This window comes from Grampus griseus (genome assembly GCF_964374135.1).
Source record: "Grampus griseus genome assembly, chromosome: 1".
Lineage (NCBI taxonomy): Eukaryota > Metazoa > Chordata > Mammalia > Artiodactyla > Delphinidae > Grampus > Grampus griseus.
Window position 1 is genome coordinate 99,454,724 of NC_139017.1, and position 144,179 is coordinate 99,598,902.

Sequence of the window (144,179 nt, forward strand, 5' to 3'; positions counted from 1 at the left end):
TATTTTGTATATCCAGAACCTAGCAGAGTACCTAGCACATGTTTGGCACTCAATCAATGTTGAGTGAATAAATTAACAAAATATGCAACCCATTACAGGAAAAGGAGTTTCACATATCACATATGCCTGGAAAAGCGGCTGGCGTATAGTAAGCACTCAATAAAAATTTCTTGAATGAATGAATGAACAAGTAAATGAATGAATCATTTTATACTTTGTCAGTGAGCTGGAGATCTGGTCACAGTTTTCCAAGTAATCCTTCTCCATATATTATTTTTTGTAATGTAACGATGCCCATTATGCCACTGTCAAATTCTGACACCGATTGGATATGGCCTTGCTGGCTAATTGTTTCATTACGGATAGCTCCTTGGGGACTTCCTTCTTAGTGTCAGCCTTCTCAGATATACTCCTAAGAACTCAAAACTAAAAACTGCTTTGTTTTTCCACTCAACTGCTGAACAACAAATAAACCAAGCCATGGAAAATTCTACTAACCCAGGGAGAAAACATAAACATAAATTTTATTCCTACTATGTTTAGATCTCTGAGATTTACATAAAAATTCAGGGTTAACCTTGTGAGTATACAGAATAGACACTTTCTAGAGGTGAGATGAACTGTCAAATATTTCCTACTACTGGCACACTAGAATGCTGAGATTTCTATTACAAAATGATAACCTTTGGCTTCTCAATCTTCAAGAGAATCCTTTTAAAATTCAGATAGTCCTAGGTAGAAGCAGTGTTGGTATCTAGCCTATATGCACAGTCAATAAGGCCAGGGTGACTGTTTATGGCTGGCAACAATTTTCATGATTCAGTGCTAGTCTATTACCAAATGTTAAATGTATAGCCTAGGACTGAAGCCCAGAAGGAACCTCAGCCTGAGCCTCTTTCCTAGATTTAGGAATGGAAGCACTTTATAAATCATCCAGTACCCCCTACATTACATTTAAGAGATTTATTTTTTCATGCATATATTTATACATTCATTCATTCAACCAACATTTGCTGAAGGCCTACTCTGTGCCAAGCACTCCTCTAGGAACTCAGGACATAGGAATGAACAAAACAGACAAAAACCCAAGCCTTCATATGGCTTACAATATACTAGGGAGAGACAGATGGTCAACAATATGTAAGTAAAATTTATTTTTTACTTGGCTGCTTGGGTTAGTCCAATGATGATTATTGTTATGAATAAAGATAAAACAGGGAAGAGAGACAGAACATACCAGGCAGTAAGTCGAGGTGGCTTCAATTTTAAATTCAATTATCAGGGAAGTCCTCACTGAGAAGGTGGCATTTGAGAGAAGACTTGAAAGAGGGGAAGGAGCAAACAATGCAAATATCTGAGCAAGAAGGCTATTGTAGGCAGAGGGAAAAGCTAATCCAAAAATCGTGAGGGAGGAATTTGTATGATTTGCTAAAAGAAAAACAAAAAGACGAGAGTATGCAGGGGACAAAGGGAAGACAAGTAGAAGATGAGGTTCAGAGGATGAGTGAGGGGCCTGATCATCAAAGATCCTTTGTAAATATTTTAGACTTAGGTTTTTGCTCTGAGTGAGGTGGGGAGCAATTGGAGGGTTTTGAGCAGAAGAACCGCATGCTCCAACTTTCATTCTTAAAGGATCATGCTATGATGAGACAGAAGTGGGGCAAGGATAGAAGCAGATAAATCAGGTGGGAGGTTATTCCTTTGATCAAGGTGCGAGATGACAGTGGTGTGAAGGATGGCAGTGGCAATAGATGGTGAGAAGTGGGCAGATTCTGACAGTAGAGCCAATGAGATTTGCTAACAGATTAATGGAGAAGAATAAGAGAAGGAAAAGGACAAGAATAACTCTGAGGGGTTTTGGCCTGAGCAACTAGAAGGATGGTGTTTTCATCAACTGAAATGAAAAGACAGGAAACTAAAAGCTTGGGGGAGTTGGGGGAGTTTTAATAATCAGAAGCTTAGTTTGGGGCATATTACGTGTAAAGTATAACTTAGACATCCAAAGAGATGTATGATGGAGGAAATGGACACACAGAGAAGTTGTGAATTATATCATGTCATCCAATCACAAAGGCACCATCAGAGCGGGAACAAGATAGCACCTGGGTGAGAAGAAAAGGAGATCCCTAAAAGGTAAAGCAAGACAGAGACAAAGATAGGTTCAGCCCTCCTCACTGTTTGGCCAGGAAGTGGGCAGCCAAGCCAGATAAAAGCTCATCAACTAGAAGAGGAACTGGAAAATCTTATCCAATTGCTAGTTTCTGATGTTCATTTTTCCATTAATTTCTTAATTGTATCTACTAAATTTGTTTTAGCATTAAGCATCCCTTAAAGGGTGTGTAATGAGAATGTAAAGAGAGAATGGGTGTGGGCTAAAATGGCAGAAATCTATTTGAGCTGCTCTACCCACATGGGCTGCAGACACTCCCTGGAGACCAAATACCAGAGCAACTTAGAGCTCCTAGTGACAGGTCCCAGAGTTTAGATTGGGAACAAAACCTGTCCAAGAATTGCAAAGCAGCTGGGATTGGATGAGTGCTTGGCAGAGGGAGTGGGAAGAATTTGACCACTTGGGTTCCTTGTTCAAGGACTACCTGGGAAAGGGGAAGGCTCCAGACTGCTCATGCAATCACAATATTCTTTGGCAGAGACTCAAAAGAGTGCCCAATTCACAGCCTTCTCCAAAGCTGCAAACCTTCAGGAGGTTACTTGGTCCAGCTCTGGCTAGAGCAAGCCTTATAGAACAACTATAAACTGGGGCATAGTTAATCAGATTTTCCAAAACAACATGGCAGAAGGAAGAGAGGGTGAACCATTATTGCTTGGCGTGACAGAGACTTCCAGGTATCCAACCTCTGTACAGCCTCCATGTCCACATAGCCAACTGGGCACTGGGGGTCTAAAATCGATGCTGACCCCAAATTATTTCAACTTTCCAAGGCTTCATCCCATTAAAATCCATCTATCATAAATCTGCTTATCTTGAGTACTTTTCAAATACAGAGTATCCAGTTCATACTAAGCACCAGCCACTTACCATGAAGAGGTAACAGGGATCTGGACCAGATATGATGGCCTTCATGGTTCAACAAAAAGAATTCACCAGTAGGATCTGAGAGGTAGTACCTGCAAGAAAAACACAAACCAAAATCAAGCTGTGCCAGTTAGTTACCTATCGTTTCTCAGTGCCAAATAACCCATCCATACTCTGCTTCTTTGCACTCTATTTTCAATATTCTCTTGCCAGGTGGACGCTTGTTTAGTTTCTGTCAGTGAAAGAGACTGGTATGAAACTGAAAGACAGGAGAAGGGAAGAACAAACTCTCTTTCTGTTTATGGTTCCTATAAGTTTTCCTCCAGCAGCATAAAACAGCCAATATACCAACAATGCCACACCCCCTCAAAGTCACAACCACCAGCTGGCTGTGCCCCTTCAGTGACGGAGTACCAGAGACACCACACACTGCTCAGAGAGCACCAGCCTCATTGCATTTCTCCCTCAGGAAGCTGAACAGTAGCCAAGTGGTAGCCTCCTTAGAGATCCACACAACAGCCACAGGATATCCATCACTCAGCGTCAGTGAGCTGGCCACACAGACCAGTACCCTTTTGTTCCTTCAGCCCCAAGAGTAGCAGCAGCTTTCTACAGTACTAATATTGGACTTACCATGGTATTCTCTTTCTGTTCTTTCAGTCTTCTAATGCCAGTGTAGGATGGTTTTAAAATATGTCACAGATTCTTCAACATTGTTCTCTCCAAAAGGTGGACCCTAATTCATCTCCCCTTGATTGTGGGCTGGACTTAGTGACTTGCTTCAGATGAATAGAATATGACAGATGATGGTGTGTGGCTAGGTCATGAAAGGTATCATGGCCTCCTCCTGCTCTCTCTCTCTCTTAGATCACTCTCTCTGAGGGAAGCCAACTGCTATGTCATGAGGACCCTCAAGCAGCCTTGTGGGGAGGTCCATGTGATGAGGAACTGAGGCCTTTTGCCAACTGCCAGTGAGAAGTTGAGGCCTCCTGCAAATAGTTATGAAAGTAAGCCATCTTGGAAGCAGATCCTCCACCCCCAGCCGAGCCTTCAGATAACTAACATCCCACCTGAAAGTTTGACTAAAACCTCACGAGAGACCCTAAGCTGCTCCTGGAAACCTGAAGCTCAGAAACTGTGTGAAATAATAAATGCTCATTGCTTCAAGCCATTGAATTTTGAGGTAACTGGTTATGCCACAACAGGTGATACACCAAGTAACCAATTCCTTATATTAAAGCCCTCCTTTTGAAATATCTACCATGGTTTATTTCTGGACCTTGATTGATAGAGTACTTGGTAACATAAGTGGACTCCAGAAACTGACCCTCAAAGATAGAATTCTGTAATTGAGTTACTTGCCTCTTTAACTTTGAACACAGTGATAATCTGCTTGTCAATGGCAAATGGGAGATTGGTAATCTGTATCAGGCAATAGTATCAAGAAGACAAATTATTACCTGTGGCTGTTTAGGATGAATTTTCTACTGAAGGCAAGGCTTTGAGTGACAAAATTGCTCAGGAACTTGACAGTTACAGTAATAATTGTAACTTTAAGAGCTAGGAATGAGCTTTCTCTGACATCAAGTCATAGAGGACCAGATATTGTCTTTGGTGGCCATAAAAGAACCTCATTTCTTGGAGTCATAAGGCAGATATAACTAATCAAAATATAACTTCATGAGTTACAGAATTACAATGTAAGATGAATTTAGAGACAAAGTTTTTATGTGAAAGTTTAGGAATTCCTTGTAAGGAATGGATGCCTGACATTTGGAAGGAAGACATTTTGTTCAACTTAGACAGGTTAAGTATTTTTAATCTAATATCCCCGAGCGTCTCTTGCCAGCAGAAGCCATTTCTCACATTTTGAGGAGGGTAGTTTTATCAAACTTGAAGACTCCATGATAACCTCCTCTATGGCTGAAGCCTTCAAAAAGGATATCTGTTCTCCTCATCACCTCTCACTGCCTCAAGACTAGAGTCAGCTCTCACACAGTCACAGAGTCTTCTCCAGGAAGGTAAGTGCCAAGTCTTATTTGGGAGAAGAGAGTTCATATTCCAAATGAAGAGCAAGATTTTGCAAATACACATTGGTAGAAACTTGGAGAATCAATAGGGGAGTAGATTCTAAGGTTATTAACCCATGACGATGAAATATAATGTTGGATCAAATCAAATATATTATGATGGTTTAACTTAACAGAGAATTAAGTAAATGTGAGAGGTTCCAACAGTTTGCTTGAATGATTACTGAAATAGGAACTCCAAGATGACCTAATTCAATCAGGATGAGATGCCAGAACCTATTTGGTGTAAAATAGAAGAAAGGACTGAAAGCCCTAGAAAGATAGGAACACTGGAGTGAACGGAATACCCACAATACTATGCTCATTGAGAGAGTCCAGAGAATACTCCCTTCACTAAAGCACTGAGAAAGGCACTAATAAGGGGCCATCATCCTCCTGGAAGAGCTCTGAGTGGCTGTCTTTTGCACGCTAGGGATGACAGTGAGAAATGCCACCACTGAAAAGGGCTTCCTGATTTTAAAGTAAATAGTGGAATCCTGGAACATTAGGAGCCAAGCAGTATCACTTAACCACTAAAGATAAGGTAAGCATAATTACCATAAAAAGCAATCCTGTCTGACCTGAAGGTATCTTCAGTAGTGGCTAATTGATCACAGTGTTTCAATAAAACAAATAGGCAGCCCACTAAATAATTATATATGTAATATAATTATAATCAGAAAAATTCTAGGTCAACTGAGCAGGAATCTGACCTGGATCACCACAATGATGAAGTACATCTTCTCACCCAGTGCAAGTTCATAGGCTCAGAGTTCTTGGACCCTTTGCAGAAGGTTCACTCAACACTGCCATAACTATATTCCAGAATATTCTTCTAAGCCTTTCACAAGGATCCTCATATACGGTGATCACACTCTGGGAAAAGAAAAGCATTCAGGCCTATCTCGAGGTTACTAGTTTCTAGCTCTGTTGATGCTAACCCATAAGGCCACTGTGGCCCCCTAGTCAATGTGCGGATTATGGAGGTGAACTGATAAAACTGAAGTTTTGGACCTCCAATTACATCCCCACATCCTGGCTACATAATTGGAAAAGTCATTCTTGTGAGTCAAACTCACAAAATCGCCATATGAGCTCTCTCACCTGCAAAGGTAGAGCTATTATGGTATACTGGTGAGGTAGCAGCATCTGAAACTTCCTCTGCCAACAGAGTAGTAAGCCGCAACTAATCCCTGATGGAATTACAGAGATCATTGCTTTCATCACAAATTTGAAAGGTGAAAAGATAATTATTCCTATAACATTCCAATGTGATTCTCTCTTTTTAGCCTATATAGAAGGCAGATGGATCATGGGTTATTGTAAAGTTATTGATGATTGTAATTTCAGCAGCTACTCCTCATGTAGTATCTTTAAAGGGGCAAATCAGTACAACCTCTGTATCCTGGTATATAGCTATTAACCCAGCAAATGTTTTTTTATCTATACCAAATTGCAAGTCCCACCACAATCAATTTGTTCTCACCTACCAGGGACAGCAGTGTACCTTCACCTTCTTGCTTCAACCGTTCCATTGTCTGACATAACCTAGCACACAGAGAACTTGATCACCCTGACATTTCACAGAATATCAATTCACAGAACTACATTGATGGTATCAAGTTTATTGGGCATTATGAACAGGAACTGGCAGAAGATTTAAATGCCTTAGCAACATGTATTCCAGAAAGTGGGAAATAAGCCCCACAAATTTTCAGGGACCTGCAACTTCAATGAGTCTTTTAGATATCCAGTCTGCCTGTTGATACCATTGACCAAGCCAATCCATAAAGCAGAAGGTCTGAAATAGAAGATCCCGAGTGATTTCAACTATTCAAGGCTTCATCCCATTAAAATCCATATATCACAAATCTGCATATCTTGGGTACCCTCTATATACAGTAAACAGTTCCTTCCAAGTATCAAACATTTGCTGAGATACGGTAGCTCAAGAACCTTGACTGAGCATGATTTGACCTCATGTTGCAATTTATGGGATTAAGGAGGGTGATTTGGATGGTAGGTTGAGGGGCAGGGCTTTTCACCATCCATGGGAGTCAACAGTACAGTGAGGTCCTGCTACAACCACTATTTCCTCCCACTCTCTCACTACAGATTAATCCCCACACTCTCTCCTCCTGAACCTGGACTCAGTCTCAGAATCCTTCCAAACGCAGTGTACCAAATAACCTCCACCAATCCACTGTGAGAAATAAAACTATCTCTCAAAATAGAGTGAATCCAGGTATAAGGCCATTGGATGAAAATCACAAAAACTGACTGAGAGGAAGAGGGAGCAAAGTGAAGGGTGAGAAGTGAAAACTCAATATATCTGAACAAAAAAGAGAAGATCCACAGTATCTAGAGTTATCAGGAAGAGAACTATCACAGATACCTATTAGGTCTGACAGTGAATGCAAAACGTTCCTTCCAAAGAAAGTTTATTTGCTTAACGCTACACTACCTCTGGGATAGAAGAACCATGTTCTGAAGTTACATGGGAGCTATGCTTCAGTCTGCCCACTGCTGCAGGTGCAAAGTGGCTGTCTACAAGCATCCACTCCAAGACAGAGTACAGCCAGGGGTGCACAGGCATCTAAGGACAAACACTGGAAATCTCTCTACTATTCTGCAAAATTTGAGAATAGTATTAATATCTACCACTTCACAGAGGCATAGTAAGTTTCTTTATTAAGAAATCAGCTTGCAAGCAAGTTAAGCAAGACCCTGAGAGCAAAGTAATGAATAAATGGAACAGTATTATTAGGACAGATTATTAGACTCTTTTGTTAAAGATCCCTGGAATTGAGAAAGTTGTAGTCCACAAGTGTTTTTGCTCATCATATCCCCAAAAGGAGCCAGCAGCAAACATTTTACATTAGAGAATCTCAATAAATGTCTGTTGAATTAAATTGGAGTTGGCAAAATATCAATTCTAAAATTTTATTTTTTCTGTTTTGCTTTTTAAATTTGTAGATATTTCAATTAATTTAAACAAGACATTACAGCTTTTCATTTCCCAAAATCCTTTCTTCAATCAAAGCCATGGAATAGACTGATTAGTTCCATTCTAATTCATGTCAGAAACAACACTTCTTTTAGAAGTGAAAACTAAGTAAGCAACACCAAATGATGATAAGGATGTAAAGCAATGGGAACTCTCATACATTAGATGGTGGAAATATAAAATGATACAATAACTTTGGAAGAAAGTTTGATGGTTTCCTAGAAAACTAAACATTTTCTTATCATATGGTCCAGCAATCACCTTTCTTGGTATTTACCCAAAGGAACTGAAAATTTATGTTCACACAAAAACCTACACAGGGATGTTTATAGCAACTTTGTACATAACTGACAAAACTTGGAAGCAACCAAAACGTCCTTCAGGAAGTGAATGGATAAATAAACTGTGGTACATCCAAATAATGCAATAGTATTCAGCTTTAAAAAGAAATGAGCTATCAAGCCATGAAAAGCCATGAAGGAAACTTAAGTGCATGTTACTAAGTGAAAGAAGTCAATCTGAAAAGGCTACATGCTATATGATTCCAACTATATGACATTGTGGAAAAGGCAAAACTATGGAGACAATTTTAAAAGCCAGTGTTTGCAGAGGGTAGGGGAAGGGATGAATAAATGGAGTACAGAGGAATTTTAGGGCAGTGAAAATATTCTTATGATATTGTAATGATGGATATATGTCATTACACATATGTCCATACTCATAGAATGTACACCAAGAGTGAATATGGAATTTGAGTAATTATGATGCGTATATATGGAATTTGAGTAATTATGGTGTGTCAATGTACGTTCTTTCTTGGTAAAAAAAAAAAATGTACGTTCTGGTCAGTGATGTTGATAATAGAGGAAGATATGCATGTCTGGAGATAGAGGGTATGTGGGAAATCTCCCTACCTCGCTCTCGATTTTGTTGTAAACCTAAAACTGCTCCCTCCAAAATAAAGTCTTTAAAAATAAATATAGAAAAAGTAAATAAGCACTGTCCTGAGTTAATACAGCTTTAATTGTTTTCATTTGGGCTAGGTCTGGAACCCCTAAGGAATGGTAGGCAAACATTACATTAGACTACATATATTACTACATTCATATAGGCAGAGAAAGATCAATGGATTCATTGACTCAATCACTCCATCCCAGTCACACTGGCATCCTTCTGTTCCTTCATACACCAAACACGTTCCTACCTAAGATTTTTACACTTACTGTTTCCTCAGACTCGAACATTCTTTCCCCAGGTAACCACATGACTTGCTCTCTTATTCCTTTAAATCTTTAAATCGCTTTCTCATTGAAGGTCTCCCTGGTCATCCTATCTAAAAGTTCAACCACCTTTCTTGCTTTATTTGTTTTGCCTCAGTACATGTTGCTATCTCACATATCACGTGCATTGCCTTTTTATTCCATTGCATATCTGCTGGACCATCAACTGCATGAGGAACAGAATATTTTTTTCATTACTATATCTTCAGCCTTTAGAGTGGTGTCTGGCACATAACAGATCAATAAATATCTGTTCAATGAATAAATGGACGTGCAGACATGTTAAAAAAAAAATGACATGAAGAGTGGCAGGGAGAAGTGGTATATAGCCTTCAAATCTTCTCTTTTTTCCTAAACCCAGCTAACTGTGTACCTGAGTGAAATACACTCTACTTTATAATTTTATTCCCAAAATACCAAGCTGTATTGGGAAAAGACAGATAACACTGATAAATTATGAATGCCCTAGGAAATTTCAAAAATTCTATTCCCTGAATTGTTCATAATACATTATACTTTGACATTTATAAAAATGAAAAACAAATAGAAATTAAGCTCATCTTTAAAATATGAATCTTATAAATGTTATTGGATTATATTTATATCACACATTTCAAAAGTTCATATAATATTTACCTTTAAAATCCATTACTACTTCACAATTTAGAAGTTTTGTATCAATAGATATTTATTTTTAATAGTCATTAATATTTCTGCAACCAATACATTTGCTAATACAATCATACTCTTTTTAGTCTTTGCCTGCGCTATAAAAAAATTTTAATACCCAATTTTTAACCTTTTTTCAAGGGCTACTTTCTGAAAGTAGGCTACATACTCCAGGAAATGGAAACAAGCTGTTGGGAGGGTAGGATTAGAGAAGCTGGAGGATATTTAAACAATTTAAATGATCAAAATATATGATTCCAGGAAACATAGCTGCTGAACCAAAAGTTTTACCTGCAAGCCCACTGGCTACATGCCTATTAAGAGGCCCTTATGGACAAAGGTCCTGAGAAGAGATTGAGATCAAATTGCTGCAAAGAAGTCCACTTATGTGCCCCAGTTGGAGTGGATTCTTGGAAAAGAAGACGGCGAAAGGACTATTTTAAGATTTCAGACCTAGGGTTTGAGGAGAGAATGGGGAGGGGGACACAGAAAGCAGTAACTGAAAGGAACATACCCCAAGCAAACCAAAGTACAAACATTCTCTCCTGATGATGTGTGGATTACAGTCATGAATGAAATCTCCACTTTAGCCGTTTTCAAGGATACATTAAATCAACTTCTGTGGCTCATGATAAAGCACAGATAATTCAGATCAAGTTAAAAGAAGCCTATACTCATTGTTTGCTAATTACTCCACACTGAAGCAAATAAAATAATATTCTTTCCCTTTCAACCCACATAGTTCTTCATTGTTTTAAAACAGATCATAGAATCTATATCAAAACAGAAGATATGGCAAATGTCTTATATAAAATTTTGAGGACCTAATACTTACATTTTAACTAAACTGCTGAGTTCCTTTTCTCCTTCAGATTTGAAGTTCTTGCTTTACATATGGCTACTTAGCACATAATATATTCTATTTATTAAATTGTTCTTGTCTGTCAACCCCACAAAAAACATAGGCTCAAAAAGGTCAGGGATGGAAGGGCAAAATGGGTGAAGAAGATCAAAATGTACAAATTTCCAGCTATAAAATAAATAAGTCATGGGGATGTAATGTACAGTATGATGACTATAGTCACTAATAGTGTATTGCATATTTGAAAGTCGCTAAGAGAGTAGATTTTAACAGTACTCATCACAAAAAAGAAAAGAAAAAAGGTTTTTGAATTTTATTTTATTTATACAGCAGGTTCTTATTAGTTATCAATTTTATACATATTAGTGTATATATGTCAATCCCAATCTCTCAATTCATCCCACCACTATCAACACCACCCCCCGCCGCTTCCCCCCCTTGGTGGCTGTACATTTGTTCTCTACATCTGTGTTTCTGCCTTGCAAACTGGTTCATCTGTACCATTGATTCCACATATATGCATTATTATAAGATGTTTTTTCTCTTTCTGACTTACTTTACTCTGTATGACAATCTCCAGGTCCATCCACATCTCAACAAATGACCCAATTTGGTTCCTTTTTATGGCTGAGGAATATTCCATTGTATACATGTACCACATCTTCTTTATCCATTTGTCTGCCGATGGGCATTTAGGTTGCTTCCATGGCTATTGTAAATAGTGTTGCAATGAACACTATGGTGCATGTGTCTTTTCAAACTATGGTTTTCTCAGAGTATATGCCCAGTAGTGGGATTGCTGGGTCATATGGTAGTTCTATTTTTAGTTTTTTAAGGAACCTCCATACTGTTCTCCATAGTGGCTATATCAATTTACATTCCCACCAACAGTGCAAGAGGGTTCCCTTTTCTCCTCACCCTCTCCAGCATTTGTTGTTTGTAGATTTTCTGATGATGCCCATTCTAACCGGTGTAAGGTGATACCTCATTGTAGTTTTGATTTGCACTTCTCTAATAATTAGTATGTTGAGCAGCTTTTCATGTGCCTCTTAGCCATCTATATGTCTTCTTTAGAGAAACGTCTATTTAGGTCTTCTTCTTCTCCCATTTGTTTATTTTTGTTTTTATTTCCATTACTCTAGGAGGTGGGTCAAAAAAGATCTTGCTGTGGTTTATATCAAAGAGTTTTCTTCCTATGTTTTCCTCTAAGAGTTTTATAGTGTCTGGCCTTACATTTAGGTCTTTAATCCATTTTGAGTATATTTTTGTGTATGGTGTTAGGGGGTGTTGTAATTTCATTCTTTACATATAGCTGTCCAGTTTTCCCAGCACCACTTATTGAAGAAACTGTCTTTTCTCCATTGTATATCCTTGCCTCCTTTGTCAAAGATTAGTTGACCATAGTTGCGTGGGTTTATCTCTGGGCTTTCTATCCTGTTCCATTGATCTATATTTCTGTTTTTGTGCCAGAACCATATTGTCTTGATTACTGTAGTAATCAGGGAGTCTGATTGCTCCAGCTCTGTTTTTTTGCCTCAAGACTGCTTTGGCTACTCAGGGTCTTTTGTGTCTCCCTACAAATTTTAAGACTTTTTGTTCTAGTTCTGTAAAAAATGCCATTGGTAATATGATAGGAATTGCATTAAATCTGTAGATTGCTTTGTAGATTGTCATTTTCACAATATTGATTCTTCCAATCCAAGAATATGGTATATCTCTCCATCTGTTTCTGTCATCTTTGATTTCTTTCATCAGTGTCTTATAGTCTTCTGCATACAGGACTTTTGTCTCCTTAGGTAGGTTTATTCCTAGGTATTTTATTCTTTCTGTTGCAATGGTGAATGGGATTGTTTCCTTCATTTCTCTTTCTGATCATTCATTGTTAGTGTATAGGAATGCAAGAGATTACTGTGCATTAATTTTGTATCCTGCAGCTTTACCAGATTCATTGATTAGCTCTAGTAGTTTTCTGGTGGCATCTTTAGGATACTCTATGTACAGTAACATGTCATCTGCAAACAGTGACAGTTTTACTTCTTCTTTTACAATTTGGATTCCTTTTATTTCTTTTTCTTCTCTGATTACCGTGGCTAGGACTTCCAAAACTATGTTGAATAATAGTGGCAAGAGTGGACATCCTTGTCTTGTTCCCGATCTTAGAGGAAATGCTTTCAGTTTTTCACCATTGAGAATGATGATGACTGTGGCTTTGTCATATATGGCCTTTATTATGTTGAGGTAGGTTCCCTCTATGCCCACTTTCTGGAGAGTTTTTATCATAAATGGGTGTTGAATTTTGTCAAAAGCTTTTTCTGCATGTATTGAGATGATCATATGGTTTTCATTCTTCAATTTGTTAATATGGTGTTATCACATTGATTGATTTGCATATATTGAAGAATCCTTGCATTCCTGGCATAAATCCCACTTAATCATGGTATATGATCCTTTTAATGTGTTGTTGGATTCTGTTTGTTAGTATTTTGTTGAGGATTTTTGTATCTATATTCATCAGTGATACTGGTCTGTAATTTTCTTTGTTTGAAGTATCCTTGTCTGGTTTTGGTATCAGAGTGATGGTGGCCTCGTAGAATGAGTTTGGGAGTGTTCTTTCCTCTGCAATTTTTTGGAAGAGTTTGAGAAGGATGGCTGTTAGCTCTTCTCTAAATGTTTTATAGAATTCACCTGTGAAGCCATCTGGTCCTGGACTTTTGTTTGTTGGAAGATTTTTCATCACGGTTTCAATTTCATTCCTTTGATTCATCTGTTCATATTTTCTATTTCTTCCTGGTTCAGTCTTGGAAGGTTATACCTTTCTAAGAATGTGTCCATTTCTTCCATGTTGTCCATTGTATTGGCATAAAGTTGCTTGTAGTAGTCTCTTATGATGCCTTGTATTTCTGTGGTGTCCGTTGGAACTTCTTTTTCATTCTTAATTTTCTTGATTTGAATCCTCTCCTTCTTTATTTTGATGAATCTGGCAAAAGGTTTATCAATTATGTTTACCTTCTCAAAGAACCAGCTTTTAGTTTTATTGATCTTTGCTATTGTTTTCTTTGTTTCTATTTCACTTATTTCTGCTCTGATCTTTATGAGTTCTTTCCTTTTACTAACTTTGGGTTTTGTTTGTTCTTTCTCTCACTCCTTTAGGTGTAAGGTTAGATTGTTTATTTGAGATATTTCTTGTTTCTTGAAGTAGGATTGTATTGCTATAAACTTCCTTCTTAGAGTTGTTTTTGCTGCCTCCCATAGGTTTTGGATCATCGTGTTTTCATTGTCATTTGTCTCTAGGTATTTTTTGATTTCCTCTTTGATTTCTTCAATGATCTCTAGGTTATTTAGTAATGTATTATTTGGCCCCCATGTGTTTGTGTTTTTTACGTTCTTTTCCCCTGTAACTTATTTCTAATCTCATAACGTTGTGGTCGGAAAAGATGCTTGATATGATTTCAGTTTTCTTAAATTTACTGAGGCTTGATTTGTGACACAAGATGTAATCTCTCCTGGAGAATGTTCCATGTGCACTTGAGAAAAAAGTGTAACCTGATGTTTTTGGATGGAATGTCCTATAAATATCAATTAAATCTATCTGGTCTATTGTGTCATTTAAAGCTTCTGTTTCCTTATTTATTTTCATTTTGGATGATTTGTCCATTGGTGTAAGCGAGGTGTTAAAGTCTCCCACTATTATTGTGTTACTGTCGAGTTCCTCTTTTATAGCTGTTAGCAGTTGCCTTATGTATTGAGGTGCTCCTATGTTGGGTGCATATATATTTATAATTGTTATATCTTCTTCTTGGATTGATCCATTGATCATTATGTAGTGTTCTTCCTTGTCTCTTGTAACATTCTTTATTTTAAAGCCTATTTTATCTGATATGAATATTGCTACTCCAGCTTTCTTTTGATTCTATTTGCATGGAATAACTTTTTCCGTCCCTTCATTTTCAGTCTGTGTATGTCCCTAGTTCTGAAGTGGGTCTCTTGTAGACAGCATATATATGGGTCTTGTTTTTGTATCCATTCAGTGAGCCTGTGTCTTTTGGTTGGAGCATTTAATCCATTCACATTTAAGGTAATTATCGATATGTATGTTCCTATTACCATTTTCTTAATTGTTTTGGGTTTGTTTTTTGCAGGTCCTTTTCTTCTCTTGTGTTTCCCACTTAGAGAAGTTCCTTTAGCATTTGTTGTAGAGCTGGTTTGGTGGTGCTGAATTCGCTTAGCTCTTGCTTGTCTGTAAAGCTATTGATTTCTCCAATGAATATGAATGAAATCCTTGCCAGGTAGAGTAATTTTGGTTGTAGGTTCTTCCCTTTCATCACTTTAAATATATTGTGCCACTTGATTCTGGCTTGTAGAGTTTCTGCTGAGAAATCATCTGTTAACTTTAAGGGAGCTCCCTTGTATGCTATTTGTCGTTTTTCCCTTTTTGCTTTTAATAATTTTTCTTTGTCTTTAATTGTCAATTTTATTACTATGTGTCTTGGCATGTTTCTTCTTGGGTTTATCCTGCCTGGGACTCTCTGCACTTCCTGGACTTGGGTGGCTATTTCCTTTCCCATGTTAGGGAAGTTTTCGACTATAATCTCTTCAAATATTTTCTCAAGTCCTTTCTCTCTCTCTTCTCTTTCTGGGACCCCTATAATGCGAACGTTGGTGCATCTAATGTTGTCGCAGAGGTTTCTTAGGCTGTCTTCTTTCTTTCATTCTTTTCTCTTTATTCTGTTCCATGGCAGTGAGTTCCACCATTCTGTCTTCCAGGTCACTTACCTGTTCTTCTGCCTCAATTATTCTGCTATTGATTCCTCTAGTGTATTTTTTATTTCATTTATTGTATTTTTCATCTCTGTTTGTTTGTTCTTTAATTCTTCTAGGTCTTTGTTAAACATTTATTGCATCTTCTCAATCTTTGCCTCCATCCTTTTTCCAAGGTCCTGGACCATCTTCCCTCTCATTATTCTGAATTCTTTTTCTGGAAGGTTGCCTATCTCCACTTCATTTAGTTGTTTTTCTGGGGTTTTATCTTATTCCTTCATCTGGTACATAGTCCTCTGCCTTTTCATTTTGTCTATCTTTCTGTGAATGTGGTTTTCGTTCCACAGGCTGCAGGATTGTAGTTCTTCTTGTTTCTGCCGTCTGCCCTCTGGTGGATGATGCTATCTAAGAGCCTTGTGCAAGTTTCCTGATGGGAGGGACTGGTGGTGGGTAGAGCTGGGTGTCGCTCTGGTGGGCAGAGATCAGTAAAACTTTAATCCACTTGTCTGTTGATGCGTGGGGCTAAGTTCCCTCCCTACTGGTTGTTTGGCCTGAGGCGACCCAGCACTGGAGGCTACAGGCTCTTTGATGAGGCTAAGGGGGGACTCCAGGAGGGCTGATGCCAAGGAGTACGTCCCAGAACTTCTGCTGCCAGTGTCCTTGTCCCTGTGGTGAGCCACAGCCACCCCCTGCCTCTGCAGAAGACCCTCCAATGCCAGTAGGTAGGTATGGTTCAGTTTCCTATGGGGTCACTGCTCCCTCCCCTTGGGTCCTGATGTGCACACTACTTTGTGTGTGCCCTCAACGAGTTGAGTCTCAGTTCCCCCCAGTCCTGTTGAAGTCCTGCAATCAAATCCCACTAGCCTTCAAAGTCTGATATCTGGGAATTCCTCCTCCCGTTGCCTCACCCCCAGGTTGGAAAGCTTGACGTGGGGCTCAGAACCTCCATTCCAGTGGGTGGACTTCTGTGGTATAATTGTTCTCCAGTTCGTGAGTCACCCACCCAGCAGTTATGGGATTTGATTTTATTGTGATTTCACCCCTCCTACCATCTCATTGTGGCTTCTCCTTTGCCTTTGGATGTGGGGAATCCTTTTTGGTGAGTTCCAGTGTCTTCCTGTAGATGATTGTTCAGAGTTAGTTGTGATTCCAGTGCTCTTGCAAGAGGGAGTGAGCTGAAAAAATTTTTGTAACTGTGCATGGTGACAATTGATTTATTGTGGTGATCATTTTGTAATGTATACAAATGTCAAATATTATTTTGTACCCTTGAAACTAGTATAATGTTATATGGCAATTATACCTCAATTAAAAAAGTAAAATATTTTAAAGGTCAGAGATTTTGGGGTTTTTTGTTTGTTTGTTTGTTTGTTTTTTGCGGTATGCGGGTCTCTCACTGTTGTGGCCTCTTCCGTTGCAGAGCACAGGCTCCAGACGTGCAGGCTCCGGATGCACAGGCTCAGCGGCCATGGCTCACGGGCCCAGCTGCTCCGCAGCATGTGGGATCTTCCCGGACCGGGGCACAAACCCGCGTGCCCTGCATCGGCAGGCAGACTCTCAACCACTGCTCCACCAGGGAAGCCCAAGTTTTTTGTTCTTATTGTTATTTTATTCACTTATGTATCCTCAGCATCTATAGCAGTGCCTGGCACATGGAAGGCACTCAAAAAATATTCATGGAATGAATAAATAAATAACTGATGCTATTAAAGTAGCCACCTACATGTGTAGATACACCTAGAAAGACAATTCCATTATCTTTATATATCTACATAAAACCAAGCATTATAATATTTTTCTTAAATGCCTAATTTAGACTCTTCTGAGCTTATAGAAAAAAGGATCCTAGGTTTGAGGAGCTTATAAGTCTGTTAGGGAGAAAACACTCTACCATGAAATAATTAGAAAATAAAGAAATATAAAACAAACCATGAAACAGTTACTTAGACCATCTACACAAATTTCACAGTAAGAACAATGGCAAAGTGATCTTTACAGAAATCTTCAAGGTGAAGATGATTTGAATCAGGCCCTAAAGAACAAGTATAATCTTAGGATGGAGGAAGAAAAGCAAAGGGCATATGCAAGTTTCAAAATCATGACTCATGGTAAGATACGATAAAAATATAAGCTTGAAGGCATCCAAGGATTCACACTAGAGAAATTAAGGGACACCAAATTATGACACATTCTGACTGTCAGGTTGAGAATTCATGAATTCACTGTTTCATCAGAAAATATTTATGTAGTGTTTACCACGTGGTAGGAGCTATTCCAGGTTCTGGGGATCATAATGTGAACAAAATAAAGTCCCTGCCCTCATGAAACTTACATTCTGGTGGGACAGATAAGAAACAAGCGAACAAATAAGACCATTTGGAGAATTACAAGTGTTTTGAGAGACATAAATCATGTCAACCCTGGGAAAATTTAATATTGAACAAGGTGGTCAAAGAAGGCCATTTGAGTTGAGTCCTTCATGAGCATGGGAAAGGAACAATTAATAGACAAAAGATTTCAATTAATTCCTGCATATGACTATATAAAGAGTATGGAGATGTGATCACTGAGAAAAAGGGGCCAAGAAAGGCACATCACAGAATGTGCACAGAGGAGGTTACAGGTGGACAAAGGGCTGCCCTGCCCTGAAGTGGTCTAGAGAGGCCTAACACACAGACCTGAAGAAGGTCAAGTATAAAACATGGATAAAAACCATAGGGATTAACTGAAATATGGGAGGCAGTATAATCAATTCTAACAACCCCAGATAAAAATAATGGATAAAAATTTTCTAAACTTGTTTAAAACCATAAATCCACAGATCCAAGAAGCTCAACAAAAGCAGTGCAGAAGAAACATGAAGAAAACCACACAAGGACACATCATAATCAAGTTGCTGAAAATTAGTATTAAAGGTAAAGTCATAAGAGCAGCCAGAAGAAAAAAGATACATCTTGTAAAATGAAGGAAACATAACAATAACAGTTCACTTCTCACCAGGAATTTTGCAAGCTAAAAGATAGTGGAAAGTTCTTTCATGGTACTAAAAAGAGAAAAAACAAACAAACAAACAAACAAAACCAAAAACCTGTCAACCTAAATTCTTTACTCAGTCAATTATCTTGCAAAAATAATGGCAAAATAAATACTTTTTCAGACAAATGTGAGCAAAAAAATTTAACATCTTAGATGAAACGTGTAAAAGGCCCAAAGTTTCCCCAAGAAAATGTAGATTATCTGAATAGCCTTATATGCATTTTAAAGTGTTATACTTAAAACCCTTCCCACAAAGACATATCAGGGCCTGGATGTCTTCCCTGGTGAACTCTACCAATTATTTGTGGAAGAAATAATCAGTCTCCACAAACTCTTCTAGAAAAATAGAAAATACTACTACCCAATTCATTTTATGATAAAGCCAGTATTACCCCAATACCAAAACCAGAAAAACACATTTTAAGAAGACTGCAGAACAATATATCTCATGTACATAGATACAAAAATCCTAAACATAATTTTAACAAATTAAATTTAGCAATATATGAAAAGATAATACACCATAACCAAGAGGGTTTCATTCCAAGAATGCAAGATTGTTTTAACGTTCGAAAATTCAGTTAAAGTAATTTACTATATTAACCAACCAAAAAAGAATAACAATATAACCATCTCAGTAAATGCAACAAAAGCATTTGACAAAATCCTACACACATTTATGATAAAGATTCTCAGCATTCTACAAAGAGAAGGGAACTCCTGCCCTCCTGCATCTATTAAAAAAAAAACAAAAAAACATACAGGTAGCATTATGCTTAATGGTGAAAGACTAAATTACTTCCCCCTCATAATCAGGAACAAGAGAGGTACGTCCATTCTCAAGAATTATAGTCTTATAAGTATTATTATACTTATATTGTACTCAAGGCTCTAGATACTAGTGTATTAAAGCAAGAAAAAGTGAGAAAATTTTGAAAAAAAAAAAAACTGTAATTTTACACAAATGACATGATAATCCCCGTAGAAAGTCCTAAGGAAATAGAATGAAAGGGGTGAATTTAGTAAGTTCTCAGGGTATAAAATTAATATACAATTAATTGCATTTATATATTCTAGCATAAAATAATTAGAAATTTAAATTTTAAGAAACACTGTCATTTACAGTAGCTTTAAAAATATGATGTATTTAGGGATACATTAAAAATACATATAAGAGATGTTCACTGAAAACTATAAAACTTTGCTGAGATAAATTAAAATAACTTAAATTAATAGAGTGATACCATATTAATGGATCAGAAAACTCAATATCATTAAGATGTCAATTCTCCCCAAATTGATCTATAGATTCAAAACAATATCAATCAAAATTTCAGTTGGCTTTCTGTGGAAATTGACAAGCTTTTTCTAAAACTTAGGTGGAAAATCCAAGGACCTAGAACTGCCAAACCAATTTTGAAAAGAAGAACAAAGTTGCAGGAATCACACTACCTGACTTCAACATTTAATTTAAAACTACAATAATCAAAACAGGATACTAGTGGTAGAGACAGACATACAGATTGAAGAAACCAAATAGAGTGCCCAGAAATAGACCTACACATATATGGTCAACTGATTTCTGAGAAAGGTGATAAAGTAACTCAATGCGGAAAGGACTGTCTTCTTAACAAATTATCTGCTAAAACAATTAGGTATCTATTTGCAAGAAAAATAAATAAATAAACCCTGAAGTATACTTCACATCATATAAGAAAAATTTAACTAGAAATGGGTCATAGACCTTAGTATAAAAATTAAAACTATAAAATTTCTAAATGACAAACTTAAAAAAATTTTATAACCATGAGTTAGGGGAAACAATTCTTACAAAGGACCAAAAAAGCATGCACCATAAGAAAGAATTGATATATGGGACTTCATCAAAATGAAAAATATTTGGCCTTCAAAAGGCACTGTCAAGAAAGTAAAAAGTCAAGTCATGCAGTAGGAGAAAATATTTGTAAAACGTATATCTGATAAAGATCTTTTAACCAGAATATGTAAAGAACTCTTAAACTCAATAACAAAAAGAGACACAATCTCACTTAAAAAAAAAAAAAAAAGAGTGAAAGATTTGAAAGGACATTTCCACAAAGGAGACACTGAATGGCAAATAAGCACATAAAAAAATATTCAATATAATTAGGCACCAGGAAAATGTAATGTAAAATAATAATGAGTAACAATACACATCCATTAAATGTGACAGTATCAAATGTTGGCAAGAGTAAGGATCCTCTGGAATTTTCATATATTGATGGTGAAAATGTAAAGTGTTATTACAATTTTTATTTTTAAAAAGTAGTTTGGCAATTTCTTATAAAGTTAAACACTTATCCAAATTTTCAGAAATTATTACTCCTAGGTATTTACCCCCCAAAACTGAAAACATATGTTCACACAAAGACCCAAATGTGAATGTTGTTAACGGCTTTATTTATAAGAGCTCAAAACTGGAAACAACCCTAATGTCTATCACCTGATGAATGGAGAAACAAATTTTGGTGCATCCATTCAAGTAATACTGCTCTTCGATGAATAACCAAAAAAACTAATGATATTTGCAATAAAATTGATGCATCGCAAAAGAATTGGGGGTGGCCAAAAAGTTCATTCGGGTATTTTTGTAACATGAAAAACCCAAACGAATTTTCTGGCCAACCCAATACTATGCTAAGTGTAATAAGCCAGGCACAGAAGACTATGTACTATATTGTTCCACTTATATGAAATTCTAGAAAAAACAAAACTATCATGACAAAAATTTGAACAGTGATTGCATGGGTGGATGGGGGAGGACTGACTATGAAGAGGAACAAGGGAGCTTTTGGAAGGATGGAAATGTGACCAATAGTGTGACTGTAGTGATGTTTACACAACTATATACATTTGTCAAACATATTGTACACTTGTAATTGGTGAATTTTATCTTATGGAGATTATACCTCAAAAAACACAAAAAATATAATTTGTATATCTTCTGTACAACACTATGGACCCCTTAATTACCAGGACTATGAATCACTAACGCCTGTCACAGTCCCCAAAACATAATAGAAATTTAATAAATGAGGAAATAAGTGAATGAAAACATGAGCAATTGGTACAGAACTCAATATCCTATTTTAAAAAAAAAACATAGGGCTTCCCTGGTGGCGCAGTGGTTGAAAGTCTGCCTGCCAATGCAGGGGACGCGGGTTCATGCCCCCGTCTGGAAAGATCCCACATGCCGCGGAGCGGCTGGGCCCGTGAGCCATGGCCGCTGAGCCTGCGCGTCCGGAGCCTGTGCTCCGCAACGGGAGAAGCCACAACAGTGAGAGGCCCGCGTACCGCAAAAAAAAAACAAAAACATAAAGGAATGCTTTACAGACCTTCTGTTTGCCTTAAATCCTAAAAATACTTCTGTACTAGAGTTATTGAGATTCTTGAAAGACATTTGGGACTTCTTAGTACCAGTCTTGTTTTCCTGTCTTTAGAAGACATTGTGTTCCCTGGTAGCAGGCTTCTTTCTTAGCTTTGGCTTCTGTCCAGTAAAAATTCCTAGCAAGGTTTTACACACCTAGAGTATACTGATATCTTTATTATTGCTCTAAACTCCTAAAATTTTATTTATTGGTCAGTTTTCAAATGACACTCTCCAAGAACTTGTTTCATTGTGTTTCTTTGGCAACTTTAGATAGTTGTTTGGATGACCCAGAATAAAGTTTGATCCCAAGGTGAATCACTTCATATATAATTCAATCTTTAATAATCACAAATAGAGCCCTTTAGTTATTTTCTCCTCAAAAAACTAATTTTACTTGTCAACAAAGTCTGGGTCAGCAACATAGATTGAAAATGCAGACTTGACTTTGTTTTTTATTTCAAAAAAAAAGAAAACTTGTAAGGCTTATTTCTTCACCAGAACAATATATATATTGTCAAATATAAATCAGAGTTCCAAATGAGCAGCTTCCTTCAATCTACTACACTCCACATTCAGAGAGTGAGACCCATCACATGAGGCACTGGGGTTCACCCAGCCATTTACACCACAGCAATTATTAATGAAGAACTAAGCTGCTAGTAGAAGAACAAGCATTAGCAGTCATCATATCTACATCCATGCTTACTGTCTCCCCACAGGCTGTGGCTGAGTACGATCCATCTCAAAACTGTGGGGAAATAAGGCTGTGATTCCTCGGGTTACCCCTTGGTGGATGAATCATCATGCTGAAGTGTCAGTTAAATGATAAGTTATACTGACAGAAATATTTGGGATTAGAAAAGTGCTCTTTTATTTAAAAGAGTAGAAAGTCTGACACAGATGTAGAAGGCCCACTCTGGTATAAACTCTTACAATAGCTGTCACAAACAATGCTTTGTGGACCCCCAGAGACTTAGAATGTTCTACCAAATGCCTGAGATCTTGGATTTACACTGGAAAACATGCATACAGATACAGTGCAGTATGATACACTCAGATGTAAATATTAGGAGGTAGTGATACTGGCTCAGCAAAAACATATATATAATAGAATGGTTATGAATGACAGAAGATAAAGAGAAGGAAATCTCCCAGAATATTAAGCAAAAAGACAAAGTGGAAAAATATGACACAAAATAAGTCAAGAAATATGGACAAGCCTAGAAAATCCAAGAACTATTTAAAAGCAGTTACAAAAAGAGAAAACCAAAGCAATAAATAAATACGGAGGAGAAAGGTATTGAAATAAGATTAGACAATTTCCCTGAGCCTAAGCGCGTACGCGCTCACACACACACACACACACACAAGTTTTCATACAGAAAAAGCCATCTGAGTGCCAGGCACAAAGAGTAAAGATGCACACTTAGAAATACTCTGATAAAGTTTCAGAACTTCAAACACAAAGAGAAAATCTAAAACTTGTGAATTTGGGAGGGGGGCAGGTTTCTTTACATACAAACTCTGAATGCTTTAAAAGAATGTCACAATTCCTTTGAGATTCCTAGGGAAAATTATTTTGAACCTATATTTCTATAACCAGTTAATTATCAATCAACTGTAAGGATAAAATCAAGACATTTTATGACATGCAAAAAATTAAAAAGCTTGCCTCCCACAGATACTCTTTAAAAAAAAATTACTTGCATATGTATTTCTGTAAAAATATGCCACGATGAAAGCATATGTCTCTTCTGTCAATAACCAAAAAAAAAAGGAGAACAGTTAGGAACTCAGAAAAGGAAACAAAATGCTTTATCAAAAAGTCATTCAAGTAAGAATAAAATTATAATGTAGCATGATTTCGAGTTATTGCCTAAGTCTAAGAAAAGAGATGCCACTTTTCCCTGATATTTGGAACATTTGCCATTAAATGTCACATGTTTAATGACATACGATTACATTTTTCTCTTTTAGAGTAAAATCAAACTACTTAGCTCTTCAGTGAATACCATGTATCTAATAATAAAATTGTGAATACTGTTTGAGGGTAATTATCTTCTCAAATCGACTTATATACAGCACATAGAAAAATTAATTATAGTTATAGGCCAGAAGGTAAATGTTTTAAAATCTTAATAGTATACAAGTAATACAGAAGTCCAGAGATCAGAATTGTGAAACAGAGTCAGCTGGGGCCTGGCAGTGACATTTATTTAATTAAGCTCCACCCTCCCTGGCAATGAATAAGGACAGTCTAGAGTAGATCCAAGACACCAGGGAGCCCTATCAATGGGCATTTGAACATATAACAATGTCGTTACCGAATAATTTACTACACCTGTAATGCTCCCATCCACTCCCAAGACCTTTCACGACCTCACTCCCTTTTCCTTTTTCTCATAGTCTCTAGTAAACAGTAGCAAATAATTTGTGATTCCTAGATTTCATGGCAGTCTCCCATTATACAACCAAGTCCATATTTAGCTTCCATAACGATGCATCTCAAATATATTATGAGCCTCATTTTCTCACAAAATGAAAGTACACTCGACTCTAACGAACAAGATTGCTTTTTAAGTTCATTTGTACATTAGTTATTGTGACTCTAGAGTTTGTAACAGATAAACCTTGTAATCTTGTGGGCCTAACACATAGATTTATTTTTTGTCCAGCAGGGAGTGACAGCATAGACAGTTCGGCTTCGTTCAGGGACCTAAACTAACAGAGGCTCTGCTGTATTCAATACATGACTTTCAGACAGCTTTAGGTGTAGACACCCAGCCAGCAGATAGTATTAGAGAGAGAATAAAGGGTTGTATGGCCATTTCATGGGACAGAATTAAAAAGTGGGATTCATCACTTCTGTCTACATTCCATTGGCCAGGACATAGTCATATGTCCACACCTGCTTGCAAGGGATTCTGGAAAATACGATCTAGCTAATTGTCAAGGAGGGTGGGGGATGCTAGTCTGGTAAACAACTAGCCAGTCTGCCACAATTAGAGTGCTATTTAAAGTTTTAAGGACAAAAATCTGAAATGCTTGCAGTGTGGTTAACCATTGGCTCAGCCCTGTCTCTTCGTTTAGTTCGCAAGTAGCTCTAGAACAGGAAACACAGATTAAACATCTTTGCTTTCTTAGCACCTTCACTTGCACAAGAGGTGCTTGAGAAAATCTTGAAGGAATTAATTTACTTAATTATGTTCTAGTAGCAAAGGCAAATTAATGCAGAGTGAAAAATAACCTCCTTCCTCAATGAAAAGATCAGGCCAAGTATTTGTGAACCGATTATATTTTTATTAAAATAACTACAATACAATGAGCCAATAATTGGTTATTCCAAAAATAGCTGAGTTCATGAATTTTAATATTTGTTTTATTACTGAATGTAAAAGCAATGGTAAAGACTGAATGCAAAATATAAGCATTCGCTCATTTTTCTTAAGAGAACAAAAACATGCAGGAAATGTTTAATGATACAATGAATTGGTAATTTCCTAATTTGCTACAAAAGAAGAAGCATTTATCAGGTGATGTTTACACGCGTATGCTGCAACAAACCATTAAAGTAATTGACCCAAATCCCATAAATCAACCAAATAAACCCTCAACTATAGCAACTATAGCAATAAGGGTACGTCAATCTCTAATTCACAGAGTTCAGTGAATGAATGAAAGAGGGACAGTAACTGATAGAGGTCAAACTTCAAATATAGGGATAAGAAATTCTGTAAAACAAGGGGCATAGTTCGTGACTCAGCAAACAAATGGGGATTGGAGTAGAACTGGAGAGAGAGATGCAAAAGAAATCCCAAAAGACATTCATCATTTTCTGCAGTTTAATTATGAGCCATTATCATATCTGTTAAAAATAACCAAAGAAGAGCATGAGAAAAAGTTTATGTGAAGAAGTATGTGGGTACAAAAAATTATGTTTGATAGACCCGGAAAACAAATACCCTTTATCCAACTGAGATTATTTAAACATGAATATCATGAAACAGATATCAATAGTATGGGTCAAGGAGTGGGCTGTTTAAAACTGAGATTGTGGGGCTTCCCTGGTGGCGCAGTGGTTGAGAGTCTGCCTGCTGATGCGGAGGACACGGGTTCGTGCCCCGGTCCGAGAAGATCCCACATGCCGCGGAGCGGCTGGGCCCGTGAGCCATGGCCGCTGAGCCTGCACGTCCGGAGCCTGTGCGTCCGGAGCCTGTGCTTCGCAACGGGAGAGGCCACAACAGTGAGAGGCCCGCATATCGCAAAAACAAACAAACAAACAAAAAAAAAAACAACTGAGATTGTGGAACTTTGCTATCAGAGTAGATCTTAAGTGTTCTCACCACACACACACATACACACACACACACGCACACAGACACACAAGATGGATGTATTAACTTGCTTGTAGCAATCTTTTCACAATGTATACTTATATCAAAACATCACGGTACGATTTAAATACATACAACTTCTATTTGTCAACTGTACCTCAGAAAAGCTGGGGGGAAATCTGTAGTGGCAGAGGGTCACAGTTACTTGTAAAGATAAGGTCTAGGATGTGATCACTGAGTGAGTGGCTGAGAGGACAGTTAGGACCGGCTAATGGTGGGGGGGGTGGGTGGGGAGAACAGACCAGGAACTAAGAGGCCAGTTGACTGAAGGCTTACATATGCAAATAAACCATTTGCCAAGAAGGATGACTGGAGTGGTGCTGAGAGACTGACAGGGAGTCAGGAGCTAAAACTTGCAAAACACAGGGACCCAGAGCTCAGCAGATAACCACAACATGGGGAGGCAGGGTGTGGGTAGCAGAATGCAATGACATGAGATGCAAAGCTTGGTTTTCTTTTTATGGAGGGGTCAGAATGGTTTGTAAACATCAATGAAAATACAAGGAGGTAGGAAAGGTGTGTGAGAGAAATAGACACCAAATAATACAGCTGCAAGTGAAGCAGTCTCTTCAGGGAAAAGCCAGGAAAATACAGCAGACTTCGCTAATGATGGTCTATTGTGTTTCCTCCACGTGAAGAGCTTTCCATGCGTTGGCCCAATGCCTTCACTAAATGGTGCCTCATGATGCTTTCCTTGACTGAGCAGTGCATTCAAAAGTGCTAAAAGACAGAAAAACCAGTTTGAGGCTCCTGTTCTCATGTGCTTCATACTCTGAGGAAGAGAAGCCATAGAAAATTTGAAGCCTGAACATCCAGCCTTGTAAGCCAAGAGAAAGACCACTGCACCTCAGAGGCCAATTGTAACACACCACTTCTTCTTCTTTTTTTTTTTTTTTTTTTTTTTTTTTTTTTTTGCGGTATGCGGGCCTCTCACTGTTGTGGCCTCTCCCGTTGCAGAGCACAGGCTCTGGATGCGCAGGCTCAGCGGCCATGGCTCACGGGCCCAGCCGCTCCGCGGCATGTGGGATCTTCCCAGACCGGGGCACGAACCTATGTCCCCTGCATCGGCAGGCGGACTCTCAACCACTGCGCCACCAGGGAAGCCCCAACACACCACTTTTTAATTTCATTTGCTTTTGTTTTATATTTGGGAAGTGCTTAGCTTGTTAAAATGGAAGTTTGGGGTTCCAGTAGTGCTTAGGCCATCCAGTAATGAAAGCTGAATAGATCAGCACACTGGCTGTACTGCTAGGCCAAGGGTTTAAATCTTAAGGCAGATTTCATTAGGATTCCAGAATGACACTCACATTCTTACACTTGAAATGTGCTATAGTTTGAATGGTTATAAAGGAAACCTCACTGGATTTGTGGATATGAAAGGGGACAGGGAGAAAATTCCTCAATCCATTATTTTCTTTTACCCCAGAAACCCTATGAAACAATTTGTTATCATTTTTAGTACTTTATACCTATACATAACAAATGTGGTTTATAAGAACATTTTTAGAAAATTATCCTCAAGAGAAATTCAGGCATACCTTGGGGTATGGGGTCTTTGATAAACGGAGACCCATGTACATTTATTTAGAATTAATACTTTCAGGCTTTATGGCCACATCCAAGAGTTAGAATTGCATTTTGAATTTTAACCCAGTATAAATACACATTAACAAAGGCATATACTACACACATGAAATAAACTTTTCATGAAAAAATATTTGTTCTTGAACATCAAATGCACTCTCATGTTTCTATTCTATTTCCTATGTTAAATGCTGATCATGACTTAAACTAATTTTATGACCTACTAATTGATCACAAATGACAGTTTGAAAAACACTGATTTTTGAGTGGCAAAATAGGTATTGTTTTATTCTTTTTTTTCCTATCAAAGGTAGAATGTTTATTTCTTTGGTCTCTGAAATAGAACAAATACCACTATCTTTAAAAAAATCAAACACCAATAACCAGCATAAGAAGAAAATTGTACAATAATCATAACAGCTGACATTTAATGAATTCTGGGCATAGAGCGAAATTCTTTGCATTCATTATCTTTTTAAATCATCACAGCAACCCTGTGAGGTAGCTACTTTTTCCAAGGTATAATCTCTGTTTTACAAATGATGGAATTGAGGGTTTTAACTCTACAATACACTATATTGCCCACACTGTCCTGTTTTTCTCATCACAATTCACTGGCTACTAATAGACACAAGAAGGAACAAGACACGACAGGATATTTCTATTCACACTATGGTTATCCTCCCACATGAAGCACAATTAAAAGGCTACACAATATATATCACTTTTCCCATGTCCATTATCTTTAAAACTCAACTTCTTAAGGTTGTACAGCTTGAACTTCAGAAAACTCACAAACAGCTTTCAGGATTCTGATGCTTTTCTCTGTTTCTATTTTCTATTCTCTGGTATCAGATGGCTTCCATCTCCTCAAAACGCTGCTGTTAGTTATCTAATTTAACATTGTTAGTGGCAGCCAGAGAAACTCTGAGATACAGCCATTTCATCAATTATCTCCAGCTGGAAGGATTTAGTGCTTTTTAAATAGGGCCACAATATCAAGTTCATCTACACTATTAGTGAGGTCTTTATCACTGCCAAGTTCAGAAAGTGCTAAAGCACTTTCAATGATTTTTGCCTTTGTATTTTGGGTGCAGTTCATTTTCTTGCCTTTTCAGAGCTTGGGTTTCATCTCCAAGAGAACCGCCATTCAAAATCAAGCCAAGGCAGAACTGTGGAATGAATATAGCTTAGGTCAAGCAAAGAGTTAACCAGCATTTACTGATTCCTCCTATGCTCAAAGCTCTGTACTAGAATCTATACAAACCTTCAAATGGAATAGATGCCTTACATGATCATTAGTGCTGTCCATCAAAGACTTCCACTCTTTGCAAGTGTACAATAACGTTGCATTTCTCCACCCCTTAGAATCAGGTGTGGTAAAATGACTTGCTTCACAGATGAGCAGTGTCACTTCCAGGTAAAGTTTTAAGAGCCGGTGTGTAAATTTTCTGTGATCTCTTTCCCTCTGCTATGCTGATCAGCAACAATCCAAATAGTAGATGCTTTATCAGCTTGGGTCCCAAGTTAAAACAAAGTTGAAAAAAGTCCAAAATGACCCACAATAGATATATGGAATGAATGATTTTTTTTAAAGAAGTCTTTTGCTTTAAGCCACTGAGTTTTGGGAATTGCATCTTGACTTACACAGCTTTCTCTGACCCTTGGCAAACTTAAAATCACTGAGGAGATTTTAAAACACCTTTAAAAACACACCAAGAGGAAGCAGTTCAAGATGAAGGCATAGGAAGATCCTAAGCTCACCTCCTCCCCCAGTTACACGGTAGCTACAACTACATATAGAACAATTCTCTCTGAAAAGGACCTGAAGACCAGCAAAACAGCTCTTCCTCAACAAATGACAAAGAAAAAAAAGCCACGTCGAGATGGGTGGGAGGAACAGAGACGTGGTCTTGTCAGGACCCTCACCCCCACTGTTGTGACTCACAAGCAAGAGGGACATCACAAACACAGAGCTCCTCCCTGAGGATCAAGGGGTCTGAGTGCCACATCAGGCCCTTGGGATCTGCACCAGAAAGACAAGCTCCCAAAACATTTGACTTTGAAAACCAGTGGAGCTTACATCCAGGAGAACCAAAGGGCTATAGGAAACTGAGACTCTACTCTCAAAGGGCTCCTGCACATACTCATTTGCTCTGAGTCCCAGCATAGAAGCAGCAGTTTGAAAAGAGCCTGGGCCATTTGTGAAGGAGATTAATCTTAGGGCATATACCAGAGGGGCAGAGGCCTGTTGGAATGCTCTCTAGGGATGGAGGCGCTGGTGAGCACCATTTTCTTTTCTTCTTCTTCTGCTTTCCTAGCCTAGAGTTTGTATGCACCATTTTTGGCACTCCCTATCTGCCTCACTGAAGCCACTTGCCCCACCCTGGCATTCTCCTGAAGCCCCTAACCGAGCAGGCCGGCTCCACGTGGCACTCATTCACAGTGACCGTCGGCCTGGCATTCATCCACCATGGCTCCTATGTCACTGGTCGCAGTGGGAGGGCTCACCTTGACATAGCTCTTATCCACCCCACAGTTCCTGCCTTGCCAGGCCCAGAGGGTGCGCTCACTCCACACACAACACCTGGCACTGGTGGCCAGGGGGGCTTATATTTCTGGGCCCCATAGTACTTAAACAATCAAAGATACAGTTCTTGGCAGGCTATCATCTCCAGGGTACTGCACAGACAGCAGACTGAAACACCCTCTCCCAATGACCACTCCTTCACGACTGGGATAGAAAGTTATTTTGCCTAATACAAAGAAGCAAACACAGAGAGTCAAGCAAAATGAGGAAACAGAGAAATATGTTCCAAATGAAAGGACAAAATAAGACCCCAGGAAGAAAAACCTTAATGAAACAGAGATAAGTAATTTACCTGATAAAGAGTTAAAAGTAATGGTCATAAAGATGCTCACCAACCTTGGGAAAAGAATAGGTGAACACAGAGAGAACTTCAACAAAGGGAAGTACCAAACAGAAGTCACAAAAGTGAAGAATACAGTAACTGAATTGAAAAATATACTAGAGGGGTTCAATAGCAGACTAGATGAAGCATAAGAATCAGTGACCTGGAAGCCAGGGCAGTGGAACTCACATAGACACAGCAACAAAAAGAAAAAACAAGTTAAAAAATAGCTTAAGGAATGTATGGAAAAACATCAAGTGTAATGTATTTGCATTAAAAGGGTTCCCAGAAGGAGAAGAGAGAGTGAAAAGGACAGAAAACTTATTTGAAGAAATAATGGCTGAAAACTTCCCTAACCTGAATTCAGGAGGCACAGAGAGTTCCAAATAAGATGAACCCAAAGAGATCCACACCAAGATACATTACAGTCAAAGTGTTAAGAGTTAAAGGAAATGAGAGAATCTTAAAAGCAGCAAGAGAAAAACAACTTGTTACATATAAGGAAACCCCCATAAGACCATCCACAGATTTTTTTTCAGCAGAAACTTTGCAGGCCACAAAGGAGTAGCATGATATATTCAAAGTGCCAAAAAGCAAAAAACTTCCAACCAAGAATACTTTACCTGGCAAAGCTCTCATTCAGAATTGAAGGAGAGATAAAGAGTTTTTGAGACAAGCAAAAATTAAGGAACTTCACCACCACTAAACTGGACTTGCAGGAAATGTTGAAGGGATTTCTCTAAGCTTGAAAAGGGGCACTAATTAGTAACAAGAAAACAAAAGAAAGGAAAAATCTCACTGGTAAAGGTAAATATATAGTAAAGGTAGCAGACTAATCAATCATAAAGCTAATATGAAGGTTAAAAGATAAAAGTAGTAAAAACAACTAAAACTACAACAATTAGTAAAGGGATACACCAAATACGAAGACACAAAATGTGATGTCAAAGATAAACAATGTGGGAAGGGGGAGTAATAATGTGGATTTTTAGAATGTGTTCAAACTTAACTTGCTATCAACTTATAATAGACTGGTATATACATAGACTGATATATGTGAGCCTCATGGTAACCACAAAGCAAAAACCCATAGTATCAAAAGAAACACAAAAAATAACTAGAATAGAATCTAAACATAACACTAAAGAAAGTCATCAAACCACACAGGGAGAGAGCAACAAAAGAAGAAAGGAACACAGAGTAACAACAAAATAGCCAGAAAACAATTAGCAAAATGACAGTAAGTACATACCTATCTATAATTACTTTAAATGTAAATGGACTAAATTCTCCAATCAAAAAACTTAGTTGCTGAATGGATTAAAAAAAAATAAGACTTATTTATTTGCTGCCTACAAGAGACCCACCTCAGATCTAAAGACATACACAGACTAAAAGTGAAGGAATGGAAGAAGATGTTTTATGTAAATGGAAACCAAAAGAAAGTTGGAGTAGTATCAGATAAAATAAACCTTAAAACAAAGACTATAATAAATGACATAGATCAGCATTACATGATGAAGGGGTCAATTTAACGAGGAGCTATAACATTTGTAAATATGCATGTACCCAACATAGGAGCACCTAAATATATAAAGCAAATATTAACAGACCTAAAGGGGAAATAAACAGGAATGAGATAATAATAGGGGACTTTAACACCCCACTTACATCAATGGACAGATCATCCAGAAAGAAAATCAAAAAGGAAAAACATCTGCCTTAAATAATACATTAGATCGGATACACTTAATAGATATATACAAAACATTCCATCCAAATGCAGCAGAATACACTACAAAAGCAGTTATAAGAGGGAAGTTCATAGCAATACAGGCCTACTTCAAGAAACAAGAATGCAATGAAGAGTAGCACCCACTCGCTGCAACTAGAGAAAGCCTAAGCACAGCAATGAAGACCCATCACAACCAAAAATAAATAAATAAAATTTTAATAATAATCAATGGTGAAAAGCTGAAAGCTTTTCCTCTAAGATCAGAAAAAAAGACAAACAATGCCCACTTTCACTACTTTTATTCAGCACAGTACTGGGGTTCCTAGCCACAGCAACAAGGCAAGAAAAAGAAATAAAAGGCATTCAAATCAGAAAGGGAGAAGTAAAACTGTCACTGTTTGCAGATGACATGATACTATTTATAGAAAGCCCTAAAGTTTCCACCAACAAAAATCTTAGAACTAAAAACTACATTCAGTAAAGCTCTGTGATGCAAAATCAACATATAAAAAATCTTTGATGTTTCTACACACTAATAAGGAACTATCAGAAAACAGATATTAAGAAAACAATCCCAGTTACAATGCATCAAAAAGAACAAAATACCTAGGAATAAATTTAACCAAGAAGGTGAAAGAACTGTACACTGAAAACTATAAGACATTGATGAAAGAAACTGAAGAAGACACAAATAAATGGAAAGATTTTCCATGCTCATAGATTGGAAGAATTAACATTGTTAAAATGTTCATACTACACAAAGCAATCTACAGATTCAATGAAATTCCTATCAAAATTCCAATAGCACATTTCACAGAACTAGAACAAATAATTTAAAAATTTGTATGGAACCACAAAAGACCCTGAATAGCCAAAGCAATCTTGAGAAAGAGGAGCAAAGCTGGAGGTGTCACATTTACTGATTTCAAACTATACTACAAAACTATAGTACTCAAAACAGTATGGTATTAGTATAAAAAGAGACATACAGATTAATGGAATAGAATAGAGAGCCCAGCTATAAACTCACACATATATGGACATGTAATTTATGACAAATGTACCAAGAACAAACACTGGAGAAAGGCCTCTCTAATAAATGTTCTTGGGAAAACTGGACAGCTGTATGCAAAAGAATGAAACTAGAACACTATCTTACACCATAATTAACTGGAAATGTATTGAAGACTTAAATATAAAATCTGAAACCATAAAATTCCTAGACGAAAACATAGATAGTAACCTTTTTACACTGGTCTCAGTGATTTTTTTCCAATCTGGCTCCAAAGGTAAGGGAAACAAAAGCAAAAATAAACAAATGGGACTATACTAAACTTAAAAGCTTCTGCACAGTGAAGAATACCATCAACAAAACAAAAGGAAATCTACTGAATGGGATAAGATATTTGCAAATCATATATATGATAAGGGGTTAATATCCAAAATATATAAAAAACCTACACAATTTAACAACAACAAAAATAGGCAGATGATCTGAATAGACATTTTTCCAAAGAAGACATACAAATAGCCAACAGACACATGAAAAAATCACTAATTATCAAGGAAATGCAAATCAAAATCACAGTGAGATATCACCTCATACCTGTTTGAATCGTTATTATCAAAAAAACAAGAAAATATAAGTGTTAAGGAGGATGTGGATAAAAGGGAACCTTCATACACTGTTGGTAAGAATGTAAATTGGTGCAGCCACTATGGAAAACAGTATAGAGAGTCCTCAAAAAATTAAGAATAAAGCTGTCATTGATCTAGCTATTCCACTTCTGGGTATTTATGCCAAGAAAATGAAAACACTAATTTGAAAACACACATGCATACTTATGTTTATTGCAGCATTGTTTATAACAGCCCAAATACAGAAACAACCTAAGTTGTCCATCAACTGATGAATGGATAAAGACGACCTGAGATATATATGGAAATGGAATACTATGCAGCCATAAAAAATAAACAAATCTTGCCATTTGCAACAACATGAATGGATCTTGAGGGTATTATGCTGAGTGAAATAAGTCAGAAAAATAAAGAAACACTGCTTTCTTCACTTATTTGTGGTATCTAAAATACAAACAAACAAACAAAACAAACTCATAATTACAGAGAACAGTCTGGTGATAATTAGAGGAGAAGGGGGTTAGGGAGACGGCAAATGGATGAGAGGGATCAACTGTATGGTGATGGATGGTAGCTAGACTCATGGCGGTGATCCCTTTGTAGTACATACAAATATTGATTTATAATGTAGAATACCTGAAATTTATATAATGTTATATACCAATCTTACCTCATTTTTTTAAAAAAGAACCAAAAAAAGTAAATTACTAAGTATAAATGGAAAATCTTAACTTTGTAAACAGAAGACAAAAGAGCAAGGAAATCACTAAATAAATGCATAACCATAATAGTCAGAGGTCAAATACTGGCAGGAATTTCAACTTGGGCTGTGCAGGAGGCATGGGGAATGGGAGAGGTGGGTAAAATGACGTGTGTAAAGGTGTAGGAGAGAAAATGAACAAGTCACATGAGCAATGCACGTTTGATTTGTTGTTGGAGTAAAGAACTAAGAACTGAGATGCTCAAGGGGGTAAGAAAAGACAATTGGAAGGGACCTATGAAGACCAGACAAAGGAATGTAGGCATTGATATTAATTCACTAGTTCTTCACTCATTCATTCACATGTTCAGTAAATATTTTAAGCTAGGTACCCTACTAGTCAAAGATAAATAAGTTATGACCACTTGGAAACCAAACATAAATGAGTTATGATCACTAATCTTAGATCTCATTGTTTTTTAGTGTTCACATAAACACCCCAATACATTATAGTTTTTAACAGATGTTTATGCTACCAGAAATGCAAAGCCAGGAAGGAGTTAATCTGCATGTAGAGAAGAGTATAAATGAGGAGAGGATGAAGGGATCTGGCAAGACTTTAAAACATGACTTCTGATCAGATTCTTTAAGGATTTTCTTTTTTTAACCACACAGGCAAAGGAAGGAAAGACATTTCAGTCAAGGAGAAGAATATTGATTCACTATACATTGGTTCAGCATCTGCTTTGTGTAGGCATTTTCGTAAAGTACTCTGTGTTTGTCTCACTACAAGCCTAATAAGTGAATATTTATCAAGTATGTGCCAGCTACCCAGCACTATGCTAGACTTGGATTATACAATAGACAAGATATCCCCCCTTACCTCACTTTATAGCTGGGGAAACATGAGAGGCTTAATTAAACAAGTAATTACAGTCAAATACGATCAGTGTTCTAATAAGGGAAAGCGGGCTGTTATGTCAGAACATAGAGAAGACACCTAATATAACCAAGGGATGAGAAGGAATCCTGCCCAGAGGAAGTTACATTTAGTTGAGATCTAAAAGCTAAATAAGAGTTAGCCAAGTGAAGAGGAAAGGGAGGATGATTCCAGGGAGAAGGTCTAACATGTACAAAGACTTGGAAGTAAGAGAGTATATGATGTTAAAGAAAAGGGAAGAAGTTCAGTATGGCTAAAGCATGGAAGGGAGAAGGCCAGAAGGAAAGTAGAGGAACATGCAGCTGGGGAAAAGGCAGTAGCCAATTTCAGTTTAGTTTTTATCCTAAAATCTGTGGAGAGCCTTTGAAATGCTTTTAAAAGGAGGGCCTGATAAACTGTGCATTCTAGAAGATAGATCATGTGACAAACAGAAGGATGGAAAAGAAGCAGGCTCCGAGACAGGGAGATTAGGTCAGAAACTCTTATAGGAATCCAGGAGACAGACAATGGTAGTTTACTAGGTTCATAACAGTAGAGATAGAAAGTCTTGGGCATATATAAGAAACATCTGGTTTGGGGCTGTGTATGAAGAAAGAAGAGTTGAGGATTACTGTGAGGTTTTTGGTTTCCAGTTCCAGCAAATGGACAAATAGCAGTGCCCTTCTGTGACAGAGGGGACACAGGCTTTGCAAAATCATTGTGAATTAAAAAGAATCACATAGGTAGGGGACCAGACTCACTTAGCATAGTAAGAAATGGAGCTTTACCTGGAGCTCTGATATTTGGTTTAACTTGAGACTGCACAGGCCTTTCAATGTCAATGAGAAAGCAGCAGATTGAAAGTCAGAATCTGCCAGATTCTGAGCAGGGCTTGAAATGATATAACCCTGGAGACAGTGTGAATGGAGGATTGAAAGAGAAAATGGTCAGAGATGAAGTAGGAGATTCTTCAATTGCACAGGTAAGCAATAATAAGGTCATAAACTAAGCCTGCCATGGTGGGAATCCAGAGGAAGGAACAAAGAGATTTAGAGGAAAGAATTAATAGATTTTGATGGTAATTACATATGAGGGGGTAAGGGAAAGAGAGGTGCTGAAGACCAACAGATATTCTCGTTTGGGAGACTATAGGAGTAACAATTATATTGATGGAGGCCTCAGTGCTCTTTGAGAAGGGGAGGAGTTCTAGAGAAAAAAATAACAGCTTGGGTTAGGACATGTTAAGTCTGACATACCCATGGGACACAGAAAGCACTCAATAATATTTTTGTAATCATAAGATATGTCCGGAGTTTAAGAGGGAGGTGGAGAATGGGAGACATGGTCCTGAGAGTCATCAGCATCTATTTCAGCCAAGGGAATGGATGGTAATTGACCAGGGAAGTCATATCTAGGTTGTTGTGGGTGGAGGTAGATGATTGAAATGGCAGCCACTCTAGCCTCTAAAGCTGGAGACCCACTGAAAGACAAAAAGATTTCATGACACTTGACATGTGTCTATGTGTTAGAAGAACTGAAAACTGACAAGCTGGTGAAAGGGAGACCAATTCGAAAACTCTAAGAGCAGACCAGCCCCAATATATGGTCAATTTCAACTCCATCATGAATAACACTTAATGAGGACATAAATGATGATAGGTCTTTGACCATGATGAATAATAAATATGTCAATTTTTGGTTTCTTTCTTCACACAATAATTTTTCACATAAGTTGGACTGTTGTTTTTTGTTTTTAATTTTTATTTATTTTTGTCTGTGTTGGGTCTTCGTTTCTGTGCGAGGGCTTTCTCTAGTTGCGGCAAGCGGGGGCCACTCTTCATTGCGGTGCATGGGCCTCTCACTGTCGTGGCCTCTCTTGTTTCAGAGCACAGGCTCCAGACACACAGGCTCAGTAGTTGTGGCTCACGGGGCTAGTTGCTCTGCAGCATGTGGAATCTTCCCAGACCAGGGCTCGAACCCGTGTCCCCTGCATTGGCAGGCAGACTCTCAACCACTGCACCACCAGGGAAGCCCCTGGACTGTTTTTTATTGAATAAAAAATACTAGATAAAAAGTGACTGTTCAGTCACTAGTAGAGTCAAGAATAACAGTAACTATTATTAGTTGGGCAAATGGGCCAGAAAGAATAGAAAAAGAACTTATAGTAAATTTGGCTGTTTGACTACTCAACTGAGAACCTGTCATAGGTCATCAATTTAAGGGCGCCTGCAGCAGTGTTCAGCTCCAAACAAGGTCAGTAAAAAATGGCAAGTGCACAAGCAAAGAGGCTTCACCTATTCATGCATAATACTCATTCCATAGCTATTTGGAGACTCTTGGGACAGCTCTGGTGTTTTAGTTTATAAGTCCTGGCTAGCATGTGTATGACATGATGACATGTCAGTGCATATGAAATGTCACTGTAAAACACTAGTTTTGAATTTAAACAGGCATCTCATTAAAATGAAAAATATACTGTAAACTTTCTAAAGAACATAAGCCTCTGTCTGATTTCTCATATCTTAGGAAAAGCCATAAACAGAAAGATATTTGTCTATATCCATGGCCAGGTATCCAACTAAGTACTGTATATTGGAGTGAGTCATTTCCCTGTAAGCAATGATTTTAAATATACTGTAATTACCATACTGCCCACGTCACAAGGAAAAAAAGAAACATCTGAGTAACATTACTGTACCTTACAAGCTGTCAAACATTCATCAATAATTTCATCGCACACTGGTAATGACCATTCAGCACTTTTACTATTACAGACCTGCCAGCTTGATCTGAACAGAAGAGAAAACATAGTAAGCTTAAGTGTTGGGTTCATAACTAGCTTTATCCCTACAATCCAGGCAAAACCCAGAAGTCTATATTTTAATTGGGTTGTTAATGTATTTGAAAACAATATTTCTAATGAGATTATTTTTTCCAAACTCAGAAATAATGAGAGGGAAAAAAAGTTATATTTCAAAATATATTACTACTTAGTATTGGGGGGTTAGAAAACAATTACCTATTTAGTGTAAGTCAACTTAACATTCTCCTAAAATTAAGATTTTCTTCAGTGAAAAAGTACTTGGAGGAAGTGGCAGAAGGAGCTGGATTAACAAGCTAGAATAGAATAAACGGTTATTTTAATTTGTTAGGGCTGCCATAACAAAATGCCACAAACAAGGGGTTTAAATGACAGAAATTTATTGTCTCATGGTTAATGGAGGCTAATAACCCAAAATCAAGGCGCCAGCAGGGTTGGTTCCTTCTGAGGCCTATAAGGGAAGCATCTGCTCCAGGCACCTCTCCTTGGTTTGTAGATGCATCTCTCCCTATGTTTCTTCACATCATCTTCCCTCTATGAATGTATCTGTGTCCAAATTTCCTCTTTTTATAAAGACACCAGTCATACTGAATTAAGGCCCACGCTAATGACTCATGTTAACTTGATTACCTCTATAAAGACCTATCTCAAAAAGAGGTCATATATTAAGGTACTGGAGGTCAGGACTCCAACATTTTTTGGGGGGGAGAAACAATGCAATCCATAACAATGGTTAAATAACACTTTTTAGGAGAGTAAATGAATGGCTTTAAGTCCATCCATTTACCTGTTACTTGCTGTCAACTATCCCCAGGTAATAAGATAAAACAGAGACAAATTAGAGATACATTACCAGAGAGCTCAGTTGCTGAGAGAAGCAGATTGGTATGCCAGTCCAGTTCCTTCTGTACAAAAATATTAACAGGCAATTTTTTGTAGACCCACCCCATTACTGCCTCAGTAAATCTGACTAGGAAAAATATCATCTACATGCTTAGCCATCCTATATCACTTATGACCATTACAATCACCAAATTTTTAAGTTCTAGTAATATGGAACCATTGAATTCTACATTTAAATTTCTCTATCAGTGACATTCTTAGGCACTCTAAGAAAGTACCACCTCTAGAAAAATATCTTCCTCTCTAAAGCTGAACAACAGAATGATATTCCAATGAATCAAATTAAGATGAATTTGGCTTTGCAACTGAGAAATTCTAAAGAGACTTAGACTCTTTCACCCACTGACCTAGGCTCACAAAGAGGTTTATTCTGAGGAAAGGCAATAACCTTACTACAATGTTGCCATCACAGAGGCCTGATTGCTATTTCCTGCTCCACTGAATCTTCCTGACAAACACAGAAAATGAACTCTCTTCCAAAGAAATAACTCAATATATGTAAAAAGATGTCCATTTGAGAATTATTTCTAGTAGCAGAACTTTAAAGGCAACTCAATATCAATCAGCAGCTCAATATCGGTCATTATTACATTATATTTACTCTGTGAAGGATTACTCAATTATCAAAAGTAGTAAACATAAAGATTATATAGTAGTCTGACCACGTGATACTACAGTGAAACACACAGGTGGCAGCTCCATTCATGCCCACAGAGTTTTCAATCAACTTTTGAGTGTCCTGAAGGAAACAACCAGGGATCACCAGATGACAGATAATTTTCTAACGTAAAATGCATAGCTCACAAAGAGAGGGAGAAAAAACTTCTTGGAGGAAAGAGACTCTGGAAGAAGAAAACTTCAAATAAAAGCTATCATTTATATCCTTAGTGAGATATGGAAAGATAATAGCAACCACAAAATAAGAATAAATATTACTGTAAAAAATTTAAAGGAAAAAATGCATTTGAAGATCTTGAAATTAAATTTTAAGGTCAAAGAAACAACAAACTCAATAGAATAGTTGGAAAAATAAGAAAATCTCCAAAAAGTAAAGCAAAAAGACAGAGGTGGGGAAAAAAGGAGAAAACATTAAGAAAGTTAGAGGATAGTTCAGGAGGTCCAACATCAGATAATAAGAGTTCCAGATAGAGATGACACAGAAAATGAGGAAGAAATATTATTTAAAAAAATCAGAAAAATATCCCGGATTTGAAGGGTAGGAGTTTCACAAATTGAAAGAGTTTGTCCAATACCCACCACAATAAAAGAAAATGCATTTACAGTACAACAGATTATTATGAAATTTTGGAACACTACAGACAAAAAGAAAGACCTAAAAGTTCCAGAGAGGAAAAAAAATCAAGTTACGTGCAAAATATTAGGAATCAGAATGGCATTAAATTTTTCAAAAACAACAGAAGCTGAAATATAATGGAGCAATAACTTCAAATTTCAGAAGATGACTTCCAACTTAGAATTCTATATCTAGCTAAAATAGCCATAAATATGGGGGTCAACTCTAAAGATCTTTTCAGGCATGAAAGATATCTCTGATTTGGGTTCCCTCAGAAACAATCCCTGAGATGAGGGTTTTGGTGCAAACAGTTTATTTGCAGGTGATCCCAGGGAGCACTAGCAGGGGAATGGAGAATTCAGACAAGGAAGAGAGGGGAGCAAGAAAAGCATATTTTATTGAATAGATCCCCTCTATGAACGACTGGGACTCAATCCTCCTGAGAAACAGCAGGAGACAGGTAGAACATGCATCTTAACCATCCTTGCCAAGGGGTGAAAAAGCTGATCCATCATTGCCCGAGAGCCTCTCCTGTGTATGAACAAAGAGAAACCCTTTGATGGAGAGCCAGAAGTGCTTGTAGTCATATCCAGCAACAGATACGGAATTTTGAATATCAAAACAATCCTGAGAGGGCACCAACAATATCCGCTAAAGGTTGCAAAACACTTACTATCTCATGAAGTTATAGAAGGAGGTGCTTTTGTCAAAATGATGGAGTACACCAGAAAAGGGAAAGGCATTGCATGCAGCAAACAGAAGATGCCACTCTGGAGAAAGGTGAAGGGTTCCGCTTGGGATGATGGTAAATGAAGACCAAGATGAGAACTAGACAGCAACCAGCTGAGAGTTGAGGAGATCAGCGAACTCCAGGACAGATGTCCCCAAGGACATGAAATTGATATAATATCTGATGTGTTTCATCAGAGGAGATTAAGAAAATTTAGGGAAACATTAAAGGTAAATAAGGGATAAGTACATAGAAAACTAAGAAAACAAAATAGCAAGATAATTATTAACCTAAATGAAAAGCAAAAAGTCATGCAACAAAAAAATAATTATAGCATATTACATGAATGAGGTACTGTTCTACATTTTTTTCTCTCGACAACTTATCATATCTGTATTGACCACATTTTGTACAGCCATATATCCTTCATAAGAATACATTATAATTCATGTAACACACCCTAATGATTGTTATTTCAGTTATCTCTGTTTTCTCTATTACAAATAATGCTGGAATGAACATCTTTGAACTTTTCTATAGGATAATTGAAATTTTCTGTATGATATATTACTAAGATGAAATTTTTGGGTCAAACGGTATACACATTTAAAGTTTTGATGGTGTTTTTTGCCAAATGCGTCTCCAAAAATTTCTTTTCAATTTATACTTCCACCAACAGTGCACAGTCCTTTTTTCCATATCTTCTCTTACAGTAGATATTATCAATCTTTTTGTGTTTTTTTCCTTTTTGACAATTAAAATTAAAAGAATAAGAGAGGGGAATTTGTTTTTTTTTTCTTAATTTTACCCATGTATTATTTTAATTTTGTTTCAATGCACTATTTTTAAATTAACACAAATATGCTAACACAATTGATTCATTTAATTGAATCTTCAGACTATACAGGCAAATTTTTCAAAATAGTGTTCTAAAGACAGGAGTTGTCCTTAATGCTGAATTATTTTACTCTGTAAAAATTCACAGTCTATTCTGTCATCTATAAGACAGCTGCCAAATAACCAATATAGTTATCAAGAGATTATCTTTGATATTTTAAAGGATCCATATATCTTACACTGTTCATTAATCTCTAAGTACCCAATGTTGTAAGTCCCAGATCCTTCAACCAAGAAGGGTGTGGATGTAAGGAAAAGAGAAAGATATAATTCACTTTTCTCAAATGAAATATAGGACTATTAATGAAAATTAGTGACAGTAAATGGGGAACCATATTAAATTGTGTAGATTGATGATCATTCCTTAATCTGTTCAGCCTCTTAGTTCTGTACTAAAGATTCTGTCATCCACAGGTGCAGACCCAGCTTATGGCATAGGATTTTATACACTGTCTCCTAAATTTCTAAGAGTCGCCACTCAACTTTCTCTGGTATTAAAAAGCTGTATAATTAAAACAGGTAGTTATTTGTTTGAATTGGGCATTTTTCTGAAAGGATGTGAAGCTAATTATTTTGTCCTAGGTATACAAAGATGGATCTAGTGTTTTATCACTTTCACAAAACCATGGACCATCCTCCACCAAAAAAACCAAAAAACTTAACAGAGTAACTTAATAGCAGAATGTCATTAAACTTTAGTCTTTTTAAATAACTATTGGCTATCAAACTAAGTAATTTAAGCAAAACTAAGTCACATGTATTTGGCCATTTTTTTTCCAAATTAACTATTTCAAATTTTAAAATCTCAAAACTCCTAACAGAGACTCTGAATTCATGAGCATTCCAATTGTGACTTTAGAATAGTTGTGGTTCTAATCACTGTTTTGAAATGTGTTCTGCTGATAACCTCTTCAACAAGATTCAAAATATAATCTGGCACTGTTTGCATTTGGTATATGTAGGGAATAAAGGAGCAGAGCAACTTCTCTGCCCATGCAGTAAACCTTGCATCACTTCATTATTAAAGGGATGCTGTTGAATAAAAATGCATGGACACAGAAGACAGAAGCATGGGACGAATATAAACTGGAAACCTGGATACTGCAAAGAATCAGAAAGCACATGAGGGCCGGGAAGTGCTTTCCCATTCTTAATGGCCAGACCTGTATCGGAATATTCATTCCATCCTGGACTCCACAGGAACATAGAGATGTTGGAGAAAGCTGGGAGATGAGCCCTCACAATGATTAAGGGGTTGGACTAAGAAAGAAATGAACAGATTGCTAAACTTGGAAAAGGTGGGAGCTCTATTTAAAAATGGCTTCCATGTAATGGGACCAATTAATAGACAAAAATAGAAACTCGGCTGCTTTTCATTCCCACTGTGAGCAGAATAAGAGAAAACAGGTGGAACTAAAAATGAGGGTTGAGGCTGCCAACTGTTTAGCAAGTCAGGAGCAGCAGTGTGTATAGCAACCAGTTATGATATTTCATTCCACACAATCTGTAAAGTAGGGCAATGGTGGAGGTAAATGTGTCATCACCACCAGAAGCTAAAACAGTGAGCGTTTGGAAGGAGGGAGGAAATATTCCTAAAGTCACCAAGCCTAAATCCCCATTCCAGACCATCACAATAACTTAGGTGGCAATCCTAATGGATAAATTAAAATAGGCCTGGGGCTAAGCTGCCTGGGTTTGGCTTTTCCATACTAGCTTTGTGTCCTTAGACAAGGTGCTTTATCTGTCCTTCCATTTCCTCATCTGTAAAAAGGGGGAATTCATCGTGTTTACCTTATGGAATTGTTGAGAAGATTGACGGGTTTAATGGTGGGTTTGGGGAGAGGAGGATACTCTTTATTTGTTACTATTACTAATCCTCAATCAGAAGGCATGCAAGTTGGAGGAGTATATTTTGGGTGAGGATTAATTGATTTAGCTTCACATTCTAATATTCATAACTCTCTCTTCACCAGCATTGGCAGGAAGTATGCTAATTGTAGATATTTATTTTGCTGATGATGACTCTGAGGCAGACACCATGAGACTCTCAGGTATGAATCGTGCAAAATACATTCACATATATCGAATACTTACAATTTAGTTGTCTAATTCTTTATGACTGGTGACCTACGTTTATTTGATACAATAATTCTTTCTTTATAAGATATTATATTAACTAGGACATTAATTTCTAGTCATAATATGTAATAAAGATCACTTAATACATAATATATATCACTTAATCAAAGGCTGACTACAGACCCAGAGTAGTTAGGCCTGGCCCTCGGCCAACTACCCTGTATATTCCCCTTTGCTGCTTTGTGACTGATGCCAAAGCAGTTTCTTCATTCAGTAGAGAAAATGCCTACCCACAATTTTGACCAGGTTGCCTAATGCAAAAATCGGTTAAGGAAAACAACACCCAATATAAAAGGGCTTTATTGATTTGGGGAAACTAACTCTTTTGATGTATTTATTAAAAAGCTATGGATAGGCATGGCTTAGGGAAAAGAAAAAGAAAAACCCTCCAGCAATTTTGTGTCACACCTCTAAAAGACCGTAATCTAATGAAAATGGTAGGACTGTGTTGGGTAATTAAAACTACTTTAAGACTCTTGATATTTAGGTCATTAAGAACAGAAAAATAATGTAAACTACATTCCTTTTGTCTGTCAGTTTGCTGTGTGATTTTGTCAATTGTTCAATCCAGATTTAAGGTAAATAAATCCTATTCTATTGCACACCTACTCTGCACACAGAAATGGCGTATTCGTACCTTTATGGTAATGATTTAAAAACTGTTCTGCTCATATGCACAAACACACAAACACCTCTCTATGCGATTTTCCTTCTCACAATTATATGAAAAAATAAGTTTAAGAAAAGTGTCTTATGATTAGGCAAAAATGTTACATAATTTGAAGTAATTTCAGTAGACTGAAGATCTGAATGAGAGCTAATGAATCCAGCATCTTTATTTTTAAGCAAAAACAGTCATTGGCTTCTGTTAGTTGACCAAAGTGGTGGAGATAAGCCATACCAGTAAGGGATAACCCCACCTTGATGAAGAGAACTGAGTTCTTAGGTATCTGAGCCCAGATCTGTCCCTGAATACCACACAGCAATAGAGAAATCTGGGTGGTGCTCTATCTATTTACACACCTAAAGTACATAACTCTGAAGATGAGCATTTTAAATATATTTATAGAGATGAACATAACTTTCAATAATACTTTCACCCAGCTCTCTCAGTCCAGTGAGACTGAGATTTATTTCTACGTTTAGAAATACTCCTTCAGAGAGTTTAACATATACTTTTCTATAATGTAGTAAATGATACCGTGAATCAGGCCAAGAGACAAAAGTTGATGAAAAATATTTTCAACACATATGACGGACCAAAGATTAGTATACTTGATATACTCAGAGCTTCTATACATATGATAAGTAACATAATAAAAAAATTAGCAAATGATGTAAAGTGATATTTAATGTAAGAATAAACATGTATAACCAATAATAAAGTCATGAAAAGATACTCAATCTCACTAGCTGTCACGGAAATGCAAACTGAAACAATGAGATGCCATTTTTCAAACATCAGACCAATCAAAAAAAATCGTGTTTTAATAACCAGTGCAGGTGACAATACAGAAAACCTAACACTCTCAAGAATCGCTGATGAGACCAACTATGATCAATTATAACATACTTTTTGGAAAGTACTCCAGCAATATTTACTGAAAATTTTAAAATACAAATCTGCAGCCCAGCAAAGCACTCTGGGAAATCTGTGCTTGGAGTGGGTATTTGTCATCTCAACTTCCTGGTATTCATTCCCTTTTGTCAATAACTTCACCCCAATTATCCTGTGGATAACCACACTTTCTTCATTTTCAATCCATGTTTTTTGGTAAGGCTAGTAGCCTCACACTCAGGTCCAGAGGGGAGCATGTGGCCTATGCTTGGCCATAGAGTGCTGGCTCCTGACCACAGTGACTGGTTCAGGGATGAGCCACCAGGCCAATGAAAGCCCTACCATGGATTTCTAATAAAACTACTGGGGGGAAAAAAAACTCTCTTAGCACCGTTGAATGAGATTTAAGACTGCAACTGATGACAGCTATTTTGTCAGTAAAAGAAGAAAGACTGCCTGAGAAGTAAGCTTACAGAAAAGAAAGCTGAAACAAGAACCAGTGGGAGACAGAATCCTGAAGACACCATTTCAGTCCCTGGATCAAATAGCACCTGAAGCCCATAGTCATCTGGACTTTTCAACTACCTAAGCCTCTTGAGCTGAATTGATATTGAGCATCCTTTCTATGGAATATTATGCAACTTTTAAAAAACAAGGCAATAGAGCTACACATATTAAAAAGAGTTGGCAAATGTTTTCTTTATAGAGCTAGATAGTAAATATTTTTGGGTCTGCTGACAAAAGGGGTCTGTCACAACTACTTAGCTCTGCCTTTGGAGTGCAAGATAATCACAGACAACGCACTTAGCATGGCCCAATTTGGCCTGTGAACCATAGCTTGCCTACCCTTAGCCTAGGAGAATGTCCATGATAAATCACTACAAGAAAAATGATGTCATTTTAATCAAAGAATTTATTTAAAGAACAACCTGCATATAAGTATATATTAAAAGTACGGTGAAAACAATGGAATAATATATACCAATCTGTTATCTCTGATTACCTCAGGTGGGGTAGGAGGGGGTTTCAGAGGAGGATTTGAGCGAGATTTAAATTTGAATCCTTTTCTTTCTACATCTCTATAGTATTTGACTTGTTAAAATGAGAATACATTACTTTTTTAATTTAAAAACATCTAATGACATCAAAGAAGAAGGAAGTTATCAAACAGCTTTAAAGAAATGTAGTCCCTAAATATTAACAATCAATTTAGCATCATAATTAGGCTAGAATTAGGGAAACTCCTGAATATCCAACCTGCCAGCACCTTTTAGCACAGGGCAACCAGCCTCAGTTTAACAGACCCATTTTATAGATAAGGCCTGAAGAGGTAGGGTGCCTTGCTGAAGTCACAGAGCTAATTAGCGGCAGAGCCTCATCTAGAAATGAAGCCTTCCAACTACCAGCGGATTCTTCTTTCTTCACATATTACAGGTCCATAGATGCTGTTACCCTTTCTCATCTGACGTTAATGCATAGAAAATAGATGCCTCTCTTAATATAACATGAATATGTTTACAGCATCCAGCTCCAAGCAGCTCTGCCTTCAAATATTTCTGCACCACAGTCAGGATTTCTCTTCTGTAAATTGTTAGCACTATTTTTAGGAGCCCTTTTCTCTGGCAGATCCAGGCGCTCTCGCATTTGAGCCTGTCATCTCTTCAGTGTGTATTTAGTAGTTTCAGCGCTCTGCTCACTGTTTGCATATCATGACACCCGGGCAGAGTTCAGCAATACAGAACGTCTTATCCATTTCCTCTTAATCCATTTTAAATTCATCCTGAACCCATCAGAGCAGGAGATGGAATGAGAGTTTTATAATTACCTTTTGCAAACAGAACATTAAATTATTATACAGTGGAATCCTCTAGTTTCTTGGACATAAGATGGCCTTCTCTTGCTAGTGAATGAATGTGCCTATCTCTATAAGTACACATATGTACTTTAGAAATCAACCCTGTTAGCTTGAAGTTATTGATCAATTTTGGTAGATTACTGCAATAGATTCTTAAAGTGCTTTAAGATTAAGAGATGTGCTTGGCTTTCTTCTGTCATGTATCTCAAAGGAAAACCATGAGACGAGACACACAATGAAAAACAGCAGGTAATACCATATGAGACTCCTTATTAAAAACATAAAGTGCCTTTCACTCCTGCTTTTATTAAGTCTACTTTTCAAGCTAAATGGGGGTTAGGTGAGGCGATTATAATACAAGTCACATCTAACTATTTCATTATCCATGTCCTACAGCAAGATAGCCCCCTGAATACCTTTGAAAGCTCCAGAGTGATGGCAGCAGGTTGAATATAATGAACAATGTTACAAATGCGGACATGAGAAGGCAGGACTGGTGGGGATGGAATCTCCTATAAATTGCGAGGCTGTAATTACTGAACACTGGCTAGGTCTCAGGTGACTCTGAACACTGGAAACCATCTTTAGCGGATTATATTTTTCTCAGCTAGTTAAAATGAAGCTAGTCAGAAGGACTGAAATTTATAAGGCATAATAGTGTATGTCTTACCAAGCAAAGGTATGGTCGGCTTTTATCACTCTAATTTTTGTCTAGTTTCTAAGACCATTCCACTGGGCATCGTGCACCTGAATTAAAATTGGATTGAAAAATATTTTTATATTCTTCTATCCTAGGGTTAAATTGCTATAAGTTTTATTTTCAAAGAAGTGAGTAGTCTAATTTTTGGTGGAGGGGACGCCAGCTTTATGAGTCAGCACTTTTTCTAAATATCTTATTTGAAAAGATCACTAAATTAAAGATGGAAGGAAGGGAAATGCATGAAGAGAGAGGCAAGGAATGAGTGGGAAAGGGGGAAAAGTATAAATGATAGTTACGATGAAACGTGATGGAAACCGGCATAATCAGATCCATTTCCTTGATTCACCTTATCCATTTAACCCAAAACAACAAGAAAAATGAACGCTGCTGACAAGGCCCACTTTAATCTATTTTGATCCCTGGTCCAAATTTTAGAAGGCAGGGGAGTTAGTACAGATTTATTAACGAGCTTGAATTAACTCTGTTAGCTGGCCTCATGCATGGATAAACCAGAATCCAGGTGAGCATAAACCTGTTTTCTTGCCCTGGATCTTACCTGGATAAAATTCAATTCATTTCAATTCAGAGAACACAGCTCAGGCAAGACCACACCCAGTAGGACAAACGCAGGCCTGCTGTAAATCACAAAACAGCCTCTACCCTTATCGCCCATCCTTTGGTAATATGGGAATCTGGTTAAAGAGAACACCATAGCATGGACAGCAATGTCACAAAAAGCACAACCTAAGGAGGACGTGTGGAAGAGGGTGCTGTTACCAGGGAGTTAGTCCCAGGCCACCAATCCCTCACTGGTCCCTGTGAGCAGCATGGAAAGGCAAATCACCATTTCCATTCATTGCCTTTGCTTTGGCATCCCCTGATGTTGCCACCTCAATTTCTCCTCCCACCTTCTGTTCCCTCAGTTACTGCCCCTGGCCCAGAGCCTGAGGTCCCAGGCATGGGCCCAGCTGACCACAGCCCAGTGGTGCATCCCCACTTCTGTTAGCTGCTAAGGTGACAGTGCCCAGCCACACACTGACACAAAGAAGCAGTAGGCAAGTGAGCATAGGTGTGTCAGCTGGTAGGGGTTCTCCCTCACGTGGTCTTACAAATGGCGTCAGTGTCCAGATGACTTCAGCCCACCCCAGAGGTGCTCTGTGCCAGTCCCCACACAGGCCTATGCCTTCCTGCATCTCTACCGGTGGGGGTAGGTTCTCTGGCTGAGGAGCAAACTTAGTCTGGGCTCAGAGCAGGCCATGAGGTTCAGCAGTGACCCTCAAGATGGGGGGTAGGAGTCAGAGGATAACCACATCAGTTTCCTCAGCCCTCAGAGCTCTAAAGGATGCTCCGCAGTCTCTCATGGGGTCCCCAGTGGGGGCCCACAGCAATGCCATTCTCAGCCTTCCTGTCTTGCCTCATAATGTCCTAGGATCACTTCCTAAATAAACTACTTAACTTGAACCACCCTCTCCAGGTCTGCTTTACATGGAACACCATCGAAGAGCCTTGGCACTGCAGCTACATCCCACCCAAACTAGAGCTGCTCCTGACTCCAAAGACCCATCTCTGATCTCCCAAGGAAGCAAAAGATGCCCTTTGTTAATGAAATGGCTACTTCTACCAGGACAAAGCCAATTGTTCCACCAGACGGGATACAGGGGAAACTGCAGCGAGCTGGGGTAGAGTAGGCTCCTCCAAAGTATCCTCTTAAGAGAGTGGTGCCTTTGGGCCCTTGCTCTAGTGCTGGCATTTCACCCCTGAGTGATGTAATCCAAAATTCACTGCACTCAGAGGGGAACAACAGATGCTGTTGAGTGACTTACAGTGTGCTGCCCTAGATTTCACTGCATTGTGAAATTTGGAAAAAGATTCGCTTTAAGCCTGAATATAAGATATGAATAATGTAACTGCACTTTACCACAATTCTGTTACTGTACCACCGTAACAATCAGAAAAATAGAACCCAGTGCACCTTGCCCAGTGGCCTCCAGCAATCCAGTTTCCCATTCAGGTCCTTGTTTCTTTATTAGTAAAGTCCAAATGTAATGTTTTGCAGAATAAACATGCTATATGTGCTGAATTGAATAGATGGCCATGGGTCTTTCTCTGACTATGGTATGTGGTGAAATGGTCTATGGTGATAGACTCTGGTGGGATGTTTCTGGATCCTGTCCATGAGGCTGAACCACTGGCTAGAAGTTCTGCCTGCAAGAAACATAAGAGTCCAAGGGGATGTGTGACAGGAGCAGAAGCACTGGGGTGAGCAACCACAGGTTATGAGATGTACAACTGGGTTAGAGGAGTCAGTTCAGGAACTAGACCCAGGCCAGTTCAAAGACCCTCTCCCCTTGGGATCTGAGCAGGCTTAAGGGAGGGCTGCACTACCTGTTCATCAGGGTAAGAGGGGAGGGGCCCTCTTCCCAGCTTCATCTTCTCTGTTTCAGTAAGAAGAAAGATCCCCCTGCCCACTGCCGTATCACAAACCCCCGATGGAATGAAGGATCAAACACTGGATTAAGGAATTACCAGAACCACTACCATTCTGAGGCTGCCATTACTGAGGATCCCTGCAAATCTGGGAAGTGGGCCAGTTTCATCCTCAGCTTCCTCAACTACTCTTCTTTAAGGCCCCCTCCTCAAGCCTTGGCATACTCAGTGCCCCTCTACCTCATCCCTATCCCCAAGCTCCTGGATCAGGATCATAGAATTTCAGAGTTACTCACTGAGCAGCTACTAAGCTCTGTGTCAGTAAAAATACACAGTCCCTGACTTCATAGAAATTCTGTCTACTGGAGAGGACAACATTAATCAAAGGCTCACACTAATAAATGCTACATGGCACGCATGGAAGAGGTTGTGAAGAGTCTGCTGTCATAAGAAGTACAATGAGGAAACTGCTTAACAGAAAAGTCAGAGAGAACTGAGCAGGCGATGGCTGAACTGAATTCTCAAAGAAAGTTAGGTGCTAAGAAGTGAAGGAGGACTTCCCTGGTGGCACAGTGGTTAAGAATGGGCCTGCCAGTGCAGGGGACACGGGTTTGAGCCCTGGTCCAGGAAGATCCCATATGCCTCGGAGCAATTAAACCTGCATGCCACAACTACTGAAGCCCGTGCGCCTAGAGCCCGTGCTCCAGAACAAGAGAAGCCACAGCAATGAGAAGGCCGCACACCACAGTGAAGAGTAGCCCCCGCTCGCCGCAACTAGAGAAAGCCCACACGCAGTAACGAAGACCCAATGCAGCCAAACAATAACTAAATAAATGAATAAAAATTAAAAAAAAAAAGAAGTTAAGGGCTAGGAGCAGGATGTGGCATGGGGATGAAGAAGAGCATTCCAGGCAGAAGTAACTACATGTGCAAAGATCCTGTGGCTAAAGCGGTGGGAAGTCACTGAAGTGTTAAGAAGTGGCCAGAGGAGAGAGTTGGGTGGAGAAAGAACCTACTCAGATTTGTGTTAATAAGACTACATTGGTTGATGTATGAAAAATGCCTGGAAAGAGCAAGATGGGATGCAGACAAAGCAATGGGCAGGCTACTGAAGTGGCCTGGAAGAGGGGTTAGTGGCATGATGTAGGGGAGTGGCAATGGGGTTAGAGCCAAAAAAACATTTTTGAGATAAGTTAAGGAGGTAAATAATTGGGACTTGGTGATGGATCAGAAATGAGGACTGAAAAAGAGGCAGTAGAAAGGGTTCAGGCTTGCATAACTGGGTGGATGGTGGGGCCACTCACTGAAACAGAGAACCAGAGAAGATCAAGTTTGAAGGGGAAATTCATGAGTTTGATGAGGATATGATGAGTCTGAGGTGCCTTCCGGACATCTAAGTAGAGACGACAACTTGACAGTGAACTAATGAATCTGTGAATCACCTACTACAAGTCTTCTGAATGTAAGAGTCTCTTCTACCACACTCCCTGTGGATGATTGCCTAACCTCATCTTGTACATTCATTCCCATAAGGCATCTCAGTCCAGGGCTAGATAGTTCTTACAGAAGGAGAGCATTTTTTATGCTACTTCCAAATCTACAAATCCCACTCTTGCCCTGATTCCACCCTTCTCAGACACCCAAAGTGAAAACAGCCTAGCTTCTCTTCCATAGGATATGTAAAGGTGGTTAGCATGGATCTCCTCCCCTAGGCAAAGTCTTACAGCCTGTAGATGTTCTCTGTTCTTTCATGTTTACCCTGCTCCATAATTTCTGACCCTCCACCATCTTAGTTGCTATTCTCTGACTGGATTCCATTTGGTTGACCTGTTTCATAAATGTTCTGTCCCTTCCCCCCCCCCCGACTTTGCTCCCCAGCAAGTCTGTCCCCTTAAGGCTCTGTTCTTGACAGTCATGATTTCAGCACAAGTCTAAGAGGGCAAAACTATACACAAAGGTCGAATGTTACCTTTTTTTCCAGATGAATCACAAATATCTACAAAGAATTTGTTATAATCATCTGTAAGGAATCCTAGGGACATGATCCCCTAAGTTTTCCAAACAGCCATTAGAATGTACCTGCTCAGCTGAGTCTCTTGAATTAGAGGTTCTAGTTCTTTGAGGAGCCTTGAACTCCTTTGAGAATCCGATGAAACCTGTGCACCCACCCACAAAACGCATGTATTCACATCCATAAAGAGTTCCACATGAGATGCCGAGGTCAGTGTTCTTCTGAAGTCTGTCTCTGGAACCAGGCTTAGAGTCCCATATTCCCATTTAAATTCCTCCTACAGCATCCTCTCCCCCAACCCACTAGCATATTTACTCCATTTCTCTCAAGCTAAGGGTCCAGGCACAAAACTAAATCCATGACTATCATACAACTGGAACTCGGAGAGACAATTTCATTAGCTCTAAGAAAAGATTCTGCCTTGCTGAGCACCGTGTCACTGAAGCCCAAATCTTCTTCATGGAAAATACTAAGCAAAATCAGCTTTTTGTTTCTCACCATGCAACAAGAACCCACATATCTAAAGTATCTTGCTACATTAAGTGACCTTCCCACAGCACCTTCAAAGTGTTTGAATTTCCTTGAGAACTTTTCAAAGTTCTAGTTGGAGTAGAGGAGGTTTTAATTACTGAGAATTGGGTAAACATGCCTTCAGAAAAAGCTGTCTCTCTGGATAGAATCATTCAACTGGAATGCTTATTAAGACTGTGGCTACAGCTCCATTTCTTTTACAGCATGAAAAAAACAGCTGATTTCAATCTCCAGTGCCTCGATCAGATAGTCAAATAAGTTAAGTGACAAAGGAGGTTGAAAACATCTTACAACTCTGTGAAGCATGTGTGCTAAGCATGATTACATAATGTTTTAGCAACCTACATTCACGGTTGCTTATTCACTCAGGCTGGAGGAGATTGAGAAGCTATGATTAGGGGTAACGCCTTGTCTTTTTTGTTGTTGGTTTTTACAAAACATTGTACAAGCACATGTGTATGTGCATGCTCTTTTTTTTAACATTTATTGAAGGTCTACTGTGGGCAATGTGAGGTACTCAAAGATGAATTAGATGTCATTAATGATAATCTTTTATATTCTGGTTGGGGAGATAAGACTCAAATGCAGTACAATTGTTTCAAATCAAATGCTATAGGTATTCAGAAAAGGAGAAGAGTTCTTTCACAGGAGATTTACCTTGTTTGAAAATTAGATATTCTTGGGACTTCCCTGGTGGTCCAGTGGTAAAGAATCCGCCTTCCAATGCAGGGGACGCTGGTTCAATCCCTTGTCAGGGAACTAAGATCCCACCAAGCCGCGGGGCAACTAAGCCCGGGCGCCACAACTACTGAGTTCCCATGCCTCAGTGAGTAGAGCCCCCATGCCACAAACTACAGAGCCCATACTCCCTGGAGCCTGCGCGCCACAACTAGAGAGAGAAAAAACCCTCATGCCACAACTAGAGAGAAGCCCCCATGCCACAACGAAGAAAATAAAGAAAGAAAAAAGAAATTTAGATATTCTTTCATCTGTGATTAGCAAATGAATTGCCCCCAATTCTTCTTTTTTTAATCAATCAAAAGCCTTGGGAGGGAGGGGAGGAGGAACAAAACGAAAAATTTAGTAAAATACCATCTGTATGTCCTAATGAAGTCGATACCCCTCAGCTAAATAAATAAACCAAACGGTGAAAATAAGCAGCATCTACACATTTAGCATTCACCTACAGGCATGAGCTGAAATTACACGGGAACTAAAATCTAGCACTGCTCATGTTAATAGAGGGCACAGCTTTTGCCAAATTCATTCCTAACGATATTTCACTGAAAATAACAAAATTGCAGCAAAACCCCACACTAACAGGCCCCGCAATAAAGATACAATGTAATTGACTCCTTCCCTCCACCCAACCCTGTTCGCAGATCTGGTCGCCTACAGTTCTTCTATGAGGAGGGAAGGAATGGAGTGGAATGAGAAGGGGAACGTGGTTTCCTGGAAGTAGCAGGCAGCCTCTTCCTGGGAGGTAGGGAGGAGGAGAGTGGTTCCCTGGATCCCCAGGGTTCTCCTGGCTCAGTCTCCCCAGATGAGGCCAATGAAATGGGCACAAATTAACCAGGGGATTTCCTGGAATTGCTGCTGCTGTCAGAGAACTCATAGCCTTTCATAGAATGCTGGATCACTGCCCAGTGATACAGCTTAAGTCAGAGAGGACGACCATCACTAGGTGGCATCACGCTGCAAGGGGGATGCAGACAGATTTGGATCCCTCAGCTAAATCCCACAAACTCTGTGGCAGCTAGCTGAACAAGCTCTCCACCCTCGCTTTATTAAGCTCATGATATCTTGAACCTTCACTCTATAGAACTGAATATTTTGGACCCCACTTATCAGGTTTGGGCAGGGTTTTACTTGGTGCAATATCTTCTAGGTCATCGTTTTTATCCAAAAACAAATTTATGAAAAGGTCAGCTATAGCTTGTAGGAATGATGAACAACTCAAACAGAAACTGAAATCTGCAATATTTTATGAAGGAGATTTGGAGGCAAGAAACAATATTGAATGAGAAGTGTACAAATATGAAAGTTTCATTTTATTCAGGTTTTTAAACCATATCTAGGCACTTCAAAAGTCTGCCATTATAAGCTCTAAAACATTCAAAAGCAACCATTATCTAAAAACACAGCTTAAGAAAAGAAAACATTAGTGGGAGGGAGGGAGACGCAAGAGGGAAGAGATATGGGAACATATGTATATGTATGACTGATTCACTTTGTTATAAAGCAGAAACTAACACACCATTGTAAAGAAATTATACCCCAATAAAGATGTTAAAAAGAAAAGAAAAGAAAAATTAAAATTATGGGGCAAATTTTAATTCTATAAAACCAAGATCCCAGATATCCTAAAGAGATTGTGCCCAGGGGATACACACACACACACACACACACACACAGACACACAGACACACACACACACACACACACACACACACACACACACACACACACACACACACACACACACACACACACACACACACACACACACCCTCAAGCCAGATTTCATGTGATCATGAAGTGTAGTTTCCTAATCTTTGAAATTTCAAGGTGTGTATTTTACCTTAGTGGTAGAACTAGTTAATTCAATAACTATTTAGGTAGCACCAACCAAACCATTTAAACATTGTAACCAGAAATTTTTATATAAAGATTTTAAAAATTGAATGAAAACAAAAGATCATCACCCATGTCAATCCTACTTTGCCTACTGACTGCACTGCAGTTTATCTACAGATTTGCTTCTCCTTCTCACCCCTGTTCCCCCAACACACACAACAGCAATGCAGCTTAGTGCTATAGGCAAAGCAACAAAGTAACAGCCCAGAGCAGGTAGGAAATGTGATTAGAGTTATTTATAAAGTATTACCCCGGCTTATCTTTTAAGAAACCTCTTTTCATAGAGCACAGACTTGTGGTTGCCAAGGAGGAAGGAGGGAGGGAGAAGAGGGATGGACTGTGAGTTTGGGATTAGTAGATGCAAACTATTATATGTAGAATGGATAAACAACAAGGTCCTACTGTATAGCATGGGGAACTATATTCAATATCCTATGATAAGCCATGATGGAAAAGAATATGAAAAAGAATATATATATATATATAACTGAATCACTTTGCTGTATGGCAGAAATTAACACAACATTGGAAATCAACTATACTTCAATTAAAAAAAACCTCTTCTGTTATCAAACAATGAGGCATCAGAGGTATAAAGAAGGGTTCTGCTAGCGTACCATGAAGGATTCTGTTAATGTACTGATGAGAACTTTGACATAGCTAACGAAGACTTCAACATTTGAAGGAATAGAAACATTTCTTATTAGTGCTTAAGATGAGCATTTCTGGTGACTGAAAAACTTGAACCTCCTCACTAGCTTCCGTGGCTCTTGTGACTACATCACTCAGTCAAGAGCACTGCAAGAACTATGTGGCCACCCTTTTTGCACCATCTGGTACACTGCAGTTCTGAGAAAGGGGAGTTAATTGGCTATATCTGAGCAGTCACAAGATTTATAGGTTTGATTATCCAAAAGAGACGCTTTTACCCTGATATATATGGCGTTTTCATTGTGGTATTAATAATAATAAAAGCATGCCAAATGAATGAAAAAGCATCATTATAAAAGAGATTTGTTTGTGCAGTGAAACCGTATGGGTGGCTCGTGGTTCCCACAATGAAGATGTAACTATTTTCATATACAAGTTATTAGCTCAAGTTGTTCTTTATTATACAATAACTCTACTCCTATAGCAACAGAGTCGCAGAAGAAAAATAATTATGCCTGGGTGTGACGTGCCAGATGTTTTTAAAGTAGAGGTGGCAGTTTAATTCTAAGCCAGTTTAAATGGTTAGATAAAAGCAGTCCCAGAAAAAAAAAAAAATTTCTTCTAGACCAGCACTATCTAAAAGGAATATATGCAAGCACATATCTAATTTTAAATTTTCTGGTAGCCACATTTTTCAAAAGTAAAAAGAAACAAGGGAGCTTGATTTTAATAGTATGTCTTAACCCAATGTATCTAAAATACTGTTTCAATGCGAAATTAGTATAAGAATTTATTAATGAAATATTTTACATTCTTTTTTTCCTATTAAGTTTTCTAAATCTGATGTGTATTTTATACTTACAGCACATCTCAGTTCAGACTAGCTGAATTTCAAGTGCTCCATAGCCACATAGAGCTAGTCGCTACCATAATGAACAGCACAGTTCTAGACTTTTCCCTTACTTACATTTAGAACTATAGTTAATCCCTTCCATGCATTTTATAAAAATATTCAGAGAAGATGACTCTGGCAAGGCTCTCCACAATTCGTTAATCACTCAGAAATATCTGCACGTGTCCTCTTCACAGCGGGCAGCTGAGTACTTTCATTCAATCAAGACGATCACAGTTCTAAGTTCAACCCAGAAAACATATTTTAAAAAAACTTTAAAAATCCTGGAGTCCAGTAACTATGCCTTGGTTACTTTGTCTATCTATAGGAAGGAGGAAAACCCAGAGATCAGAGGAGGCAAAGCTCTACGTGGCGTGTTCCACATCCTTACCTAGCTGTGGGAGGGAGAAGCATGTTGCATGCAGTTGTAGTGAAAATTAAAAGGAATAATGTGTGAAACGCATCAGGTCCCTCAAATGTTGGCCTAGTCGGGAATTACCAAAGGAAGAGAAGGCTCTGTCCCTGCCCTCAAGCTCTAGATGTAACTGGATCCAGGGTGATAGGACAGAAACCATGACACTGGAAGAACCCAAACAGAGCCCAAGGAAGCGGAAGGCTGGGTTAAGCCACAGAATGTGTCTAGGTGTGGATACATGTGGTGTTGTCTGCCACTAACGCCTAACTCCTAATCTGCCCATGGAACACTTACTTGTGGATGAAATTAAGTGGGTTTTTGTTCATGTGTTTGTTTTCAAGTAAGCATCAGCCTTGATGCTTTTATGATGCCATAAAAGAGCAACTTGCAGCCTGAGATGGAAAGGAGAAGAGGCCTGGAAGAGGAAGAATTGTCCCACTTTTTTTTGACTAGGAGATGGTACTAAGTTCACCAAATGTGTGGGTGTGTTTTTTCTTTGTGCTTTACCTGAAAGTCATCTCTTACTCCCTGTCTACTACCTGTTGCCAGCATACAGAACTCAGGCCTGGGGAAATGGCCCAGCTTTGCATGCCCTGAAGACCTCTCTGCTGGTGAGGCAATGCAGAATAAAGGGAATTCATAAATTCTGCATGTTTGCCAAATGTGAATGGTGCTAATTCAGCTGAGTTAATAATAAAAGGCTATGAGAGAGATGAGTCAGATAGGGTTGGAAAGAAGAATTGGGATAAGGCTCATGCCCTGTTCTGTCATAACGGTATTTCTCCCAGCTACCTGTGCTCTGGAGTTAGCTCACAACCAAGACCTTTTATGCTCTCCCCATGAGACAGAGCTCATGGAAGAAATAATTCAACCAATTCCAACTAGAAACACAGCAAGTGGGGTGCTATCAGTGTCTTCGTCAGTTCAGACTGCTATAACAAAAGTATCATAGACTGGGTGGCTCAAAGAACAGACATTTATTTCTCACTGTCTGGAAGCAAGAAATCCTAGATCAAGTCACCAGTAGATTCAGTGTCTGGTGAGAGCCTGCTTCTTCATTGCAGCCAACTTCTCACTGTGTCCTCATGGCAGAAAGAGGGCTAGAAAGTTCTCTTGGTTCTCTTTTATAAGGGCACTAATCCCATTTATGGCGACTCCACCCATGACCTAATTACCTCCCAAAGGCTCCATCTCCTAAAACCATCACATTGGGGGTTTGGATTTCAACATATGAATTTTGGGAGGACACAAGCGTTCAGTCCGTAATAATCAGTAATCCCCAAGGATATAAGCTCCCTGAAGACAAAGCTTTTGTTTGTCTTGATAACCAGTGCCTAGGCTTAAAAGACACTTTAAAGGTGCTTAATAGTAAGTGCTTAAATATTAACTGAATAAAGGAAGAAAGGGAGACCAACAACTGTGGGTTTGGAGTATCAAGGCTGGCTAACATTTTAATGTCCCCAGAGGCAAGACAAAGGACCAATCAAAACCTACCAAGGCCAAAGCCAAGGCCAAGCATGAGAGCAGATGGGAGAGAGGTCCATGTAGGCACTACAGAAAGAAATGCAGACTAGAAGAAATTTGGGAGCTATCATTCCCAGCTTTTAAATACAAGTAAATTCATCTCATTTGTGGATCAATTTTTTTCCACTTTTCCTCTATTGATTTATCACTTTTGTTAAGAATCTACCCTGAACTCTAATCACTTTACTTTCAGAAGGCTAATCTTAAATTCAGCCCAGAGGTCATTTTTAGTTACTCTTAATCATACTATCTTCCAACAAGCTAAATAAGTTCTCTCCATCTTTGATGTTTATGGTGTTCAAATATTTGTAGACCATTATGACATCTCCCACTAGTTGCTGCTGAGTGAGGCTTTAAGGATTAGAAACATTTAGATCCTTTAAACCCAGAAAGTGCCTCAAATCAATGCTCCCATTACTCTAACCATTTCTGACGCTCTTCTTGAGAGTGTCTTCAGGGTCACTGTACATCTCTACACCACTAAGTCTGCAGCTCAATTTGATGTTCCAAAGTCATATAATGACATATTTTTCTTGGATCATCTGCATCAAAATACCCCAAGAGTAATTATTTAAAATCAGATTCTTCGATCACACAACCAAACCTAATGAATCAGAATTTCTGGGAGGTGGGTCCAGAAATTCAAAATGTTAACAAGACACAGATTTTTTTGGACACACTGAACCTTGAGAGTCATCTACAAAAAGTCATTACTGAGAAATTCTTAACATAAAATATGAATACCTTTCCTATATAGGTGCCTAGTATTTGTGACCATCCCACAAGTTAAGGCAATAGGGAGAAAGCAGAAAGGATCTCAGACATTCAAGACAGGAGACAAGCAGCTTTGGCTATATTACTTGTAGTATTTTTCTCCATTACATTACAACTTTCAGCTACTCTTTTGTTTATTTCAAGTTTGTGGAATTGGATTAATCATATTTGGGCTTTTTATGACATACTTTCATCATTGGTTCCTGTGGCTCTTATTTATTTGTTTGTTTGCTTGCTTGCTTATTTAAAATATCATGAACACCAGTGATCCCACAGCCTAACATAGAAATTAGAACATTTACAATAACTTGCATCCTCCTGTGTGATCTTTTATCTCTTGTCTCTCTGTCCCAGTTTTCCTTACTATATAGTCTACAAGTGCAAATTCAGGGGCTGGCAGGGTTTATGCTGGGATATTTTATAAGGTTCTTCCTTCCTACTGAAAAAACTTTTTTGAAAAAAAAAAGAAGCACATAAATTATTCAATTTGGATAGAACACATAGGCTTTAAAGGGAGAGGAAGCCTGAAAAATAGTCTAAAGTCAGATTACCAAGAACTTATGCTATACTAATGAATTTGGACTGTCATTTTAATAGTGTGAAGTCACTGTGTATTTGATTGTTCTTCAGGAAGATTCACTGATCAGTAGTACATAGGCGTGGAAATGAAGAGAAACAATAAGCCGAACAATGGCTAATAAGCTGTGTTTTCAACAAATGAGTATTAAGTGTCTACTGTGTGCCAGGTGCAGCGCTAGGCTCCAGGGAAACAAAGATGGTTTCTGCCCTCAAAGATCTCACAGTCAATTGGAGAGACAAATAAATTCACCCAAGTGCCTTAACTGAAATGAGAGAAATCTATACAATGGAGAAGTGAGACCCGAAGGATGAAGATTCAATTCCATCAGAGAAATGAGGAATATCAGGAAAAGTTTTCACAGAGAAGGTCGTATCGGAGCTGAGTCTTGAAAGATGATTTTGAAAGAACTCTAAATAAAACAAAAACTTGAGTCTCAGATACAGGATTGGAAAAGACTAAAGACTAGTGTCAGTGCCTTTTAATCCAAATTCTACCTAATGTTCACTTGCTTTCTAGAACTTCACTATTATACGTGTAAGCGTGTTGAAGCCAGGAGTCACGTGATTCAGTCTCAACAGTGCACAGTCAATGAACCACTGTTCAGCAACCAGAGTATGTTCAAAATCACTCAACCTCTTTGGACTGCATGTGAAGAGGAAATATAATCCACAGTTACATGTTTTTTAAAACTTTAATTTCGTCTCCCATTTATTTTCCTCATACCTTGGAGCACTTTTCATGCCACTCTCCTAGAAACTCTCTAAAAATATCTCCTCCTCCACACCTAGTCTGAGCACTCTGGTTGTTCTACCCTTCCTTCACACTATCATTCTCATTTTGCATCACAAACCCCAAAATTCTGTCCTGGTAATAGCAGAACACTCCTCAGGCAGCAAGTAAGGTAAAGAAACTGCAGGCAAAGCCAAAACTCTTTTTTTGCAGATTAGGGGATGGGAAAGGCTGAGAATACTCTTAGATTATTTAAGGAAAGATAGTTATTAGGCCACTGACAGTTCATTATTATCTTAGTGTTAGGCATAACTACATATTTAAGGATATGATTATTGTTTCTTCTCCTAAGAACCTGAGTTTATCACTCACTACAAAGAAGGGCTGGATTGTAAAGTGACCCTTATTTTCTTAGCTTCCAAAGCCATTTTCTGCTCAACACCCATTTTAACTGGAATATCCTTTTATCCTTACAAGTCAAGCAACCAGACTCCCTTTCATCAAAGGCAACCTCAAAACCCGTTCTCTCCACATTCTAAGTGAATAACTGGCATGTACAGATGCTGAAATCTTACCTTTGCTCTTATTGTTTCCATTAATTTCAAGACATCAAACTTTCCTTTTCATGACATCTCCTCCATTGACTCAAATGTAAATTATCCTAATTTTGTTGTTGCAATTTTGAGAAATACCACCTTGATCGCTGGCAGTAAAAAAAAAAAAAAACACCTTTTCTTCTTTCTTTTTTTAAAAGTCATTCCAAACTTAATACCATCTGTAGCTTAGCCCCTAACATATGAGATTGCCTGTTTTCAAAATACAAAGGTAGAATTATTAAATTTTCTTTTTTTTTATTGTTCCATTTCCTTGTCAACAGTTAACATCATCATCTTTTTGGTATTTGTTTTATTTTTCTGCCATTCTAATGGGTATGAAATAGTATCTCATCATTTTAATTTGCATTTCCCTGTTGACCAATGATGCAAAGCATCTTTTCATTTGTTCCTTTGTCAAACATCTTCGTTGGTGATTTGTTCATTTAAATCTTTTGGTCTTTTTTAATTTTTGAATTTTATTTTATTTATTTTTTTATACAGCAGGTTCTTATTAGTCATCAATTTTATACACATCAGTGTATACATGTCAATCCCAATCACCCAATTCAGCACAATTCAACTTAAGTTTCAAGTATAAGTAGAACCAATTATCTTGAATGAATTATAATTTAATCATTGGCATCAGTCTCTCTCTTCTGAATAGGCTGAAGATGCTCACTTCATTTCTGCATGTGTTCTAGAGACAGACTTCAGTTCCCTATGTGTTCTAGATGTGTACATCATTTCTGCATGCACTATAGATTCTTTTTTTTTTTAAGACATCTTTATTTTATTTTATTTTATTTTTTGGTCGTGCCATGCAGCATGTGGGATCTTCATTCACTGACCATGGATCAAACCCGTGTCCTCTGCATTGGGAGCATGGAGTGTTAACCAGTGGACCACCAGGGAAGTCTCATGTACTATAGATTCTTATTGTTAGAAATTACATATTTATATATTTTGTGCCCATTAACATAGATTTATAATTAATATATTATGCATTTGTCTTTTAAATCATATAGGAAACCAAAAAAATAAGTTACAAACCAAAAATGCAATAATACTGGCTTTTATATTTACCTATGTCATTATCTTTACCAAAGTTCTTTATTTCTTTGCATGGCTTCAAATCACTGTCCTTTCATATCAGCTTGAAGGGCTCTTTTTAGCATTTCTTATAGGGCAGGTCCACTAGCAATGAAACCTTTCAGCTTTTGTTTATTAGGGAATGTCTTAATTTCTTTTTTTCATTTTTGAAGTATAGTTTGGCCACATATAGAATTCTTGGTTGGCATAATTTTTGCTACCAGCACTTTAAACATGTCACCCACTGCTTTCTGCCCTCCATACTTTCTTATGTGAAGACAACTGGTAATCTTATTAAGGATCAGGTGTATGTAATGAATTGCTTTTATGTTGCTCTCTCAGGATTGTCCCTTTGTGTTTAGCTTTTAATAGTTTAGTAATAGATGTCTCAGTGTGGATCTCTTTGGAGTTTATCCTACTTGAAGTTTGTTGAGCTTCTTGGATGCAGAGATTCGTGTCTTTCATCTAATTGAGGGAATTTTCAGCCATTATTTCTTCAAATGTTACTTCTTCCCCTTTCTCTCTCTCTTCTCCTTCTGTAATTCCCATAATGTGTATGTTGAAATACCTGATGAAGTCCCACAAATCCTTAGGATGTGTTCCTTTTTCTTCATTCTTTTTTCTCTTTCTGCTCCTCAGACTTTTTAATTTCAATTGTCCTATCTTCAAGTTTGCTGTTCTTTCTTCCACCTACTCAAATCTGCTGTTGAATCTCTCTAGTGAATTTTTCATTCAACTGTACTTTTCAGCTCCAGAGTTTCTATTTGGTTCATTTTTCTTTCTTTTTTTTTTTTTTTTTTTGATGTCAATGTTTTATTGATATTCTTTATTTGTTCATACATTGTCCTCCCCATTTTTTTTTTTTTTGGTTGTTGTTGCTGTTGTTGTTCTTTACTTCTTTATCCATAGTTTCATTTAGATCTTTGATTTAAAGTCTTTGTCTAATAAATCCAATGTCTGATCTCAGGCTCAAGGATGTTTTCTGTCAATTTGTTTCCTGTGAATAAATCACACTTTCCTGTGTCTTTGCATGTCTTGTAATTTTTGTTAAAATTTTCAGTGACATTTTGAACATTATGATGTGATAACTCTGGAAATCAGATTCTCTCCCTCTCCAGGGTTTGCTGTTATTGTTTATTGAGGGCTTCAGTCATCCATTGTTAAGCGATTTTTCTAAACTGTTTTGGCAAAGACTGTATTTTTTGTCATGTGTGATCCCTCAAGTCTCTGTTTTGTTCTCAGCAGAGAGTCAGTGATCTGACAGAGATTTCCTTAATGCTGAAATTTAGCAATTTCTTTTTCATTAAGTTCTCCCCCAGTTGTTGCAAGTTTTTTATTAGATTCTAGAGTTCTAGAAAACATGATTCTGTCAGCTTTTACCAACTTAATGGCTGCTTCAGTGGAGGGACCAATTCTTAGAGCTCCCTACTTCACTATTTCTGTGACATCACTCATGCACCTCACTTGTGTATATGCTCTAGATGCACACATCGCTTCTGAATGTGCTCTAAACACATGCTTCTATGTGCCTACTTAGATTTGAATTTGTCTCCAATCATGGAATCTCACAAGGAGCTATAAGTAAGAAGATTGACTTTTCTTAGCTTGCTTATCACTCATTCTGTGGAAAAGAGCAATTCCTTTTATATCTACATATGTTTTTTCCTTTCCATTTGTTTCTCAGAATAGGCCTTAACAATTGCTCTTTGCCAATTTTCCTCTAGAACTAAGGACTAAAATTTGTAAAGTAGGCCAAAAAGCAATATGATTCCTTTTTGTTCCAGTCTTTCAGTAATTCCCTATAAGGAATAATGATTTATTTAATGCTTGTAAACCCCTCTGAAGTATGAGGACATTACATATTACTGGGAAGAGGCAAGAGCCGTATGTTAAAAATTAATTGGAGGAAACCACTTGCAGATTGTAATAATGAAACATCCCAAGTTCCAAGGGCACTGGGGACTTCAAGTAAACAAGCCCTCATTAATTTGGCTAATTAGTCACTTGCTGTATTTGCTGGTTTATAAGCGGCACCCTCTTAAGCAGAAAATTGAGCTGTAAAGTGCTAAGAGCCATATAAGTGGTAAAGATGGCATCAGTATCCTACACCTAGGATTTCAAAGCACATCTCATACATTCAAAAATGCATTTAGGAGATGTGCATATTTCAGACTTATCCACATAATCTGAATGGACAGAGGGAAGACAAGAAAACATGTCCTATTCTAATAGATGGCAGAAAAGAGGAAAGGTTCGAAAGAAACTGATGGAAATCACTGTTAAATTTTTTTCCATAAAGGAGGCCAACAGGCTCTTTTAGACTAGACCTCACACACATGGGTAGTACCTTGTGACTGGTCAATATAGAGGAAAGTTTGATTCCTGTGACTGGCAAATGCACAACCCCATATACTCCAACTACTGGAAATCTTGTCTCATAATGAGAGGGAGGAAATTAGATATCTCACATAAACTGTGGCAAACCTAGTGAACTATTCTGCCACCCAAACAGAGCCTCAGTTTATTGAGTTGAATGCTTGTGTCTACCAGATGCAGTTGTCTTGCTTTCTCTGACTGAGCTAAAAGATATTGGGAAAGTCTTACTTTCCATTTCCTGTTTATAACAACTTACAATAACACCTTCCCTTCCCTGGCTTCCTGATTAGCAGCTGGAGACTCTCTGGTTCCAATAACATTACATTTATAAGCCAGCTCCCAGGCTGAGTCAGACCTATATTTGGCTAATACAATCCATCATGTATTCAATCTTATTCATTTCAATCACTGAAAAATGTCCTTGATCTTGTCCTTAAACTCTAGTGATCTCTTAATTCAAATTCAATTTTAAAAAGTACTAAAACACATACTATATACAAAAGCACTAACATAGAGAGTACAAAGATGAATACGATTTTTCCTGTCTTAAATGGCTTAAAATTTGCATCTGCAATGACTGTCATCTGCAGGACAAAGAGCATGTTACTGGTAGTAGAATATAATGGCTAACTTCCTGTCATCTAGGAAACTGAAATAGCTTCCAAATTCCAGACTCACTTAGAAATCCATGATTCCAAATGCATTCATTTAACTGACTCTGCTCATGTAGCACTTGCACTTTTCACCACTGAGTCTGTCCCAGAACGGCTCTCTACTTGCTTTCCAAACACAGTCCAGGTGGACCAGGGCGGCAGGGAAACTGTGGGAATAAACAGGGCTTATTTAGTTGGTGCAAAGAGCAAACGTAAATATCCTTATTAGCAGGCAAAGAGCTAGAATATATTTTTGAGTGTTGCCAATGAGTGGAAGAAGCAAGCTGCTTTTATCATGCAGTGGTGCAAATTAGATATTTATGGGTTTCCTGTGGTGTTCAAGGTGTTGCTCCTTTCCAGTATTTTAGGAAGAAAAGCTTTGTGTTCTAAGAATAGCTTCATTGATGATTCTCCCTTGGGCACAAAGCTATTCTGATCTGGACTAGTAAATTTTATCTGAAGAGCCTGAAACTCTGAGGGAGTCTGAAGTGGACCCTTAGGCTTTGGGGGTTTTTAGTGTTTTTCTTTAACAGCTTTATAGAGATGTGATTCACATACCATACATTTCAAGTGTACAATCCAGTGGTTTGGGGGTATATTTACAGATATGTACAACCATCTCCACAATTTTAGAATATTTTTATCACCTTGAAAAGAAACCCTGTACCTTTAACTATCACTCCTGTATCTTCTTATTCCCCCAGCCTCTAAACCACCACTAATCTACTTTCTGTCTCTATAGATTTCCTTGTTCTAGAAATTTAATATGAATAGAATCCTATAACATGTGGTCCTTTGACTGCCTGATTTCATTTAGCATAACGTTTTTAAGGTTCATCTATGTCATATCATGTATCAGTACCTCATTTTATGGCCAAATAAAATTCCATTGTATGAATTTACCATATTTTGTTTATTCATTTGTCAGTTGATGGACATATGGGTTGTTTCTACCTTTTGGTATTATGAATACTACCACTACAAACATTTGGGTATAAGTTTTCGTGTGGACATATGCTTTAATTTCTCTTGGATATATACATAGGAATAGAATTGCTGGGACATACAGTAACTCTATGTTTAATCATTTGAGGAACTGCCAGACTGTTTTCTAAGGTGGCTGAATCATTTAACATTCCCATTTATAGTCCCAGAAGTGTACAAGGATTCTGATTTCTCCACATCCTTGTCAACACTTGCTATTATTTGACTTTTTATTCTAGTCATTCTACATACTATATGTAGGGGTATCTCATGATTTTGATTGGCATTTCTCTGATGAATAACAGTGCTAAGCATCTTTTCATTTGTTTTTTGGCTATTTGTATGTTTTCCTTGGAGAAATGTCTATTCAGATCCTTTGTCTATTTTTTAATTGGGTTATTTGCCTTTTTATTATTGAGTTGTAAGAGTTCTTTATATATTATGGTTATAAATCCCTTATTGGATATATGATTTGTCAACATTTTTTCCCATCCTGTGGGTTGTCTTTTCACTTTCTTGACGGTGTCCTAACATTTTTTGTGGTAATGAAGTTTTGGAGAACCTTTGTAGCAGGGTGTGGCTTTGCAGCATGACCCCAGCAGCATGGGTCAGCTTTTGACATTGCCTAACTCCTTCACCTCCTTCTCTGACATGACCACCTCTGAACCCTCCCACTCATCTCCATACCCCTTCTCTCTTCTTGCCCATTCAGTTCGAGTCACACTCTCCTTCTTTCTATCATTTAGACACACCTTGTTCCTACATTTGAATCCTGACATTCAGATATCAATTCAAATGTCCTTTCCTCAAAGAGTTCCCCCAATACTGCCCATCTGTATCACCCTTATCTAGTCATTATCATATCCCCTATTTAATTTTCCTCATAACACATGTCTTGGTTGCTTATTTACTTGTGTAAATACTAAACTATTCCACCAGAATATAAGCTCTATTAGTGTAGGAACTTATCTGTTTTGTTCATTGCTGTATCCTAAGTTCCTAGAATAGTGTCTGCCATATAGCAGGTGCTCAATAAATATTTGTTGAATGGATGAATGAATGAATCCTCTGGCCTAGACATTGTGCTAGGGACTAGGGGCAAAAAAGTAAGTAAGAAAAATCCCCAAACAGGGGCAGTGTTTCTATAGAAATAAGCCTTGTAGTCAGTGTGCTTGGGGGAGGTATATCAGGGGTCCCCAACCCGCAGGCCATGGACCGATACCAGTCCAAGGCCTGTTAGGAACCAGGTCACACAGCAGGAGGTGAGCGGCAGGCGAGCGAGCGAAACTTCATCTGCAGCTCCCCATCGCTCGCATTGCCACCTGACCCATCCCCCCAACCACCTGCCGTCCGCAGAAAAATTGTTTCCTGCGAAACTGGCCCCTGGTGCCAAAAAGGTTGGGGAGCACTGCCCTAGAGCATTCTTCTTGCAGCCTCTCTGATGATTCTCTCTGCCCATACTGCTCACCTCCTCTGCCATCTGCAGAGGAGTGAATATATTCACTCCTTGCTTCAGAGTGTGTATCAGAAGTTGACAGTCTTGCTTATGCACGATCAAACCACGTACAGTTGTGCAGAGCCTGCACTGCCAAGGAGCACCCAGTTTGGCAGCAGCAAGGCAGAGGGAGAAGAGTAGGGGCTGAAATCCAGCCTATCCTCTGCTAGCCATACCAGGAGGAGGAGGTGTCTTTTTGTAATCTGTCCACCCAGAGGCAGTGACATTTGGCAATTCATAGTATATAAGCTAGCAGCAGCTCTCTTTCAAAATACCAAGGGAAGATTCAGTCTTTGTCAATTAATTTCTACAGAAGACTGAGCCCCTCCAAAACCCTGGATAAAGGAACCAGCTCCAGGATGCTGGCTTTGCCTCTCTCTAACCTCAGTGTGTTTGGTCCAGGGCCCAGGGTCTCTGCGTGATGTGTGCTCTCTCCTCCTAATCAGTGTTCACCATCCTGAAAGAGAAAGCATTTTTTAAAGCTTTTGGTGAAAGACTCACTTCTTGATTAGGGTCTGAAATGTGAACTAATCATTCTCCAGAAAACACTTCTTCTGTTTCAGGAGTCACTCACCCCTGTGGTAGAGACTCAGGTTGATGGCAGTTAACTTATGTAATGCTCAGTATCCTGTGGGTTACACGTGCATGACAGCTGAAATCCAGCATCTAGTGAGAAAGGCCACTTGATCTATGAATTCTGCCCCTATTTCCCTTCCTCAGAAATGTTTACGGTACATTTCACAATATTGGGGTGAGGAGTAAAATAACTATATAATATTGGACTGAATACCAAAGAGGAATGAAACCACCTGCAATATTTTTCCAATATTTCTCTAAGACCTTAATGAAATTTTAAGTTTAAAGGAGCCCCACACAATTTAAATACATATGATGTTCTATAAGAAAATTGTCATAGAAGCCCAAACCTCCATTATCATTAAAATAAATATGTTGTCATTATGAGAAGTGGGCTTCTTTTAAATGCATTAAAATGTAAAAATATTACTTCAAACTTAAGTCCAACACACCACAAAAGGAGAAGAAAGCTGTTGAAAGGATTAATAATGAGAAATGACAGAACTGTATCTCTCTTTTGTTTTCCCCTTTCTCCTTAAAAGCAAAGATACTATAACAAATAAAAGTTTAATAAGTAAAAAATACATTTTAAATGAAAAACCATGATTAACTTATTAAGAACCATTAAGTATATAATTACAAGGATTCTATTACATTAAGATACCAATTTCTTTAAAGCCAGAAATAATACCTCCTGAAACTTTAATTATTTAAATGAGAAGAGAAAGAGGCATGTTATCTTCCCTGACAAAGATTAAAATCAATTTAATTGCTTCTCTGCTGCCTTGACATGATTCTTGCTGTGAGTCAAGCAACCAAAAAGGGAAATTAATACCGCAGCTGTTAATCAAGTGATACCCGTGCACTGCATTTGATTACATCAGGGAGAGAACCATTGCTGCTTGGCTGACTTCTGTGTCCACAACCACTCTGTGTTGTTGTTGGGAGCTGGGTGAGCTAAGAGAGGTGCCGAGGCTGGACTTAATTTTTAGAGCCTGTGATAGCGCGAGGTGAGGTACTGCCTTGGCAAATTGCAGGTTGCTGCATTTGAGCTTGAGTAAAGGCAGTTCTATCAAGACAGAGGTCTGTTCCAAATTAAATTCACCCTTTGGTGCCTGATTCTACTGTCCACAGTGTGAAGTACAAAGAAACACAAGGGCATCGTCAGGGCTGGAGAACAAGAAAGAATATGAGAATGTGGCTAAGATGGATGCTTTTTTGCCCGTAGAGCAGAACAATATATTTTTCAAGGTAGGCAGTAGCAGTTTCTAGAGGTCAAACACCAACTTTCTCACCCGAATTAGAATGTGCATTTGAAAGCAAGGTACAGTGGCAAGCGAGGCGCACCTCAAGGCCCCGTATCTCCTGATTTAAAAGCAGGGCTTTTGTTAAACACCAGCACTGGGTGAACATCCAGTGGCATCCACACTTGGCAAACTAATGTATCTGATTGTAAGAAAATGGTATTGTGAAATATTGATGAGTCTGGAAATACAGACAAGGACCCAGCCTCATCATGTCTTATCAGCCCTTGTTCACTTTACAGATGACGAGAGACACCGGAGTAACTGAGGTTGTCAAAACTAATGGATCTCAGGCACTTTGCACCCACAGAGTTCAGATTTATCAAGGGCCCTTTTTTCAGGAACTTTAACCGCCCCCCCCCCCGCCTGTTTGCCTTCTCTTGTCAGAGACAGAGGAGAATAATATAACAAGTCTCAAGCATATACATTCCAGACGAAAAAATTCTTCTGAGAACCTTATCTTTTCCCTAGATAGGAGAAAACCTCCAGGTAAGAATTGAGAAATTCAGTTCATAAGAAAAGTTTTGTAGTTGGGCTTTTTAACATTCCTACCAGTGATGTGAAAGGATCATGGGGGAAAGCTCCCAGCCAGGCCAGTTGGAGGAAAAGCTTATATTTAGCAGGATACACAGAAAGGCAAAAAACAGAAACAAAAAAAATCATACTGCCCTCAAAAGATAACTCAACATATTTTTTTACATTTCAAAAAAATAATCACTGGCTTAAGTCAGCCCATGGGATAAGTCAAGATGCCCATCAGCTCTTATTTTATCTGAGTCCAGTTCACCTGTCCTCAGGATCTACAGATGACTTCGTCTGGCTCTTTTTCATCAAATACAACTCATCCTACTATATTGGATCACCTTGCTGTTAGCCTGGCACTGTCCCTCCCCATTTCAATTTGACCAAATTGAAACAGATGCCCAGAGGCCGTGGAGATCAAGACTGGTATAACAAAATTTGGAGCCAGTTTCCAAGCTTAAATCAATATTTAACGGTAAGCCTGCTTTTATTTATTTATTTTTTGGCAGGCTTTTACTGGCAAATATCACTTTAAACTGAAAGCCAGGAGGCTTACTTATAAAGGATGCTGTTCAGGCTATATTTTGAAAAACAATAACTCATTTGACAAGACAGCCTGGTGGTTTAAGGCGTTGTACTCCCCCAGAATCAGGCAAAAAGGAGAGTGCTATTGTTTTCTATATCCTTCAAGGATGTATTTAATTACCTCATCTTGAAGCATGCAGAGACAATACAGATAAAGGAGAGAGAGAGGGAGATGGGGTGTGAGAGCCATTCAGTGTCTCAGTCTAACCAAGCAGAAGCCCCAGGCCCACCCACGGACGTCAGAGGCACAACAGTCCAAGCCTGTGCAGGAGTGGGAGCCGTGGAAAGAGTGCAGTGGAAAACATTTACCAAGGCGGGGAAGATCACCCACAGAACTTACACAAAGGGACCTCTGGTTAGCATGAGGACTAGTACGGGCGCTCTTCGATGGCAGCCTCATTGCTCTCCAACATGTATGGCAAAGCTCTTGATGAGTCCACAAAAACGATAGCTAGTGAAGCAGTAACGTTAGGTCAGAAACGTAAGCTCACTGGGCTTGCTGAGTCTAGCAAGCCTGGACCAGAAATTTTATTTTACTTCTTTAGTGTAATTTTTAGAATGCATTGGAGATGCCGAAATTCTCTTTTCACCTTACCTACTTTGAACAGCGATAAAACAAAATAAAAACAGATGATCCACATAAGTTATTATGAAAGATTTTTAAAAATCAATGCACACACAAGGTATAAAAAATGAATCCACACCCAACTTAGCAAGCACCATTCCGCAGCTAATAATTATTTACTAATCTCAAGGAATCTATTTCAAAGCGTGAGGTCAAAAATTAGCAAGCAATAGCTTATGGTCTACAACTGCAGACTCTACAAGCCTATGTTGTAATGCTGCCATTTACTTCAAGAGTATTTTGAGATTTTCTAAAGAAGGAAGTTGTCATCCACTTGGAGTTAGTGTGTGGGTTTCGGGGAGAGACTATAATACAGCTCACCAAGAAACAGGAGGGACTCAAAGCAATCACGTAAGGGAGAAAAGAAACCAGTCCCCACGTGGGCACCAAGCCTGTTTCTCCCCTGCCTGCCAGAACATTAACTCAGGAATGGTAGTCTTTCTATATGTTGTTATGTTGTTTTATAAATGCAGACCAGCCTCCAGGTACAGTTCTCTTTCTTCTGGAAGGTAAAAAAAAAAATCCCCCAAATCTTCTTCCTGCTGAAACACCCCTACCCCCAGCCACCCAGGCCTTCCAAGAGACTTAACACTTGCCTTTTGCTTCTCCTCCAGCTTCTGGGCAAAACGACTTCCCCAGGATCTCTTCCAGACATTCCTACAGGTTCTCACGCCCACCTCTGCGAGCAAGCCGAGGGAGGGGGGACCCCCCTCTACACCGACACAAACACAGTTGTAGGGCTTTCATTTTATTCTGTCGACTTCCCTTTGCAGCGTGTCTGTCTCTCCCATGTCTGCCAGCCGCAGCAGGAGATTAAAAGAACAGAGGCGGTAGGAGCTCTTGTGAGAACCACGGGAATTTGGCAGAACCTTTGCAGGAACCATATGGCAGCAACTTTGCAGTTATACGAAACACTTCTAAGGGAGAAGGTATTATTCCCAAGGAATTTTCCTCATCCTTTTCAAATGGATTGAACACTCCTGCTAACGGATGGCAATAATATTTTCTGGAGAGACTGTACGAATACAGATTATATCTGACCATATGTATTTAGTAGGAACGGGTCATCATTATACTCCATAATATATTTCACTCATCCCAAAACGGGGAAAGACAATATGTGGTATTTCTGATATTCCTTCACTATTAAAACCTGCTTATAGCACATTTTACTCATGTGTGTAATGAAGGGACTGAACAAGATAAATGGTTTTCAATTTTTTAACTTTATAGCAGACTCCTTTTTTTTTTTTTTTTTTTTTTTTTTTTTGCGGTACGCGGGCCTCTCACTGCTGTGGCCTCTCCCATTGCGGAGCACAGGCTCCGGCTCACGGGCCCAGCAGCTCCATGGCATGTGGGATCTTCCCGGACGGGGGACAGAACCAGTGTCCCCTGCATCGGCAGGCGGACTCTCAACCACTGCGCCACCAGGGAAGCCCCAGACTCCTTTTTTCAATGAAAATCTTATTCAGAACTTCAGAACATAAAAAAGATAATGACAGAGCAAATCTGGTTGAAGCAAGTGTGGAAGGGCTGGGCCCACTTTCTCAGCCTCCTCACTTTTTCTTTTCTTTCTTTTTTGTTTTTTTTTTCCTTTGCTTTTTGAATGGGTCTTCCCCAGACTATTACTCTTTGTTAATTTTAAACAGGTAGAACAAGGGAAGACACCCAACCCCTCCAGTTCTACCAGAGCCAAATGTGCTTCACTTTCTGGTTAAGAAACAAAAGCCATGAGTTACACTGCCTTCAGTGGGTCTGTGACTGCAACCAGCCCCGCAGTCCACGTGGATTTCACATGGATTTCCAGGGGCAGGACTCAGCTAACAACCAAGACCAGCACACCTAGAGGAGGTCCCAGGACACTGCCTCTGGACCACGCACCCATGGAGTCTGTTGTGAATGAGATGCAGCCAAGGAGAGATGCGAGACTGATTGAAGAAGGGCATCACAACCCCCAAACCACTCCTGATTTAAAGCTTCAAGAATGCTCTGGTGAGAGTGGATCAGAACTTCCACACCACAGAGAGGCCTGTGTGTGGTCTGAATTTTTTTAACATTAAACTCAAGTTCACTTTTGATGTAATGGTTTATTGTATGGTTTATTTCCTAGGTCATCTTGACTTCCTCCCCCCTCAACTTTTTAGGAACTTATAAAGTCTTAAGCCAAAGAACTCCTCGGATACTTTAATGGAAATGCACCTGAACCAAGGGAAGCCAGCCTAACTCTTGGCTAGCTGGAGGCATGACGGCAGTGCCCTATCAAGAAAGACTATTAAAGCATCCTTTACATGTGGTCACTAAAGATACATGTTGTTAGTATCATTCACTAAGAATGTGTTCTAGAACAAGAGGCAAGTACTAATATGGTTCACTTTCTCTGGACATAAGTTATTATGTGTTTAAGAAATAAGCATTCCTAACATACTAGGAAGAAATGCAGAGGTGGCATTTGACAGAAAACACGTAAGCCTAGTTCCAGTTCTCTATGACTATTGTTAGAGTTTTGGAATAGTATTTGTTTCCCTTTCAAGGTGTCCTTCCATGGAAGGATCTTGATGTAGTTTGAGAAGCCATCACTTTTTCCTGGATGAATGACCTTGAGTATTTCACTTAGCTTTTCAGAGCTCCTCATCTGGGACGATGATGATGACGGTGATATCTACAACCAGTCTAAACCTACTTCACCAGAGCAGGAAAGGGCTGGTACTCGATTACTAGTCAAGGAGCCTATTTCTAGCATCAAGGTACTGAGACTGGTGGGGTCAGTGTCAGACTAAGACATATTGGTGACCTAGCAAGCTAACAATTTGGTGGTCCTTAATCAGGTGTTTTTTGTTTTGTTTTGTTTTAATATCTGCATTATCCATAGCAGACGTTGAGGGCTAAGACGAGAAAGAGCAGCTTGGGCTACTGGCCACCACATTTTATCTCCTCTGCTTTTTCTTGTCCTTTTAGCTCTTGCCAACTATTGCAACCCAAGAATTTACCTTGGGTGTCTTATCACCCTCCCCTCCAAAGCAGCTTATCTGTGTTTTTCTCGTAATTTATACAGTACTCTCCCTGAGAGGAGTTCTAGAAATATCATTTTTCTCCATCATATTTCCAAGGATAGTTTCAACCCCGCAGGTATTCGAGTATTCTGAATTATGGGCACTCTAGGAAATGACCTGGCTAGCCTCCCAATTCAAGCTGAGTCTGGGTAGGGTTTCCTCCCTGACAACTTCACAGCTGAGCTGGCCTTCCAGTTTAATTTGGTTCTGAGTGGGCTGTCCTACCAAATCAGCCAAATAACATCAGAGTGAATGACAACCAAAGTCTTTGGTGCTGTGGGTCCAGCTGGGACAAACAATAGCAGTTAACTAATCAAAAAGACAAAAACAGGGTGAAAGTGAAAGAGGATATCCTTTGGAGTTGGGACTAGGGGATTGGAAACAAGCAGAAGTAGGTCAGGAATGAAGGAGTCATTCCTGCTCCCTGAGTCTTGGACAATTTCAGTAGATGACTTTGCAGTGCCCTGATACCTACCAGGGACAACAAGTTGTGTCACTTGGTTAGGGTGACTCAACCATGGTTGAGGTTGAGGAAGACACGCTCCAGACTTATGAGAACTAAGTAAGATAAGGCATTGTAAAGCCTCTTGTAATTAGTAAGCCACTACTATGTAATTAGTAAGCAAATGCTGTGATTACTATCTCTACTATGCTAATTACCAATGTCTCTCAAACACAATTTGCTCAATATTCTTAGTCATCTCAGAGAATATAATTAACTCCAGAGAAAGACATTAATAAGGATCATGAGATTTGGATTCAGATAGAGTTCAAATTCCAACTCCATCACTCATCAGCTGTATGAGCCTAATCAACTCACTTAAACCTGAGCCTCAATTTTCTATTCTTCAAAATGGGGAAAATAATAATAGCTTGAAGGGATATTAGGGAATTGAAGGCAGCATTCATAAAGGGTCTGGCCCATGGTAAGTAGTCAATAAATGGCATTTGTTACTATTATTTTTATTTATTAAGTTGAACTGTCAGGCTCGGGCTCTTTGAAAGAAAGGACTTCCTAGGAATTACTTTTTCCTCTTAGAAAAGGAAGACAATTCCTCAGGGCACTCCAGCCAGAGGAGGAGGCCCTCGATTTAAACCCTATTAACACATGCATTTTAAAATATTCACATGACCTCAAGAAAGCTCCAGGGTCACCACAAAGTAGCTTCCGTTTACTCTTTCGGCCTGTGGGGTAGGATGGGTGGGTAGAAAAGGGGGAGGAGGCTCAAATGTTCAGAGAATTCAATTAATGGATATTTTTAGTTGAAGAAAAACTTTTCTATTGACTTGAGTTTTCGGATTTTAAAGTTCTAAATTGACTATCAGTGTCTGCAAAGATTAGAGAAGAATCTTTGAACTTCCCAGATTGTGTGAAAAATTGTAGGAGTATTTCACATTTCCGTGGAATGGGGAAAAAAAAAAATCTCAGCAAAGACTCACTCCTGAGAGACTGACTGAAACATGCTGAAAAGTCTGGTTGAAATCAACAGATCTGAGGCAGTCCAGAGTCACAGACAGCTTCCTGGAGAAGCGCTAGGACAGCAGGTTTTAAGTCGCTTTTCTCCTGGATGGAAGCGGTGTGCTCCGGGGAGAGGCTGAAGTATACGTGAGCCAAAGCCTTGGAAAATTCACATACGAGCCCGCACCTCACAGGTCTTGAGCGCACACAGATCCAGCCTCCAGGAAGGGTGAGACTGGAAGGTTTGGCGCAAAGCACACAGCACCTATGCTGGCAGGTGTGGTTTCCTGTTGCGCACGCCCACCCCAGTCCTCTGCGTCCTCTGCCCCAGCTGTTGTCAGCTGCCTTCCCACCCTCTCACTGCTGATTCCACACCTCTCCATTCGGTGTCTGTGAGCCACACAGCTGCATGCCTCCCCTCATGCTGCTCTCTCAGAAAGAATAAACATTTGAAAAAACTTATGTATGGTTTCCCTGCCCCATGCGGCCCTGTGTGCCTCATCTGCAATAACTTGAAAAACACGATTCTCAAAGATTTCACTTCTCTGAGAGAAGAGAGCACATTGTGATAAAGAAGGTAACTGAGGTCTCCCAGGAGCACCTCATCATGTTCCTAGCACACGGAAAACTGAGTTTACTATTCAATCCTCTACTTGCAGCAGAGAACAGATGTCTCCCCAGCCCCCTCTGCTAAAAACCTAGAGCGCCGTATCCCAGGAACAGATTAAAGTAGTAGCTGGAAGCACACCCCAGCTGAGGATTTACAGATGTTCAATAAAACCTGCAAACAGCCCACCAAAATCCCTGAACAGAGCTGGAAAGGGCACACATCCAGCTCAGTTGGAAATGGGTCCACAGTGAGGGAAAGAAACAAGAATCATAGCTGTTCCAGAGATGCGTGTCACAAAGGGTGCTGAGGAGCTCAAGTGCATCTTTCAAGAATAGCAACTTTTCAAACCATCACAGTCTGTTTTCGAACTTCAGAATTCTCACTTCGCCATTAAAAATGTTCAGTTTAGTCAGAGGGTATAACAGATATCTCCCTGCCAAGAAATGGTAAGATGCACAGGCTGAGCTGGGCTTGATGTGAGGCCGAGAACACAAATACCCTAAGAAGCCGATGAATAGCTGACTGGAGGGCTTGGCACCGAACAGGCATCCACATCTTATCCTTCTCTTGATTGCCCTATTTGTACACATTTGTAAAAAGCATTGCTTACCCCGCCCTTTATTCCCCAAATACGGCAGATGGCTCCAGTGCAATATTTCAAATCAGATGTTAGGCAGAGACCAAGCTGGAGCCCAGAGCATCTGGGTTTTCAAGACGCAGAACACGGAACATGTGAGAGGACTCAGAGACAGAGGGGACTGTTCAGGGTATTTACCAGGCCATTTTTAGCCAGAGGGAAAATAACCCCCAAAATCGTGTGATTTTTCTTTCTTTAACCTTAGTGGGAAGAAAAGGCTCACAGTGCAGAGTAAATGGATTAGCTTATTTCAGGAGGTAGAAATTTTAGATAAATTCCTTTCTTCAATACATACACACACACGCAATGTTATCACAATTTTTCTATCTAAATTTTTAAAGTACAATATTAAAAAGAGATATAAATGAGGATTAAAACACAAAAAAAGGTAATTCACCTCCATGCAATATTCATGGTCTTCAAAAACCTAAGTGGGTTGGGTTCATAATACACAAAAGATGTAATTCCATGTTTCTGAAAAGTATACGTTGTCTTTTTAAAGGATCATCAGGTACAGAGTAAGTTACATTGTGAGGCAAACACAAGCTGCAGAAATTACTTGTTTTGCCAATACCTGAAAAAACATTGAGGAACTGGAGTGAATTCATAGTGTCCAGTTGGATATTCATCAGCCTTGTCATGTGGCCAGCTTGTTAGTAACAATAACTACTATGAGATCTTAGCAAGCTATCTATCTAATCTTTTCCATGGCTCCCGTTTGCTCTTTTATAAAATGAGGGGGTTGGACCACATTAGCTCCAAGACTCCATCTTGTCACTAATATTCTACAGGTATATGAAATTCCACCTAATTAAATACTACATGTAAAGTCCTTAATACAATGTCTTGCACATAAGTGCTAAGTGATGGTTATTATTATTGATAACAATATAAACTTCTCATATCCATCACTGTTGTTCTGTCAATTATCCTTTGAACACTGGCTGCTTTAACTTAAGGAAAAAGCAACACTGCATAGCTCAGACCTAGCACGTGACCCCAATCGGGTCCCTGGAGAAACAGGGAAAGCAGATGCTCACATCCTTACCTTACTTTTAAAAAGTTCAGTGAGTGACTCATTTTTGTACCATCTTCTGGTAGCATTTTCTGATTTCATCAGGGCTTTCTCTTAGGGATTATTTGGAAAAAGGCCGCTATACATTTACTTCTTCCCATTTCTGAAAACTTTTTCTAATCTACCTAAAGATACATTCTTCTTGGTCCTTAAAGTTTTTTAAAAAATAATATACATTTGTGTTTTCCACATTCTGAGAGGCAATGGCTTGTTGAAAAGGTCTAGAAATAAACCAATGGAAATTATAACATAAAGCTTGAACACATAGAGCTACCTCCTGCTTATTTTTCTGTATTTCCCTTAGTGAATTGTATCCATTTCACCGAGTGTCCGTGCAAGTCAGAAAACAGAATTACCCTAGACTTCTCTTTTCCAACTTCTGCCTTCTCCTTCCTTCTTTCCTCCCTCATACTTTATTCAATAGTTATGCAGTGCCTTCCCATTATACATATTTGATGAATATTTGTTGAGTCAATACCGCTAATAACTAAAAGTTATACAGTGTTTACTTTGCGACAGGTACTCTTCTGAACATGTTATATGTATTCACTCACGTAGTTTTTGCAACAACTCCAACACCTCCATTTAACAGATGAGGAAACTGAGTCAGAGAGAGATTAAGTGGTTTGCTCAGAGTCACATGGCTAGTAAATGGCTGGACTGCTTCTCAAATCCAATCAGTTTAGCTTCAGAGTCCATGTGTTTACCCCTATTCTTTACTGTCCCTTTCTATCATGAGACATTTAGATTTGATCCTGCCCGCCAAGTCAAGGCATATTCAGTCCAAGTTGAATTAAATAGGCAGTATATTGCTTGTGCTTAGCTGTTGTTTTTCCTTAGTTGGTCCTATAGATAATATTGTTTAAATTTGTCTCACCTTCCCAATTGAATAGGCGTGTCCTGAAGCTCTAGAGTGACACAGACACCACTCTAGAGATGTAGAAAGTAACTCCCTGGTCCCTCTCTGGCAGCCCAAAGGCAGCCAGTTTCTTGCATGCACACAAGTCAGCAGGACAGGGAGTAGCAGGAGAGAAGACTCAACGGGTAAACGGAGCAGCGTGAGAAGGGGAAGGAATACAGACTTGATTCAGTAATGACTGTGAAGAATTGCAAGTCCGTTAGAGGGGTGTGAGGCAATCCAAGTTATGTTTCAGGAAGGCCAGTTTGGCAAGGACAGAGTGGTGCAGGGCAGGCTGGAAGCAGGGGTATCAATCTGTCAACTCATCTTCCAGCCAGCTCTGCTGAGCCATGGTGAGGGCTTCAAGCTGAGCAGTGGGAATGGGAATGCTGAGATGGAGTTGAGTGACATTTTAGAGGTAGAACTGGCCTCTGTGCCTAGTTAGATGAAGACAGTGAGGGAGAGAGGAGACTATCCTCAGAGACCAGGAGAATGGTAATATCACTGGATTATAATGGTGAACAAGAAAGACACGGGCCCTGCCTTCCTGCAGCTTGTAGTCTAGTAGAGACACACGATAATAAGTAAGCTAGTCAAACATGTCAAGTTCTACAAGAGAAACCAATAGATAGAATATGAGGTAGAGAGGAAGAAGGGAGATCTACAGAGAGGTAGGAAAATGAGCAGTGAAGTCTTGTGGTACAGAAATCAAGGAAGCAGCAAATCTCAATAAGGGACAGTAAACGATATCAGACACTAGGACGTTATGTGATTTAGGATTAGATGGCCATCCGTGGCTTTGGAGAGCAGAATCTGTAGAGTGATGAAATTGTGGTTTATCGGTTCAAGAGTGACTGAGGCATGAGGAAGCAGTGAAAATCAACCCATGCCACACTCTGTGAAAGTTTGGCAGTGAAGGAGAGAAACAGGAGGTTAGCATGAAAAGGGAGCAGGTTGGAGAGGACTTTTCTAAGATAAGGGAAAGTGTAACTTCTTTGTGGACCAAGGGAGAGGTTAAAGATTCAGAAAAGGAAGGGCACAGTTGCAGGAGAAAGCCCAGAGGAAGAAGAAGGGAGATTTAACAGCAGAGAGGCAGGAGTGAGCCTTGGAAGAAAGAAGTAAGACTGCTCCATCCAGAAGAGAGTGTACGTCATTTGGGGTTAGAAAGGTAAGATAACCAGGTGCCCTTTTCTAAATATTGAATGAGGTCAGGAAGCAGCTTATGAAATGTTTCCCCTTCCAGGTAGGCTGCATCTGAGAGGCACCACCACCATTTTACAAAGAGAGAGCTGTATACTAGGAGAGGATCCTGAAAAAGTCTGTTATTACAAATTCAATACACAAACTGTATTTGCAAAGTCACATCAGAATTTATCTCAAGAAATCAATAAAAAGTATTAAGTGGCTCTGATTTTCCTTTTACCATCAGAAACAGGAAAAATCTAGTAAGCTGTTGGATAGACATCACTTAAATCAATTACCTACAAATAATTGAATTTATTTTCAAGTACAACAAAACAGGAAAATCATTTCAATTGCCTCTTTTTTTTTTTTTTTTCAATTGCCTCTTTTAAATGGATGTGTTTCCACAGTGGGCAATGCAGAAGCAAAAAGAAAAAAAAAAAAAAAGAGGCAATAATGTTTACTGAGTACCTACTTCGTGCCAAGTGTCTTGGATTAGGTATAAGATGCCTTTCCTCACTTAATACTAATACCCTATCAGGTAGATATTGTCACCTTTTTATAGATGAAACCGAGGCTCAAACAAGTTAAAGAGCTGTTCTCCTGAACGTTCATCCCTTGATATAACTACCATACAATGTTTATGTCTGGAGGCTGGCTTGGCATCAACCTCTAGAGCACTGTGCTTGGCACTCCTGCCACCATGGTAGCCCTGGGCACTAAACAATCCCATTCTCAGGATTTACAATCAGAGAGGCCTTGGTAACTCATCATTTCATCATAACATTTGGAGCAGACATGGTCTCAGATGCGTTTCTGGCCCACAGTCCTCTCTCTGATAATTGCCCAGTCCTTAGCCCCTGCTGAAGGGGCAGGCCCAGGTGGTTTTATGTGACCCTTCTGTCTTTTGATCACAGCTAGTGGATGTCCCAGGGTGGCACATCTCATCCAATGTTAAGGGCAGGCCAGCTAGTTTCTATCGAGAATCCAACTAAGACACCAAGAATGTATCACTTTGTGATAGGCTCGGGAAGTAAGAACCACATAGGTTTGAGCTTGGAGTTGGTGCCAAACCAAAGAGATGAGTAAGTTTTAGTTTGGGCCATGAGAGCAGAATGCACAGAGAGAAGGAGCTGGTCTGAGAAGAAGAAAATGGAACAGAAACACAGAGAATCAGGAGTAAGAAACCACGTGGCCCTGGCGAAAGAGAGATTGTCTCCACTCCTGACTCCTGTCTCTTTGAGGCCCACCTGTACTTACTCTCGGGCCCTCTTTGCCCATGACATTGTCTAATGTAGCCTTATAATAAACCCTAATTTTTGAGAGGCTGTCTGCTGCTTGCAAATAAAGTTGTTGACTAAAAAAATCACTCATTTTAAGACAAAACATGGCATTCACAATGTAATAGCATTCGCTAACACTTAGTGATGTACATTCCATGTGCTGTGCACTCATTTACTCATTTGATCTACACCACAAGGTGTTGATTCTATTCTCATTTTACAGGTAAAGGAATAGTGATGCAGAAAAATTAACTCCACTGTAAATTCATTCCCTAGCACAAGTGGGACGCTACTCCCACACCCGAATAAACCCTGTGTTTCAACTCAGAGTTAACTCAGGTCTTAAATCTACGAGGGTTTTCTAACCAGCTTAATTGGTAGGATGGGAGTAATTCATTTCTTTTTTCAACTGTAGAAACAAGTTGAAAATAGCTACTGAAAACAAAATTTATTCCTGAACGAAAAATTAAAACTTAATAATGTGCAAGCAAATTGCATTGCGCTTTTATCACATTTTGCCCTTGCTGAACATTTTTGGCTTCAGCAGCTGCTCGATGAAATGTAAGTGTCACTACAGTGAATAAATAAGCAACTATTGCTATGATACAGCTGCCCCTTATAACAGCATTAGGGTAAAGGCTTTAGTGGAACTGCAGGCCGGAAGAGAGCTGCATTCTTGCTGAATACAGATGGGATTTCATACATTTTATAGCAACCCCCTGAGATTCCAGTGTACGTAGAAGGGCAAATGAGCTTCAGAGTGGACATCTACTATTTGGCCTGCCCAGCAGACTTTCTTCTTCTGGGAATTCTTCCAAACCTAACTCTGCTCTAACTGTGTGATTCCCATGGGAGAGTTGCCATCTTTCTACTTGACCCTGCTTACCTGGCCACAGCCAATAGTTCTAAGCCAGACCAACCAGAGCCTTCCCTCGGGATTTTGCACACTGGAACCAAGAAAGAGAATCAGAGTCTAGGATTGGAAGATTTAAAATGCAAAACTCAGGAGCTATCAGCAAGCCATGTTTTCTACCACTTCTACCACACAGAGGAAGGAAGCCTGCAGAGAAAGAATGAAGACAACACTCAGAGACAAAAGAAGAATTCTAACAGCCTTGAAACCCTGGTTACAGAAGCTCCTGGGCTCAGCTGGATCACTGTCCTCCCCACATTGTCTTGCTCAGTCCTTTCTTAGATTATTTAGGCCATTAAACTCCCCTGTTGTCTAAATTGGCTTGATTTACATTTCTGTGACTTTATATAAGAGTCCTAGTACAGTCTTGTCATTTATTCTCAATTTCTTGGCCAACTGTAAGGGAGGAGCACTTTCTCTTTTACACAGAAACTTGAGTAGCCACAATATGTTTCTTTTCTCCCCATTGTCTTTCCTCTGACCAACATTCCCCTACTATCTGGATTTGCCTCCCAATTCCATGATTTTTGCAAGTGTCTTAGAATCAGAAAAACACTGCAGAACCTCAGGAGTGCCATTTACAAATGTGAATCACATTCCCTGGAGTTGTGCAGTCATACTCAGCAGCCCTGCTGATAACCATCAAGGAATTTTTCATGTGAAGAGAGCACGACTGGCTTGTTCACTTAGCAACGTTAGCATTCAGTTTATGGAGGGCAAAATAGCGGGTGTGGTCTCCAAGAAAACCAGGGTGCTGTATAAGAACAGAAAGTTACGTTCCGTGACCATAGACTCACCAGCATGGTAGCATGGGCCAGCCATCTCAAGTGTGGGGTGTCAGCAGCAAAACAGAGCTGGCAAGGCCTATGGGAGAATGAAGGGCATGGAAGGCTAGACACAGTCATAGCAGAGAGGGTTTAATGTGTCATTCAGGTTCTCATTCCCCGGGTCAGCAATAGAGATGAGAAGAGAATCTTAGTTTTTACTCTATGATTCTGCTTATTCGCAGTAGTCTATTCCACCTTCCAGTCATATCCCAATGCTGGGGGCCCTCGAGTCACACTGGACATACCACCCCAGCAGGTCTGTCAGGTTGGAAGGGAGATGGACACCAGAACTTCCACTACCACTGGTATCTTATGAAGAAGTCTTTTGTGTTTTGCAAGCCTCAGATTACACCTCAATAAAACAACATTGTGGAAGTCCATCATGCCAGGGGTCATGGCCGGGCCTTCCCAGGAAGGGGTTGGAAGAGGCTGCTACTACAGCCCTTGCCTCTGTTGGAACTTGCTCAGGAATCAGGGTAGAATAATGTGGAAGTGATGAATAGACTAAACTTTATGAAGCAGAGGAAAGAGGGGCAGGGCCAGAGTTCTACATACAAGGTGCCCCACAAAGAAGAATGCACATTCTCCTTCTAAAGGATTCTTTTTTAAAGGAAAGTCTTCTTTCTATTGTCAGTGCCCCATTCTAGGTCAGTTCAGTGATTCTCACATTCAGAGAGCAAAAAATCTCTACAGCCTTGTTGTTCAAGGTATGGCCACACACATTTGCTCACTGCCACCTGAGAGCTGGTTAGAAATGCAGAATCTCACCTCCACTCCAATCCCATTGAATCAGCATCTGCATTGATCTGAATTGCAACATGATGCCCACATGATTCACATGCGCATCACAGTTTAAAAGCACAGACTTGGGATATTTATTTAAAATGCAGATTCCCAGGCATCGCCTCTAAAGATTCTGATTCTGCAGGTCTAAGGATGAGGCAGGAATCTACACTTTTACCAAGTATATCTGGTGATTTTTATTCTGGAGTTTCCCGGATCACACTTTCCAAAACCTGGTTTAGTTGATGCCCTCAAACGCAAAATTTCCCTAACACTGGTTAAAGCAACAACTTATTCTTTCAGCATCTTTGAAGGAGTATGAGAAGGAAACAGAAAACGATAGTTTCATCCTTTTATGGGAAGCTGATGGTCAGGCAAAAACAGTCAACTTCTAATTATGCCTCTCCACCATGGAATATGCTCTCCTTCTGAGCTAGAACAAGCAGCAGAAAGAGCAGGAGGGAAGACCAAAACATAGGGAGCCAGATATATGGGAAAAATGGTACAGAAAAGGGACAATGAAGTGGAGAACACATGGGAGGCAGAAGGGAAGCAAAACAGATCATTGCCACAAGCTCCATGTTATGACTGTCATTAAGAATTATAATTCAAGTAATATAAAATAAGCAGGACCTGTTAGAAGGAACCTTAAAAATCTCCTGGGAGATTTAAAAGAAAATCTGAATAAATAAAAAGTATACATTATTCTTGGATAGAAAGAGAATATTATAAACATATCAGTTCTCCCTAAATTAATATAGAAAAATGTTTTCCAAGTTCAAAAAATGATACATAAGCTCATCTACAAAAATAAACATGTGAGGGCTTCCCTGGTGGCGCAGTGGTTGAGAGTCTGCCTGCCGATGCAGGGGACGCGGGTTCGTGCCCCGGTCCGGGAAGATCCCACATGCCGTGGAGCGGCTGGGCCCGTGAGCCATGGCCACTGAGCCTGCGCGTCGGAGCCTGTGCTCCGCAACGGGAGAGGCCACAACAGTGAGAAGGCCGCATAAAGTAAAAAAAATAAAATAAAATAAAAAATAAAAAAATAAAAATAAACATGTGAGAACAGTTGAAGGAAAACTGGAGGAGTTATAGCTTTTTCAGATATGAAAATATATTATAAAGCTATACTAATTAGAAACTTTGCCACTGACACTTGTATAATCAGACCCTAATAAACATAGATGCTTGCTATATTATAAGGTAAATAATAGAAAATGAACTTAATAGTATATTTATCAAACAAACTGAATAAATATTGTAAAAAGTATTTAATAGTGTTGAACCAGTTGAAAAGTCATTTGCAAAAATAAGTTGATGCTTATACAAAAATAAATTGTAGATGGAGCAAAAATTCAAATATATAAATATGAAAGTCCAAAGGTACTAAAACAATACTTAGGTGGATGGGAAAGGTAATTCTAAACATGAAATAAAACCCAATAGCCATGAAGAGATTGCTAAATTTGAATATGTAAAAACTAAAAAATTCTTTTTGACAAAAGTCAAAATAAAAAAAATTTTTTTTTTTTTGGCAGTGTCATGTGGCTCGTGGGATCTTAGTTCCTCGACCAGGGATTGAACCCTGGCCCTCAGCAGTGAGTGTGCAGAGTCCTAACCACTGAACCTCCAGGGAATTCCCCCAAATAGAAATTTTAAAACTGGGAAAAAAATTTGCAATACATATAACAGACTAATAATATGAAAAAGAGAATAATTCAACAGCAAAATAGGGGAAAGAATAAGCCAGCAATTTTTATTAAAAGAAACATAAATGGCCAGTAAATATTTATAAGAAAAGATATTCAATATCACTCATAATTAATAAGTGCAAATTTTAAAGTGGGATGCCATATTTTACAGATTAGTAATGGTTTTAATAGTTTCATAATACTTAATCTTGAATCTCATGCATTGTTGGCAAGATTACAAGTTAGTACAAACTTTTGGGGGGCCAACTTGGCAATATTAATCCAAGTTAGAAATGTTATATATACTCTTTGACCAACGATTTCCACCTACAGGGATTTATTTTACAAAATATTTGGATACCTGAGTAAAGGTATCTGTAGAAGAATATTTGTAATAGTAAAAAAGTGAAGACAATCTTCGACAGTGAATTAGGTAAGTGCATTACAGCGCATCTATACCATAGACTATTATGCAACCATGAGAAAGAACGAGCTGGATCTACATGTATTTCTATAGAAGGATGACTAAGAAATACTAAATGGTAAGGCACTACGCATTTCAGAGCAAGATAGATAGTATAATCCTTAATTAAACGCAAGACATCTGAAAATAGACGGCCCCATTTTGCAACCAGGTCTCCTAGTGATGACCTCCATGACTTTAAATCAAATAGTTAAACTCTCTGTGCTTTGCTTTAAAATGGGAATAACAACAGTATGCACTGCATAGGGTTGCTGTGAAGACTACATGGAAGAGTCATGTAAAGTGTTTAGCACAGCACTTGACACACAGTTAGCACTGTACACAAGAAACCATTCACGTGGTGATGTCTGGGAAGTGGGGCTGGGCATGGGGCATGCATGGGACTTTGATTTTATACTTTTCTATACTGTGTTATTTTCTTCAAACATATCACTGCTTTTAAATAAAAATTTCTCAATTTAAATTTCAAATTAGAGAAGCATATCAGAAATTGATTTAAAAAGACTATATCATGAGTATTTCAATATTTGTCATATTCTCAAATTAAATTCCCTTCAAAATAAATGTCTATCCTCTTTCCTCAGATAATAAAACTAAACAGCAGCTCTCTAGCATCCGTAAATCTCACACTAGCCATGCAGACAGGAGGGATGCATTTGCTTGGTGGAGAATAACAGCGGTGAGTCGCCAGGCTTTAGTTGACTTATTTGTTGTTATAATAAACCGTGATTCATTCATTCCCCAAAGTATATAAGACAGACTGACCTTGGCAGCATTCTTTAGGAGTGAGAAGTCTATAAACCAAATATCTAATCATCAGAATCAAAATCTGATTTCTGGATCATCAGAAAAATCGGCCTCTTCTGCTGCCAAATGATCCTCCTGCTGACCACATCTTCAGTCAATCAGAATATAATCCTATCATGGGCAGTGAGTGAGCATGAGGATTGCATTTTGTTTCATAGCTGGTCTAAACATGATTACTGCTTTCATCATACAGCCATATCATCAAGTCAATAAGGATTTTCTATACTGACTTTTTACGTTGCACAGACTATATAGAGGAACTTGGATAATTCAAATTTGCTGCACAAACCCCAGCTCTGCAGAGAATAGATTAGTACCTGTTCACCTTGGCTTGTCCAAGATAAACCATGGTACCACTCAACAGTCCATTAGTACATTTCTCTTATTCCAAATATATGAAAAACTCATCAACCCTAGTTCCACTTAAAAATAGACTTATAAGACACTCCTATTACTCAAGTCATGGATGCTGTGAAAAATCACATTATCACATTTCATTCTTTGCACATCCCTACATTTTTTTAAAATCATATGACAGTCTTCCCTTTCAAAGCCTAGAGTTACTGGACACAGTAACTACTAGTGAAATAGGATTTTATGGACAGAAACCAGCAACGTTCAACTGCTAAAATATTCTTCCAGCCTCAAACTTAAGTTCAGTCCCAAAAGGACATGGAATCATATCTTTCTACTCAGGGCTGCATGGCCCCAAAGCTGGCTACAAAGAGATGATCCAATACTGCAGGAAAATATTTCCTTGAAAAGTCTTGTAGCTTGTCATGAGAGGTAGGGAACATCTTAAGGATTTCTAGAAAGAGGAGAAGAGGCATATGTCATAGTTATTTTTATAAAATAGGTAACTACTTATACAAGAGCAAAAATATCTGGAAAAGGAAAATAAATAGATCAGGAGCCAGCTCAATAACTTTTTTCCTACCACCAATATCTCCCTCCCTCCAAGAAACATACAAATGTCACCAGAAAGAATGCAACTCTTCCATACTGAATAACGAATCGGGGGGGTGGTCTGGGCCTAAACGTTTAAGAAGCCCTTAGAAGGCTCCTGCTGGGTCCCTGTACTGCAGAAGCCAGGCAAGAATCCACAAAGAATATGTGGCTCCAGCGTAACTCTATTTGGGGGGCCAAAAGAAATGATTTGAAGGTGGGAGAAGAGAAACAGGGAGATAACTTAAATTGCTGCGGTACTGCATAAAAAAGTAAGGATGCCATTGTGAGAGCACAATAATGCAGACACCTGGGGCAGGAGCAAGAGTGCCTCTTGCTATGACTGTCAACTGCACTGTCTCTGTCCTTAGGAAGTGTGTGTGTGTGTGTGTGTGCACGCGCGCGCGCGTGCACGCGCATGCGCGCGTATGTGTATGTCTGTCTGCCTTCATGTTTCAACAGTTTAAATTTTGAGAAAAATAAAGAAGTATGTTTACATCTCACGCCTATGGGACAACCTCATAAGTGACCAGACTTGGTGTTCAGGCCCACTCTGGATTATCTACACAGGCTCAGAATTCTGTGGACATGGAGCTAGGAGTACGGGCTGAGGAGGTCTGTTAGCCCAGACTGAGGAACTCATATTTTAAAACTCAGCATGGGGACTAAGATCTACCTCTGTGAATAGAAGATTCATAGAGAGTCACGTGGTGGAGGTTAGAAGAAAGACACACTCTTGCTGAAAGGGCTGACTTAGAAGGGAGAACAGAATTAACAAGTAGGGCATCTGCAAGGGGATTCCCTTTTCAAGTTTACCTCCTCAGATGGGTTTTCCATGGAATATGGGGAAAGTCCCATTTAGAGCACAGTTTAAACATCCCCCCTACCCGAAAATTCCTTTTAGTTAATAATATACCGAATGTACAACCCTGCGGAATGGTACTGTGGGAACAAGAGATGAACCAGCAAAGAAAGTGTGATTGGCCACATTCTTCACTGGCTTCGTGGAGGGGGCTGCATCCCAGGCAGGTATCGTGGAGAGAGACCCTGAGCGGGAATTGCAGGTAGGGCAGCTCAGGGCAGGTATGGGGCCTGGGAGGGATGGGGGCAGTGCGTGATGATGGGGTGGACAATTTGAGAGCAGGTGGGAAACAACCCCTCTTCTTTCCTACGTCTTCAGAAGAAGGGAACCTTATAGGAGAAGGAAAAGTGGACACTTGAGTAATCCAACCCCCTGCTCATATTCGTTTTGGGGTTTTTTTTGCGGTACGTGGGCCTCTCACTGCTGTGGCCTCTCCCGTTGCAGAGCACAGGCTCTGGACGCGCAGGCTCAGCGGCCATGGCTCACGGGCCCAGCTGCTCCGCGGCATGTGGGATCTTCCCAGACCAGGGCACGAACCCGTGTCCCCTGCATCGGCAAGCAGACTCTCAACCACTGCGCCACCAGAGAAGCCCCCTGGCTCATATCTGAAACATAAAACTTTACTTGCCATCTACTTTGGCCCATCAGGCCAGGGTGGCTATTCCTTTGGCATATAGTTCTCGGGTAAGAAGTCAAACATTTAAGCCCACTGCTTCCCAAGGAGAAAAGCTGTGCTCGGGCCCCCAGCGTTGGCCACTGCGTGGAGGAGCCCACCCAGGGGAGAGCAGCAAGGCGGCCTGAGGAAGCTTTGCTCTCCAAACACACCTTCCGTTGTATCCAGGCAGGAAGAAGGCCGGTAATTTACGGCTTTCCCTTCTACAGTATGTTTGTGCGTGTGAGGGCTTTTCTTCCATGGTTTAGTCCTCTCCTGTTAAGACTCAGTCCAGGGGCTTTTGAGGGTGACTGTGCTGACCCTGTTGTTGTCGCTAATGTACACACACCTCATTATTTGCCAGTGGTGCAGTGACCACTGCTGCGACTCACAAGTCCCTGATACCCAGGAGTGGGCCCACCTCCCACAAAAATATAGTAACAATGGAGAAGTAACCATTCACAGAGCCTATCAGCAACATGCGAATAACCTGGAAGCAGAGCAAACTGAGACTTCTATATGTTAGTATTATTCTTTTTTCTACAAAGGATTCATACTTATGTTCTGACATCTTGAAGATTCATTCTCAGCTTCCCTGTTTCAAATCAAACCCTGCCACATCCTACCTAGAGCCTTACACTCCTCAGCCTTCAGGGCCTGTGCATCCTCATGGGTCCCCTGTAGTGCCAAGTGCTCTGGTGGCATTCAGCGAAAAACATCACAGCCTTAACAGTGGTGCCTTAACAGTGGTTAGGTTTTAATTTCATTCCTTTGGACTTTAACCTGCCCTCTAATTAGACAATGAACAGAAGAAGATCTAATTACTTTTCCAATATTCCTTCTTGTGGCATTCTTAATTATTGCCATGTCACATGTGAAAAACTCACAGAAGTTCCCTGAACGTGGATAACAATCATCCCTTTCTAAACAAAAGATGAAGTACTGCCCTATAATCAAAGAGCGGAAGCGTTTTTGTTTTATCGTTTTTTTTTTTTCATTATTAGAATGGGCTATGTAGGTCTCAACCCTACCGTGAGATTAGTCAAGTTTAGGCTACTCAAGCAGCCAAAGGCATTTGAAACGTGCTACGGTTGGTCTCAGTCTTGTAACAATTCTCTTTTGTTTTACAAGACAGACATATGACCTTTCCTGAATTCAGCCAGGAACAAGTGGGTAAATGGATTACTTGATTGACTGGGTATGACACTGCTGTTGAGAAATGTACTTTAAACGTATTTGGCAAGTTTAAAGTGGTGTGGCCCATTAGGATACTATTATGTTAATTTGGGCTGCCACCTGCATAGGGAAGTAGTTCTGTTATAATGGTGCATTGTAAAGAACTGCCTGAGTCCTTCGAGTAGAAATGGGCTTATCATGATGAGGCCAGCTAGATGATGTGGAACCAGAAACAACATAATGGGCTATGCTACTTACTCATTTCCTATGACCGCCTTTATGAGGAAGGCAAGAAAAGAGACCAGGGCCCCCTCCTGTTGCTTGATTGACTACCACTGGCCTTATGGATATGGACAAATGAGAGAAACAAGGAAATCAATAGCCTAGGTCTAAGCTCTTACCCTCTGCCTCACCAGTTAAGTCTCCACTACTCAAACTCACCACTGTCACCACAACCATTGGAATGAAAACTAAGGTCCTTGTGCTTCTTTGCATCAGATTTCTGGAACAGGTTTCATAAGGAGCCAAAGAAACAGTAACAATTACAATACTATGGAAGGCAAACACTATTAGCCCCAACCAGAAATTTTAATGGCAACTAGGGGAGCAAAACAACAAAAAGAACAAAATTTCTCACCAAATGTTTACAGACATTTCAAAGCCCCAATACCTCATTTGTATTAAGTGATTTAATGTATTGGATTTACTTTCAGAGTGTCAGATATGAAATACCATGCATGCATCTGAAGTCTGTGATGCTCCAACAAACAGAGACTGTATCAAGAGGTTTTTCTTGTGCAGAACAGGAAAAATGCTGAGCGAGAGATGCTATCCTACCTGGCGATTCAAAGATCCTTCCCCTTCTCTTTTCCTGAGATGCAAGGTGACTCTTCTGCTTTTGAGGAGGTCAAAACACAGAAAGGAAACAAGTCCAGAGGAAGGATTATCCTGGATACAGACTCTTTTCCTGGGATACTAGATAATCCAAAGTGCAAGCTGGTGCAAGACAGCTAAACATTAGTCCCTCTCCTCTTTGTGTCTGTAAATGTAGCTCCACGCTAGTGGCATGAAAGAATTAAACCACAAAATCCCAGCAAGACAAAGTGCAGACAATTTACAGCCCAGATACTGCAGCGAGGCAGAGGTCTCTGATAGTCTTACCTAAGAAGCAATTACAAATATAAAAGCTTCTTGGTGTTGGAGAATTTCTTCAGGAGGCACTCAGGAAGTTTTTCACCAAAAAGCAGAGAGATCTATAAGACCTCTTCTTTCACCATGGTATTGATGGCTGAAGCAGGCCTATTTGCAAAACTAGGGGAAAGCACATTTCCAAATTCACAAGGGTCTATGCAATGAGAACAAATAGATAGAACTAAAAATACACGGTTGATGAGTTCTGTCTCTTTGAGGGCCTTTACCAAAGGACAGCCTAGTGAGTACAAAGACTATTGGTTTCAAAGCCAGGTGAATAAGAATTCAAAATGGGGTTCCACCATTTACTATCTACAGGATTTGGGGCAAGGTTTTTAACTTCTCTGAACCTCCGCTTCCTCAGTTCGATAAAGAGGATAGTAGCACCTGCACCCCAGAATTATTAGGAGCCAGTGCATAACAGATGCTCAACAGATATCTTGTCCCTCATCCTTTTTTGCACAATTATAGACTAAAAATAGGAATAGCAAAATTTCCCATTTTCTATAGAAGCCAGTTCACGATAAAAATCAAGAAGAGAGAACATAATGTCGTTGAAAAGGCAACGTCTTGGGAAGCGAAACACCTGAATTCAACTCCCGGCTCTGTCCATTTCTACCTCTGTGACTCTGCTCTTCCCTCTCTCTGGGCTTCCAATTTCTCATCTGAAAACAGATCATATTTGACTAGTTAGTCACTACAGTTTCTTCCAATTTTGAAATTCTTTGGTTTCACTAATGGTTGTTATTGTTGGTAACGTCTAAGTCACTAAAGAGATCATTATTTAAAGTCCAACACTTTTGTATTAGAAGCAGCAATATGTAATGGCAACATGTGAGGGCTCTAAAGTGGTACTGCTTTGGGTTTGAGTTCCAGATTTGCCACTGACTGCTTCAGAGACCTGGGAAATTTAACCTCTCTGTTTCCTTGTCTGCAAAATGGGGAAAGTAACAGTACATCACACACTGGTTGTAAAGATTTAGTGAGTCAGTCCATGGAAAGTGTTGAACAGTTATCTGACACAGAGTAAGCACTCAATAAATGACAGCTGCTCTCTTTATTGTTGTTATTATTGTATTATTATTGTTATTATTATCTATTAAGGGGAGCTGCAATAAGCACTAAATACAGTGGTTTTACCCACCATGGATTTAAAATGTCATGGTTGAGTCTTCACATGAATAAATTTGCAATTATCTTTTTATGTGCTCTCTGGTGCATTCAGTCTGCACTTGCTTCGTTATAAACACCCAGAGCAATAACTGCCCATACTAGCCCAACAGGCAGATCCAGGAAGTGGCTCTGAGTGCAACAGAGATCTCTATATACAGAGAAGACCAAGCGCAGAAAAATGTACCGAAGTACCGCCATAATTTGTGAAAAGGTCAGGCAGTTATGCAAGCCTTTTGCTGAGACCTGAGAAAACCAAGCAAAGGAATATACAGAGGAAAAAGACATATGATTTCAAAGCAAGGGACACTGAAAACTTTTTAAAGAATCACATTCTGAATACTATGACACTTGAGAAAAATACGCATCAGCATGTATAGTAGGGCAATATTATCTCCCAAACTGATGATTGGTTGAAAGCAGATTTTTATGCCAACTAACCTAATTTAGATTAGTAGCAGATGCCTTCTGGAAGTTTTATTTACTTTTTTTTTTTTTTTGTGGTACACGGGCCTCTCACTGTTGTGGCCTCTCCCGTTGCGGAGCACAGGCTCCAGACGCGCAGGCCCAGCGGCCATGGCTCACGGGCCCAGCCACTCCGCGGCATGTGGGATCTTCCCGGACCGGGGCACGAACCCGTGTCCCCTGCATCGGCAGGCAGACTCTCAACCACTGCGCCACCAGGGAAGCCCTGTTTACTTTTAAAATACATTTAATGGCATTTTAATTGCTTACTCTGTGAAACTTTGACCTCACCAACCATCATCAGCCACAGAACAATTCAGTAAGGTGAACACCAGGGATTACTACTGCATTGGACACGGTCTCTGCTCTCGAGGGACTTACAGTCTCATGTATGAGCAATTATAATCCAGCCCACGATGTAGTCAAGAGCTACCCTGTGTGATTCAGACATTAAGAAATCAATAAGAGCTTGACTAGATAGATAGGATAGCATTCTTTGTGAATGTGCTTCAAGTGCTGACACATTGACAATGTTTTTCCCTTTAGTTTCACCTAAACTTGCCCTCTACTTCTACTTTTATTTGTCTCAGCTAATTCTCCCAGCCTTAGCTGGCTCAAAGTCCACATATAAAGGCAGTTTGCTACTGATTCAGAGAAATCCCTTCAACTCTCTCACACATTTTCATTGACTTTTATCATTCAGTATTTTATTTTCTTAAGTTTAATTATTTAGAATATTATCTTTTAAAATAATTTCCTAATGTAACCTTTCCCTATCTCCTGATAAAATATTCTTGAAGTTAACAGAGGAAATCCAAACAGAAACTCAAGAATATCTAGAAAATAACTATAATGAAAACACAGGACATGAGATCCTATGGAAAATAGCCAAAACAAAACTCAGAGGGAAAATAGTAGCCTCAATACTTCTCTGAAGAGAGAGAGAGAGAGAGAGAGAGAGAGAGAGAGAAGTGTGAAAATTGGGCATCCACCTTAAAAAATACAATATAAGCCTTTAAAAAAAAAGCAGAACAATGGAATTAATAAGAAGGAAAATGAATGAATTAGAAAAAAGAATAAAGCTTAAAATAAATTTTAAAACTGGTTAAAAACACCAAAAAATAGAAAATAAAGAAAACAGAGTAAAAACACATAAACATACAAAATAAGAAAAAAAAGGAAAATATCTCAGATTCAAAGACAATTTGAAGAATCATAAAAGACTCTTTTTTCTAATTTCACATAATGGATAATTTTCTAGGAAAAAATAACCTACTAAGCCTTAACAACAGAGTACTCCTGAAGGCCTGAAAAAAAATTAGAAAGGTATTTCATTTTTCTCCCACTATCTTCTACCCTCAAGCTCAGAAATGGATGGTCTGTATAAACATGAAAGCTAAGCCATGGACTTTCTAAGCATGGGTGCTCCTATAGCATGCCAAGTGGCCAGAGCAGTATCTCTCTTTCTATATCCATGTGGAGCCTACAACTCCAAGCAAACAATGTATTAAGTCTAAGGTACTGAAAAGGTGAAAAAGGTAGCAGTGGTTCACTGCATTCGACTGAGCAAAGCCCTTTAGGTGGTGTAGAAACAAACAAATGAAGAATAACCCTGGCAAAAGTACATGTTTAGATTTTTTTTTTCATGTTTAGATTTTTGTTTTTACACATTCCATCATTTCAGAGTACAAGAAAACCAGGAAGATCAGGTACAAAAGGATTCCATCCTTAGCTCTGCAGTGACACATTATTCCCAGGATCAAGAAGTTAGAGTACATGAAATTTCCCACTTCCCAAAAATCTGAGAAGTTGCCATCAGCACTTAGAAGAGTGGGCCAAGGACACTCCAACATTGTACTGACAAACATCAGATATGCATATCAACCTCAGAAAGCCTCTGAGCTCAACATCCATAGATCCTGCACTAGGATCAGGGCTGAGATGAAGGAGATCAATTGAAGTTCGGTTTCCTAAGCAAGAGAACCCAGAGCAGAGACTGCACTTACCTCTAGAAACTCTAAATGCTAAAATGTTCCAAATGTTCATATCTCTCCTCATTATAGCCCCCTAACTTTTATTTACTGATTACCGAAATTAAAAAGTCACTAGTAATTTTTATCTGTGTCTGGAAAGATGCCACTCCTACTTCTGTCACATGTTTCACCAGGTTAAGTAACTATATTTGTTCCACATCAGGACGTGGGCCCTAAAACCCAACTAGTTTCACCCTGCTTTACTCATACTCCAGGTGATCTCTGTGACATATGAATAAAGTATAGCATCAGATTCGCCCAAAGCTAGACAGCCCTTTAATTCATTTCTATCTCCAGTACACAAGCAAAAAGCTGCTTCTGGTGTCAAGCCTTCTCAAAATATATGGAAGCCACAGGTAAGCTTCAAACAATGCAGACCTATTGTGCTGAATACTTTCCATTTGCCCTGCCAGGTTGCCTCTCTGCCATTCTTCACCCTAGTCTCTGTCCTGGGAGCTGGTCTATGTACACCGTATCAACTGGTTCCCATGCTCTCTGGCTTTCACCTGGGTTGAGCCAACGTGGAGCACTTGTAAAGATGGAAGGGAGGAGAGTGGTAACTCTTTCCCTACAAGGTCACTGACAAAACTTCCCTGCCTTGATAACTTTGGGTCTCAGCACGGTGACAGCTCAGTTACCACCAAGACACTGAGTTACTGCACCATTTCTTATGGTTTCCTTATACCCATATCATTGTAAACAGTTCTTTCATAAGTAAACCTCCTCTAAATATTTTATACTGAGGGTGCCCTCTGTTTCCCATGAAGATGGACATATACACAGTCTTGATTAGGGAGCTTCTAAAACCATACTCAAGACACATTTCATCCATCAAAACGCAAGTTATCACCTGCCTGGCCAAGGAAGAATGTAGGCAGAGTGTGTGTACTCCTAGATCAAAACAGATCTTCTCTAAAGAAATTGAACAGAAGGGAAGAGCAAATTTTACAGCATGTTCTCTGGTGTCCCTGAGAAAAGACCTTATTCTGGCATTTCGGAGCCCACAGCCTGTGAGCTGCTTCCCCCACCTCATCATAAAGTAAATACATACTGACAAGCTCTGCCCTGCCTCACTCACCCCACACAAAGCTCCCCTTAAAATTCCCAGAGAAGAGACCTCAAGGAAACACTCCTACCTCTACAACAGGAGAGGAAATCTACCCCAATATCCAATCCTACTTTCTTAGATATGAAGAAATAACCATTGATGACCAGCAACATGAGGAAAATGAGAAGTATGAAGGCGAAATTTTTAAATTTACATTAAAAAAGTCAGAGAAAAGAAGATAATTTTTTAAAGTCTAATCAATGTAAATGGAAAGAGTAAAACGTCTACCACATTCATAAAACAAAATCAGGGTGCTGTGAGAAAGTAATAATTAGTGAAAATTACAAATTAAGATATTAGAAATTTTAAATTATTCTTGAAAATAAAATTCGTAGAAGAAAACTAGAAAATTAAGTCAAAGGCATTTTCTAAAATTGAAGCAAATGAATTAAAGACATGAAAAAATTTCAGAAGGTATCAGTATCAAATTAGTAAGTGTTCCATAAAGAGAAAACCAAATACTAAAAGGGAGGAAATTACTAAAGAAATAATACAAGAAAATTCCCCAGTGCTAAAGAAAGTCATGTGTCTTCAGACTAAAAGTACAAACAAAATTCCTCATGTGATGAATTAAAAAAAAAAACACCCATACCTAAACACATCATTGTGAAATGTCAAAACCCCAATAAAACAGGAAACTCAAAAGACCAACAAATATATAAAGAGCTATTTTTTAAATCGGTAAACAGAGACATTCAAGTTAAGATGTCAAGGAGATATCATTTTATATCTATTAGACTGGCAAAAATTATAAAGTTAGTAAGAGCATAGATTGATGCAGACATTCTGGAGAACAATCTTGCAATCAAAATGATTATATACATGACTCAGCAATTTCACCTCTGAATCAGAGTAATTCTCACAGGTCCTTAGGAGTGTGAATGAGAAGGCTGATTTCAGGGGGAACTGGAGGCAATCTGGGTGTCTATTACTGAGAGAGGTTATGTTAAATGTGACAGAGGTACACCATGGAATACTATACAGAAGCTAGAAGCAGTGGATTTGACGTGCACATAGCAACATGGTTGGATCTAACAAATAGAATGCCTAGTAGGAGGAAAAACAAGTAAGAAACAAAATGAAGCATATAATTATGTCAGGAAGAATCCTTCCAAGAAAGCAGAACTTATTCCGCATAGTTAAATAGAGGGAATTTAATATGGAAAATTAATTTAAAATGTTAGAAGAGCTGAAAGAGAAAACAGGGGAACATAAGGCAATGCAGAAATCAACAACTGTTGCAGTACTTCTTAACATTTTTTCCTTATCATTCCTCTGAGAAGACTTTTTAGATATATTTTTCCTAATCATCCCCCTATGATACACTGTATCTCTGTTTATGCACTGTATGTATATCTGTGCTTTCTACATTAAAGGTAAGACTCCCCTCCCCCAAGAACCATTTTAGCTCCCTTGGGGGCAATATTTCCTCCATTGAAATGCATGTGTTAGAGGAATAAAGAGGAAAGGTGTTAAGGGGATGTTACTTGGAGCCTAGAAGCCAGGGCCACCTGGTTGGTGTTGGAAGCAGAGTGGTAGAGGATGATATAGGAACCATAAAATAGTGATACAACCTAGGAGAGCAATAATGAGGGATTCCAGGACAACTATGCAACAAACTTAAGAAAAGATGAGTCCAGATTACAGTAGGAGAACAGAGAGTTGTAGAAGGAAGGATTCCAGAAAAATTAAAATGAGCCCTCAATAAGACTGAAGGCAACATTAAGAATTTTAAAAAGAAATTGAAGCTATCTTAAAAGAAAATAGTGCAAGAACAACAGAAAGCCAATGGAAATCCAGGAAAACAACAAAAAAGTACACATGGAAGTGAGGCTCCAAATATAAAGTAAAATGCATCACATTTCAATTAATTAGTGGAATGAAAGAAGGGGGGATACATTTGCCTTTGATCTTAGTGCTAGGAATAGTCTGCATTGAGTGGCTTAGACTTGTGACACAGAGATCAAAGTGTTATCCTAGCACACTGTGACCTAACATTGACTAATACTGACTACTGCTGACTTGTACTCATAGTACAAGATGTAAACCTTAAACACCTTGACAAATTAAACATAAAAGGACAGCAGCTAACAAAGACAGATGGAGGAAAGCTGGGAGGAAAGTTGGAAGAAAGTATAAGGGAAAGGTATCCATTTTATAAAGTGGTAAGACAAGAGATACTATCAAATTTGACTGAACAAGAGCCAGAGATATAAGTATGCTATTAAAAGTTATGACAGTAATTAATAAGGTAATAAAGTAAGTAAGAAGAAATAAAATAATCACAGCACTGAGAATAACCAAACTCTGAGAGCAGAAGAGAAGGAGCGAAGGACGAAAAGCAAATTAAATCATTATCTTTTACCTCTACGTATTACCTAAGAGTGATCAAACAAGAAATACTGATAAAAGCTGAACATCTTATCTGGAATATGAAGAAAACCACATGAAAGAGAAAGAAGAGAGGAGGAGGAAGAGCTCGCTTATGGAGAGTGAGTGATGTATGCATCATCTGGGTGGGCAAGAGTAGATTGCAAGACTTGTTTTCATAATAAAATAATCAATTACAGTTTACATGTTACCATGTGCACTTAACAGTTTCCCAAAACAAATAAGAATTTTTAAAATATTCAGTGAAATTCAGCTTTGCTCAATAAACTTTTACTGAGTCTACTCCAGACAATGAAGAATAAGTTTCCTGTTGCAGCAAAAGGCCCAAACTCCATCTTGGTATAAAAGGCTCTGCATGAGCTGACCTGGAAGAACCTACCCCACATTATCTCTCTTCTCAGGGCCTCTTCTCCAGCCAAAGTACTTGCAAGTTTCCAAAGCCAAGAAGGAAACTTGTACGTTTCCTTCCTGCTTTCCTTTGTCCATGTTGCTTCCTCTGCTTTAAATGGCCTCCTGCCCATGTCTTCTTGGCCACTCTAAGATCCCAGCTAGTGTTTCCTCCCCTCTGAAGCCTTCACACTGCAGGGAGGGATGATCGCACTCCTCCAACCCATCTGCTATAGGACTTACCACACAGCCTATCACAATTTACTTTAACCTTTTCTAAACGTTGAGCTTTTATTCATCTTTGCATCCACAGCAGCAATTATAGTGCTTGACACATAAGAGATGCTCAATAAATGCTTATATAGTGACCACTTCCATAAATGAATGAATGAAAACACTAAAATATTTTAGATGTGGTAGATCTATGATTATATTGATTTTGTATTACATGTCTATTACTGTGCATGAATACTCCCCAAATAAAAATCTCATGGTATATAGTTATTTAGCATATTCATGTTTATTTATAGCCATCCTCTTTCTGAAAGGATTTGTAAGAAGTCAAACTATAGGGGTTCCCTGGTGGTGCGGTGGTTGAGAGTCTGCCTGCTGATGCAGGGGACACGGGTTCGTGCGCCGGTCCGGGAAGATCCCACATGCCGCGGAGCAGCTGGGCCCGTGAGCCATGGACGCTGCGTCCGGAGCCTGTGCTCCGCAACAGGAGAGGCCACAACAGTGAGAGGCCCGCGTACCGCAAAAAAAAAAAAAAGTCAAACTATAAAAATAATCTTTATATTGTACTCATTTAAAATCAAGTTAACATTTAATCAGTTCAAGCATTTATCCATTTAGCTGGATGATTTCAGATTAATATCTTCCTTATCAAGAAAACCCCTCATTTCCAGGTTTTGACTTGTTTCAGAAGATTTTTTTTTTTAGTTTGAAGTAATGAAGTCTCCTTTTTGCTAATTCTTTTAGGACAAAGGTCTAAATGGGGGCCAGGACATTGGAAAGCTCCATCTGCCCTCTGGCTGGGCCAGGAAGGGACACCTTCTTTTCTGGGCTCTAATTCTCTCTCTGAGTGGCACATCTTTTTAACAGCACTGAACAGCTGGAATGCTGGCTTCGGGAGGGGGACGGGGAACAGATGTCATTCATTGACTCTGGGTAATGAGATTTCATATTCCGTTGAAATCCTGAATAGGACAGGAGAGGCCTCATTAGTGGTTTCACGACTGAACAGGTGTAGAGGTCCCATGCGCACAGCAAGCTGAGAGAGGCCATTTCAGTTCCATGTGTGGATGTATCTACGAAATTGGAGAGAGGGAAAAAGTGCTCTACCACAACTGCCACCTCAGGAAAACTGCAGCTTTTAGGAGCCAAAACAATATTAATTCTGACCACTGGTACAGATCTCATCCAGGGGCCAGAAAAATGGCTGAAGGCAGGAGATGGGTGATATTCAGAACTAATGATACCATACAAAGGAGGTCACGTCCTTATTTCTTTAGTTCCATATGGCATGTCATAAAATTTCAGTGCTCTACAGCCAACAACATAATAACCCTCTTAAGGTCACCAGTCAAAAAATGGGACTGCAGGGTAGAATGAAATCCTGTCTCCAAAACTAATGGCAGAAACCTCTTTAGAAGACGGGTTACATTGGAAGCAGTGTGTGAATAAAATGTTCCAGAGGATAGATGAGCCTGGCTAGCAATTTGGCAGCTGTCTCCTGGACGAGTGTCCTTCACTGGAGGTAACAATCAAAAAACCGACCCCACTGCCTGTTTGCTGAAAGACATCCACACCTTCCAAGATCCAGGTGACTCAGAGGTTGCATCCCAACTAGGACTGCTACGTGGTACCTAAGACATTGACATAGAGCTCAGCATGTTTAAATGGGGAATATACTTACCTGAGGAGTCTTCTGAGACCTTCAAAATGTGGCAGGTATTTAAGACCTTCCTACCTTAATTCCCCAGGTCTTTCTAAGTAGCCCCACACCATGGAATAGCTTCCACATCTCAGAATCCCCGGGTTAATTCTTCCTCGATCAACTTCATTAAATTCAACTCCACAGTAATCTCAGTTGTTTAGAATAACTTAAGGGCAGCTTACTGTAACTATAATATGTATATTTAAAATAACATTTTGGGGCTTCCCTGGTGGCGCAGTGGTTGAGAGTCCGCCTGCCGATGCAGGGGACGCGGGTTCGTGCCCCGGTCTGGGAGGATCCCGCATGCCACAGAGCGGCTGGGCCTGTGAGCCATGGCCGCTGAGCCTGCGCGTCCGGAGCCTGTGCTCCGTAACGGGAGAGGCCACAGCAGTGAGAGGCCCGCCTACCGCAAAAAAAAAAAAAAAACAAAAAAAACATTTTGTTACATTTCCCATTGGCTAAGATTTGGCAGTCTTGCTCTATAAACAAAGTCTGGATTCTCCAACCTTTTAAACAGGGGGTCATATATTTACGATGAAACCACCACATACCAGTCACAGGGCTAGGCACTTGATATCCATCCTCACGTCAACATTCCAAAGTGCTGAAGATCTGAAAGGTGAAGTCATGTGATCAAGGTCACAGGCTAATGTGTGGTTAAGGCACAGTGGAAATGCCAGTCTCCGGCATCAAAGCCCAGGCTCTTTTCATGGCATGCTGCTGCCTCTTACAGTCACAAGGAAGCGGCTCAAAAAATGTTGAATCGAGGCCAAATATTGTCAAGTAATGCTCTCATTGGACCTGTCTTAATAAATAACTGGGAACCATTTATAATAATTATTAGCACATTGGAGCCATTTAAGTGCTTGATGCTAAAGTAGATTGGGAAATATTGGAAAACGATTCACTGCCTTAACTAGACTAAGTATGTTCTCCATAAACTGATTTTCACTCTTCAGTACTACCTTTTACCTGAAGTAGTATAGAAGGTAAGTTTCAATCGAACCCACGTTCACATGATCTCAAAATCTGTATTGCTGAAGTAGTAAATGTACCTTTTATTGGGTATTACTTCTATTTATTAGTGTATCATTATTCAGGAAATAAATTCTCCAGTCGGTTGATATATGTGGTCTGATTTCCTAACTGGACTTGGGATTCTGAGAGCCTGGTCTATGCACTTTTACTTTAATACCTACTTACCCTTCCCTCACCCACTACTGATCCAGCCTACATGGAGCCCTGAACAAACTAGGTTCTCTCAACATACTGTCAACTAAATATGAGCCCTGTTTGGAGTTAGTATATTACAAGAGCAAGCAAAAATATAAGCTATTGAAACAAATGTATTGTGCATGCGTGGGGACACAGGGAACATGGGGACTCTTTGTACATTCTGCTCAGTGTTTTCTGTGAACAGCTCTAAAAAATAAAGTTTATATACATACACACATATATATATAACCTTACAATACTAAAAGAATATACAGAGAAATCAAGGGAGTCTGCCCCCATATCATTTACAGACAATTTCTGAGCAGAGTGTTTCCAACTCATTGCCCCCCATCCATGCTAGGGGGAGCCAGAGCCTTAACCCCATTGAAGGAACCAGTTTATGCATCATAAGACAAGTGCATATGTACTGGACGTCAGGAGGAGCAGCCATCTTTGAGCATCCTGTCATAAACTCTGCCCTGTGGGGCTTTCCATTGTTTAATGTACTTAAACCATGCAACCCGAGGGGGTTGGTCTATGCAGAGATAAACAGGCCATTCTGTTCAAAGATGGTCATGAATGGTGGGGTGAGTGAGGCAAGTAAGAGTTCAAGCTCTACAGGATACAGAGAAACATGCACAATCTAGTATATATAAATGGTACAGTTTGTGTTTCTAAAAATGAGGTAATATATACTCATATTTATTCATATGTGCATTTAAAAATGCCAAGTGATTATAAAGAAACTAGTAAGAGGGCTTAACCAGTTGGCAGGGGCTGGGAGTGGCAAATGAGGTGGGGACGGGAAGATCTTTGCATTTAGGGTTTTGAGTCAGTGGACTTAGTACTAACCATTTAAAAGTTTCTATACACTCAATACACAAAATACCTCAAGGCCTGGATTCAATCTATCCGGAGTCTTATCCCCACTTAAAAACTGTGTGACTCTGAACAATTATTTAACTTCTCCAAGCCACTTAGTCTCTAAAATGAAGATAATATATACCTTACACAGAGTCACCTTGAAGATTTCATTATATAATCCCTGTAACATACATAGCACATAGTAAGTACTCAATAAATGTTCATTATTAACATTATCATTGTTATTGATAGTTAGTATTTAAGAAACTTACTGCACATCACACACTTCAGGAAAACTGATACATCAGAGAACTTCCTTTTATACTCAGTTATTGATATATCCTTCGAGTAACCTTCCACTATTAAGTCAATAAGTGAGTGTTTACTCTTGTCTCCAAAACCTAACCAGAGGGACAGAAAAGTCCCTTCACAAAAGTCATGATATTATCCATTCTAGTAGGAATGTTAATAATACTAATTTCTTAAATTTCTATAGAATTTCCAAGATCTCATCTTACACCCATGAAAAACATCTATTTCATTTTTATTTTCCTTAGATAAAATTTTGGTAAATAATGACAAAGGGAACAAAACAAAACGTGTGGTTTTTGAAAGGTAGGGGAAACCTGTCAGATTTTATCAAGAGAGAATTGAAGCAATAGAAAATCTCTCTCTGAATTAGTTAGATTATAGGGGACTTTATCTGAAATAAAAGGTCTGTTCACAAGAACAACTAAGCAAACAACAACAACAAAAAAACTGATATGGAAGAAGATAAGCAAAACTGGCTAAGTCTGTGAAATCCCATAAGGAAATTAAACATAACATATAAGATTAAGTGCTCAATATACTATTCAGTAGTTAGGTTTCTTCATTATTTTTGTAAAGCTTCCATATAGCATTCCTCATTTATTTAAGAACATGTAATATGTATTTAAATGCTCCCAGGTCAGTCATATTCTGTGAAAACAAAAAGTAGATTCCCAATCATGTCATCTTGGCATGAAGTTGTCCAGTCTAAGTGACTGAGGCAACCAAACCTTCTGGCTAGCAGTCCTTCCACATTTTCTCACCTGGTCAGGCCAGACCAACATGAGGCAAATTTCCTAGGAAACAATTTCAAAAGCTCACTAATGAATGCTCCCAATGCCATTTCCCCTCAACACACTCTAGAAAAATGGGATCAGCTCTACCTTACAATACGACATACAGTAGAAATAAAAGAAGAAAAGAAATGGATGATCTGGTTGCCCAAATAATAGCAGATGGATGATTTGATTTTGCACAATAGAGTATAGTCTGGAAAACCTTTCTGGAGTGATCTAGTTTATCTCACCTAACTCAGCAAGCCACCAAAAATAAATAAGGCATGTACATACAAATAAGTGAATGAATTAAATCATTTTATGAGTCAGAACAATGATAGTTATATTTAGGTTTTATTTTACTAAATATCACAAGTAAAATTTCAATCCATGACAACAATAGTTATGTATCCACTGTTTTATTACAGACATTGGAGCTACAAGAGGTCAGTCCAAGGAACCATTCGGAAGATTTTCACCTGCTCTCAGTTCCCTGGAGGCACACTTTGGGAACAATCTTAGACTGGCTGTTTTCCAATTCGTTTATAAGATTAGTCTTATTATGTGATGGCAATTTTTTCTAACCACCTGATTGGCACTCTAATAATCTTTATTTAGAACAATCAAATTTGGTAATTTTTTTAATATAAAATGATTTAATTCCAGAGGTTCTGATCAAGTTATACAGAATTCTAATTAACTAGTAATCAAATTGTACAACAGGTGATGTTGAAGTTACAATATGAAATATTAGTAACACTTGGTAATAATAGCCCCTCTCTAAGGACTTAGAAGCCTTGTTGGAATTGCTTAAAGGTCTTACAGGGAAGGGTCTTAAAGGTTTTAGGACTTACTAAAAAGAAACTGACGCACCAGTCTGGGTAAAGGATGTAGCAAATAAGGCTAAATTTGAATATTATTTGCTTAAGTATAGGTAGAAATTTTATAGGGGAAAAAAATGTGAAGCTAAGAAATTAGACTGTTCATTCCTCCTGGGCTTGTCCTCACCTCCATGCTTGCCTAAAACACTGAAAAGTAAAACACTTCATTCACAATCAGAAGTTAAAATAATTTGAGGTCATGCCTCATTCTCTTTGTAAATCCAATTCAATTCAGGTCAGCTAAATGCATTGAATACCATGTAATTGCAAGGCACTGAAAAAATAGTATAAATAAATAACTAAGTAGGTGACCTTTGGGCACTGATTCATTCAAAAACTGTCCAAGGGCCCACTTCCCAGTCCTCTCTCTTCCATAGCCCCCTCCTAGGCTCTATTTCATTAAGACCTTACTGTGACACAGCTAACATCACCCATACCTCACTGTTCAGATTTATGCTCTCTCTAGGCTTAAAATGAAGGTTAAACTTTTTTAAAGGTTGGTGGAAATTTATGATGAAATATCTAGTTTCTCAGCACAGGAAAAATGTTGTAATTCATCAAAATCTGTACAAATCAAATGAAGTCATCACAAATGACCCTGATCTTCCTCAGATGCTGCCACATTAGCAGTAACTAGCACATAATTTTTGATAAATCTAATCTCACAGCTAATCTTTCACCCAAACTGTAACCAATGAAAATCAGCCTGTGTTCTTACAATAATGGTCAGAATTAAACCTAACCCTGGTGGCACCCTAGGCACTCTTTATACAGTATGAGGACATCTGCCCTCCCACACTGACAGAACTCAACACTACAGTGTCTCAACTTTTCACTCTCTGGGATTAAGGGAGAGTTTTCTACAGCATTCCTACTCTTAAGGAGCCTGCAACGCCCTTCCAAAGTCTGCTCAAATTTGACCTCACTTATGAAACCACACTGTGGGTGACAGCTGCACTCCTCGGTGGCAGTTCAACTCCTGTCATCAAAAAAAAAAATCCCACACATCTCTTCTTCCAAAGAGTAAACAAATAATACACCAAATGATCCTTTAACCTTATACTCATGGTAGAAAACACAGGAAAAAAATAAAACCTCAAACTCAGAGACCCACAGCTGTAAACCTCCTTGCAACTCTCCTCGGTGCAAAATGACAAATGGTGAAGAACTCAGAAACGAGCAGCACTTCACAAGAGCATATTGATTTTCAATAAAGCCATTTACACCTTTTTGCTTGGACTACAAGTAGCATGCTGCTTTCCCAAAGCCTCTGCCACTGAATTAAAAAGTGTGGACAGTGTCCTCACTCGCTACACAGAGTTGTCTTTGGAAATACTCTTGATGAGAAGAATGTTCCAACCTTGATCGGAGAGGATAAAGGAAACAAAAATGAGCAAAATGACATTTGATATTTTTTCCCTGGCTGGCTTAATTACTTGGAAAAGAAAGAAACACAGTCCTCCAGAACAAAAAGGCATTTGGTTGAAATATAGCATAGCTCATATTGGCTTTGCACGGGTGAGCCTTCCAAGAGACAGAACACAGGAAATTAAGAAGAGACTGCCTTGGGAAAGTGTTTTACATCCTAGGTGAATGGTGATTTTTTTTATTGCAGTCCTCCACAGTAACACTTCAGTGTCCATTGAAAAAGTAGAGATTTTTTTATGAGGAAATTAAACTGAAGACAGAGCTGACATGATTCACTCTGTTGCTGACCTTCCTTCTGTTTTACTACAGTTTTAATGCCACAAGCCATTGACCCTCCAATATGAAAAAAAAAGAAACCATAATGACTGGGAAGGAGGAAAATATGATAATTTAAAGGTAGAAGGAAGAAAGAAAAAACTTTCTGTGACATGATATTGATATGATTGATGGCGGTTGACCACTAGTATCCACTTTGGCCCTCTTTTTGCATGAGTCAGTACTTTAGTTGGAGGAACTGACACCAAGATGGGCCAGGGTTATTATAAGCCAATCATAACAAAGCCATCCCCCTTGACAGTGATTGGTTTAAAAACCAGGGCCAGTCCATCAACTGACAAAAGGATAAATAAAATGTGACATAACCATAACTCTGGAATATTATTCAGCAATAAAAGTATGGAGTACTGATACATGCTACAACATAGAAGAAACCTGAAAACATCCTAGTGAAGAAGGCAGTCACAAAGGACCACATATTGTATGATTCCATTTATATGAAATGTCCAGAATAGGTAAATCTATAGAGACAAAAAGTAGATTAGCGGCTTCCTAGGGCTAAGGGTAATGTAGGACTTGGGGGGTAATGGATAATGGGTAGGGAGTTTTTTGGCAGGTAATGAAAATGTTCTAAAAGTGATTGTGGTAATGGATTCATAGCTCTGTAAATATACTAAAAGCCAGTGAATTGTACATTTCAAGTGTGAATTGTATGGTATATGAATTTTATTTCAGTAAAGCTGTTTTTTTAAAAAAAAAAAAAGGCTAAAGCCAAGAGTCCCATGAAATCCCCCTGGCCACTTTCATTCATTTATTCAATCAATAAATATGTATTAGAGGACTTCTAAGTCAAGTACTGTTCTAGACACAAAACAGACAAAATCTCTGCACCAAGATTATGAACAATAAGCAAACAAAGGAAAAGCTAAGAAAAATAGATGGCTAGTGAGATGATGGTAAGTGAACTAAAGAGAAACGAAGCTGCAAAGTTGGGGTTGGGATTTTAGACAAAACGGTCAGGAAGGCCTTACTAAAAAGATGCACGTTTGAACAAAGGCCAGAGGGAATTATTAGTTTAGACATGGACATGTGACCCTGTTTGGTCCAATCTGATGAAAAGGAAAGAGCCTTTTGTTAAATCACTGGGGGAGAGGGACTTTCTTTCTCTTTCTCTCTCTTTCACACACACACACACACACACACACATACACACACCCCAGAAGTGAAAGACAAAGTATGTACCCCAAAACTACCAGCTACAACCACAAGGAGCTCCTGTCCCAGTGTGAAGCCAGCACAGGACTACAGAGCAGAGACATAGAAAGAACCTGGATTTTTATCACATCATTAATTACTAACACTGAAACTTTTCCCCTACCTCTCCATGTCCAGGTGTGTGACCCAATAAATTTTATTATTGTTTGGATCACACTAAATGTACAGGCATATCTTCAACAAGAAAACCACCAAGATTCCTTTTGAAGATATTTCTCACTCTTTTGCTCACGGCCCCTTATGGAAAAATTGCTGTTGGACTGCACACAAGCATTGGCGGCAAGGCGGGAGCAGAGCACTGTTCGTGAACACCCCACATCTGCTAAACACCAGCGACTACGAGGGAAGAGAGCAGTCACAGGAGAAAAACGTACACAGTGTTTGAACATGCACAACGCCTCTCCTCTTTTATTCATTTAGTAAATTAAAAATTATTATCTCCCCTTGCAAAGCACTTCACTAAATGCCAGGATACAGCAGTTTAAACCCTCAGGAAAGGTAGAGCCCAGAAGAGACAGACAAGCAAGTAAGCAAATAATTAAATAAAATAACTACTTCCTGGGCTTCCCTGGTGGCGCAGTGGTTGAGAGTCCGCCTGCCGATACAGGGGACACGGGTTCGTGCCCCGGTCCGGGAAGATCCCACATGCCGCGGAGCGGCTGGGCCCGTGAGCCATGGCCGCTGAGCCTGCGCGTCCGGAGCCTGTGCTCCGCAGCGGGAGAGGCCACAACAGTGAGAGGCCTGCGTACCGCAAAAAGATAAAAATAAAAAAAAAACTACTTCCTGTCTCGCAAGTGGCATGAAGGAAAGAAATTGGGAGGTGAGAAACAGAATAGGAAGGAGAACTACTGGAGGTGCCATAGCAGCTCTGTTAGCATCCCCACTCCCCAGGGATTCCTGTCTCCATGAGACAAGATGAACATTATCCAAGTGGGAAGAATGAGAGGGAGATGCAGTGTTTCAACAATATACCTCCAGGCTCTTTTTAAGAATGTATCACAGAGAATCAAATTCTCCTTTTCAGAATGTTTTAAGTTAGTTCTAGGCCTGGACAATATCTAGGCCTAGAACTAACTTAAAACATTCTGAAGAGACAAATATCTCATCGCAAAATCGGGCCAGTTTTTGATAAGATACCTTGCCAAATGTTAGGGACCAGGTAGGAATAACACTAGGGTGGGAGGCTGGCTTAAGACAATAGGGAGGATGGAGACTGTGCAGTTCACTTAAAGATATAAAAATTCAAATAATTTAAAAATGCTCTGTGGGCCAAATAAAATATGTCTGTGACTGCATTGCCTAAGGAGACTCTTTCACCTCCTCTTCTGAGTTCAATTCAACACCTGAGGGCATGTTATACCTTTGGAAAACATTAAAAATAATAAAAAAGATGCAGAGCTATACCAATGAAAATATTGTGAGAATAAGTCAGAAGAGTAAAGTTTTTGCCAGAAGTTGTGAAGGAAAAAATAATAATAATTCCACTTTCCTTTATTAAAAAATATTACTTCAACGGAGAATGATAGGGTGGGACAATAGAGACAAAAAGGACCAGGTGTCATAATTGAGACAGGGGCCCCAGCAGGGGTGGTAATAGTGATGCTTTGCAATGTCTAAGTTCATTCTTAAGGAGAAAGAGCCCAGCAGGTCGTAACGGGCAGTTACTCATGCTCACTCATCCCCCGTGGAGTACACTGGCCTCCAGATTATCTCCCCTGCTGTTCAACATTTAGGAGACAGAGGCTGAGAACATCCTGGCCTGCACAGAGAAGGAAGAACTACTTCTCAGGAGCTACATGCCCAGCTTAAATATTTACTGTGCTATCAATGTCAGCTTTCTTTTTTACCATTTCAATGAAAAATTTTGGAGTTTTAAGCACAAGAGAAGAATGACACAGGACGATGGGGTGCAAGATAGGAAATACCTGATGGCAGATTTAATTCACGCAAGGCACCGTTAGCCCATACTGTTTGATGAACTCTAAACCAATAATTAAATAGTCATGGATTGTTAAAACTACTACTGACTTAAACAGCCCAGTTGACTCTTTTGGGGCTCTTTCTGAGTTTGCCTTTCAGAGGAGCCACCTAAGGCTCAAATTGTAAAAGTAGGAGTCCAGGGACCCTAAGAACAGAGGCCAAAGTTGTTAACCGGGACTAAAATTTTTACATGTCACATTAGCAACTAATTCTATGAACCTCCTATTCTTTGCCCCTGCAAAATCCAGGAAAAAGCTCTAGGAAAGAGAACTAGGGAGAGAGTAAGGAGAGGAAGAGAATATGATAACTCCAAAATACTGTATGATCTGTGCCATAAACAATTAGTAATGTTGTGAAGAATATAAAACTAAGATGCATGAAATTCTTAAAGGTAAACAACAATAAATAATTAAGTGCCTCAACCTTGTTAGAATATCATAACCCATCTCCTCTTCTTCCCTTTACCACATGTATCAAAAATAAACAGGTTCTTTCATGAGCTGAAGCGAAATTCCAGTCATCTCAGTTCTGAAGCTGGGTGTCAATGATTCAGGATTACTAGTGCCCTAAACCCTAAAATAAATAAGTGCAAATGTTCACTGGAAGAGGATAATATCAGCCTGGGACTCAATTGTTTTTATATTTGTTCTGAACAATGTTCAACACTCAGTCAAAAAACACTGAGAGATATAAGGAGACCAGACAAAATTAACAAAAACCAAGAATGATAGTCAAGAGGAAGAGACATACAGGGGCTATCTGATATAGAGTTATCAGACAAAGACTTTAGTTATGCTTAGTATGTTTCATGAGATAAAATACAAGTTTGAGAATTTTAGCAGAGAACTGGGACCTATAAAAAAAGAACAAAATGGAAATTCTATACCTGAAAAATACAGTAACCAAAAGTAGGAACTCAATACATGAGCCAAAAATAGCTGAAAAGAAGAACAGTGACCAGGAAGATGGATCAGAAGAAAATACTTAGGATGAAACACAGAGAAAAATAGGATGGAAAATAGAACAAAACAAAAATAATTGCCAACCTAGAATTCTAGATTTATCGAAATAAAGATATTTTCAGATGAATTAAAAATAGGAAAAATCATCAACAGCAGGTCCCATGAATGTAAATATTAAAGGCAATTCTCCACACTGAAGGGAAATGATCCCTAATGGATGGGAAGAGATGCAGGAATTAGTGAAATGCAATGAAAATGGTAAATATGTGGGTAAATTAAATGCATAAACTAATAACCTAATAATAATAATGTTTATGAGTTTTGATGTATATAAAATTAAAATATACAGCATTAATGGCATATAAATTGGGATAGTATTAATATTCATGTAATTAGTGTTCTAAGGCAATACTCCACAAATTTTAATGTTCATATGAAACACCCAAGGATCTTGTTAAAATGCAGATTCTGTAAGTCAGATAGCCTGATAGTCTGCATTTACAATAAACTCCTAGGTAGTGCCAGTGATGCTGGTCCTTCGGCCACATTTTCAATAGCAAGATTCTAAGAATCTTGTACTTTGGGGGGAAAAGCAAAAGTGCTAAGAAATAGTAGAATTTGATGAGTCAGTGATGTTGCAGTCTCTAGGACCACCAATAAAAGAATAAGAAAAGAGTGAATTAATTTTATTATTAAGTGAATAGAGGGAAAAATAGAATACTAAAAATAATAAATCTAAAAGAAGATAAAAAAGGAAAAAAATATAGAACAGGAAGACAAAAAATTTTTAATAATTGATTTAAATTCAGTATATTAGACATTACATCATATGTTAAGGAACTAAATGTTCCAATTAAAGCACAAAGGTGGTCAGGCTAAATTATTTTTTAAGTATATGCTGTTTATAAAAGATATGTAAAACACTCAATATAATTAACCAGATAAACATAATAAGGGAGAAAATCATAAGATTAGTTGATAAATGCAGAAAAAATATTTGATAAAATTCAACACCCATTCACAATTTTTAAAAAGAAGCTCTTAGACAAACTAGGACTAGAACTCTTCCCTAATCTTATAAAAGCACACACTGAAAATATAGCAAGTGTGACAAATAAATATTAAATGTGGAAAACTTTCCCTCTGATAATAAGGAATAAGACATAAAAACCTCTAACATCACTTCTATTCAATATTGATTGGGGGCCTAGACAGTACCTTAAGAAAAAGAAACAATATACCAAGATTAGAAAGAAAAAAAAATTCTCATTGTTTTGCAGATGATACGATTTTTTGTGTTAAAAACCAGAATGTATAAATAATTAGAATTAATGAATGTATCATGTTTTCTGGATAAAGTTCAATATTTTAACATCAATTTTATTTACATTAGTCACAAATAGCTTGAAAATGGCATATTAAAAAGACACCATTGGGCTTCCCTAGTGGCGCAGTGGTTGAGAGTCGCCTGCCGATGCACGGGACACGGATTCGTGCCCCGGTCCGGGAAGATCCCACATGCCGCGGAGCGGCTAGGCCCGTGAGCCATGGCCGCTGAGCCGGCGCGTCCGGAGTCTGTGCTCCGCAACAGGAGAGGCCACAGCAGTGAGAGGCCCGCGTACCGCAAAAAAAAAAAAAAAAAGATACCATTTATAATACCATCAAAATATAATCAATATGAATAACAAAAGATCTGCAAAACTACTACACAGAAAACTATAAAACATTTCTTAGAAAAATTAAAGAAAACCTAAACAAATGGGGCTTCCCTGGTGGCACAGTGGTTAAGAATCCGCCTGCCAATGCATGGGACACGGATTCAAGCCCTGTTCCGGGAAGATCCCACATGCCACGGAGCAACTAAGCCCATGTGCTGCAACTACTGAAGCCCGCACACCGAGAGCCCGTGCTCCACAACAAGACCGCAATGAGAAGCCTGCGCACCAGAACAAAGAGTAGCCCCCACTCGCCACAACTAAAGGAAGCCCACGCACAGCAACGAAGACCCAACGCAGCCAAAAACAAATAAATAAATAAATTTATAAAAAAAAAAAATTTTTTTTAAACCTAAACAAACGGAACAGTTTATCACATTAATGAATTAGAAAGCCCAACACTGTGAAGATAATTCTCCTCAAACTTATGTATGGATTTAATGCAAATTCAGTCAAATTCCCAAAAGATATATTTTGTGGAAGTTGACAAGAGAATTCCAACTTTTATTTGGAAATGCAATGGATGAAGATTAGCAAAGATATAGTAGAAGAAGAAAAAAAGTATGAGTACTTGCTCTCCCAGATACCAAGACTTATTCTTAAGGCTACACTAACACAGTGTGGTATTAGTGCAAAAATAGAAAAACAAACAAAAGAACAGCATAGAGATTCCAGAAACATAACCACACATACAGGATCACCTAATTTACAATCAAGTTTGGCACTGCCACAGAGTAGGATAAGTATGATTTTTTTCATAAATGACACTGAGTCAACTAGATATCCACTTAAAAAAATTTTAACCCTTATTTTACACCATACACACACAAAAAAATTCTAAATTTTCACAGATTTAAGTTTGAAATGGCAAAATAATAAACCTTCTACAAGTAAAAAATAAAGAATATCACCATGAGCTTCAGGTAAGATAAACATTCTTTAAGCAGGATATGAAAGGCATTAACCATTTTTAAAAGAAGTTAATAAATTTGATCACATTAAAATTAAGAACTCTATCAAAGTACACAATCACAAAAGTGAATAGGCAAGTAACAAAAGATTTTTGCAACACATGTACCCAATAAAAGGTTTATGTTCACAGTAATTAAAGAGACCCTACAAATCATTTTTTTTAATAAGACAGACAGCATCAAAGAGATTAACCCCTATGTTTTCTTCTAGGAGTTCTATTATTTCAGGTCTTACACTCAAGTCTTTACTCCATCTTAAATTGACTTCTGTGTATAGTGTAAGAATGTGGTCCAGTTTTATTCTTTTGCATGTGGCTGTCCATTTTTCCCAACATTATTTATTGAAGAGACGATACTATCCTTTCCCCATTGTACCTTCTTGGCTCCTTGATCATAAATTAATTGACCATATAGGTGTGGGTTTATTTCTGGCTCTCTATTCTTTTTCCCTTGATCTACGTGTCTGTCTGCTTTTATATCAGTGCCATACTGTTTTGATTACTACAACTTTCTACTACCATTTGAAATCAGGAAATGTGATGCCTCCAGCTTCATTCTTCTTTCTCAAATTGATTTAGCTATTTAGCTACCCAGGGTATTTTGTGGTTGTATACAGATTTTAGGATTACTTGTTCTATTCCTGTGAAAAATGCTATTGGAATTTTGATAGGGATTGCATTGAATCTGCAGATTGCTTTAAGTAGTATGGGCATTTTAACAATATTAATTCTTCCAATCCATGAGCACAAAATATCTTTCCATTTATTTCTGTCTTCAGTTTCTTTCATCAGTGTCTTATAGTACAGCATACAGGTCTTTCACCTCCTTGGTTAAATTTACTTCTAGGTATTTTATTTTTTAACCCAATTGTATATGGGATTGTTTTCTTAATTTCTCTTTATGATCATTTGTTTCCAGTGTATAGAAATGCAACTGATTTTTGCATATTGATTTTATATCCTGAAACTTCACTGAATTTGTTTATTAGTTTTAATGGTTTTTTGGTGGAGTCTTTAGGGTTTTCTATATCATGTCATCTATAAATGGAGACAGTTTTACTTCTTTCTTTCAATTTGAATACCTCCTATTTCTTTTTCTTACCTAATCGCTCTGACTAGGACTTCCAATACTATGGTGAATGTGGTATGGTGAGAGTGAGCATCCTTGTCTAATTTCTTATCTTAAAGGAAAAGCGTTCAATTTTTCACTGTTGAGTATGATGTTAACTGTGGGTTTGTCATATATGGCCTTTATTATTTTTTTATTATTTTTTTTTTATTTTTTGCGGTACGCGGGCCTCTCACTGTTGCGGTCTCTCCCGTTGCGGAGCACAGGCTCTGGACGTGCAGGCCCAGCACCCATGGCTCACGGGCCCAGCCGCTCTGCGGCATGTGGGATCCTCCCAGACCGGGGCACGAACCCGTATCCCCTGCATCGGCAGGCAGACTCTCAACCACTGCGCCACCAGGGAAGCCTGGCCTTTATTATTTTGATGCGTGGTCCCTCTATACCCATTTTGTTGAGAGTTTTTAATCATAAAAGATGTTGAATTTTGTCCAATGCTTTTTCTGCGTCTACTGAGATGAGCATGTGATTTTTATCCTTCATTTTGTTAAGGTAGTGTATGATATTGGTTGATTTGAGAATGTTGAACCATTTTGCATCCCTGGAATAAACACCTTTCAATCATGGTGTATTATTCTTTTAATGTATTGTTGAATTCAGTTTGCTAATAAGGATTTTTGCACCTATATTTATCAGGAATATTGGTCTATAGTTTTCTTGTAGTGTTTCTGTCTGGTTTTGATATCAGGGTAATGCTGGCCTTATAAAATGAGTTTGGAAGTGTTCCCTCCTCTTCTACTTTTCGGAAGAGTTTGAGAAGTGTTTATATTAATTCTTTTTATTGGTAGAATTCACCAATGAAGCCATCTGGTCCTGGACTTTATTTTGTTGGGGTGTTTTTGATTACTGATTCAATCTCCTTACTAGTAATTGGTCTATTCAGATTTTCTAGTTCTTCATGATTCTGTCTTGGCAGGTTATATGTTTCTAGGAACTTATTTCTTCTAGGTTGTCCAATTTGTTTGTGTATAATTGTTCATAGTAGTCTCTTACGATCCCTTGTATTTCTGTGGTATTCATTTCTGATTTAATTTGTTTGAGTTATTTCCATCAGTTATTTCTAGAAGTTGCTAGTTATTCTATAAAACACAACTGCCCCTTCTAGGAACCACTTGAGGTAGTAGTCTTGGTAATTTATTCAAGAGTACAAGCCTGTTTCCCAGATTCCCAGATTATTTCATGTAAAAATCCCTAAACAAGGGCTTCCCTGGTGGCGCAGTGGTTGAGAGTCCACCTGCCAATGCAGGGGACGTGGGTTCGTGCCCGGTCCGGGAAGATCCCACATGCCACGGAGCGGCTGGGCCCGTGAGCCATGGCCGCCGAGCCTGCGCGTCCGGAGCCTGTGCTGCGCAGCGGGAGAGGCCACAACAGTGAGAGGCCCGCGTACCGCAAAAAAAAAAAACAAAAAACAGACAAACAAAAAAATCCCTAAACAAGAGATTTAACAGAGGAGATGACAGAGGACTTTTTGGGAATGCCCTAAATTACATACACAGCTATGTGAACAGAAATGTTATGTGAGATTCAGTGAGGCAATATATGCAAATGTGCTTTGAAAAGTGTAGTCTACTGCATTAAATATAAGAATTTGTTAATTAAAATAACCTAGAAATCGATTGATAGAAATATTAATAAAACAAGAAGCTGGATACTGTTTCTCAAATAACATTCAACTTATAGTTAGCAAGTCAATATGCTATAGCACAACATGATTTAGGAAAAATTAAATTTAAGGTATTCTGCTTAATACAAGTGAAAGGTTCATACTACTCATCCCTGTTTGCCCTAGGCCCGAGGACCACCTCTCTGCTAATGACTGGGCAGTGACTCAGAGAAAGAAAACGGAAATAGGAGCCTTCTGGTGTACTGAAACACATCTGAGATTGTCCCAAGAACGAGCAATCAAGATCTAAGTCCATCAACAATTCCACACAAAGGTTAGAGAACCACCCTGCCTCCTTGGATCACTAGTTTATAGCTCTTTCCTCTAGGTCTATCCTTGATAAGTCTGTTGGTATACAAAGATTTGGAGACTAAAGGGAACTATAAGACTCATAGACATCTAATTCACCTGAATATACTTAATTGAAAGAAAGAAAGAAAGAATAGTACCACTTTCACAAAAACAACTCTTCTATCTCTACAATCCATGGCATTTGTCATGGCTTCCTGCATTGATTTAAAAATAATAGCACTCGGGCCTCCCTGGTGGCGCAGTGGTTGAGAGTCTGCCTGCCGATGCAGGGGACACGGGTTCGTGCCCCGGTTCGGGAAGATCCCACATGCCTCAGAGCGGCTGGGCCCGTGAGCCATGGCCGCTGAGACTGCGCGTCCAGAGTCTGTGCTCCGCAACGGGAGAGGCCGCAACAGTGAGAGGCCTGTGTAATGGAAAAATAAATAAATAAATAAAAATAAAAATAATAGCACTCATAACAATGAAGCAGTATCCACATGTAGATTACTGTGGAAGTTAGGTATCTGGCTTTTAGTTTTATCTATCTTGTGATAAATAACGTAATTGTTCAGTGCTTCAGTTTACCCCAACCCACTGTGAAAGAAGTTACTTTGTTTATCCTCTATATCCCTCACAGCAAAGACCATTGTTGACCAAAACCTTTAACTATGGAGGAAAATAACACATTTATTCAAAACGGGATTGACCCATCTATAGCATACGCAGCAGTGAATGCTAAAAGAACCAGCCCATGAGAACACTCTGTGACAACCACATGTGACATCTGTTTCTCCCACTGATTGCCAAGGTCAATTCTCTCACACTGGCCAACTAGGTAGGTGCCCCTTTCCTCTCCTAAATTCCTAGTGCTATAAGCTAGAACCAAGAAGACTTTAACCAAAGAAGCATGAGTGCCTCTCCACTAAATATTTGGAAGTAGCTTCATTTTCCTTGTCCAAGAGAAGGAAGTCAATAATATACAAATACTGTGTTACAAATATATACTAACTCACACTAAAGTGAATTAAAATAAAGTAAAAAAGGGTCAAACAGATTTCTTCCATTTTTACTGAAAATATATTTAGATTCACTCCCTGACTCTATCCAAGACTCTTACCTCTTACTCTTCATCTTCTTTCAAAATGGAAAAATTTGTCAAAAGAGAAAAACTAATTGCAAAAGTTCCATTCCAAAACATCCTTTTTGTTCTCAGGGCTGATTTTCTAAGACACACCAAGGGAGGGACTCAAACAGTATTTGGTGAATTAACTGAATCCTATCCCTCTACTGGAAGCAATGATGAGGCAGGGTAGGACTGGCAAAAAGAAAGAAAATAGTGTTTGCTAAATGGCGATCTACACAATGACACTAAGTACCAACATAAGCAAAAGTACCAACATTAAACAGTTATATATGCTATTTCTAGATCTGAGAGGAGCGTCAACTGGCTAACTAACGAGCTAATAACACTACTTATTGAGCACTTAACTCTGTACCATTTACATATACTATCTCACTTAGTACCTAGGTAGATACTAATATTATTATTCCCATTTTGCCAATGAGAAAACTGTGCGGTTGACCCTTGAACAACAGGGGTTTTGACTGCATGGGTCTACTTATACGCAGATATTTTTTTAATAGTAAATACTGCAGTACTACACAATCCATGGCTGGTTGGATCCAAGGATGTGGAGGAACTGCAGATATGGAGGGCTGACTATAAATTATACTGCAATTAACTCCCGTATTATTCAAGGGTCAACTGTGTTAGTTATCTATTAATGCATAACAAATTATCCCCAAAACTTAGCAACTTACAACAGCAAACATATTATTTCACACAGTGTCTGAGGGTCAGAAATCCAAGAGCAGCTTAGCTAGGTAGTTATAATCTGGGATCTTGTGATGCTGCAGTCGAGATGTTGACTGGGGCTGCAGTCAGGTGAAGATCTGACTGGGGCTGGAGGATCTGCTACCAAGCTCACTCACGTGGCTCTTGGCAGGAGACCTCAGGTCTTTGCCACGTGGGTCTCCCTGTAAGCTTTCCTGGATTCACCCAGAATAAGTGATCTAAAAGTATGAGGACCACCAAGATGGAAGTCTCCAATATTCTATCACCTAATCTCAGAAGTGACATACCATCATTTCTTCGTATTTTATTGGTCACACAAGCCAACTGGTAAATATGAAAGGTGATTACATAAGGGTGTCAATACCAGAAAGTGGCAATCATTGGGGGCACTCTTGGAAGCTGGCTGCCACAAAAATTGATGCACAAAGAGTAAAGTTAGCACTGGAGAAATGTAGATTTATACCCAGATCTTTATTATTTGGAGCCCTAGTCCTTTAGAATGACTAAGCTATTATGGAGCCAATATGGAGAAAAACATATAGACTTAGTGGACCACCCTTCTTGTTTGAAAGCCTACACCAGAAAGTTTCTACTCCATCTGACTCCATCGTGTCTGGAACGCTTATCAGGACACTGGTGTACTTTAGTGCAGGACACTCGGCCTGTTTGCTTATTCTTCTTCCTTCTACAATTGTCAAGGAATTCTGTCCAAAACCAAGTCTTTGTCCAAAAACAAAGATGTGGGGTGGAGCACAGGATAAAAATCAGAGGTTGAACTCACTTTGCAGATTTAAACAGTAAAACAGAATATTGTTTTCTTAAGGTTTCTTGCAATTCCCCTCCTTAAAAACAAATTCACATGCTCACTTCAGCTAAACACAAAGGGAAGAAATAAGTTTTCAGTGACTTTTTAAAAGATTAGTAGCCATATTTCTTTAACAGACATTCATTTCCTGGATTAGACACTAAGGAGTTTATGTTATCATTCTATTTTATTTATTCTATGCATCTGTGGATTATAGAGTAGATCGTGTTAAGTATAACGCTTTGAAAGGACCCTTCAGAGAAAGAACTAAATGAGTTTTCCCATTTATTCTTAATATTCCCCTTACTGAATGCAGACAGCAACAGGAAAATTCAAAGCTATTATTTTTAATGTCAAATGCCTTACTAGTCCAATAAAAGAGGGAAAGATATTAAACTTTTTATACACCAAGAACCAGATAGCACATATCTTCAAGAAACACATCTTAATCAAATTGAACATAGGAAATTAAAAAGAGGATGGATGAGTGAAGGTATCCATCCTCATTTAATTAAAAAAAAAAAAAAAAAAAAGCACTGGCAATCGTTATGAACGAGAGCATGTATTTTTCCCCTTTGTTCCTCTCAAAGGAAAAGTGTGGATTAATTTTGGTTCAGAAGGTCCTGAAAGGAACACCTGAGAAACTGCTGTACTCATAGTCCTCAGATGTAAAGGAAATACCCCTTCTTTGAGGCAAGCCCGTCTTACATTGGGAAGAAACACCAATAAGGAGAAGGAGATGTGACTTGAAACCCACCTCTGTAGCCTTGTCCAAGGGGATAAAGTGCCTTTCTGATGACCTGACAGAGTGGCTATAAACTTCAGATGAGATGGCTCATTTAAAGCTACTGAGAAACAAAAAGCTCTGTACAAGTAGAAGGTAGGAAATGTAGTAGTGTATTTGTTCAAGTTATCTACATAAAATACTCCAAAACTGAGCTTAAAATGAATTCATCCAAACCAGCATAGCCCAAGGAAGATCTACGACGGCAAATGTTTGGGGAGCGCTCACTATCAGCAAGGCACTGTGCATTCGGATATTTAATCTTCACAAACCTGAACGCTACGTTTAGTCCCGCTAACAGGTTCCAAAAAGTTAAGCAACTTCCCCAAGATCACACAGCTCTATAGAGCCAGCATCTAAGTTTGAACACAAGTACGTCTGGTTCCCAGCCACGGTGTTAGCCTGTACCATGCTGCCTATGTAAGTCTATAGATGCTTTGTTCTCAAGACCTAAGAATTACTCTGCTCATCTTCAGAGTATGCAGCACAAAAGAAGCCTCATTGTGCTAACACATACACAAACACACATACCACACCCTTACACACATGCAGAGATCTGACATTATATTCTTCAAGTCAGAAATACTCTTCGATACAAAATGTAGTTTAATCATTTACACAGCTAAGCCAGGTTTGAAAATATACAGAGACATACATCCTTTTTTCACATCACACTTGAGCAATCGGGAAAGAAGAATTCAAATTAAAATGGTGCTGGTTTGACATGTGTTCTTAGTCCATTCAAGCTGCTATGATAAGAATACCACAAACTGGGTGGCTTATAAACAACAGACATTTATTTCTCACAGTTCTGGAGGCTGGGAAGTCCAAGATCAAGGCACTAGCAGATTCAATATCTGGTGAGAGCCCACTTCCTGGTTCATAGACAGCCAGCCATCTTCTCCCTGGGTCCTCACATGGCAGAGGGTGAGGGAGCTCTGGGATCTCTTTCATAGGAATGGGTCTTGCCTAGAGACCAGCTTGAGCCTGGTCCCACATGGAGCTCAGGCCCACTCACTGCACCACAGTACTGGAGGTCTCCCTTGGGGCAAGGGGGTGATCAGTCACTCAGGGATTTGCCTGGGATTGAGGGGTTCCAAGGACACAGGACATTCATCACTAAAACTGGGCCAGTCCTAAGCAAACCAGGAGTTTGATCACTTAATAAGACAATCGGTTTGGGCCCCAACCTGGGGATGAGGGATAGACTTCATAGTAAGTCAGAGACCACTTCTCTTGAGAGGGGAGAGCTGTAAGCCTAAGAAGCCAACATTCTCACAAGTGGGGAATGAGCTCACCAGCGGGCAAAGGGGATCTAGGCAGGACACCTAAGCACCACTGTAGACCCCAACTGATGTGGTTTCCTCCAATTCCACTTCCTGGCTGTTGAATGTGAATATTTATCTACTATGTTTACAGCTCAAAAGTTATAGCCAGTTTCCTCATTAAACTAAAAGATTAAATTATCATCAATAATTCATCACTGTGCTTTTTGTTGTTGCTGTTAATTACCTATTTTCATTCCCTTTGTATAAGACAAAAAGAAGAGGGACTGTAAAGAGTGGAAGTTAAATGTGATGTTTTGCAATATCTCTAAGTTTCTAGGTAACCTAAACTCTCTAAACAAAATCTCAGACATGTGTCAGCCTCACAAGCAGTGGCTTTTTAGCCAATGGGAGATGCAGGCTTTGGGGTCAGTGGAGGTGGACTCCAATTCTTTTGCTTAGTCTTTCCAAGCCATAGTTTCTTCTTCTGAAAATGGGGCACAAATCCTGACCTCACAGGATAGTTGAGAGGTTTAATCACAAAGTAAATGTTCCACAAGTGGTGGCTTTTACTGACAACTATTGAACACAAACTGAAAGCTTGATTTCTAAACCAATCATCATTGTAAAGTGCATGAGAGATTTTCACTAATTAAAATCTAGGTGGTGGCCAGAACAGAGTTCCCCATCTGCAGAAAATATAGACATTCCTATTCGTCCTCGAGTGCACTTGAACAGCCACTCAAAAACATTTATATCTTGGACTTTTATGAAATGATTCTAAAATATTAACTAGAGTAATTACTTTAGAGACAGTCAAAGGTCATTAAAAAATTTTTAAACCTAAAGCAAATGCTGAATTATGTGACTTTATTGTTCGCACATGTTTGTACGTGGGTGAGGCTATTTAAATAAAGCTACAGTATGTAATTCAATTTGGGAGCAGGAATGAGGGAGCTAAAATTATTCCAGCTGCATCTCAACCAGGCTTTTTTACACCGTGAACATGGTTCAGTAACTGCACTTACACACAAATGGGTTTATCCTTGTAATTCAAATAATTGCCTTAATATTTTCAGCACCAACCATGTATGAAAGCTCTGTGTAAAAGCTGTAGAAAGTTCCCAGGGGGAAGGAAAGTATCTATAGATTGGCATAGGAAACTGTATACCCTCCCCACTTTCTTCACCTTGTATAAAAGGGAAAAAAAATTGATATGCTAAACAATACCCATTTCATGGTTTACCAGAATAAAACAAGATCGTTATGTCAAAACCTTTGGTAAACTATAAAGGCTCTTATAAATGAAGGTTTTACTCTCCTAAGTATTATGAAATTCAGAATACCATTACACATACACACACACACAGTTGTAGCCAAATGTGCAAACCATAGGAGGGGGAGGGGGAGGCTGGTTCTTCTCAGCTTTTTGACAAGAAGGCAAATTTTCTTCCCTAAAATAAACTTAGTTTGAGATAGAACTGAAAATATTTGGCAAATGCAAATATCCACTAGTAACTAGAAGTGAATTATAAACAATACCTTCTCAGGGTTATAAGCATTAATGGGGTTAAGTGGAATTTCACACTTGAGGAATTTCATATGCTCAGTCCTGACCCAACTTCAGAAAATATGTGGCTTTACTGTAAAATACCCTAGAGACTCCAGAGACACGCTGTTAGTTTGTGGACAACAAGCAGCAGAATTTAAATCAGAATGGAAAATTAAACACATGGCACTCTCCCCTGGCCTTCTGTTTCTCTCTGGGTGGCGAAGGATCTCACATGACTCCTCCTTCCTCCTAACTCTCACTTCTAGCAAGTCACCAGCCTGATCCAACCTCGGAGCATTTCCTCTGACCACTCCCTCCTCTCTACCCAATGCCACTGCCTCATGGCTCAACACCTGGACATTCCACTGCCCTCCTTCCTTCCAGACTCAGGTCCTGGAGAATTTCCCCAGCTACGGCCTTTTCCCAAATCAACTCATCTTCCTGTCTGCCACCAGCTCAATCCTCCTAAAACAGAGGTTCCAAAGGATAAGGGGTCCACCAAACACTCCTGGAAAATCAGAAGTTCAATGGTCAAATCATTGTGAGAAATGCCACGTATCACATCTTCCTGCAGGATCACTTCAGAAAATTAAAGGTCCTGAGAAGGCTTACAGTAAAGATCCCTACTTAATTTTATTTTCTCCAGGTTCTTCAAACTGAATAATTATAGCTATAGGTAAGTACTATTATTATTGCCATTTTACAGATGAGGAAACTGAGGCCATGCAAGGTTAGATAACCCATGAAGGTCACACAGTTATTGAGTGGTAGAGCTGAGGTTCAAACCAGTGAGGCTGACTCCAAATTTAAATACTTTTGATATCCTACAGAACTATAAATTGAGAAACACTCTCTTGAAGTTTATATCATCTCAGGCTTCTGATCAAAGATTTCCACCAAGTCTCTCTACATACCATTTATATTCTTTGACTAGAGAGCCTTGCTACTCAGAGGAAGGAAAGAAAAGAGGGCTATTTTCCAGGTATTTTAGGCAATCAGGAATGAGTTACATTTTCCATCAAAATCCTTGAAACTGTACTGTCAGACAACAAAAACTGTTAACTAACTTCGTTTGGTATCATCTGTCCACATGTAATGATACAAACAGGCAAGACTTTAGTGAGGTCAAGATCTTCAGATATCTCCTGATTCTATGAGTAAGAATATTATCCAACCATCTCTTGACTCCCATCTTAATGTTAATTAGGAAGAAAAGCAGCACCGGATGGTGACGGTCAAAATTGCAGTCTTATTCTTTTTGAATGCATGGTAAACGGGATTGTTTTCTTTATTTCTCTTTCTGATATTTCTGATAGTTTGTTGTTAGTGTAGAGAAATGTAACAGATTTCTGTGTACTACATGTGTATCCTGCAACTTTACTGAATTCACTGATGAGCTCTAGTAGTTTTCTGGTAGCATCTTTAGGATTTTCTATGTATAGTATCATGTCATCTGCAAACAGTGACAGTTTTACTTCTTCTTTTCCAATTTGGATTCCTTTTATTACTTTTTCTTCTCTGACTGCCATGGCTAGGACTTCCAAAATTATGTTGAATAAAAGTGACAAGAGTTGACATCCTTGTCTTGTTCCTGATCTTACAGGAAATGCTTTCAGCTTTTCACCATTGAGTACGACATTAGTTGTGGGTTTGTCATAGATGGCCTTTATTATGTTGAGGTATGTTCCCTCTATGCTCACTTTCTGGAGAGTTTTTATCATAAATGGCTGTTGAATTTTATCAAAAGCTTTTTCTGCATCTATTGAGATGATAATATGGTTTTTATTCTTCAGTTTGTTTATGTGGTGTATCACACTGATTGATTTGTGGATATTGAAGAATCCTTGCAACCCTGGGATAAAGCCCACTTTATCGCGGTGTATGATCCTTTTAATGCATTGTTGGATTCAGTTTGCTAGCATTTTGTTGAGGATTTTTGAATCTATGTTCATCAGTGATATTGGCCTCTAATTTTCTTTTTTTGTGATACCTTTGGCTGGTTTTGGTATCAGAGTGAGGGTGGCCTCATAGAATGAGTTCAGAACTATCCCTTCTCCTACAATTTTTTTGGAATTAAATTTTAAATTACGAAAAATATATTTAGAGAACATGTTACAAGTGTGTACACACATACACACACAACACAAAAACATTTGCTAAGATAAAACAATATTACTAAGTCTGTATAAAACATTCTATTTTTTTCTTTGCAACGTGAATTCAGTCTTCCATTCCAGCAAAAAGACACGTCTCATCTTTGTATGATTTACCTTTCATTTCAGCCCGGCTCACTTTGAGGGGCCTTGGGGCCAACCCACAGACACTTGATAGATGGCACTGAGGACTACAGCAAGGATACAGAGCAACAAATAACCCACAGACCTCATTCTATCCTTCCTTCCCCAGTCTCCCTAAGAGCTGCAATTGGAGGTTGAACCCATGACCAATACTGACATCCACCCTATGGTGAGGTGTAAATAAGCGGAGAAACACCAAAAAGCAACCTCAGCAGTAGAGAGAGGAGGTCAGTCAAAGGCTTATCCATTCATCATAAACAGAAATCTTGATGAGCCAGCTGGTCAAGTTTGCCAAACTGAAATGTACCCTCCTCTCGCTGAGGACACATCTTGCTGAATGTTCTCTTTCTGGATTTTTTGCCTAAGGTCAGTGCCATAAATGTATCTTAAAACCTTTGAAGAGTATTTACTGGTTAATTAAAGATAGGTACAGCCACTTTTCTGCTATGGTTTAATGATGTTGTCATGGTCACTTACTGCTAAAGTTCTGACATGCCAAGGGCCACATGTTATTTGGGTATGTCTACCTTTCCATATCTAGCAGAAAAGTACCAGTCTCAAAGGTAAAACAGGGTCTGTTAATTTCTTCATCTGCAAAATGGGATAATTCAGTACAACCACATTACTTCAAATGGAACTGTGAAATATTTCCCCAAAATACAGCTTTGATATGGTTCAAAATGTAGTCTCATAAACTAGATTAACAAAAAATTGCTAAGTACAGGCCTTTTAGGGACTAACTTTAATGAATAATTGTGATTGTCAATAAGCAGTGTATAGCAATTATTTGAATGTCAACAGATAGTTCCTACCTGAAAGCAATTTCTTATTTTAAGTAGGCTAAATATTTCCTTTCGATTTTGGTATAGGTGATCACTTTTCTCCCCTAACAAATAGTGTTCTACCAAGTGGGCTGCCCAGTCAACCTAAGTGGACACATCTACAAGCAGGAATGAAGGGACAGGGTTGGTACCACCTGCCTCCAATGGCTTCACTCTGCTCCTGTCTCTCACCCACTGACGCAATCACTTCCCCCAACCACCTTCCTCAGCGAGCAAATGTGTTTGCCTCATTACACAGAAACTTTCTCAAGGATGATTTTCTATCACTTAATTAGTAAAAAAGGGAATCCATTTGTATCACAAAGCAGAAGCTCCTCTACCTGATCACAGGTTAGTGCTGAAAGGCTATTCCTAAACCTATTTATTCATAAACACAAAGAAACACTCTACTGCCCTTTGTTGTAATGCCCACATGTGACCACTAAAGTTGTCTGGCTGGAAAAGCTGGAACATCTTTCTTCTGAGACAAATTTTGATCTCATTTCTCTGAAAATTCCTAAAATTCTCTTTAAGTTTTAAGTAGAGGAGTTTCTGAACTCAAAGTCCTGTTTTATTAAATTTTCTTGCTTCCAATATTTTGGCAGATAGGACTTTCCATTATTTCCACATGCGTGTTCTAACAAGTGGTCTCTCCTAACGGCTACTCATTCTCTGTTGCATTTGATGCTTTGCCTCTGCTCTGTCTACATCCTCTGCCTCTAGGTTGATCATCCCCTTCGGGCCCACAAAGTGCCAGAAAACAGGATCTGAAGAACCAAAGAGTAACATGTCCTGAGGAATGCTTTATACATTTAAGAAGCAAGGTGTGCTGACACTGTTCCAGGGGCACTTCTGAGTTTTTCATGTTGTTGTTTTGTTTTCTGTAGAGCTTCAGGTTAAGTGCATGACAAACAGATGAATATCTCACAGATACTCTGCATTTATTTTAGAATTAAATTGAGCATTTTGCTAGAAAATGACATCTGTCCCTTAGATATAATGATACTTAAAACAGTAGCCATTATTTGTGAGTGCTTACTATTTACCAGGCACTGCGCCAAGTGCTTTTCTGACACATTGTATTTAATCCTCAAAACTACCACATAAGATAGATATTATTATTCCCACTTTCAGATAAAAAAAATTGAGACTTAAAGAAATGAAGTAACTTGCCAAGATGACAAGTATAAGTGATAAAATTAAAACTAGATCTGTCTGACTCCATCATATATGCTCTTTTTTAAAATTTTTTTAAAATTTTTTTAAAATTTTTAAAAATTTTTAAATTTTTTTTATTGAAATAGAGTTGATTTACAATGTTGTGTTAGTTTCAGGTGCACAGCAAAGTGATTCAGACATACATACATATATATCTATTTTTTTTGATTCTTTTCCTTTATAGGTTATTACAAAATATTGAGTATAGTTCCCTGTGGTATACAGTAGGTCTTTGTTGTTTATCTCTTTTATATATAGTAGTATATATATGCTAACATGTACACATGATACATGCTCTTCATGAATATACTATATTCTCTCAGGGCCTTTGGAAGGTTTTTGTTGATCAACAAATGTATTATTTACCTTCTACTGTGTGCTACTGCAATAGTCTACCAACAAATCTTGTTGGCTCTAAGCTCTTCCCTCTCTAGTCCCTTATCCATCCAGCCATCAAAACAGTGTCTCCCAAGGAGTGATTCCAAAACCACCTGCATCTGAATCACCTGGATGCCTGTTAAGACTACTGCTCCCAGACCCATCTCAGAGATACTGATCTGAATCATTTGCAACACTCCAGTTGACTTTCAGAACCACTATGTCAATACAGTATCTGTTCACAATCTTCAAATGGTTTCCCCAAACTGTAATAATACTGAGTGTGGTAGGCTAAATAATGACCTCCCAAAGATGTCCACATACTAATCTCTGACATCTGTGAATATGTAACTTTATAAGGCAAAAGGGACTCTGCAGATATGATTAAGTTAGGGGTCTTAAGATGGGGAGGTTATTATCTGGAATTATCCAGGTGGGCCCAATGTAATCACAAGGGTCATTGTAAGTGAGAAGTAGAAGGGTCAGAGTCAGAGAAAGTAAGTAACAACAGAATGATGGGGGTAGGGGGGCACAGAGCACAAGCCAAGGAAGGCAGGCATCCTCTAGAAGCTGGAAAAGGCAAGGAAACAGATTCCTCACTAGAGCCTCCAGAAGAAACACAGACCTGCAGACCCATTTTAGACTTTTTACCTTCAGACTGTAAGAGAATGCATTTGTTGCTTTAAGCCACTACATTTGTGGTAATTTGTTACAGCGACAAAGGAAGCAATACAGTGTTCAAAGTCCTCCGTAGGTCCTCCGTGAGCCAACTCCTACTTAGCTCATCCCTTCATCCTTCTCATCACTCCACCTTGAACTTGTGCTCCAGTAATGCTGAACCACATCCAATGCTCCAAATATGTCAAGCCCCTTAATACCACACTTGCACATTTTCTTCCCCCAAACTTGTCAGCTTGAGGAACACCAATTTATTCTTAGAAAGAAGCCCATGTGATGTCACTCCTTAATAACTATAGATGAAACAAATCATTTTCTCCTCTGCAGTGGAACTTGGAAAAAAACACTATCTATCTATACACATACATACACACACTGCTGTTTGCCTTATATTCTGCTATAAATATCTCAACCCAACAACTACAACCCATTCATCTTTATATCCCCAGGCCCATTCACAGTGCCTGGTCCAGGGTAAATGCTCCATGAAAGTTAGCTGAATTGAACTAAACCATAGTATTAGCCTGGAAAGCTATAGATATACTCCCAAATGCTGCCTTTAACGAAAGCATTTAAGAAAGTCCTGTTTTATAACCACCCTCAGATCCTACATCACTGCTCTTTTCCCACATATCCTCAGTGGTAACAAATTCCGATCCTTTTTAAAGGTTTGGACTTGGGAGGTAAAAAACAAATACTATACAAAGATACCTACTAACCAAGGAGGATAATCAAGCTGTAAAGTATTATTTTAGATCAAAATGAGTCAGAACTATCAAATGCACATGGCTCATAAACTAGATCTGATGACTCTGTGGACATACAAGTTCTGGTATTTTAGTTTTTTAAAGCCTATGAAGAATTTATGATTATATTATCAAAGTATATTGTTCCCCTAAAATATCCAAAAGCATGACTCTTATACAAAATAAAATGAACCCATGTGAAAAAATGTATTGTGCTCATAAATTAACAAAGAAAACAGTAAGATGGTAAACTAACTTAAAGAGCAACAGTAGAAATTTTATAAAGAAATGATAAAGAATATTAAAATAAGATTGTTAAATTAGATACAAACTGGTTGAGTCCTCTAAGGCACTAAATCAAAACGTTTTGGTTACCTTATCTGCTGAACAAAAATAATTTCCATCAAAACTAGATATAAATGTATGAGTCAAAATATAACTTCACATAGTTCAAGCTCTCAATTAATAGTAGATAATGTAGGGGCTTCCCTGGTGGCGCAGTGGTTAAGAATCCACCTGCCAATGCAGGGGACATGGGTTCAAGCCCTGGTCCAGGAAGTCACACATGCCGCAGAGCAACTAAGCCCGTGCACCACAGCTACTGAGCCTGTGCTCTAGAGCCCGTGAGCCACAACTACTGAGCTCGCGTGCCACAACTACTGAAGCCCACGTGCCTAGAGCCCGTGCTCTGCAACGAGAAGCCACTGCAATGAGAAGCCCGCGCACCACAACGAAGAGTAGCCCCCACTCGCCACAACTAGAGAAAGCCCACGTGCAGCAACAAAGACCCAATGCAGCCAAAATTAAAATAAATAAATTTTTAAAAAATAGTAGATAGTGTATAAAATTAATAAACAGAAACCTCAATTAAACTGAGTCAGGAGACCAAAAGGGGAGCTCTCATACCCTGCGACAATAGCAGAGCCCAGCAGGAAGAAGAAAGACTCTTCTTTTTTCCTTGCAAGGATTCAGCCAATGAAAAGCCATGGACTCTGTTTACTGTAGCCCTCCCAACTTCCTTTTCTCCTCTATAAAAGAACTCTCTTTCCCTTGCAGTGGGGGACTTGCACATGGCTTGCCATGATTGCAGACTCTGAATTGCAATTCTCTGCTGATCCCAAAGAAACCCATTTTTGCCGGAAAAATATCTGGCAGTCTATCTGTTTCAGGCCATCAATAACAAATCAATGAATGATACATTCTCTCAGAAAAGTAAATAAACCTAGAATGGATATGTAATTGTCCTCTTAATTTAAAATCTAATTTACAGATTTTTGATAATTTTTCTTAATTATTAAAAAGAATTACAAAGATGGCATCTAACTGGTACCACAAAACTTCAAGGGAAATATAGATCACTGGGGAAATTTGGAACTGGGCCCTGAAAGAGGAAAAGGAGAAGCAGACACCAGTAGACTTTAAGTTTTATTTTCTAATACATTAGGACCAAATTTCTCTCCAAAGACATGACCCTAATATTTTTCATAAAAAAAATATCAAAAGAGATTTAGAAATTCACTTTACTTTTGCAGAACATGCCTATTTTGAAAATTAACCTGTGATTGTACAATAGTTCCTGTTCCCATACTGTGAATCCAGAATTTTCTTCTGCATTCAGTCCCGCTCCCTTGGGTCTTCATCACCTATACTATCCCCTATATACCTCCCACACTTTTCTCCCCACACTGTCCCTGTACTTCAACCGCACCAAACAACTTTTCACTGTCCACACATGACATGGCCTCTCTTTACCATTGAGCTAGTGTGTGTGTGTGTGCGCGCGCGCGCACGTGTGCACGCACGCATGTGCACATGGTCTGGCTATGAGAAACTCTAGAAGAAATGCTACTTGAACAGTAGAGAAGTGATCAAGTAGACTGCAACATTGAAATGAAGCTCCAGGGAAGTGAAGATAGAAGACACAAAAGAATGATTGAAATGAGGTGTAGGAGGAAGTAAAATACTGGAGGGTAATAACTCAAATAGATGTATAGGATATAAATAATGATTATCGTCAGGCTGTTATCCACACGGTGGAACTCAGAGTAGGAAAACAGGGTTGCTCAGCAGTGAGCTTGTATACTCGCCTCATACTCTACATGCTCTTTGTTCTATCTCTAATCTTCTGGATCTATCTCTAACTTTGATAATTATGATAAGATAGTCTTCTATTTGGTTGCCTTTTCAGTAACCACAAAGTCACAGGGATAGCCTTTTGACAGTATTTGCTTATAGCTTTTGAAAAACTATATGAGTGTGGACAACTATTCATTGCCCTCTTATGGATTCATTCAAATTAGATTCATTAAGTATGAACTCTGAGAAAATAATGTTAACTGTGTTTATAATTAACCACGTAAATAAATAAAGTGCATTAATATTTTATTAAGGACTATTACGATCTGCTAAAATGGTAGAAACTATACTTCATTTAGCTTAGAATATTACAGTTTTCTGCATTCATGTTTGCTGTCTCTCCCACTCAGTTATAATCTAGTTATAGAAGTTTGAGGATAACAAAATTTCTTATTTTTGTATTCCCATTGTGGACTTCAATGTCTGAGGACATAGTAGGAACATGCAGGAATTGACAGTTGAAGGAATGCTACATAAATGGGGTAAGTAGGAGATTCTAGGAAAGCCACACCTATATATTAGAATTTAGAGTCAATATAAATATTGATAGGAACATGTTAATTAAGGGTACCAGAATATGCCACTCCAAAATATGCCACTTTGGTATATTAATTATTTTGAGTTAAAGGCAACTGTGAGAACCAGCAAATACAGGTAAAGCTGTTTAGCTTCCCCTAACTGCCTAAAAATAAAGTATAAATTTCCTTTTTTGTAAAGGAAATTTACATTTATAAAGAAAGCTTCCATTTGTAAAATGTCTAGGAAGCGAGCTATTGCTGGAGATAATTCTTAGCACCTGAAAGACTCTTATCTGCATAAGAAGGTAAACCCTTATTTACCATATACTTCCTCCTCTCACCTTTCCTTAACTCACTTCGCCTGCCCAGAAGCCCAAAACCCACTTCTTTGTTTAGCCTAAGATGGTATATAAACATCAATCATCTGCCCACCTCCTTGTCTTTGTGAACTCCTGTGCATATGTATGTAATTAAAACTGGTTTCCCCTTGTGAATCTGTCTATCATCAGTTTGATTCGTGAGCCCCAGCCACTGAACCTAGGAATAGAGAGGGGAAAAATATTTCTTCCCCTACACTGTAGCTGGGAAAGAGTAGGGGATAAGAGAAGAGGAAGCAAAGTTGGAACAGGAAAAGGAAAATTTATATCAGTACAAGTCAAGAGTAATAGCATATAATACAATGTCACAATGATGATGAGTAAGAGAACTGACAAAAACAAAAATTACGTATAAGTACCAAAGAATACAAGGAAATTTCCTAATCGAAGTCCAAATACCTAGAAGGAAAATGAAACATTCGATTTTCCAAATATGTATTAAGCATATCCTATATCCTAAAAGAAATTTGCTGGATGCCAAAGGTGAAAAAAGAATTAGCATTGTTGAGCACCCACATGCTAGAATTTATTTGGATTATCTCTTATTTGATATTTCATTTAAAAATAAACAAGACCCTGTCTCTGGATTTAAGAACTCAACAGCTAGTGTAAGAAACAGACCTGGTCACAGGTAGAAGGTAGAAAACAGTTAAGTGTAGCATAGGGAGCACAAGAAGAAAAGAAATCAATTGCAACTTGAAAGTTAGGAAAAGAATTCATGAAGAGAGTACATTTGAGCAGAAATTGAAGATAGAACAAGTGCAGTGGCCATCTGCCCAAAGAGCCAGCAGCACAGATATGAGTTAACATAGACCTGAGGATACAGCAGACCAGGAGAAGTGCACAGAACCCCAGCACAGGAGGGGCCTCAGCTGCCTTCCCAGTTTTACTGTGCTCAGAGCCAGTTCTGGAAGAAACTGCACTGGAGTCTTGGTGGTAACCATAAACTACAGGTTGAGGGATGGACAGGGAAGGGGAGAAAAAATTGCCACCCCAAAATGTGTCTCTTTGGCACGAGGACTCATTTAGGTTGATTATTTTAAAGACCAAAAGACTCAGGAAAAATCTCTGTGACCTTCACCCTAACTACCTAAAGAATGTTGATAGAGGACCTATTCCGGGAAGGGAGTCATCAGCATAGATAAATATAGTTGGAACTAAGCTAGCCAGGAAGAAACCTAGCAAAGTCTGTTTGTTAAAATTCCACTATGTGTCCCATTGTCTCTGCATGACCAGAAAACATTTGTTTACCAAACATTTACTCTTCCTTCTCTGTGTCAATCCCCTTCTTCCTTTTTGAAGTCCCAAGCCACTATCCCAACACCATCTTTTGTCTTTAGCTGAAGATGGTAGTTAAGGTGAGGGTTTCAGCCATTTTGGGTGAGTTGCTCAGTTTTCCTGGGTCTCTCCCATGTATGCATGTTTTTAAACTTTTGTGTGAATTTCTCCTGTTAATCTGTCTCACGCCAATTTAATTCTTAGACCAGCCAGAAGAACCTAGTAGGGTAGAGGAAAATTTCTTCCTCCCTGACAACAGTAAATGATGTTCTTTGATTTTCAAAATCTTTTGGAAAATAGAACTGCTTTAAAAACATATTCAGGGCTTCCCTGGTGGCGCAGTGGTTGAGAGTCCGCCTGCCGATTCAGGGGACATGGGTTCGTGCCCCGGTCTGGGAGGATCCCACATGTCAAGGAGCGGCTGGGCCCGTGAGCCATGGCCGCTGAGCCTGCGCGTCCGGAGCCTGTGCTCCGCAGTGGGAGAGGCCACAACAGTGAGAGGCCCACGTACCACAAAAAAAAAAAAAAAAAAATTCAAAATCCCAACACATAGAAGAGACAAAAGTGGAGTGGCTCTGAGAGAAGCAGAACAATAGTGCAGGCAATCTTCAATCTCTTCCCATTCTCTCCACCTCCCACTAACTTGGCTCAGCAAAAAAAAAAACCTCTGAAGCCTTTTCATACTTTTTTTTTCTACTTCCATAACAGATTTTAACAAAGTAAAGCAAGACTATATCATCTCAAATTTTGTTTGCCAGGTCTATGATCTCTCATGAAAATGTGTCAGAAGTTGTCAATCACTTTGGAAGTGAAAAGTTCAACCAGATAACATATTGCTGGGTTCTTTTTCTTTTTCCTTTTTTTTTTTTTTTTAATTCATTGGAATGCTCTAAAAATCATTCTTCTATTTCACAGGCATCTGTGATGGAGCAAAAGTACTGAGTTCTGTCAAGTTCACATGAAAGGGAAATTCACAGAAGTCAACACTTCCAACCCATGCAAATGATCTTGATGGAGAAATTGACAAGATTTACTGAGGGCTGCATCCTGACTCTTACTCTCATCAAGCCATGGAAGCATGAAGCCTGAAGCCCTGCTGTCTGTCATTAAACTAATTGGGAAACTTGGGAAGGTGTACAGCGGCAAGAGCAGGAGCAGAAGTAAAAAAAAAAAAAAAGTAAGACAGGATAAAAGATCAATTTTAAAGTCATTACTTCCTAACAAGAAACACAGCTATTACTCTGAACCCCAAATCAGGAATGTGATAGTCAAAAAGACAAAAGAATAGCAGGGTAAATTGTTGAAACAAATCTCTCTGTAGTCGATAGTAAAAATCTCATTGCAATTCAACAGATAAATGGCAATTAAGTAGTTTCTGTTAAATGTTTATTGTTCACCTTTTATGTGGGTGGCCTTTTAAGTGATTTTCTTTTTAAAGGAAAGGGAAAGTTTGATCTCTTCAGCATTTGAACTAAACATGATGCAAATGCATGCAACCATCAATTTTAAAATAATCATCATCTTGATTTTCTAAGCGGATAAACCAACTGCTATACACCACTTCCTTTTCAGGCTATTGTTTGCTTGGCTTATCACAGTTAACTATCGCACTGTGACTCTGCATGAAGACGGTAATGTAATTAAATCCTATTAACACATCAGGAATAAAGCCCTTTAATGGGCACACAAGACTTTGAGAGGCGGCTCGTTCCTGAGCAGATTTAATATCCTTAAATTAAGCAAGTGTGAATGGGAAGATGAATCTTATTAAAACCTTAAATCTGATTATATTTGAAAATTATTGGTTTCTTAATGTAATAAATTATCCAATACAGACTAGAACAAATAATATGTCCTAGCTTCACATAACTCCACTCTATAACAAGTGACAAAAGAAATTATGTGTGACGGTGGGGCAAAAAGAAAGGTCTTTTTATAAAAGTCATTTTGCATAATGAAATACCTAAATCATTTTAATAAACATTTGGGGGGGGAAACGTGCAAATGACACAGTTGGAGAGGGAATCATTTACCCTATTCAGAAAGGGAATGTGGAAATAGTGATGCTAATGTTTTTTTTTAAATTGCCATTCTGGCCAATTTGTTGTAAATTCTGAAAAGAAAAGCTGCGGCTTATGTTGTTGGTAGCGAATTCCTTCTCCAGAAGGCGAGTGCAAATGCAAGCCATCTGCCAGACATTCTGCTGAGAAAGCTGGAGTCTCCAACAATGGGCCAACAGGCTCTGCATACTAACACACACTCTCACTCCGCAGGCAGAAAAGTTTGCATTTTCCCCAAAGGTATACTTTGCGTTGCCTCCTTTCCCATCATCATGGGGACCACCAGGCACCCACCCACTCTCCCCCAATCCAACTGGCACCAGTCAGGCTTCCACATGATTAGTCTGATGATGTGCGCAAGGAGAACCCCCCAGAGAAGCGTTTTCTGTTGAAACTGAAGCAGGAACGCAAGAACTGTTAAATTATTTAACCAGACAAATGGTTCACAGTGTGCGTTTCTTAACTTAATCCTATTTTAGCAAAACCTGGTGTTGCCCATTGCACTACACATTGGAACACTGTGTGGGTTTTATCCTTTTATAACTGGACCCTTTGGGAGGGCTGGAGAGCACTGTCCTCAGCTCATCTGAAAGCCACCGTCTCACCAGCAGATGGGTGTACTCAACAGAATGCACCGGGCAGGCAGGCACTGTGGGAGCCATCATGTCTGAAACCAGGGTCTGCTCCCATACTTGCAAGTAATTCTTCCCGCTCCACTGGAATGCTCAGTTATTTGGTAAGTGTGCCCAAATGGCTCATTCAACAACATGATGAAACATTTAAAATATTGTTTGGTATGCGGTGATGGGGCAGAGGGAGAGATGCTCTCCAGTGAAAAGCCATCATAGGAACTCCAACTTCACTTCACCCCGGATCTGGCCCCTGCCAGCTTTCATATCCAATCTCTTCTTGCTGATTACCATGCTCCCTCGGGCCTCTTGCTGGAGGTTCCTCAGACTTGCCAGACTGTATCTTATCTTCTGGCCTGTGTACAGCTGCTATCACTACCTAGAAAGCCTTCTCCAAAACTCCTCTGCTCACACATCATCTCGGCAGGGGTCTCGTTTATGTTCCAGAGTCAGACTTCCCAGGTTCAAATCCCAGCTTCCTCACCTACTAGTTGTGTGGCTATGGATAAGTTGCTTAACTTCTCCAGGCCTCAGGTGACTCAGTTGTAAGATGAGCATAATAATAATATAAACTACACCAAAGACTAACTAGGATGAGACTATGCTTTTAGCATAGTATGTAGGATAACATGTGTTCAACAGATGTTAATTATGATTATCATCTCTTTTGTAGAACCTCAAGGCTCTTGTTTGCCACTCCCTCTCTCTCACCATCTAATATTATTCTTTTTTTGTATGACCATGTGCTTCTGCACAGGTACATGCTTATGCTGTTGCATTCATCACACGCTTTAACTAGGCGCTTGTATCTGTCTCTTCTACTAGACTATAAGTTCCTTAAGAACTTGTTCTTATCTTTGTATGTACAAGGCTTAATATAGTACCAGGCACATAATAATTGCTTAATAAATATTTATTAACTGAATATAAGAATTAATGAATAAATGAGTTTAGTAAGAGCTGGATTAAGCATATAATCAAAGATAGGGAGGAGGTAAATGTTTTCCACCATAACTAGAGCAAGATGGCTAGAGAAGGCTAGAAAAAGGACTTTCAGGTGTTGAGGAACTAGAACTTTTAGTACATTGCTGGGAGAGGGTAAATTGCCTCAATTTACACTCAAATTAATACTCAATTTAGCAGTATCTAATAAAGCAAAATATATGCCTACCCTATGGCCCAGCAATGCCACTATTTAATATGTAACCATCGGAAATGAATGAATATATTCACAAAAAGACATGTAGAATGCTGTTCACAGCAACTTGATTCACAGTAGCCTCAAATTTGAAATAGCACAAATACCCATCAGCAGGGGAGTGAATTAAAAATGACTATGGCACATTTATACAATGAAATAAATACTATTCTCAAATTTTTAAAAAAGGGATACTGATATAGGCAACAATAAGAATGAATCCCCAAAATATTATGTTGAGCAAAAGAAGCCAAACATATGAAAGTATGCATTACATGATTCCATTTATATTAAGTTCAAGAACAAAGGTAATCCATGGCAGCAAAAGTCAGAATAGCGGTTACCTCAAGGGGGAGCTTTCCGGGGTGACGGATATGTTCTACATCTTGATCTGAATGGTGGTTACACAGGTACATATATTTGTAAAAATTAATTGAGCAATACACGTCAGGTTTGTGCACTTTAGTATGTATAAATTATACCTGCAAAAAAACTGCAGTAATTGGTACAACCTTTCTGCAGTGCTGTCTGGCAATGTATGTCAAAAGCATCCCAAAACCACTGACTCAGAAATCACACTTCTAGGAATTTATCCAAAGAAAATAATTAAACAAATGCACAAAGATACCTGTATGAGGATATCTATCAACTTAATAATTATAATAGCATAACTGAAAATAATATAAGCATTTAATAGTGTGGAAAATCACACAAAAGTTTAATAACATGTATACATGGGAGAGACCCAGGAAAACTCACTAACTTACCCAAAAGGCTGAAAGCCTCACCTTAAATACCATCTTCAGCTAAAGACAAAAGAGGAAGTTGGGAGGAAGTTCAAAGGGGAGGGAGGCAATTAACATAGAGATGGAAAAGCAAATGTTTGCAGGGGCCATGCAGAGACTATGGGACACAGGAGTTTTAACAAACAGACTTTGCTAGGTTCTTCCCTGTCTACAAATCTAGTTCACACGATAGGTATCTATGGTGATGGCTCCCTTCTGGAACAGGTCTTCTATCTACACTCTTTAGCAGCTAGGGGGAAGGTCAAAGTTTCTTCCTGAGTCTTTTGAGTCTTGAATTGTTTTCAGCTCAAAACAATCAGTATACCAGAGACATTTTGGGGTGGCAAATTTTGTTCCCCTACAAAATACTAGGCAGACATTAAAAAAGAAGATGTAGGTCTACAATTACTGTCGAGCGAGGATAACCCCAAAATATTATTCAGTGAAAAAAACCAGATTACAGAGTAATATTTTGGTATGATCTTACTTTGGTAACACACACACACACATATATATGTATATATGTATGTATATATTTGCCCAGGAAAACTTAGTATACACAAGAAAGTATATACAAGAAACTCCAAGTATACACAACAAAGTAACACAGTGGTTCTTTCTGGATGGGATTTCAAATAATTTGTTGTTTTGTTTTTGTCTCTTGCTTTTTCATTTTTTTTCTTTTTTTATTTTACTATTGCCATTTGTCAGTTGTGAAATGTAAATAAACACATAGATACATGATAGCTGGATACATTTAAATGTGTGTGTGCAGACATCCATTCAGTAGAAATAAGTCAATGAGACCTAAGGCCATATATGATAAAAGAAGGCTGCATTCTCTTTAAATAAAAAGTTCCCCTTCATAAGGAAAAGAGACTACAGGTCCACCCTCTGTAAGACAAAAGTAAGTCCTGCTTGCCTGACAAAAACAGGAACAAACCCTGATAGACACCATTTAAAAGACTTGCTATTCTGGAAAGGCTCAAATAGGAGACTGGCTCTATTTGAGCCCCCTTAGGTACCATGTTTAAGTACCCCATGACCTGCTAGAATCCAAAAAGAAGAGTATCCATTTAGACCCCTAATTTTTACTCAGATAATCAGTCAGATCTCCCCAATTCAAGAATGCCGTTATTAGGGCTTCCCTGGTGGCGCAGTGGTTGGGAGTCTGCCTGCTAATGCAGGGGACACGGGTTCGAGCCCTGGTCTGGGTAGATTCCACATGCCGCAGAGCAACTGGGCCCGTGAGCCACAACTACTGAGCCTGCGCGTCTGGAGCCTGTGCTCCGCAACAAGAGAGGCCGCGATAGTGAGGGGCCCGCGCACCGTGATGAAGAGTGGCCCCTGCTCACCACAACTGGAGAAAGCCCTCGCACAGAAACAAAGACCCCACACAGCAAAAATAAATAATTAATAAACTCCTATTCCCAACATCTAAAAAAAAAAAAGAATGCGGTTTTTATATACATACTAAATATTTTTTTTAAATTGATATAGTTGATTTAACAGTATTGTTAGTTTCAGGTGTACAGCAAAGTGATTCAGTTATATACTTATATATATATTCTTTTTTTATACTTTTTCACAGGTTGTTACAAGATACTGAATATAGCTCCTGTGCTACAGTAAATCTTTATTGTTTATCTATTTTATATATGGTAATATGTACCTGTTAATCCCAGACTCCTTATTTACCCCTCCCCCGCTCTCTTCCCTTTCAGTAACCATGTTTGTTTTCAATATCTGTGAGTTTGTTTCTGTTTTGTAAATAAACTCATTTGTACTATTTTTTTATATTCCTCATATAAGGGATATCATATAATATTTGTCTTTCTCTGTTTGACTTCACTTAGTATGATAATCTCTAGGTCCATCCATGTTTCTGCAAGTGACATTATTTCATTCTTTCTTTCTTTTATGGCTGAATAATATTCCATTTTATATATATATATATATATATATATATATATATATATATATATATATATATATATATACACACACACACATACATACATACCACATCTTCTTTATCCATTTGTCAATGGACACCTAGGTTGTTTCCATGTTTTGGCTATTGTGAATAGCGCTGCTATGAACACTGGGGTGCATGTATCTTGTTTTTTGTTTTTTTTTTTTAATAAATTTATTTATTTATTTTTGGCTGTGTTGGGTCTTCGTTTCTGCGCGAGGGCTTTCTCCAGTTGCGGCAAGCGGGGGCCACTCTTCATCGCGGTGCGCGGGCCTCTCACTATGGCGGCCTCTCTTGTTGCGGAGCACAGGCTCCAGACGCGCAGGCTCAGTAGTTGTGGCTCACGGGCCTAGTTGCTCTGCGTCACGTGGGATCTTCCCAGACCAGGGCTCAAACCCGTGTCCTCTGCATTGGCAGGCAGATTCCCAACCACTGCGACACCAGGGAACCCCTGCATGTATCTTTTTGAATTAGAGTTTTCATCTTTTCCAGATATATGCCCCGGAGTGGGATTGGTGGCTCATGTGGTAACTCTATTTTTAGCTTTTTAAGGAACCTCCATACTGTTCTCCATAATGGCTGCACCAATTTACATTCCTGCCAAGTGTAGGAGGGTTCCCTTTTCTTCACACCCTCTATAGCATTTATTATTTGTAGACTAATTATGGCCATTCTGCTCAGTGTGAGGTGATACCTCATTGTACTTTTGATTTGCATTTCTCTAATAATTAATGATGTGGAGCATCTTTTCATGTGCCTATTGGCCATCTGCATGTCTTCTTTGGAGAAATGTCTATTTAGGTTTTCTGCCCATTTTTTGATTGGGTTTGTTTTTATTTTGATATTGAGCTGTATGAGCTGTTTGTATATTTTAGAAATTAAGCCCTTGTCAGTCACATCGCTTGCAAGTATTTTCTCCCAGTGTGTAGGTTGTCTTTTCATTTTGTTTACAGTTTCCTTTGCTGTGCAAAAACTTCTAGGTTTGATTAGGTCCCATTTGTTTATTTCTGCTTTCATTTCTTTTGCCTTGGGAGATTAATCTAAGAAATATTGCTACAATTTATGTCAGAGAATGTTGTACCTATGTTCTCTTCTAGGAGTTTTACGGTGTCAGGTCTTATATTTAAGTCTTTAAGCCATTTTGAGTTTATTTTTGTGTGTGGTGTGAGGGTGTGTTCTAATTTCATTGATTTACATGTGGCTGTCCAGCCTTCCCAACAACACTTGCTGAAGAGACTGTCTTTTCTTCATTATAAATTCTTGCCTCGTTTGTTAAAGATTAACTGACAGTAGGTGTGTGGATTTACTTCTGGGCTCTCTATTCTGTTCTATTGATCCATATGTCTCTTTTTGTGCTAATACCTATTGTTTTGGTGGTAAGTTAGGCTGTTTATTTGGGATTTTTCCTGTTTTTTGAGGAAGGCCTGCATTGCTATGAACTTCCCTCTTAGAACTGCTTTTGCTGCATCCCATAGATTTTGTATGGTTGTACTTTCATTGTCGTTATGTCTTGAGGATTTTTTAATTTCCTCTTTGATTTCATCACTGACCCACTGGTTTTTAATAGCATGTTGTTTAGTCTTCATGAAATCATTTTTTCTCATTTCTCTTTCTGTGGTTGATTTCTAGTTGCATGCCGTGTGGTTAGAAAAGATGCTTGAAATGATTTCTATCCTCTTAGATTTTTTGAGGCTTCTTTTGTATCCTTGTATGTGGTCTATCCTAGAGAATATTCCATGTGCACTTGGAAAAAAAACGTGTATTCTGGGTTTGGGGGTTTTTTTTGGATGTAGTGTCCTGTAGATATCAATTGTCTAACTGTTGTATTGTGTCATTTAGGATCTCTGTTGCCTTATTGATTTTCTGCCTGAAAGATCTGTCCATTGATGTCACTGGGGTGTTAAACTCTTCTACTATTATTGTATTCCCATCAATTTCTCCTTTTATGCCTGTTAGTATTTGCTTTATGTATTTAGGTGATCCTATATTGGGTACATATATTAACAAGTTGATATCTTCTTTTTTTTTTCTTTTTTTTTTTTTTTTGCGGTACACGGGCCTCTCACTGTTGTGGCCTCTCCCATTGCGGAGCACAGGCTCCAGACACGCAGGCTCAGCAGCCATGGCTCACAGGCCCAGCCGCTCCATGGCATGTGGGATCTTCCCAGACCGGGTCACGAACCCGTGTCCCCTGCATTG